Consider the following 144,179-nt stretch of genomic DNA (forward strand, 5'->3'; position numbering starts at 1 on the left):
TGGGCTCCTTGGTAACAGCTGGCAGGGGGAGGGAAAAAGGGGGAGAAGAAGCTCTCCCTTTCTCAGGTGCTGTCCTTGAAGGGTTAAGAAGTGAAAGAAAAGCTGCTTTTGTGTGAACTTCTGCAGACTGAACTTTTGAGCCCCTCCCCTTACATGCTGAGTATAAAGTTCTGAAACTGCCTGAACTCAGGGTTTCGGGGAATTGATTCATTACAGCGAAAGCTTTGCCCTCTGAACCTGGCTGCAGCCAAATAAATCTGTTTCCTGCTGTCTTTGGTGTCTTGCCTTGTGTGCCCCAGCAACAACTGCACCATTGAACCTAAACTTAGCCTAAAGTTTAAATAACTTAACACTGTTAATTACATGTCCTTCACTATGAAACATAAGAAGAATATTTGGGACCTAAATAAGTGAATTACTGTACTAGATACAAAATACTGACCCTAACAAGTACAACACATCAGCAGGCCATCTTTCTTAACTACTTGGTAAGTCAGATTTCAGTGGAGGTCTACTATCTTTTCATATATTCATGTTTAGATACTCTGTTTTCTGAAATTATAATTAGTAAATGTAAACCAATCATAATCCAGTCTTTTTAATTTATATGTAGGAATACTATAAGCAGAAGTGAGAAACCCATTCCAACCTAGCATCATGGGGACCTAACCCCCAAGTTGGGTGACTGGACACACCTGCAGAGCAGAGCTAGGATGGCGCAAGTCCTAGTGGTTGGCCCCCTCTCTCCAGGGCTTCTGCTTCCCTGCTTCTCCTCAAGCTCCTTCATTAGTGTTTTGATGGACCATTTTGTAATTTTCTGATTTAACCTCCCCTTTCTCTTCATCCTTTTCTAATTCTCACTTTCTTTTTTCTCCCCACCCCCCAATTATTCTGCCTCTCTTTTTAAGAATTTAATTTCTTCCTGGTTTTACCTATTTCACATTTACTGATAATTATATGAATGTAGGGGAAGCACAAATAAAAAAGGGTAGTTAGAAGTGGATTATTTATTAAATGTGAACAGTGAGAAATGGCATAATAAGAGAACCTGAGGAAAACAGCAAAATCAAAGAACTAAAATGATCCAATAGTTAACCACATGAAGATCTTAGAAGAATAAGTATCCATTTTTGTATCATACTCAACATTTGTATGCATCTTGTGTTCTATTAATAATATTACCAAAAAAATTAAAATTGTATTTCATGTATAAAAATTTAAACATTTTATTAATAGTATAAATTAAGTACATATAAAAATCCCCAAAGTTAAGACTATTTTATATATACTTTTATATATACATATGTTTTGCTTATATTAAAACATTAATTGCCATTAAAGATAGAAATAAATTTTAATAAACATTTAAATTTAAAATCACTATTAAATATAAATTTTAATTTTATATGAATATTCAATACTTTCATAAAATAAATTTCTTCTATTATAGATTTCAATGTCTTTATAATTGTCAATGATAAGAATGGTGCCAAGACACTTGTTATATCTAAATCTATGTTCATATAAATATAAAAATCTGACATTTTCAGGAGAGTAGACTATATGCCAAATACAACAAACAATACTTCGAATGCCATGCTAATTCATGAATATCCATAGAACTACAGATTAGAACAGAGAAAGAAAATGATTCTTAGGACAAGCAAGAAATGAAACATATTATATAAGAAGAAGCTTCATGAACACTGAATTAATTATTTTCTTTCCTTTTCCCTCAACAGTCTCTTGCTTAGGTCCTCCTGGTATCCTGAAAAAACCCACCCTACAATAATTCATGAAACTTGATAGCAGTCATTTTTGTTTTGAGAATATAGAGCAGCAGATAGGAAGACATGTTTTCCCTGAGTCTGAAGAACTTTCATTTGGATTGTGAATATTAGGATTCTCAGGGACAGTCTCCTATCCTGAGTGCACAAGGCTGTATGCAGAAGTGTATAATATATAATAATATAAAATAATTTCACTTTTTAAAATTTCTGTCCTCTAGGAAATTCATAAACTTCTTGCTAAGGATATCTGAAGATTTATTTCCACAGATTTTCTATTCCTCCTTTTTCATCCATAGCCTACTTACTTTGTACACTTATCTATCTCCATGTCCAATCCAGTTGTGATGGACTTGTTAATGTTCCTTTTGAACTCATATGTTGTAATCATAAGCCCCAATTTGATGATATTAATAGGCATGTCTTTTTGAGGTGATTAGGTCATGGGAGAAGAAACTTCATGAATGAGTTATTGGTCCTATAAATAGAGACAGAAGAGAGATTCCTCATTGCTTCTCCATTGTGAGATTTCTATGAGAAAACAGCCACCTATGAGCAAGCAGATCTGTACCACACAAAAATTCTACCAGCAACTTGATCTTGAACTTCTCATCCTCATTATATGGGATAAATAAATTTCTGTTCTTTATATGCTACCCAGTCTATAGTGTTTTGTTATGGCAGCTAAAATTGACTATGACACCAATTCATTCATTCAAGAGCTACTTTCTTAATTTAGTACTTTTACAAAGAGCTTCTTTTCTACATTTGCACTTTTACTACATTCATTCTTTACATATCCCTATTACATTTCCACTGTTCTGTCCTATTAATTTCATGAAAATGTTATAACTTCAGCCTGAAAATACTTTCTATTGCTCTAGCCTCAGAGATCTTAGGATGTACCCAGCCTTTAGGAAATAAACATGTCTACTTTGATTATCTTTTTTCCAATTACTACTAGAAGTTCTGCACTCTGAGATCAGTTCCATCATTCACTAATAAATACCTCCACTCCCAACAAGCACAGCTGTAACAATTAGAGTTAAAGATTGCCACCTGCTTAATTGCTTTTAAATTTTACTACTTTTATTTTAACACTTTTCACATTTGCTAATTTAATTATTTTAGTGATTGTTGGCGAATTTTGTCTTCATTTTCTGATTTTATTTACAATAGTCAGGAGAGTGCTTGATACATAGGAACTCAAATATATGTCATTCATTGAGTAATTAATTATTTAGATTGCATTCAAATTAGTGAAAAACTAGTTATGACACTATTTTAAAGAAGGAATTTTTTTATTTACGTCTTTATTAGTTTTTATCAAATCAGGTAGAATCCAATAGGGCGGAAGATTAAAATGCTATAACCATTAACTGTCCTTGGAACTAATAATCAAATATGTCTGTTCCATCTTAAACACACAATGGTAAAAGAATTCAGAAGTAGCAGGAAAGGTATACTTTTCTGACTATATACTGGAAATAACATTGAAATATAAAATAAACAAATGGAAAATAATTATAATCCTTAAAAAATTAATAATAAAAATCCATTCCTGAAGTATCTAATTGTGGCTTGGAGTATCTTGAGAAGTTATAAAGTATTTTTTAGACCTGAGTTTCTACTGAATGTACCCAGGAGTACTATCTAATCCACCTCAGGACAATTAAGAAAAATCCTACAAAACTAAGGGCTACAGATTGGCAGGCAACAATTTATATCAATTACCAAGATCATTTTTTTTTCTGTAGAAAGTAGTGCAAATATTTCCATTTAGCAATTCTGTTGTCCATTTGCTTTCTTATCCCATCTACTGTCCTTAAACTCTTCATTCACATTTCCTTCAAGTCAATTTTGGCAAAAGCAGAGGGAATAATTCTTCAAGCCTCTGAAATTTGAACTTGCCATAGTTGCCAAGCTAAAGCATGTCTATACCCATAGATGAATTTTGAAGTAGATCTGTATCCATGGGTTGCAGATGCAGTTTGTAGATTCAATAAACTGTCAGTCAGCATTCCATCACTGTAATGATAACATAAAGAGAAAAGGTTCATTCTGATTCACAGTTTTGGAAGTTTCAGTTCATGATCCATTGTCCTGGTGGTTTGAGGACTATGATAAGGCCATACATCACAGCAAGAGTACAAGGTAGAGTGTAACGGTTTACCTCAGCCAGAAAGCAAAGGAAGGGGTCAAGTGTCCCTTCAAGGGCATTCTTCCAATGACATAAAGATATCTCACTAGGTCCCACTTCTTAAAAGTTCTGCTACCTCTCAATAGCTTCCTCCTGGAGACTGATAATTTAACACATGGACCTTTAGGAGACTTTCAAGGGCCACTATGGGTAAAATGTTGGGAAAAAAATTGTATCTATACTGAACCTATTCAGATTTTTGTCTTGACATTATTCCCTAAATGCTATAGTATAACTATTTACATAATATTTGCATTATACTGGGTATTGTAATTATTGTACAATTAAATTAAAGTATGTGAGAGGATGTTCATAGGTTACATGCAAATTCTATATCATTTCCTATAATGCACTGGAGCATTTGTGAATTTCAGTATATGCAAGGGTTCCTGAAAACAATTACCTGGGTAACAAGAAATGACTGTACTTCGTCTTATTTCCTTGGTTTATGAAGCCTAGAATTCCTACTGTTCTGATATAAGGAGTTCATGATTATATATAGGTATGAGTAAAGGTATATGTAAGTTGAATATGAACTGTGAAACACTAAGGTGATTCAGGAATTTTCACAGTACCAGTTTTTGTATATACATTTACTGTGTAAATTTATGAAATAAAATCTAGAGGTAACTTTTTTTTTTTTTTACAAAGAGATGTCATTGACTTTTTGTTGAGAAATTAAAATTGAGATGATTGCCTTTCCTTCCATTAACTTATTTGAACTCAGCATCCTCACAGATTTACTACTCACCCATAGTTATGGTCCAAAAAAAAATTCTTTAAGGTTTTATATTAAACATCTGTTCTACCAAAAGAATGAGGTTTTGCAGGCATTCAATAATACAAATCCTATGTTATAATTAGATATTTGATTTGTTTGAAATAATGTGAAAATGATTTGCTTATCTTTCTTATAAAAGATCACTGGAAAAATATTGAGATTTTACAAATGACAAAAGTAGCTATTACTATAAAATGAGTTTTTGAGTTTAACAAGAATAATGCATAGAACTGTTCAGTCTTCAAATGGTCTTCAAAACATTTTTTGATTAATACTAGTTTTATAGGGCAGTGTTTTTAGAGATAGGTGTTGATGTATTAAAGAATCTGTATTAGTTTTTGCATATGTATACACTCATTAAAAACATAAGATATTTTTAAATGGCTTTAATCAATACTACATGTATTAAAAAGGTGTTAAATGCTTATTATAACTCAAAGTTTTATCCATTGGGTTTATTTTCAATGTTTCAGATTAGAAAGATTTTACTGTAAGACTCTTAAAATTATGACTGATAGTTTTTCTGAGTTATACAGTATCCCATGAAGAAGCTAGGGAAAAAAAGTGGGCTAGATCATCCTTAGAGTTATAGGAGTGTTAGAATGGTTATAAAAGTGAAAGTCAATTACAAGTGTGATTGATTGGTAACAATGTAACATAAAGCAAGTTAGCTGGAAAGATTAGCATTTGACTTTTGGAGAGACTTATAAAAGAAAGTCCCAAGCATACAAGTTATAATCAATGTCAAGATTTATCTGGGTCTGTCAATGTTCTGTTATGCTCTCAGAAAAGTTGAGAAATGTAATTAACAAGAAATAGCAGAGCAGCACCACCGCCTTGAGAACTGGCAACGATTATTGTGCAGAAGACAGAGAAGTGTTAGTCACCCCATCCTGGGGACTTGGTCTCACACAAGTGCTCTACCATTCTTTCCTTTTCTGCAAGGGCTTGTCAGTCTAGACTAGAGGGAATGAGTGACATTGAAGGATCCACAGTGAACCTAGATGAAGAGAAGCAGGCTACCTGGAACATGTTCAGGCAGGAAGGTGTGCTCAGACTGCTCTAGCTGAGCCTTGCAAAGAAGATAGTATTGTCTTTACTGTTTTCATTTGGAGAAGGCTGTTGCTTTCTGATAAGAGATTTTTATCAAATATTCATTTACTCAATGCAACAGAGTTGAATGAGTTCTGAAAATTGCATAAAATGTTTAGACCTTTTATTTTAAAGAAAAAAAAACTTTCAATAAGAAATAAAGTATGTAAATGTGATTGGAGGAGTATTAGAATCAGAAAAAGTTAGGAGAGATTATCTGTAAATGTGTCTGAAATAATTCTGAAGTTTAAACACAAGTGTACAGGGGCAGGCTGTGGGGAATTTCCATCTGGGAAGCTACTTAAAGATAGCTGCAGATCTCTTTTCTCTGTCATTCATGTCCATCTTCTGTCCCTCTTGTCTCTCTTCTGCCCCTTCTTTTCTTTTCTTTTCTTTTCTGGACCCTATCTTTTCCTTCCCCACCTTCTGGTCAAGTTGCCAATCTTTAGTTCCATGCCATTGAGACATTCAACATCCAAAACTGTGAATTAATAAATTTCTTCATTTAAAAGTTAGCCTGCCTCAGGTATTTGTCATGGTAGTGAAAAGCAAATACAGAAACTTGGTTGTGAGGAATGAGTGAGACCATTATTATAACTATACATAAAAATATAGAGGCAGAATGCTGATAGAATGTGAACAATAAAAACCATGCTGATGAGGTCTTGAATATTGAAAGGTAGCCTAAAGGCAATCCTTGTTAGACTGTGAATAAAAAAAAAAAAAAAGCAAAGCAAGCTAACTAGCTCATTGTAAACTTGCCTTAAGTCTTTGTAGAAGGTAGAATTTAAGAATGTTGGGTTAATATAATTGGCAGAGATTTTAACACAACAAAACATTCAAGCTGTGGCATATTATTATTGGCTGGTTTTGATTAGACGTATAGCAGAATTCAGGAACAAAAGGAAGCAGAGTAGAAAGATTTGTAAAATTTGCAACTTGGTCAAGGTATGGTCATACCATTTACCAAAGAGACTAGCACTAGCATGGTGAGATGTAGTCAAGTGTTTTGCCTCAGGACAATTGGAAAAATGCCTCAAGAACATGTCAGAAGTATTTGAGACCTATCCCATCACAAGAGACCTTCAGGGAACCCCAAGGTATATTCTACAGACTCTCTAGCTAAGACTACCCTCAGATTCATTCCCCTGAATTCAGCTGGCAAGGCACTCTGTAGCTGCAACTATATAACAAAGAGGCACAGATGCTGCTTATACTGATGGCAGATATTTTGCAGGGCTGGGGTTGTGGCTCAGTGGTAGAGAGTTTGCCTAGCATGTGTGAGGCATGGAGGATTCGAGCCTCTCAGCACCACATAAAAAATAAAGGTATTGTGTCCGTCTACAACTTCAAAAAAAAATTTAAAAAGAAAAGAAAGCCTGGAACTGGGTGCAGTGGCTCACGCTTGTTATCCCAGCACCTGGGGAGGCTGAGACAGGAGGATCTGAGTTCAAAGCCAGCCTCAGCAATGGTGAAGCAATGGTGAGGCGCTAAGCAACTCCATAAGACCTTGTGAAAAGAAAGTGAGATGGGCCAGGGAGAAATGAAAGATGGAGACCAGGCAGAGATACCCACAAATAGTTTATTTGTCAGACTGACAAATAAAGGCTCATCTCTCTATAAATGAGAGAGGCAAAACAGGCTTAGGGTTCTGGACTTTTATGAGGCAGGCTCAGAGATTAGAGATGGGCAGGTCCTAATGTGGGTGGTTAAGGGTAGGGTTGATATGAGGGAGTGGTGAGACTTTCTCAGAAACACTCTTGGGCAGGAAAGCAAATGTTTTTACTGTCACTTAAGATGGCCATCCAGATGCTAAGCAAGGACCTTACACCCTATCTCTAAAAATGCAAAATAGGGCTGGGGTTCAGTGGTCCAGTGCCCCTGAATTCAACCCCTAGCACCAGGAAGGAAGGAAGGAAGGAAGGAAGGAAGGAAGGAAGGAAGGAAGGAAGGAAGGAAGGAAGGAAGGAAGGAAGGAAGAGGGGGATAGGGGGAGGGAAAAGAAAAGAAAAAGAAAAAGAAAGCCCAGGATGCCAAGAATTTGTAACCCCGCCCTGGACGTGTAACAGTGGTCCACTTCACCTTTTGAATGAAGCCCTCTCTTCTCAGAGGCTTATTTTAAAAGGGACATGTGTTTTCTTTTGCTCTTCTCCCTGTCCCCCTCCCTAACTTGGGGCCCAGGAACAAGATTACCTTTTTCCATCTTAAACCTAGTTATCTGTCCTTGAGCACATACCCACCACAGGAAGATGTCATCAAAGAAGATCTAGGAAGTGACTCTCTCCAAGATTAACAAGTGAATTTCATTCAGCACACTATCAGGGTGCACCTGGGACCCCTGTCAGGAAACACCTGGAATGCAGCCTTTGAGAAGCTTCTTTAAAAACCCTCTGTTCTCCCTGATGGGCAGATTCACAGCCTTTGCACAAGAGTCTTCTGTGCTTCTCCTTTGCTAGCAAAGCAATAAACCGTCTGTTTTCTTTCTATCAAAACTGTCCTCTTAAACTGGCATCAGGGACAAGGACTGAGCTTTGGGTAACAGATGGAGTGATGCTTATGAGAGTGGAAATAAAATAGGGCCCTCAGAAAGCAAAAGCAACCCTCAGAGTGCCTTGCCAGCACTGCAAAGTCACTGACATCAGCACGCAACCTATGAGAAAACTGTGTGGGCTGTGGCTAGTGAAGTCAGGGGAGGAGCTGCCCAAAGCCCCACTGCAGTATGTGCAAGATGTTGGGCTGAGAGTTTAGGTTTAAGATTCAATAAATATCTGCTCTTCTGGGTTTTCAGTCTTGCAATTTACCCTTTCCAAAAGGCCAATTACCCTTTTGGAATAGGAATGTTTACCTGTGGTCTTCCTTCTACTGCATCCTGGAAGTATGTACTTTTTTTTTTTTTCCTTATAAGGACTCACAGCTGGAAGAAAGAGTTTGCGTTGAGTCTCAGAAGAGATTTTATACTTGAATTTTTGAGTAAGTGCCATCACAATAAAGACTCTGGGACTCTTGGAAATCCAATGAATGCATTTTGTATCATTAGATGAACATCAGCTTTAAGGGACCAAGGGGAGAATACCATGGTCTGGATATTCTTTGCTCTCACAAAGGTTCTTGTGTTTGCAACTTGACCTCTAGTATGGCACTATAGAAGCTAATAATACCTTTAAGAGGTGTGATCTAGTGTAAGTCTTTAGGTCAAGTCAGTAGGGACATAATCCCCCTGAGAGGATTAAAGTATTTTTCAAAGAATCCTAGTTATTTCTCTTGGGAGGACTTTTATAAAAGCCTAATCCTGTCCTCACCCAGTTCTCTCTGGCTTTTAAGATGTCATTTTTCCTTTTACACATATTCTTGCATGACCCTCTGCCATGATTTAGCATAGTCATCATAAGAAAAGCTCTTATCAGAACTTAGGCCTTGCCATTGAGACTTTTAGCATCTAAAAACCTGAGCTAAATAAACATCTTTTCTTTATAAAGATAGTATGTCTCAGGTATTTTGTTATAGCAATGAAAAACTCAATAATACAGGAAGTAAAAAATCTAAAAATTATTTGATTCATGATATAATGTTTGGGACTCATTTATTGTCCATTTTATAAAATTTATATCATTCTTCCACTAAAATCTATTTATATTTTACTATGTTTAAAGGAAAAAAGGGGAGATTTATAATAATTATTATTTTGAATTTAAGTTATCTTACTAGTCATCTATTATCAACTGGCATTATGAATTTTAGTAAATCTTTTTATTCTATGATGTCAATGTCCTTCAGTCAACAACCCCTAGAAACACACCTATAAGTTGAACAAGTTAGGTTTATTACTAATTGAAGTGAAAGAAGCTGTTGAATACAGCAGCAAATGATCAAAAAGGCCCTATGATAGGATTTGAGTATTGAATGTTGAATAATTTGGGGGTGCATCTAAGGATCTTTGTTCTGGAGTGGATACTATTAGGAAGCTGGGGTAATTCTATAGTTAGATAGCTCAAGAAATCTTACTTATAATACTATGTGCATGTGAAAATATATAACAATGAATCCCACTATTATGTATAATTATGACACACCAATAAGAAAAGAAAGAAAAAGAAAATCTCATCTATAGAAGAGACAAACCTGTAACTGGTTTTAAAAAATAGCAGTTGGGCTGAGGTATAGCTCAATTGGTAGGGTGCTTGCCTCACATGCACAAGTCCCTGGGTTCAATTCCCAGCACCACAAACAAACAAAACAACAACAGCAATAACAGAAATAGCAGTCATTTATAAGAATTAGGAGGAAAGACATTTTTATATTCTACTGAATCATAGCCTTTAGGACAGGAGTCCTCTGTGTTTCTCTCTTGCTAGCAAAGCAATAAACTTCCTTTTCCTTTTTCTCAAAACTGTGTCCTAGTTATTGGATTAGTATTGGGGACAAGAACCAAGGTTTTGGCAACAAATGTGGTACCCCAGGTGGGACTTGAGAGCTGTACCTCTCCAGATTTCTTGGGCAGGCCTGGCTCTCCAAGGATTGTTTCCATGCTGAGGATACAAGGTGGCTGGCGAACTTGTTGAGAGCCAACTGTTAGAGAGTTAGGAGATGGGGGGAGTTTGCCTCTGGTGGAATCAAAGAGCTATTCATGTTAGGAAAGGGAGGGACTGAGGGACGAACCCAGCAGCTGCTGAAACTACTTTTGCTTCAAGGAACTCCAACCATCTCTCCCTGAATGGTACAGTTTGCTCCATCTTGGTCCACTTTGAGAAAAAGGAAACAACTCAGTGAAGTCATAACACCCCTTGGCCATCTGGTAAGTCCTTCAGCATGTACACTGAGACCCTTGATTCTACATATCTGGGAAGGCTTCATGGGATTCTACATTTCATGGGAACATCTGGTCCTTCTTTATAGGATGTCTGTGGCACCACTAGTGTAGGCGTCATGGTTAAGTGGGACTGAGAGCCTAGGGTTGTTTCCTCCCTCTGGTCTCGTCTAGGTTCTCATCTGTTGGTTGGTCTTAGGTTTGGGAATTCCCTCTGGTCATCTGTGTTTTTGTTTTGTTTGTATCTATTACTGCTCCCTTTTAAGACCTGGCCAATACTGCATTGATCCTATAGGTAGTCTCTAGGGAAAGATTCTGACTGGTCAATTTAAAGGTTCCCATTTTTTTAGCCATGGTTTTGGGGTTCCTCTGTGGTTGTCTCTCTCTGTGTTTCTTTTTTGTACAGTCTTGAAATTGGAGTTGGTCTGTCAGAGGTAAAGTAAGTTGAAGAAAAGGCTACCTTCATAGGTATATGCCTGTCTAAGTAATGTTTTAGTGTAATGAACTGGCTTTTAAATAGCTTTCTGGATTATTATACAATCTTAGAGTTGATCTATTAAAGATAAAGTAAGTACAAGAAATTTGTATGTGAAGATCTTGTCTGTTTTAAAGGTTTCCATCTGTCAGTCCTGGTTTTGGTGATCCTCTCTCATTTGTGTTTTTTGTTTTGTTTGTTTTGTATCTGTTACTGGACCTTTAAGAAGATCTGGGCCATGATGCAATGATCTTACTGGTAGTCTCTTGAGCAAAGACATCTTGGCTGAATGGGCCTGTCTTCAAGGAAGCCTAAATAAAAGGATGGAAAGAGCCTTCTCCATTGCATATCAATATGCCTTGTATAAGAAAAAGGCCCCAAAGGAGACTTTGGGTACAACTGACAGTGAGGAACTCACTTAAAGTTGACAGTATGATGATAATGATAAGGTTAACAGGTCAGGCTCAAAAATATCCTGTGCTCCAACCCATTGAATGCCACCTGGGAGAGAAAAGATGAAGCAGAGCTTTTGTATATTTCAGATTGTCTGATTCCTCTCCTAGGATAACATTTTTTGTCTAAGTCACATGCACAGATAATATTCATAAGGATTGTTTCTGAATATGAATTTAAGAAAGGGTCCAAAACTAGAAAATATTAAAGTTATAGGTATGAAAATATATTTTAGTACAGAAAATTAGAAGGTAAAAGAAACGTTTCTAGATGAGAAAGTATTTTGTCTGGTAAATTAATATTCTTGAGCTAAAGTCCAAGATGAAAGAGGAGAAAACTAAGAATGTAAAGAAGTTGTGAATGTTTAAGTCAGTCACAGAAGGTTTGCAGAAGGCAAATCTCAAAAAGTTTGTGTTTGTGATCAAATTGGCTATAATTAGCACAATCAAAATTATTTGAACTTTAATGTACTGATATGAAACAAAGCCTGAAACATTGATGTGTTCTTATCTATCATCATAATTTTCTTATATTTTTAAGGTCTTATTACTTCAGGAAACTAAGTCTTAAAGGAATTAATGTTTCTACATGTTTTAAAGTCATAATTATTTTGTAGCTGGTTATACAAAAAAAACTCTTATTTAGTGATAAAAATATAGTTGACACCCTAAATATATGTGACTATGTATAAATGTATGCATATGAGAACTATTTCTGTCTAAGCTTTATCTAAGTATTATGTAAAGTTTATAAAATGAAATTTTATATATGTTTACCAGCAAGATAACAAATAAGTGCTCTCTTTTTTATTTTGTATCTGACATAGAAGAGTCACACTGTCTTTTGAAGAGATCTGTCTTCTGTTTCCTTTGACTAAGTCAATTTCTGACCATTAACACTGTTTCCTAAATGTAGAAGAGATTTAAGGCTATCCTTTGATCTTTGTTAACCTACACAGACCTGTGGTTATTGTTATTATACACTCTGGATTCTAAATTGTACTTTAAATGTTATAAGAATTTTAAGGCTATCCTTTGATTTTTTTCTTAACCCATGCAGACCTATGATTATTGTTACCATATACTCTGGATTCTAAATTGTCCTTCAAAAGTTAAACTTAGTTAAATGTAAAGCTTGGGAAAACACTTTGCCAAGTTGGTGTTCTTCAAACTAAAATTATCAGTAAAAAAATTCTTGGATTTATATAGAAATAACAAATTTGGTTTGTACTTATTCACATCATGTGATATTTTATAGCTGGATAAAGTAAACTGTTGTCAATAAGTTAAAAAAAAAAGTCTTCACAGGTATTTGTCTGGCATTATAAGGTTTTTGAAAAAGAATAAATAAAATGCTGCCAAGAAATATAGCCACAGGAATCAAGTACTATGTATTTACTTGTTACTGTTGTTTCAAGGTTAAATACTAGACTTGTGAAAAACAGATCAAATTATGAGATTTAAAGAAGCCTTGAAGGGACTTTAGAGGTCATACGACTCATCTCTTTTTTGAAATCCCAAGTGGTTGTACATCCTCTGTTTAGACACAGCAGTTCCTTTGGTAGGGAATTAAACTCAGTCTCTTTTGTGATAAACCTGACTGGTGTGTGAAGTATTTCTATTGTTCTAAATAAAGAAAAAAAAATTTTATATATATAAATAAAATACAGGCTCCACTTATAATCCCATTGCTTCCCTAAAAGGTCTACATGAGAAAACAAATTCCATTCCTTTTCCATGTAGCAATCCCTTAAATAGTCACTACCATTGCTCCCTAGTTTAGCAGTCCCTGCCTCCCAATCCCTCTTACATGGAAGTTTACATTACTGTATAACTTAAAGAATGACATGCAGAAGTAAACTCTTTTGTGTGATATTACCACAAACATCATAAATACTTTCAGTCCAGATGCTATAGTCCAGTTGATGTTATTTGGACAATGACATTGCATATTGATGCCTTGAAGATTGTCTGTCATCTAAAACCTTCCCAGCCTTCACTAAATGCATACAGTTTACCAGGACATGTGCTCCATTTTGTAGTAATGAACTTGAACTTTTGGAACCATTTGATTAATCTTAGACCTTTTCTACTAAAAAAAAAAATTTCAAAACATTCAGTTTCGCTCATCTCTGGGCACAGCCTCAGTTACCCTGGATGCAAATTCCTACTACCTCCGTGGTAGCTGCTGCTGAACCACCACCTACACCACTACTGTCATTGTTGCAGCCTCTGATTCCCTGATGCCAACCTGAGATCTCCTGGGGGTCTTCTTGCTGGGTGTTGCTTCCACAGAAGAAACTGCTGCCCCGGATACAACTGAAGCCGACACTGCCGCTGACCCCCAGAGATTGCCTGGTGATGCTGCCCCCACAGTTGCAGTTGTAGCTGTCACTGCTGCCAACACTACTGCCTGCCACCAACCACCACCACTACCGCTGCTACCATAGCCTGGAGCACTGCTTCAGAGGAGACTCCAGGTTTGGTTGCACATGGCTGCACCCATTGGGACACCAGCCAGGGCCTGGGGCCTGGGTGCCAGCAGGTTTACCACCACAAGAGCCTCTGTCTGGGGACTCCAGATGGAACCTGCAGGTCCAGTGTGGGGGGTGCCTGTGGGTTTGGAGAAGCCTGAGGTCTTCCTGCTGAGAGTGCTGGTGGCCCTTGTCTTGCTGCTGCATTTCAGGGTTGCTCCTTTGGTGGTCTCTCTGCAAGTAGGAGCAGCATTGAGATCCTGGGACTGCAGTGTGGCCAAGCCTGAGGTATCTAAACCCCATATTAGTGGGATAGAGACTGGGTTTGTGAGGGCTGATCTGGGTTTGGTGATCCCAAGAGATGTCAGAGACAAGGCTGAGAAACTGTGGAACACTGACAAAGACAGTTTGAATTTCCAGCAAGATTTATTTTATTTACTTTATTTTTTGATTCACTAATCTCTCTACCATATTTGGAACAGGTGTTTTTTATGCATCAGTGTGTGGCGGACAAAGATATATGAATGGTGTTTTGCATTTTTGTTGTATTCTTATGTCTTTAATTTTTTCTCTGTTTGTTTTCTTCCTCTCTCATCTATTTTCTTTCCAACTTTTCTCCAATGAACAGCCAATCTCTGTCGGCTCCTCTTCAACTCTTCCTGTGAATTTATACTTCTAGCTTTTCTCTTCCTCCCTTGTGAATATTGCATACTACACTACCTCTGTTCTCTCATCCACCATTTGAAATTGTCAATTTTTTAACAAATTCTCTGTTTGTACTATAGATAGTTATTGAACTCATCAATAACTCATCAATAACTGCAATAAAGTAGTAAACACCTTAGTGAGAGCTGTTAGGTTTAAGGCTATATAATGTGTACACTGGGTGCTGTTGATATTGGTCTCACCAGTAAAGGCAAAACACTGGAAACCTTCAGGGACACTATAAGTCTACAGGGTAGAATTTATCCTGCCTTAGAGCCATACTTTTTGATTGAAAAACACACTAACAACATGAAAAAACAAGAGAATAAAGTGCCCCAGACAAACCAATATGCTTCAACAACAGAAACCACTGATAACACAGTAGAAGAAATGTCCAAGAAGGAGTTCAGATTGTACATAGTTAAACTGATATGTGAAGTAAAGGATAGTGTAAGGAATGGAGTCAAAGAAAAAAAATACAGGAAGTGAAAGGCCACATCAATAAAGAGTTAGAGATCATTAAAAAAAGCAGAAATCCTCAAAAGAAGAAATCAATAAACCAAATTATAAATTCAATAGAAAGCATCACCAACAGGTTAGACCACTTGGAAAACAGAATGTCAGACAATGAAGACAAAATACATAATCTTGAAAGTAGAGTTAAACGTACAGAGAAGAGGTAGAAAACCATGGACAGAACATACAAGAATTATTGGATAACATGAAAAGACCAAATTTAAGAGTCATTGAAATAGATGAAGGAGCAGAGATATAAACCAAAGGAATGCACAATCTTGTCAATGATATACTAGCAGAAAATTTTCCAAATCTAAAGAATGAAATGGAAAATCAAATACAAGAGGCTTATAGGACCCCAAATGAACAAAATTATAGCAGACCCACACTAAGACACATTATAATGAGAATGATTAACACAGAGAATAAAGATAAAATCTTAAAGGCTGTGAGAGAAAAAAAAATCAAATTACGTAGTAGGGGAAATCAATTCGGATCTCAACTGATTTCTCAACCCAGACCCTCAAAGGTAGGAGGTCCTAGAATAATATATTTGAAGCTCTGAAAGAAATAGATGCCAACTAAGAATTTTATATCCAGCAAAATTAAGTTGCAGATTTGAAGATGAAATTAAAACATTCCATGATAAACAAAAATTGAAAGAATTCACAACTAGAAAGCCTAAACTACAGAGCATTCTCAACAAAATATTTCATGAGGATGAAGTGAAAAAAAATGTGAAAACCAGCAAAGGAGGATCTGCACTAAATGGACATTTAACCAAATGAGAAACTTAGACAAATCAAAAACCAGAATTAAACTCAGAAATTAACTCAGTTAATTCCTATCAGGGTATTAATTCACTGATTCGGTTAATACTCTCACAACCCAATCATTTCTCCTCTAAGCCTTCTTGTATTGGCTCACACATGAACTTTTGGAGACTACCTCACAATCAAGCATAGTACCTAGATAGCATATCACAGGAAATTTTTACTTGTATTTATCCCCATCCAATCCCTTGTAATTAATTTTAATTTTTCTTGCCTTTGTTTACAATTATCACCTTTTAAACTAGAAAGAAGTGAGTTGAATCACCTTGAAATGGTCCTCTATGTATATTTAGACAGCTATTTTTTATTATAATCTTTCCAATAGACTGAAAAGCTTCAGTGCCATGAGTTCTTCTTCATGCAACTTTACTTGTTGAAACTTTGATTCATTTATGACACTAAAATTGGTTTTCTATTATAGTGACAAAATATAATCTTAATGTAATTCTCTTAATGAGATCTGCTAAATGTTAAATGGAGTGGAATAATTATTTTGTTTAGGTAAATACAGAATATTTTTCTTTTAATAACCATATTTAGCTGTATTATTTTCTAGGACTTCATTCCTAAGATTTATTCATTTTTACAACAATTTCTCTTAATTTTCCTATCTACTTACACAAACCATCTAAAGGGTAGAGGTGAAATTTAGGAAAGAACTTACTAGTAGCTGCTCATTATCTCAATTTACCAATTTTTGACCAAGTCTTCAGCCTATTAATCTATTCATATTTTCATACTTTTCTTTTCTGGAAATTAAAAATTTTGCTAAACTATATGCCAACAAAAACACAGGGAATATTCATGGGATGAATTTTGATGACTTCAAGTCAGGAAAGTGGAGAGATTGGGGTAGATTTATTCCTTGGACCACACTGTGCATAGAGCAGTTCAAGAGATTCCCATAACTACTCTCAGATTTAATAATTTTTTAAAAGTATCACAGAACTCATAAACATTATTTTACTTATTGTTATAGCCTACTGCAACAAAAGGATGCAGATTAAAGTAGCTAAATTCATCAACAAAGGGACATATAGGACAGGATCTAGGAAAGAACAGATATGACACTTCTAACTGTCTTCTCTTTGTGGATAACACTGACAATTTTTATTTCTCCCACCAGTGATGTTTGAAATTCTTCAAAGAGTAAAGCTGAACAGCATCAGTGTACAGGGTTTCTATTGGTGTTCGCCACATAGGTATGGCTCACTGCCTACCAAATTAACTGTCTCCAGATCTGGGGGTAAAATCATGTGGGAGTAACTGACACTGCTTTGTCTCTCCTATCAAGGATCCTATGCTTCTTATTTCCAACTTAATGCAGGACCCCTTTTGTTTTTGCCTAACTTAAGGTTGGAGCTATACCAAAAAGTTGCCTTACTCAGAGCCTGCAATGGCATCTCAGGAAATCATCCTGTGTGCTATTCCTGGGTGATCTCCTACTCCAAATATTCATTGTTGTCAGGTTAGAACATTTCTCTTTTATATTGCTCTTGTTGCTTGTCTTATATTTTGATTATCTCTTTAATTGTATATTGCTTAATGTTATTCCTAGAGTTCTGTCTCCTTTAGTTCACAAGGAGTGACATTTTTGTTATTTCATATTATTATAGAATTCTTAAAGTTAATGTTATTTAAAGATTTTATTTTATCTTTATTAATGTGAGGAAGTACAGAGAGGCTGTACTCAGATTACTCTTCTGAGATAGAATTCACTACTGCTTTTTCTGTGTATCACCGAAGAAAACTCCTAAAACTTAAACATTAGGAGCTAGAGAGAGAGAGAGAGTATGATTCATCCTTATGTTTTTAAGATAGTAACTATTTTTATAAGCAATATGTTGATCAATGCAAAAACTGTTGAAAAATATAAAAAATTAAGTCATCTTACTAGTAAAATACTGTCATATTAATCTCTTCATATTCAAAGTTATAAATAAGTACATATAAAACATATATATGTGCTATATATCTAACCATACTTATATTTTACAGCATGATATTGTCATTAATAAATATGATGTGAACATATGTCAGTATTTTTTGAGATAATTTTTAATATGTATTGTTCTGTTATACCAAATACAATATAATCTACTTAACCAAATATTTCTTGTCGAAGGGACATTTAAGTATTTCCAGTTTTGTGCAAAAACAAATAACATAGCTCTGAGCTCTGTTTGAATCTTAGCACAGAATTTTCACTGATTCTCTAAGAAAGTAGTTTAAATAATAGTGCTACTAAGAATTTACATACTAAGGTTTAATACATGTTGCCAACACTGTCATAAATTTATGCTCCTGTCAGCATTGTAGGAAAGTGGGATGTTTCTACATTTTTCACCAACACTAGGCTTTATTATTCTGTATATTACTGTTTAATTTGTGATTACTCAGGGTTAAACATTTATCTTACTTTCATTTGCTTTTTTTCCTTTGGAGAATTGCCTATTCATCATCTTCTGTTGGGTTATCTTTTTTTTTAATTGATTTCAATATGTTCCTCTCTGTTCAGAGCCTAGAAAAGGAGTAAGACCTCTTATCATTCATACAAGAGATGATGTCATCAGCAAACAGCAACAGCTATTCTACTTCCTTTCTTCTTTGGATGTTTTTCTTTCTTTCTCTTGACTAATTTATCTGGTGAGGACATTCAGTACTTTATAACAATTGTGAGAGGGATCATCCTTGTGTTGTTCCTGATCTTGGAGGAAAAGCTTTCAATTTTCACTGTTGAGTATTCTGAATTAGTTGAGTATAGTAGAATCAGGCAAGAGAGATAAGAGATCAGACTTGGGACTTCAGATGTCTTAGTCTATAAAGACAACCTTCATTTAATTTTTGCACACAGTGAACATTACAAAAATGTTGTAATGATAGGCAGCTGGCTCTATATCAGGAACTGACCTAAGAACTGTGAACCATAGTCTAACCTGTAGCTATTCCATAATAATTAAATTTAATCAACAAGATGATACGATCTAAGAAAATACCAAGGGAACTCTGTGAAAATCACTCACTATTCCAAAATATGTCTGTCTGTCTGTCTTAATTCAAGGATGGGTAAATAGGCAGAAAACATTTTGTATGGCACAAATGATGAAATTTAGTCTGAATCATTGATATCATACACATTAACCTATAAAAATTCTCCAGGAATTTGATCTTCAAAACTTCCTAACATAGATTCTCTTCTATTTCTTTTACATGGCCAAATTCCTTAAAAGTGATAACCATTAGAAATGATTCCATTTCAGATTCACTAAGTCAACATCTGAAATCAGAATTTTGTTACTACCACTGCTGTAACTTTTTGCAAGGTCATGATTACCAAATCCATTATAAGTGTTTCTGTGCTTAATACATTCAACCTTTTAGAAACATCACAGTTGTTAATCAAAGCAAGGTTTTAAAATTTTACTCATTTATTTTAAATTTTTAACGAATTGCATATCGTTACGGAGTACACAGTGATATTGATATATGCATATAGTGTGAACTGATTTTAAATAGCTAACTAATGTATATATCAATTTAAGTGCACACATTTGTTCCTTTTATCTAGTTGAAACTTGGTGCCCTTTAACCAGTATCTCCTCATTCCTTGCACCCTCAGGCACTGGTAAAAAAAAAAAAAATTCTACTCTGCTTCTATGAGTTAAATTGTTTTTGATTACACCTGTAAGTAAGAAAAAAACTTTCTTTCTGCACCTGGTTTATTTCACTTAGCATAATGTCCTCCAGGTCCATACCTGTAGCAAATGTCAGAATTTCTCATTTCTCAGTTTTAAGGCTGAATAGTATTCCTCTGTGTGTATAGAGCAAGTATTGTTTATCCATTGATCCGTTGATGGAAACTTAAGTTGATTCAATATCCTGAACATTGTAGATTATGCCAAAATAATGTAAGTGTGCAGGTATTTCTTCAACATACCGATTCCAAGTTGTTAGGATATATACCCAGAAGTGGAATTGCTGAATGATTTTAGAGTTGTATTTTTGTTTGTTTGTTTGTTTGTTTGTTTTTGAGGAACTTCCATATAGTTTTCCATAATGGCTCTTCCAATTTACATGGTCACCAACAGGGTGCAAGGCTTTTTTCTCTTTCCACATCCTCATCAGAACTTGTTACCATTCATCTTTTAGGTGGTAGTCATTCTAACAGATATGAGGTGATATCTCACTTTAGTTTTCATTTTAATTTCCATTGTACTTAGTGATAAGAAATGTTTTTCACATTTGGCCATCTGTATGTCTTCTATCGGGAAATGTCTATCAATGTCCTTTAAACCTATTTAAAATTACATATTTGTTTGTTTTTGCATTCTTTATATATTTTCCTTATCAGATATATTGCTTGCACATATTTTCTCCTAATTTATAGGTTGTCTCAATTATGTGAACTATTTTCTTTGCTTACAGAAGCTTTTTAGTTTAATGTAATTATACTTACCTATTTTTGTTTTGACTTGAGTTTTTAGAGTCAAATGCAAAATAAATAAATAAATAAAGTCATTGACCAGACCAATGTTATCGTTTTCTCCTTTTTTTTTTCCATTGTGTCAAGTCTTACTTTTAAGTCTGTAATCCATTTTGACTTGGCTTATTAACATGAAGAGAGACGTGAATCACTTTTTTTCTTCTGCACATGGATATACAATTTTCTCAACATCCTTTATTGACGAGACAGTTCTTTTTGAATTAAATGTTCTTGGCATCTCAGTGGAAAATAAACTGACTGTAAATATGTAAGCTCGCTTCCTGGGCTTGCTATTCTGTTTCACTCATTAAGTTTCTATTTGTAAGCCAATATCATGCTAGCTTAATTACTGTAGCTTTGCAATATAGTTTGAAGTAAATTCACACATTGGCTTCAGCTTTGTTCCTTTTATTTAATATTTCTGTGGGTTTTCAGCTTTCATTGTGGTTCTGTATGAGCTTGGGATTTTTTTTATTTCTAGTTTTGTGTAAAATGACATTGGAATTTTAATAGAGGCTGTATTGATTTTGTAGATCACCATGGGTTTTATAAATATTTGAATAGTATTAATTATTCTAATTCACAAAAATGAAATATCCAATTATTGTTGTCTGCTTCAGTTTATTTCACCAATATCTTATAATTTTCAGTGTAAAGATCTATTACCACCGTGGTTAAATTTATTTCAAAGTTTTTAATTTCATTATAGCTATTATAAGTGGACTATTTTCTTGAATTTGCTTTCAGATAGTTCATTGTTCCAATGTAAGAATTCTTCTAATTTTTGTGTGTTCATCTTGTAATTTGCAACTGCACTGTATTCATTTATTTCTTCTAACAAATTATTTTGAATCTTTAGAACTTATCTTTAGAATTTCCTATATGTAAGATCATTTTATAATCAAATGACAATTTCTCTACAACAATTCTTATTTGGATGTATTTTCTTTCTTTCTCTTGACTAACTTTCTTGCCAGAACTCCCAGCACTTTTTGAGTAGAAGTTGCAAGAGGGGGCATATTTGTTTCATTCCTGATCATAGACAAAAAGCTTTCAGTTTGTCACTATAGAGTATATTGTGTAGTCCTTAATCTGTTGAGGTATATTCTATCTCTTCCTAATTTGTTGAGAACTTTAATCTTGGAAGGGTGTTGAATTTTGTCTAATGCTTTTTCTGCATCCTTTAAGATGATCATGAGTTTTAATTTTTTCCTTCATTTTGTCAATGTGGTCTATCAGGTTTATAGATTTGCATATGTGGAGTCATATTTGCAACACTGGGATAAATCTCACCTGATCATATAATGCATGATCTTTTCAGTGTGCTGCTGTGATTTGTTTGCTAAAGTTTTGTTGAGGATTTTGCTTTCATTTTCATCAAGGATATTGACATTTAATGTTCTTTTCCTATATTGTCCTTGTCTGGCTTTGGTATGAAGGTAATTCTGGCCTTTTATGAGAGTTTAGAAGTATTTCTGCCTCTTCAATGTCTTAAAATGCACATGAATTAAGTGTTGGTATTAGATCTTCTTTAAGCATCTGTTACAAGGCAGCAATGACGTCATCAGGGCTTGGACTTTTCTTTGATAGGAAACTTAATTACACTTCAGTCTTATTTTTCATTATTGGTTTGTTTAGATTTTTCTATTTCTACTTGATTCAATTTTAGTACATTATATATGTCCAGAAATTTATCCATTCCAATTTGTTAACATAATTGTTCATAGAAGTTTATTTCTTATTTCTGTGATATCAGTTGTAATATCAACTTTCTAATCTTTAATTTTATTTGAGTTTCTCTTTTACTTTTGTTAGCACAGTTGAAGTTTTGTTATCTTTTTGAAAAACAAAACATTTTTTATTGATCTTATTTATTTGAGTCTTGATTTCATTTATTTCTTCTCTGAATATTATTGCTTTATTCATGGTACTATTTTGAGTTTGCTTTTCTCCTGTTTTTCTAAATCTTGAAAGTATATTATTGTGTTTTTTTTTCATTTGAAATCTTTCCATTTTTTGATGTATGTATTTACTACTGTAATCTTCCCACTTAACACTATGGGCTTTAATATGCTGTTTTCACTTTTGTTTCAAGATGTATACCCAGCCCTTAATAAAATTTGTTAAATAGATAAAGAAATACAAGACAGAATGAATTCTTAGGAGGAAAACAGCAGTCATACAGCAATTTCCATTAAGAAAAAGAATCCATTAGCTTGGTATCTTTCATAGAGTCACTGAGCAAAGACTTTAATAGGAATTAAATGAAATGAAAACAAAATGTAATGTAAAATTCAACCATTAAATTTTATTTATTATTTTTCAGGTGATCACAGTCACATATGCTTGTTTCAACAAGTTGCACAATTCAAGTTTCAACAGGAAAGCTAACTTGCCCAAAGCACACTCCTTCCATCTATTCCTGCCACTCTACAATAACCAATTTTAATAACCAAGTGCATATTTTAAAACATTTTTCTTTTAGTTAACAGATAGTCCAAACACATTAAGAAATATGTATGTCTATTGTTTTTACCAAAAGAGAACACGTTGTTCTTCAACTTTTCCCTTTAAATATTTGAAAATCTATTACGCAAGTCACCAGTACAACGTATATTTTTCTTCTATTTGCTAAAGTTATACTCGTGTGCTATAGTGTGTGTGTGTGTGTGTGTGTATTATATATATTATACATTCACAAATAGAATACCATATCATAATAGAACTATGTTAGGAGCAATATTCTGCACTTGTCTTAATCCTGCTTTCCCTCTAATAACCCCTGTGGCATCTACCCTATACCCCAAAATATATAATGCACATAAACAACTTGCTGTACTGTTTTCATTTAACTTTTAACATCAGTATAAGCATGTGTATGCACACATATTTACATTCATGAACAGATATAAGAGTATGGTATCATTATTTCACTGTTTCATAAACAGGATCATATTATATATTTTTCTCTAAATCTTACTTTTTTATGCATTAGTAGTGCCTGGAATACAGGTACATTTCCAATTCATTTTGTAATGGCTATAAACTTTCATGAGGCAAAGATACCATAATGTATTAATTACTTTCTACCTTAGATGCTCATTGATTTTATTACCATCTTTTCCCCCACTTTGAAAAATACTATAATAAACACTCTGGTAAACATCTCTTATTTACTGCTGCTTTTATTTCTATGGGACATATTTCTGGAATGAAAATTGCTGGTGTCATGGCATGTATTTTTAATTTTGATGAATGTAGTCAAACTACCTTTTTTACATGCAGTGACAAATTGCATTTTCATGGAAATGTACATATATTTTCCCTTCTCTACCATGAATAGGGAACTCCAGTGGAAATAGTGTATTTCTATTTAACTTATGGCAATCTAGTGGAGGTAATGGGATATCTCAATGTTAACTTCAATTTACATTTTTATTACTATCTGTGAGTTTGAGGATCATTGTGTCTATTGATCAGTTAATTTGCTTTTCCATGAATTATTTATTAATATCTTTTGCCCAAATTTCTATTTGATTTTTGGTCCTTTCATGATGAACTGTTCAACCTAGTCCTTTAATATGTAATAGGCTTTGAAAATATTTTAAATAATCAGCTAGAAAAGGAAGTAGACATAAAGCATCTTACCAAAAGATCTATTTGGCTGTGTTTGTGTATTTTTCTATATATTGTTTTTAATTTTTGTGTAGCCATATTGATTCTTTTCTCTCATACTTCAGGATCCTCTATTTTCATTAAGAAGTTGTTTCCATAAGAGAATATTCACTTGATCCTTTAAAGTATTTATTTTTTTACACTTTCTTTAATCTAGTAGGGATATATGTGCTTATTTATTTGCTGAGATAAATTTCCAACTTTAGCTGTAGGCATTTATTCATTACATTTTAAAAACTAATTGGAACTACCATTTTTTATATATCAAATTTTTATATTTATGGCAAGCTCTATATTTTTTGGTTGTTCCACTGATCTATTTGATTCTTTATTACTTATCAACTAGAAGCATTGCATCTTTGTTTTCTAAAACAAAGTTCACTTTCTTTTTGTTATACATTTTATTATATCTGGATATATACTCCTTTATATTATTAATTAAATGATTATTTAATAATTAATTAACTGCTTAACTGATAAGTAATGAAATTATCCTCTTCCCTAAAAATATTGGAATATTATAATTTGATTTAATATGTTATTTTAGAAAATTACAGATTCCTATATTTTACACTATAATTATTTACTATGTTAGTGCTTATGATAAATTATACGATTTTTTTGTCAAATCTTAATTCATAAAATATTAAAAGCCCAAGACAGTAAATTGGACCCTTATTTTGGCAACCTAAAACACAAAGATGTCAACTTTGTAATCATGTAGAAAAATAAGTAAATTATGGAACACAAGAGAGTAACCAGGAAACACTGGCTTTCCTTCCAGGTAAGATCATGCAGTTGTTGCCATGTATTTGTTTTTTAATGTCAGCTTTCTGAAAGTGAAAGAACTCTATGCTCAATACGAATTCATGGTATATTAGCTGAACTTTAAGTAAACAATGATCAAAACTGGGTGTCTACAATTGATTTTTTTTTCTTGGATTCTGAAACAGTGCATAGTTTGTTTTTCGTCATATTTCCTTTTTCATTTGTATTATCAGTAGTTATAAGACTGTGAAGAGGATCCTTTATGTCTACTTCCTTTTCTGGCTAATGAATGTGGTTTATTCCTCTCGGGGATCACACTTGCTTACTTCTATTTTCTATTTCAGTGGAGAGTTTTTTCACATAGAGCAAGCACTGCGTTGGTTGATCTATCATATTCCCCAAGCTTGCCTCTTTGCTAGTAGCAATTTAGGTAGCAGGTTCAGATTCTATTTTGAAGCTTGGAGCAGCATTCAATACCCTACAGGTTTTTATAATAAATAAAAAGAGAAAGTTTTTAAAAAAGCCTTATAACTCTTCAAAGTTAGGTCATTTTAGTTCTCCCATTTGTTACAACTTCTATACAAATTTGCAATTAGTTTTTGATTTGTTTCCAGCTTTTTTTTTTCCAGATTACTTCATTCCCCATTAGCTCTCTTTTGAAGCTCTTCTTCTTTTGTCAGTTGAAGTGTTTGTTCCCAGGTATCTGTCCCAAGTGCAATTTTCATTTCATTCTAAGCCTTTTCTTGACAATCTTGTTACCTCTGTTATCTCTGATTTGCTGAGTCCTCAATCAACATCTCCTATTCCAATCTCTGTAGTGAAATTCAGATTTTTACATCAGGCTCCCGACTGCACAACTCGTCCTACATGGATCAATCACCTAAATCATCATGTTTATAATATGAGTAATGCCATCATTTCCCTCACAAATATATCTATGCCCTTGTGTTCCAAATGTCCTTAAATGACATCACCCTTCTCCTGGCTATTCAAGTCAAAACCTTCATTATCATCCATAGCTACTTTTTCTTCTACTTTGATATTCAAGAAATTGTAAGTCTTACTCAATTTGTCTTTTATTCCTTTATTCTCAAATCTATCCAGCTATTTCACCATCATTTCATTTAAGTTGATATCATCTCTACTTTGATTATTTCAATAACATCTAAATTGATCTGGCTTCTCTGTTGCTTCTACTAGGATTGAATCATTCCACAACATAAATGTGTAATTCTACCTTGCATTTAAGGTAACATCATTAGTAAAGCTTAAGATGCCTTTCTGATGTCCTCTTACCTCTTAAATGTCTAGAACATCTAGCCTTGCACACTTCAGAAGTCAAACTTGAGTACCTTAAAAATCCCAAACATTCTGTTTTTTCTAACCATAGGCTTGTTCACATTTATTCTCTCTGAGAATAGTCTTTTCCAGTCTTCCATCAGTTCGTACTAAATGCCATGTATCCTTCAATGTTCTCTGTTGTGATGTTCATTGTATCATTAGGATTTTCCCAAACCTATTAATTTCCCTCTTCAATTCTGCCTTCCATTTGTATCTAATGTCTGTCTCGTACTAGCCTTGGCAAGTTGGCCTCTTTGTCCTTAGATTTCTCATCTGTAACCTGTAGGAGGGTATCTCTGAGGGTTGTTCCTTGGATTAAATTATATGTGATATAATTCACATAAATAATTTAGCATAAAACTAAGAAATCACTTATTATTTTAACAGATGTGATTTTATTGCTTACATTTCCTATGTCTTGTGCCCAGTGTTAGCAGAGACTCACTGCATTGTTATTTATAATTACATGCCTTACATAAGAGTAGAAATTTATATATGTTTGTGTAGATGAATGGAATAAGGAATATGGATAGACAGGGAATGAACTCTGAAAAATTACTCTTCATTTTGCTGATTTTAAATTTTTACCATGAAAGCTCCTAGATCACATCATAAATACAAATTCAGGATGAATTTTATAAATTGAGCCAGCCTGGGGATTTATAAAATAGTTTATGTTTTTCACGTATCTCTGCTTCTGATCTTTGATATTTGAGATCATCTATACATTCCACAGCTTACTTTTATGTATTAAATTACAAATCTTCTGGAAGTCCTCCCTCTTTTTAGTGGAACATTTAACCCATTAATAGCTGGATTCCTTTCTTAGCAGCAATAAACTTTCCCCATCATATATATTTAGGTACATTAAAAAATACGCACTTAGCCAGGCATAGTGGTGCATACTTGTAATTCCAGTGGCTCAGAAGGCTAGGCGAGAGGATCATGAGTTCAAAACCAGCCTCAGCAACTTAGCAAGGCCCTAAGCAACTCAGGGAGACTGTGTCTCAAAGTAAAATATAGAAAAGGGCTGGGATGTTGCTCAGTGGTTAAGCATCCCTAGGTTAAACCCTGGTAGGAAAAAAAAAAAAAAAAGAAGAAGACGACTCATGTTCAAAGAGTTTTATCAACCACAAACTTAGAACCTCTAGAAGTTACTAGAATTTTCTGAAGTCCTGCCTTTTATTGGGTCTATATATCTGCTCAGAACATAACTACTTCCTTTATAGTCTATTCAAGTCTTTCAGAATTAAAAAACAGTACATTAGCAGCATTAGTGACTTAGAATTCAGAGAAAGACTTTCCCTTCTACTCACCAGTCCCTTAGTAGTTACAGGAAGTGTGTGTGTGTGTGTGTGTGTGTGTGTGTGTGTGTGTGTGTGTGTGTTAGAGATTGAACCCAAGGGAGGCACTTAACCACTGTGTGTGTGTGTGTGTGTGTGTGTGTGTGTGTGAGAGAGAGAGAGAGAGAGAGAGAGAGAGAGAAAGAGAGACAGAGAGAGAGAGAGAGAGAGAGAGAGAGAGAGAGAGAGAGAGAGAGAGAGAGACATTGAGATTGAACCCAAGGGCACGTAACCATTGAGCAAAATCCACAGCCTTTTTTTATATTTTTTTTATTTTGAGACAGAGTATCGCTAAGTTGCTTAGGGCCTCACTAAATTGTTGAGGCTGGCTTCAAACCTGCAATCCTCCTTCCTCAGCCTCCCAAGACATTGGGATTATTGGCATGCATCAGCAAATCCAGCTAGATATAGGAATTTACTGTTCTTTTGTTTTTTAAATTCTTAATAATTGAAACATTTATATTGATATTCTTAATAAATGCAAAACTCTAGAGTTAAAAATAAGAAATATGATTAATTTTAGAACTAAGGGATGAGATAACAGAATTCACACCCCAAGGGGATAAGTGAAATAAATAGAAAATAAAACACAGACTTTAAAAGTGACAATGACTGGAAATAAATATAATTAGAAATGAAAAATAAGATTTTTAAATTTCAATTAAAAACTCCATAGATAAGCTAAAGAACTAATTATATTCATAAGGAATAATACTAATAAACTACTATATATAGTAGTTTATTAGTATATATATATATATATATATATATATATATATATATATAAATAAATCTGAGATCACTCAAAATACAATGCAGAATGAAAGAGGATGAAAAATGGAAACAGGAGATATGTAAAACAGAATCAGAATGTTTAGCTTAAGAAGGAGAAGTTAAAATAAATGAGAAAGACATGGTAAATGAGAATTTTCCAGAATTAATGAAAATCTTTCATATTCAAAATGAAGGAGCACATATAATATGAACAACACTGAATAGGTAAAAATCCTTGGGTATAAAGACTGTTGAGAACATGCAACACATACACAAAGGAGAGTTCTCAGAAGTCAAGTAAGTACATCAGGGAGTTGCTGCCTCTGACCGGTGTGTGAGTGTGCGCATGTATGCCCAGGCTCATATGTGTCTGTGCCAGTAAGTGGCTATAAACTGGAGTTTAAAAATTTAACATAGCTTGAAAGAGCCAAATTCTAGAAGCATAATGGAGAGTACCACATTGTGTTGCACACAGATCTCATACATTATATATTTGCTTTTAATTAGTTTAGAGCCTGTTTGGTTTTCAGCAACATGTACATCTCTGGACTTGTGTGGATATATTGACACAGATATCTTGGACATATTACTGTTTGTTTGTTTTGTTTGTTTTATGGTTCTGGGGATTGAACCCAGGGCCTTGTGCATGCAAGTCAAGCACTCTACCAACTGAGCTATATTCCCATCCCTGGACATATTACTGTTAAAGGGGAATCTTATTTTTCACTTTCTGTAGATATTAACTTAGTAAATGTATAAAATGTTTTACTTTGTTTTGTTTTGCTTTTCAAATACTTCTACTCTTATTTAGTTACAAGTGGCTCCTTCTGAAATGCTGGTATTAGCTGGTTCCCAGGGCAGCTGAGCAGGCTGAATCTTATTTGTGACTGGACATAATTTTATCAGCAGCAAATAAATAGTTGACATAAAAAAAACTGCTCACTCATTTAGTTCTTAAAGCTTTGTAAAACAAAAATAGATTATTTGGCACATTTTGCTTATGAGTCATTTGATTATATATCAGTGAGCACACTAATTTAATCTTCTAAATTTCACAAAATTATTGTATCATTATAACAGTTGCTTTTATTTTCTATTAAATGGTAATTTTTCATTAGTAAAGGAACGTATGACCCATTTTTCCTCTTACCATATACATTAAAGGCTTCATTAATTTTGTGCACTATTCTTGAAAATAAAATTAAGACTACTCTTAAACAATGTAAATATTAAAATACAAAGCAACTCTAAAGTAGCAGCACAAGGAACTCATGTACTCTCTTAGTAAAACAACCATATTCCCTAAAAAACAATCTACATATCTTTAGTTTTTGTTGTTGTTGTTCATATTTGGGAAATTTTCTCCTGGGAATAGAGCAAATAAAGAAACACTTGATTTAAAAAAAAAAACAAAAAAAAAACACTAAATCTTACCAAGGGCGGTAGGAACCTGTGGCACTTTAGCCACACAGCTCATAGTGGTGGAAGCTCTCCTGGAGAAGGATGGATCCAAGATGGGGCTCCCTCTTCCTCAGCTACAACACAGGGAACAAGTATCTGCCCAGGATGGGGAAACCACAAAGATTTCTCTACTTCTCCCTTAGCGTCATATTGTGGACAGTATTTTCCAGGGAAGAGGAATGGAGAGGTGTAGTCTGCGGTATTCTTCCTTCACCTAACCTCTGCTCCCTACAAGAAATCTTGTACCCAAAGGTAGTAGTTAACCCTACTCCAGCTCTCTTCTGGGGCAGTTTCCAGCCTGGGAGACATGAGCAGAGAAAACTAAAGTATCTCACCCAACACCCTCCTCATTCAGAAGAGGTGTCACTCTGAGAGAAATGACTATAGCCTTTGCCCCCCAATTCCTCAGCAGTGGCACAGAACTTTTGCCCAGGGACTATATGGCAGACAGAATTAGGGAAAGAAGCAGGTAAGAAGAATCTTCCCTAAGTTCAAACAAAACTGAAAAAAACTGGCCTCATGTAAAGGATCCCAAATTTAATTGGAACAGACTGTGGAGTGATTTATGCCACAGAGCATTGTTGAAAATAATGGAGAAGTCAGCCAGCAAACAGTGAGGTTAACAGCTGAGGGCCATACCTACCAAGTAGGTGTTATAATAGGGAAAAAGGGAAAGAGACAAAGGGAGCCCTCCTAGAATTGCTGCCTTGCCAGGATGACTATGCACAAAAAGCCACTTCAGAGGCTGCAAACTGCAAAAAAACAGACTTCAATAGAAAAGACTTCAATAAAATATTTCAGTCAAGTCACCAAACCAGAAAACAAGCAAACAAGTCCCAGGGAAGATGTGGAGGAGGGGAAGTTAGTATCTACAGTTGCTACAATGTGTTTTCTACAATGTTTAGTTTTCACCAACAAAAATTAAGAGGTGTAAAAAAAAAAAAAAAACCCAGGAGGGTGCATTCTGTATAACTAATATGCACCAATAAATAATTTTTTAAAAAAGAATCAGGAAGGGGCAACCCATACATAGAAGGAAGAAAAGCAAACAACAGAAACTGCCTTTGAGAAGACCCAGCTGTCAGGGGTACCTGATGTTTTAGTCAACTTTTTTGCTGCTGTGACTTAAAGACCCGACCACACAATTATAGAGGAGGAAAAGTTTATTTAAGGGCTCACGATTTCAGAGTCTCCGTCCATTGACAGCCAGCTCCATTCCTCAGGGCTCCAGCTGAGACAGGAACATGGCAGAGAGTGTAGCAGAGGGAAGCAGTTCAGAGAATGATCAGGAAGCAGAAAGCGAGACTCCCCTCACTAGATGCAAAATATATACCCCATAGCTACACCCCCCATGAACCACTTCCTCCAGCCACACCTGCCTCCAGTTACCACTTGGTTAATCCCATCAGGGATTAATTCACTGATTTGTTAAGGCTATAACCCATTCGTTTTTCTTCCAAACCTCCTTGCATTGTCTCACATGTGAGCTTTTGGGAGACACCTCACATCTAAACCATAACACTTGACAAACGAGTATTTTAATAATACACATACACGTATTTATGGCAACTAAAATATCACTTTTATTTTTCTTTAATTACAAAGAACAAAAGTCAAATAAATCAGGTGGTTAAGAGGATATTGAATATAGGTAACTCTGTTATGTATCCTTCACTCCTTCTATAAATTTTTTTCCAGTACATTAACTACAGTATTCTATTGGTTTCATTTTTCACTGACAGAATCGTTTCCACTCTCTAATACTGAGTACCGAAACCTAAGATTAAGAAAGTGTTTTGCCTAGTCATTATCAACAACAAGAATCAGATTTTTTTTACCATAAACATTACTTTTTGAGTGTTTTGTTTAATGATAAAAAGTATGCATTTACATTCTAAAAAGTTAATAAATGTACCATTGCTTTCAATATTCAGATTATCTAAATTAAAATAGGACTTCTAGATAAAAATTAATTTTTTTATTAAACTGCTTCCAAATGTTCCAGAACTTCTTACTTTGTGGAAGCATGAAATCTGATACCATAAGATTTCTCAGTTTTATCATCTCATGGAGCAGTTTAAAATTTTAAAACATAAGATAAGCATTAAATTTTCAAATATTTACTTCTACAAAGAACAGATCTGGTGTGAAAAACAAAAACACACAATGATAAATATGATTATACTTACAGAATGATTCTTCAAATAAACAGGCAGAGTGAACAGATCCTTTCCTCTTGATCTCTGTAAGATCTTACATGTAAAGTGGCGATGGTGAAACTTGATCTTACTTATATTTTACATTCCCTTGTTTCTTCAATTTCAAAGAACTTTCGATGTGATTATTCTAGTCAGTTTAGAGTGATTGACATCTTCATTCTTTTTAAATCTAGTAAATGATATATACTTAGAAATATGTCACACTATATGTAAATTTATTCAAAGCATTGACCCATTTTTATTGGTTCTTTTATTCATGCCTGAAAGTATTTTGTAGTGAAATGAATTTGTTTATTTTAGTAGTAAAGCACCTTGTGTCATCAAAAGTTCTATCCTTGTTCCCTGTGCCAACTTAAAAGGGAGGACACCATTTTGAGAAAGAGGGAAAAGAATGTTTATTGTTTTGTTAGCAGAGAAGCACAGGGGACTTCTGCCTCAGAGGCTGTGATTCTGCTCATCAGGGAGAGCAGAGGGCTTTTAAAGAAGCCCTCATTAGTCTTCAAAAGCAGCTCCCCAGGTGTTTCCTGACAAGGGTCCTGGGGCACCCTGGTGCTGTGTTGAAACTCACTTGTCAATTTGAGAGACAGTCACTTCCTCGATTTTCTGGTGACATCTCTTTCCTATGGTGGGTGTGTGCACAAGAACTGATAATTCTGCCTAGAATGGGAAAAGGTAATCTTGTTCCCTGTCCCCAAGTCAGGGAGGGGGATAAGGAAAAGAGGAAGAAGGAAAAACATGTCCATTTTATTTATTTTTTTACCTTTATTTTATTTATGTGGTATTGAGGATCAAGCCCAGGGCCTCACAAATGCAAGATGAGCGCTCTATCACTGAGCCCAACTCCAACCCTGTGTCCCTTTTAAAATAAGCACAGAGAGCAATATTCAAAAGGTGAAGTGGACCACCGTTACCCAGGAACTGTGAAGTCAGAGTGCCTGGTTTCAAATTGTGACTCTACTCCCTATTCTTTATGGTTCAGTCACTTCATCTTTAAGTGGAGATAATAATAGTCTTTATCTCAAAAATTGTTATGAGGACTAAGCATATTAATACTGAAAGTATTTCAGATAATTGCTAGTGCATTGCTCACAATTTCTTTCTTAGAACAGATTCATACATAATTGTCAAGTATAAAGTTTGATATCAGGATCATCCAAATGATATAACTGACAGAATGTTAAAATCCATAAAGAATGACATAAATAACATGCATATATACATAAGATATTGAAAGAAATATTGTGCTTGGAGGGTGTCTTCTTTTGGATGTAAATATGTTATGATAATTTCTTAGCCCATCCTGTAGACAAGCTGTGCTTGCTAAATCACAATCTCTCATTTTGAAACTTTTGTGTTCATTTTTACTCTATGAGATTATAAATCATGTAAAATATAAAGTCATATTATTGAAAAGTGGTAAAAAAGCAATATTTTGGATTGACCTATACCACTACAATAATATAATTGTAAAGAGAATGAAATCTACCTCTTTACTGAACTGGGAACTAAAGGATTCACAAGAAGGAAAGAAGAAGATCTTAACATCATTTGAAAGGGGGTGCTGGGCCAAGGTAAGAGCCATTCACCAGTTACACTCTGCCTAAATTTGTTTATGTATGTTGATATATATATATATATATATATATATATTTATATATGTTGATATATATCAACTTATATATTTATATTTATATTATATATATATATATATATTTTATCTCTCTCTCTATATATATATAGAGAGAGAGACAATAATTTTATTTAGTACTTTTTATATGGTACTAGGGATTGAACCCAGTGCCTCACATGTGCTAGGCAAGCACTCTACCACTGAGCCATAACCCCAACACTTGCTGTATTTTTTATTATGATGATTTTATTTATTGCATTACAGTTGATCATTAGTCTCCCATTAAACTTTTGTTCCTCTGCTAAAGGCAGTCCATATATCATTCTCTTGATTATGATTATAAAGGTCATTGACAAACATTACTACAGTATTGTGAATAACATGCCATTAATTATCCTGGGATTTATAAAGAAAAATGTACATACTATTTATCACCAACATGAATGTTTCACACACTGTTCTCAGAGTCCCTATGTTCCCTAACAGTAGCGACACAGAAAATCAACTGTGTTGGCATTCCTGAACTCCAGGGAAACTGATAGATGTGACATTAAAATCTCCAGATTATCCTCTCTAGCTGGAAGGAGAAAAAAATTGAAGGGTTAAAAATCTGTTTTTCTTCTTTGCAAGAATGCCACTAAGCCAGATTTAAATAAGCTCTCTAAGGTGTTTAAACACTCATTAATTTGTAAATTTGATAGAGTGGTTAGCTTAAGGTTGGTACATTAGTCAGATAATGAAAAATCAATATCTTTTAACCCAGTCTTGGTTTTGATGCTCCATAACAGCCTCATCTTCAGGAAAATTGTGAATCACTCATTCCACATTCCATGAAGCTACAAAAAAGCAGGTCAGATACGCACAGTCAGGCTTATCGTCTTAAACTATTGATAATTTTCAATGAATTATAGAAGATGCTAGATGTAATTTTTCTTTGTTTCACTATATCCTAAACGTTGTCTATAATATTTAGTATTTATTCTGACATTGTAATATAAAATATGTTATACAGCAAAATTAAAGTGGATGACTGTGCTTAATTTTGGAAATGAAGAGAGATCAGTCCAGGGAGCAGGGAGCTGGGGAGCACGGATGATGGAGAATCCTAGCTCCTTCTCTTAGAGAAGGCCCAGGACTTTGGGGCAGTAGTGCGGCAACCCTCAGGAAGTTGCTATTTAGAGATTTCATCTGGTGAAAAGATAGGACTGGCAAGGAGGACATGCAAAGAGAGATCCTAAACTCTGAAAGGAACAAAAGAACCAATCCTCCGAGGACCAATGAAAATAAGAATACTGTCCACTAGAGACCTGGGTCAGTGTGGTTAATTGGTTAGGAATGAACTTGGAGGGAAAGTCTGGTTTCAGTGGGTTTCTAGAGAAAACTTGCTAGGGCATGCACCAAATCAGCTGACATTGTTTTTACCCACCAGAGGGCAAGTTCCTTTACATATGGCATTTGAAGATGCACTTCTCGAATGATATGCCTGGCTAGTGTTGGATTGTCCTTGCAGCAAACACATCCAACCAATACATTACTTGTACTTAAAGAGACAGAAGGACTCAATTCTATTGCCCAACAGAGAAGACAGCCTGATGACAAAATTCAATAGGGAGAATGCAATTAGGCTCAAACACAGAAAAAGTTTTCTATAGTTGTTTTTTAAATTAGTGCAACTTCAATTTTAAGAAGTTATGATGTGTTAAATTTTAGATGCCAGAAATGAGCTACTCATTCAAGTGCAGAAAAGTCTTATTGTCCAAAACCTCATGTGAGCATTCTCTTCCCAATTCAAGTTTGTCTGACCACTGAAATCCTAATTTAATTGGTCTCCAAAGAAATGTCAAAGTGCAATGCCAATAGTTATGTAAGACTCAGTGTGATTATTACTTCTTAAGGGTTCTAATATTCTATTCCAAATGTTGGATGGTAACTTTCATAAGAAGTACAATTTATTAGTATTCTAAAAGAGATGTAGCTACAATGTTGGTAATTAAATATTTGTAGTAGAGACCTAGATAAAAATGGCTGAGGACAAATGAACCCTAGACTTCACTAGGAAATATACCCTGGGTCATCCTGCATATTCTAGTTGAGCTCCTTCTTTTGATGTGCTCTGTGATTCTTATATTTATAATAATGATTTTATTAAAACCAAAAAATGTCCCTTTAAAATATGTATTGAATGTCTCAAAACAATACTGAGTCTCATCAAAGGAAATCACATTCGATGAGAAAGCAGAGGAATTTGTTCAAATGAGAAATACTGTCACATTTCAAAAGGTGCTAGAGAAAAACTGATAGCTGACATTTCAAAGCAGAAACATAATTGCATGATCATCAGCATTTCAGGGACTACATCTGGGAATCAGATGAAGGAAAGTTCAGTGAACATTTGAGTCTCCCTGTTCCTGTGGAGAGTCCATATGGATTCCATTGTTGGACAGTAGTTGGATTGCAGATAAGGACCCCTTGCTGTTATATAACTGTTAAAATACCTGAAAGGAATGGAACACATGCTGACTATTCAGAATTATGAAAAGATCTTCACCTTAGTAACGTAATATAAGATGTGATAAATTAGCTGTCTGTGCTAAGTCGGTTTTCCGAAAATTGATGTTCATCCTCTTAATGTCCAGTGAAGAATGATACAAAGCACAAGGTCATAATCAACCAACTGGTATAGAGTCATGAAACAAATACAACACTGAAGGCACTGTGTTGAGGGCTAATTAGGTTTATGATTATAAACCTAATTTCCTCCAAGGAACTTATGAATTTATTGCAAGATAACGAAAGCATGACTTCTGAGTAACTGTAACTTATTGAATGGTCTGAAGTCCATAGGACATAAAAAAGAAAAAAAAAATTACCTTTCCACCACCATGATCTTAAAACATGTTACCAAATCAACATTTCCCATATATAATGACCCTTGATGGTCATGTCAGAGTGATTGAAAAGTTTTATTTTCAGGTATTAAATAGTAGACTCAACTTGGGTCACTAAGACTTATATATCTTTACTCCACCAAGCAAGGCAGTGTAGCTTCTTCACTTGTTGACATTACAGGTGACTCAGTAAACTCTTTTTTCATTTATGGCTTCAAATTCCTGAGGTGGGGGGGTTATTGAGAATTTTTTCATGTTCGATTTCATAATAGCATATGCCAGACATTTAAATATCTATAGGTTAGCAAACATGCAGCCAGGATATGTAATACCCACATGTCCACTTCCAAATAATTCAAATCTCTTGCACCCTTATCTGTTTGGCTTCTTTGTTAGGAAATGTCATCTTCTTGTCCTGTGAATTTTACTCAATATTTTCTTCTATAGATCTTCAGCTTTCTCTAAAAGAATATTTTTAAGGTACAAGAGAAAGTAGACAAAGGACTAATTGGATTCTGGGAATCATCTCTTAGAAATCCCCATGAAAGCCCAGTACGTTGGCGCACACCTGTAACCCCAACAGCTAGGAAGGCTGAGACAGGAGGATCATGATAAAAGCCAGCCCCAGCAAAAGCGAGGCACTAAGCAACCCTGTCTTTAAATAAAATACAAAATAGGGCTGGGGATGTGACTCAGTGGTTGAGTGCCCCTGAGTTTAATCCCCAGAACCCTCCCTCCCCCCAAAAAAATTAAGAAATCTCCATGGATATACCTACGAACTCTATTTAGAATTTAGGATCCTTAACATCCATTTCCATCAGCTCTGAGAAGTTAGTGACAATCCTAGGATAGCACAGAATATTTTATTGCACACCCTACTCTAATAGTTTAGGTAAATAAAGGATCTGGCTACTTTCAGATGCAGCATAGTGACTGATTTACCTAATAGTTAATGAAGCATATACCTCAGGACATCTTATTTACCTTCCAAGGTCCTGTGCCTCATTTTGTATTTATCATTTTGTATTATTTACCTTAAAGTTATTTTTCAAACACACAAGCTTCAGGCCTGACAGAACTTGGATCTACTCTTAAAAGTACATGATTAATTGACAACCATAACTTCTCTAACTTGATCAGCAAATTCATCAGTTAAAACTTTCTGGAAAGGTTTTATGAGAAGGAATTTAAAGATTCTACATTTTCAACACAGAGAACCAACCATGTTGGAGGCTCAAGGGAGATCTTATTAAAACAGTTACTCCACTCTACAGATCTTATATATAGCTAGATTTTTAAAAGAATTTTAGAAATAGCAGAATATTAAACAAAAGCCTATTTCTTCATTATCATCAAAATACTCTTTACATAAAATTAAAAATTTGTCTTTTAGAATAGGACATAATTACCTATTACCATGTGTCATGAGTAATTCTGTACTGTATATACTTTCATTGCAACTCATGTATTATGAACTATAGTACTTGCATTAATTTTTTGTCACTGTGACAAATACCTGGAAAAAAATTTTAAAGGAGAAAAGATTTATTTTGGTTCATAGTTACAGAGATTTCAGTTCATGTTGGATAGGTTCCATTGCTTTGGGCCTGAGGCAGGACAGAACATCAGGGCAGCAGGGTGTGCAAGAGGAAATTTGCTCAGTTCGTGGCACACAGGAAGCAAAGAGAGAGGAAGCCCCCTGATTTATTCTGCCTACCATGCCATACCTGCCTACAGTTTCCACCACCTTATATAGTCTATTCAGCTATCAATAGATTAATTCACTGATAAGAGCCCTCATGATCTCATCACTTCCCCAAACCTCCACTTCGAACAGTATTGCATTGGAGACCAAGCCTTCCACATGGGAGCCTTTGGGAAACATTCCAGATCCAAGTCATAATAGATCCATTTTCTTTTTCATTCCATTATTCAAAATTTGTTTTTGTTTTTGTGATGCTGGGGATTGAAGCCAGAGCTTCATGAATGCTAGGCAAGCACTCCACTACTGAGCCACATCCCCAGCCCCTTTAATTTCTATTTTAGTGTTTTATTATCTTTCCTTAGCAGTTCAAAAACATTGAAAGTTTCAAAATCTATTAGAACTTTAACTTACTTTTGCATTTCTTCTGTGGGCATTGTTTTTTCACTAATATTTTTGAGGTGACTTTAATTTTACTTTGAAATGCTTCTCTTTCATGTCATTTCCTTTCCTTTCCCTTGCTCTATGTTTTTAAATGTGCCATTTTCTGTCTGTTTGCTTTTTCTGTGTTTATGTGTAACTATTGCCTGATAGTGAAATCTGAGCCAATTGGGCTTTTTGGTGTATTTGTAGGTACATAGGATATAATCATGACATTCGGTAGTACCAAGCTGTCCTTGTGTTGTGCTCATCCAGGCCCTATAGGGTGCTGCTTAATTGCACAAACTTGACTTATGTCAGCAGGCTCTCACTGCCATGAAGACACGAATTTCTCAACCCATCAAGGATACTGGTTCTGTTTGCTTTCTCTGTTCCATTACTTTCAAAATGTCTTTTAGCTAGTTATGTCCTAGAAACATGACAAGCCATGAATTTGGAGATATCACAAACTGTAAGAAATATGGAGCAACCAGCCAAGGGACTGCAGCTACACGCGCCGGCGGGGAACGCGGACCGGACCCACTAGGACAGGTCCGGCGGCGGACGGCTGAGGGCTAGGCCCGTCCCCTCCCCCAGTGTCTGCAGGTAGGCGGGACTGTGAACAGGAGCAGAGCTGGCCCAAAGCCTGCTGAGGGGCGGAACCGGCCCCTCCCCCAGTGCCTGCAAGGGAGGCGAATCGGCAAGCCACGGGCGGGCGGGTCAGGCCCAGCAACCAGCCAAGGGACTGCAGCTACACGCGCCGGCGGGGAACGTGGACCGGACCCACTAGGACAGGTCCGGCGGCGGACGGCTGAGGGCTAGGCCCGTCCCCTCCCCCAGTGTCTGCAGGTAGGCGGGACTGTGAACACCAGCAGAGCGGGCCCAAAGCCTGCTGAGGGGCGGAACCGGCCCCACACCCAGTGCCTGCAAGCGAAGCGAACCTGCAACCCATCGGGAGGTTAGGCCCAGCAACCTATGGAGTGACACAGGTGCCCCTGGCGCCTGCTGGGTAGGTGGACCTTTGACCGACCAGCAAAGCAGACTTAGGGCCTGCCAGCATGGTAGACGGATCACACTAATTGGAGGAGGATCACAGCCACTACCTGCCCTGCAAGGGTGATTTTTCAACTATACAAGAGCAATATAAATAAATAGAGGGGGAAAATATCAAAGACACAACAATTTCACCAAGCAGAAAGAAACGCCAGCAGTATGAAACGACAAGGAAAGAAAGGACCACAGGCAATGCAGGTCAACTCAACTTTAGAAGAGGTAATAGCTGCAACAGATGGAATGTCAGATAGAGAGCTCAGGACATACATGCTTCAGATGATCTGGAGTCTCAAGGAAGACATGAGACAGCAAAATCAGACAATGAAAGATCACATTGACAAACAAATCCAGGAAGTTAAAGATCAATTTCACAGGGAGATAGAGGTAATAAAAAACAAACAAATAGAAATACTAGGAATGCAGGAAACAATAAACCAACTTAAAAACTCAATTGAGAATACTACCAGCAGAGTGGATCACTTAGAAGATAGAACATCAGACAATGAAGACAGAGTATTTCAACTTGAAAAGAACATAGATAGCTCAGCAAGTCTACTAAGAAACCATGAGCAGAACATTCAAGAGCTATGGGATAATATCAAAAGACCTAACTTAAGAGTCATTGGGATACAGGAAGGCACAGAGCTCCAAACCAAAGGATTAAGCAAACTATTCAGTGAAATAATACAAGAAAACTTCCCAGACTTGAAGAATGAGACAGAATCCCAAATCCTAGAAGCCTACAGGACGCCGAATGTGCAAAATCATAAGAGATCCACACCTAGACACATTATAATGAAGATGTCCAACATACAGAACAAGGAGAGAATTTTAAAAGCTACGAGGGAAAGGAAGCAGATTACATTTAGGGGTAAACCAATCAGAATAACAGCTGATCTCTCAACACAGACTCTAAAAGCTAGAAGATCCTGGAATAACATATTTCAAACGCTTAAAGAAAATGGATTCCAACCAAGAATCTTGTATCCGGCGAAATTAAGCTTCAGGTTAGAAGATGAAATTAAAACCTTCCACGATAAACAAAAGTTAAAAGAATTCGCAGCTAGAAAACCATCTCTTCAAAAAATCCTTGGCAAAACATTACAGGAAGAGGAAATGGAAAATAACATTGATAACCAACAATGGGAGGTGGGACAGTAAAGGGGGGAAAGTAGTCAAAGAGGATAACAAATCAGGTTTAGTAACATCAATAAACAAATATGGATAGAAGAACAAACCATATCTCAATAATAACCCTAAATGTTAATGGCTTAAACTCACCAATTAAGAGACACAGGCTAGTAGAATGGATCACAAAACAAGACCCAACAATATGCTGTCTACAGGAGACGCATTTGATAGGAAAAGATGTACATAGACTGAAGGTGAAAGGTTGGGAAAAATCATATCACTCATATGGACCGCGGAAACAAGCAGGAGTGTCCATACTCATATCTAATAAAATAGATTTCAAGCCAAAGCTAATCAAAAGGGATATAGAAGGACACTTCATACTGCTCAAGGGAACCATACACCAACAAGACATAACAATCATAAATATATATGCCCCAAATAATGGTGCAGCTGTGTTCATCAAGCAAACTCTTCTCAAGTTCAAGAGTCTAATAGACCACCATACAATAATCATGGGAGACTTCAACACACCTCTCTCACCACTGGACAGATCTTCCAAACAAAAGTTAAATAAGGAAACTATAGAACTCAATAACACAATTAACAACCTAGACTTAATTGACATATATAGACTATACCACCCAACATCAAGTAGCTACACTTTTTTCTCAGCAGCACATGGAACCTTCTCAAAAATAGACCATATACTATGTCACAAGGCAACTCTTAGACAATACAAAGAGGTAGAGATAATACCATGCATCTTGTCTGATCATAATGGAATGAAACTGAAAATCAATGATAAAAGAAGAAAGGAAAAATCAAACATCACCTGGAGAATGAACAATAGGTTGCTGAGTGATCAATGGGTTTTAGAAGACATCAAGGAGGAAATTAAAAAATTCCTAGAGTTAAATGAAAACACAGACACAACATATCGGAATCTATGGGACACATTGAAAGCAGTTCTAAGAGGAAAATTCATTGCTTGGAGTTCATTCCTCAAAAAAAGAAAAAACCAACAAATAAATGATCTCATACTTCATCTCAAAATCCTAGAAAAAGAAGAGCAAAACAACAGCAAAAGAAGTAGAAGGCAAGAAATAATTAAAATCAGAGCTGAAATTAATGAAATTGAAACAAAAGAAACAATTGAAAAAATTGACAAAACTAAAAGCTGGTTCTTTGAAAAAATAAATAAAATTGACAGACCCTTAGCCATGCTAACGAAGAGAAGAAGAGAGAGAACCCAAATTACTAGCATACGGGATGAAAAAGGCAATATCACAACAGACACTTCAGAAATACAGAAGATAATCAGAAATTACTTTGAATCCTTATACTCCAATAAAATAGAAGATAGTGAAGGCATAGATAAATTCCTTGAGTCTTATGATCTGCCCAGATTGAGCCAGGAGGATATAGACAACCTAAACAGACCAATAACAATAGAGGAAATAGAAGAAACCATCAAAAGACTACCAACTAAGAAAAGCCCAGGACCGGATGGATATACAGCAGAGTTTTACAAAACCTTTAAAGAGGAACTAACACCAATACTTTTCAAGCTATTTCAGGAAATAGAAAAAGAGGGAGAACTTCCAAATTCGTTCTACGAGGCCAACATCACCCTGATTCCGAAACCAGACAAAGACACTTCAAAGAAAGAAAACTACAGGCCAATATCTCTAATGAACCTTGATGCAAAAATCCTCAATAAAATTCTGGCGAATCGGATTCAAATACATATCAAAAAAATTATACACCATGATCAAGTAGGATTCATCCCTGGTATGCAAGGTTGGTTCAATATACGGAAATCAATAAATGTTATCCACCACATCAATAGACTTAAAAATAAGAACCATATGATCATCTCGATAGATGCAGAAAAAGCTTTCGACAAAGTACAGCATCCCTTTATGTTCAAAACTCTAGAAAAATTAGGGATAACTGGATCATACCTCAACATTGTAAAAGCAATCTATGATAAGCCACAGGCCAGCATCATTCTGAATGGAGAAAAATTGAAGGCATTCCCTCTAAGATCTGGTACAAGACAGGGATGCCCTCTCTCACCACTTCTGTTCAACATAGTCCTCGAAATACTGGCTAGAGCAATTAGGCAGACGAAAGAAATTAAAGGCATAAAAATAGGAAAAGAAGAACTTAAATTATCACTATTTGCAGATGATATGATTCTATACCTAGCAGACCCAAAAGGGTCTACAAAGAAGCTATTAGAGCTAATAAATGAATTCAGCAAAGTGGCAGGATATAAGATCAACACGCATAAATCAAAGGCATTCCTGTATATCAGCGACAGAGCCTCTGAAACGGAAATGAGGACAACTACTCCATTCACAATATCCCCCAAAAAAATAAAATACTTGGGAATCAACCTAACAAAAGAGGTGAAAGATTTATACAATGAAAATTACAGAACCCTAAAGAAAGACATAGAAGAAGACCTTAGAAGATGGAAAAATATACCCTGCTCATGGATAGGCAGAACTAACATCATCAAAATGGTGATATTACCAAAAGTCCTATATAAGTTCAATGCAATGCCAATCAAAATCCCAACAGCATATCTTGTAGAAATCGATAAAAGAATCATGAAATTCATATGGAATAATAAAAGACCCAGAATAGCAAAAACAATACTAAGCAGGAAGTGTGAATCAGGCAGTATAGCGATACCAGACTTCAAACTATACTACAGAGCAATAGTAACAAAAACAGCATGGTACTGGTACCAAAACAGGCGGGTGGACCAATGGTACAGAATAGAGGACACAGTAACCAATCCACAAAACTACAACTATCTTATTTTTGATAAAGGGGCTAAAAGCATGCAATGGAGGAAGGATAGCATCTTCAACAAATGGTGCTGGGAAAACTGGAAATCCATTTGCACCAAAATGAATCTGAATCCCTATCTCTCGCCGTGCACAAAAGTTAACTCAAAATGGATCAAGGAGCTTGATATTAAATCAGAGACATGGCATCTGATAGAAGAAAAAGTTGGTTATGATCTACACGCTGTGGGATCGGGCTCCAAATTCCTCAATAGGACACCCATAGCGCTAGAGTTAACAAATAGAATCAACAAATGGGACTTACTCAAACTAAAAAGTTTTTTCTCAGCAAAAGAAACAATAAGAGAGATAAACAGGGAGCCTACATCCTGGGAACAAATCTTTACTCCACACACTTCAGATAGAGCCCTAATAACCAGAATATACAAAGAACTCAAAAAATTAGACAATAAGATAACAAATAACCCAATCAATAAATGGGCCAAGGACCTGAACAGACACTTCTCAGAGGAGGACATACAATCAATCAACAAGTACATGAAAAAATGCTCACCATCGCTAGCAGTCAGAGAAATGCAAATCAAAACTACCCTAAGATACCATCTCACTCCAGTTAGACTGGCAGCCATTAGGAAGTCAAACAACAATAAGTGCTGGAGAGGATGCGGGGAAAAGGGCACTCTTGTTCATTGCTGGTGGGACTGCAAATTGGTGCAGCCAATTTGGAAAGCAGTATGGAGATTTCTTGGAAAGCTGGGAATGGAACCACCATTCGACCCAGCTATTCCCCTTCTCGGTCTATTCCCTAAAGCCCTAACAAGAGCATGCTACAGGGACACTGCTACATCGATGTTCATAGCAGCTCAATTCACGATAGCAAGACTGTGGAACCAGCCTAGATGCCCTTCAATAGATGAATGGATAAAAAAAAATGTGGCATTTATATACTATGGAGTATTACTCTGCATTAAAAAATGACAAAATCATAGAATTTGGAGGGAAATGGATGGCATTAGAGCAGATTATGCTAAGTGAAGCTAGTCAATCTTTAAAAAACAAATTCCAAATGACTCCTTTGATATAAGGAGAGTAAACAAGGACAGGGTAGGGACGAAGAGCTTGAGAAGAAGATTTACATTAAACAGGGATGAGAGGTGGGAGGGAAAGGGAGTGAGAAGGGAAATTGCATGGAAATGGAAGGCGATCCTCAGGGTTATACAAAATGTCATATAAGAGGAAAGGAGGGGTAAGACAAGATAATACAAATGGAAGAAATGATTTACAGTAGAAGGGGTAGAGAGAGAAAAGGGGAGGGGAGGGGAGGGGAGGGGAGGGCAGGGGAGGGGAGGGGGGATAGTAGAGAATAGGACAGACAGCAGAATACATCAGACACTAGAAAGGCAATATGTCAATCAATGGAAGGGAAACTGATGTGATACAGCAATTTGTATACGGGGTAAAAGCGGGAGTTCATAATCCACGTGAATCAACCATGTAATATGATGTATTAAGAACTATGTAATGTTATGAATGACCAATAAAAAAATAAATAAATAAATAAATAAATAAATAAATAAATAAAAAGAAATATGTATAGGTACAATTTTAATAAGCTGTTATATTATTCATTAAAACACTATCATTCAAGTGGCACAAATGGAGAATTTGAAAGACTCAAGTTTTTTTTTTTATTACAGGACTGTTTTCATTTATTAATATGCAGTAAAGCAATGAAATTTTTTTGTGTGTTCCTTCTCACTCCGAGTCTTTAAAAATATTCTGTGACTGATGTTTTAATAGAACAAATGCACACATGCACGAACATATGCACATAAAGTATATATAAGTGTATATGTGTTCATATATATATATATATATATATATATATATATATACATAAAAAATAAAGGCAGGCTGGGGTTGTGTGGCTCAGTGGCAGAGCACTTGCCTAGCATGTGTGGGGCACTGGGTTTGATCCTCAACATCACTTAAAAAAATAAATAAATAAATAAATAAATAAATGTCTTTTGTTCATCTATAACTAAAAAAATTTTTAAAGGAGTTTGAAAATTTATAACAAAAATAAAATAAAAATAAAATAAATGTCATGTATTGTTATATATGTTGATAGCAATACAATAGGGTAGTTATGCATGAAATGTTTTTTTTTCATAGCTTAAAAATACACAGCACTAAATGAAACTCCTTTTCTCTGACTTTAAGCAGCAGACTCAATTCACAAGGTTGGTATTCTAGTCACCTGAAAAAGTTTTCATTTTTTTATGAAGATATAAGGATATATAATGTATGTTTTCTTTATTCTGACAGCACACTCACATTTTCTAGATGCTATTTTATTGTCTAACATCTGAAGAACATCCAGTGTGTGAAGGCTGATGCCAAACCCACATCAAAGCTAAGGTAATGCGATGGCGCTGTTCTCTAAACGCTCACACAGATCAGCAAACACCTGGGGTGCACTTGTTCTCAAACCTTAATTTTGTCTTGTCTCCCTCTCCATTTCAAATAGCCATGCTGGTGTTTTTCTTTTTGAATTCTTAGAGTTCTTTTTCATAGAAAAAAGTAATGAAACACTTCTATCTTTAGAGAGTATAATAAAGTATTTTCTAATTACAGATTGGTGGTATTCTCAATATGTTGCTCCTCTAATTGAATGCCTTAAAAATAGCAATTGTGATGCTCTAAATGTAATTTATTAAGATGGCAATAATGCAGCTAGAGCATGAATGCTCAGATGAAGATCTCTTCTCTAAATGAAGAATAATCACCCATGCTAGAAAATTATCATAACAATTTGGGGCTTCTGTAATAATATACTAGGTAATTTGTGGTATTCAACATAGTTGGAAATATTTACCACTTCTTAATTCCTGAAAGAGTCAATATAGCCTACAGGTATATGATTAGGGCAAAAATATGAATATCACATTAAAATATCAGATCATAGTTAACTTTAAAGTTTAAATGAACTTAGTGATATCTAGACTTCTTTTATTAATTATTTATTCTAATTTGTTATAATATGAAAGCAGAATGCATTTCAATTCATAGTACACATACAGAGCACAATTTTTCATGTCTCTGGTTGTACACAAAGTACAGGCTCCCAATTAATGTCTTCATACATGTACTTGGGGTAATGATGTCCATCTCATTCCACTGTTTTTCCTACCCCTCTGCCCCCTTCCTTGCCCTTCCTCCCCTTTGCCCTATCTAAGGTTCCTCCATTTTTCCCATCTCCATTTCCTCCCCATCCCCATTATGGATCAGCATCCTCATATCAGACAAAACATTCAGCTTTTGGTTTTTTGGGATTGGCTAACTTCACTTAGCATAATATTTTCCAACTCCATCCATTTACCTGAAAATGCCATGATTTTATTCTCTTTTAATGCTGAGTAATATTCTATTGTGTATATATACCACAATTCCTTTATTCATTCATCTACTGAAGGGCATCTAGATTGCTTCCACAATTTAGTGATTGTGAATTGTGCTGCTATAAACATTGATATGGCTGCATCACTGTAGTATGCTCTTTTTAAAGTCCTTTGGGTATAAATTGAGGAGTCAAATGGTGGTTCCATTCCAAGTTTTCCAAGTAATCTCCATACTGCTTTACAGATTGGCTGCACCAATTTTTGGTCCCACCAGCAATGTATGAATATGCCTTTCTCCCCACATCCTAATAAACAACACTTATTGTTGTTTGTATTCATAATAGATGCCATCCTGACTGGAGTGAGATGAAATTTTAGTTTTGATTTGCATTTCTCTAATTGCTAGAGATGTTGAACATTTTTTCATATGTTTATTGATTGATTGCATATCATCTTCTGAGAAGTGTCTGTTTAGTTCCTTGGTCGATATATTGATTGGGTTATTTGTCTTTCTGGTGTTAATATTTTTTTAGTTCTTTATATATTCTAGAGATTAGTGCTCTATCTGATGTGCATGGGGTAAAAATTTGCCCCCATTCTATAGGGTCTCTAGTCACCTCACTGATTGTTTCTTTTGCTGAGAAGAAGCTTTTTAGTTTGAATCCATCCCATTTGTTGATTCTTGATTTTATTTTTTGCGCTATAGGGGTCTTATTAAGAAGTCAGGGCCTAATTTGACCTGAAGAAGGTTTGGGCCTACTTTTTCTTCCTTTGGTCTACTTTTTCTTCCTTTGGTCTCTGGTTTAATTCCTAGGTCCTTGATCCATTTTGAGTTGATTTTTGTGCATGGTGAGCAAGAGACGCTTAATTTCTTTTTTGTTGCATATGGATTTCTAGTTTTCCCAGCACCATTTGTTGAAGAGGCTATCCTTTCTCCAAAATATGTTTGGTGCCTTGGACTAATATAAGATAACTGTATTTATGTGGGTTTATCTCTGTGTCCTCTATTCTGTACCATTGGTCAACAAGTCTATTTTGGTGCCAATACCATGCTGTTTTTTGTTATTATTGCTCTGTAGTACAGTTTAAGGTTTGGTATAGTGATGCCACCTGCTTCACTCTTCTTACTAAGGATTGCTTTGGTTATTTGGGATCTCTTATTTTTCCAGATAAATTTCATGACTGCTTTTTCTATTTCTATGAGGAATGTCATTGGTATTTTGATTGGAATTACATTAAATCTGAATAGTGCTTTTGGTAGTATGGTCATTTCAACAATATTAATTCTGCCTTTTTATGAACAAGGAAGCTATTTCCATCATCTAAGGTCTTCTTTAATTTCTTTCTTTAGCATTCTGTAATTTTCATTGTAGAGGTCTTATACCTTTTAAGTTGATTCTAAAGTTTTTTTTTTAAGCTATTGAAAATGGGGGTAGTTTGTCTAGTTTCTCTTTCAGAGGATTTGTCACAGATGGACAGAAATGCCTTTGATTTGTGGGTGTTGATTTTATATCCTGCTACTTTGCTGAATTCATTTCCTACTTCTAGAAGTTTTCTGGTGGAATTTTTTGGGTCTTCTAGGTATAAAATCATATTGTCAGCAAATAGTGCTAATTTGAGTTCTTCTTTTCCTATCCATATCCCTTTAATTTCTTTCATCCAATTGCTCTGGCTACTGTTTTAAGAACTATGTTAAATAGGAGTGGTGAAAGAGAGCACCCATGTCTTGTTCCAGATTTTAGATGGAATGCTTTCATTTTTCCCCATGTAGAATGATGTTGGCATTAGGCTTAGCATAGATAGTTTTTACAATGTTGAGATATTTTCCTGTTATCCCTAGTTTTTCTATGTTTTGAACATAAAGAGGTGATGAATTTTGTCAAATGCTTTTTCTACATCTATTGAGATGATCATATGATTCTTATCTTTGAGTCTATTGATGTGATGAATTACATTTATTGATTTCCGTATGCTGAACCCACCTTGCATCCCTGGGATGAACCACACTTGTTCGTGGTGCATTATCTTTTTGATATGTTTTTTGTATTTGATGTACCAGAATTTTATTGAGAATTTTTACATCCTATGTTTATTAGAGATATTGGTCTGCAGTTTTCTTTCTTTGATGTGTCTTTGTCTGTTTTTGGAATCAGGGTGATATTGGCCTCATAGAACAAGTTTGGGAGTGTTCCCTCTTTTTCTATTTCATGAAATAATTTGAGGTGTTTTGGTATTAATTCTTCATTACATGTCTTATAGACCTTTAATTGGTAGGTTTCTGATGGCATCTTCTATTTCATTGCTTGAAATTGATCTGTTTTACTTGTATATATCATCCTGATTCAGGGTTTGTTTGGGGCACTTTCTTCCCTTGTTTTTTCATGTTGTTCATGTGTCTTCCCTTCTAGCACTGCAGATCCAAGGCATTTCAGTTTTTACCCTTTAGGCTTATAGAGTCCCTGCAGGGTCCAATATTTCTTCTTTAACAGGGAGAACAATGTGAACAGATCCCAATACAAACAATATACAACCTTAAACCAAATATCTGCCATTAAGACTTCTACGGTTTTGTCACAATATACAGAAATAGTAAGTTCAGTTATTACCTACAGTATAAACAGTAGGTTTGCAAAAGGATCTACAGTTTCTTATAGTGGACAAAGAGCCAGCGGTGAGGTATAGGATGAGATGTTGAGGGGGTATGAGGTGAGGATATAGAGTTGTTATAGTTTAGAAAGCATGAAAGAGGAATCTGAAGAAGTTGGTTAGTAGCAGGAAAAAAGAAAGAGTGATTTGGGGGAGAGAAGTAATTGGGAAGACAGTAGAGTACAAAAACCAAACAAACATATATATTAAGGAAAGTTAAAATGTAAAAAAACAGGAGATAAAAGAATATACAATACCACTGCAATATACTATTCAGATATCCTAGTCCTCAATAGCCTAATTTATAAAAAATAGTTGGTTTCACAAATGTTGGGGATATGATGGCGGGAGAAGAGAGAGAGAGAAAAAAAAATCTCAAAGTAAAATATAAGGGTTGTTTTTGTTGGAGATCAGTATTTTTCCAGCTTCCCTTATCATCCAGTAGGTGATGTTGTCGGTTGTTTGCTGGTATCTCCATTGGCAGGATGGTGAAGGTTATAAGGATAAGAAGGTTGGTCCAAGGATCTCCTTTGGGGCCCACTCCTGTGATTTGGGTGCCTTGTCTCTTCTCCTTATATCACCTGTAGACCTCAAAATTCCTATTCTCTTGTTTAGTCTCTGAACTGTATCTCACTCACCCCCTCCCTTTCTATTTCCCAATCAGGAACTTTTCTCTCTGGAGGTCTTATGGGCTGCACTCTGGGGGCTGTCCATCTGTTGAGGAGAGCTGTTTTATCTTGGGCAGTGCAGGACTCCCATTTTGTGACTCAGTTTTGCAACCCGGTTTTGTAAGCTAGGGACCAGCTGCTTAGCTGTAAGTACTGTGCTGGGTTAGCTGTTGCCGGAGAGAGGGGGGAGTTGAGGACATTCGGTACCTTGATATTCGGTACCTAAAGATGATGACAAGGGTGTCCCAAGATGGAGATGGCTGTTTCAACAATGTGGTGTCTGGTCAGGTGGAGCCAGTGGCAGTGTTGGGTAACATGTTCAGAGATGCAACTCTGTGGCATGCAGTATTGTGAATGGTGGGTGTCTCCAGACCCTATGCAGGTCCTCAGGTGCAGGATACCGAGTGTAGGAAACTGTGGCAGTGGTTTCAGTGCCCCAAGAGGAAGGCGACTGGAGGAGCCCCACATTGGTAGATGGGGATCCACACGGGATTGGCAGCTGAAGGTCCTGCATGTGGGCTGTGACCAGGTGTCCTGCATGGGAGTGGCAGCCAGTATTTTTGCACTGGTGCTAATGCTAGTGGTCCTACTCGGGTACCTGGAGGACCTGCATTGGTGAGTGGCCAGGAGTACTTGTGCTGGTGCTGAGGCCTGTACACCTGCGCAGCACAGTGGTCATTGTTCCTGTGCAGGAGCAACTGTCTAATCACTTTCAGAGTAACAGTATTTCCCTACTTGAATCCCAGGTCCTGGAGTGACACAAAATGCAGCCTTCCTCTAGCCCACTATCTTGGATTCCCCCTAGACTTCTTATTTTATGAGTAAATCATCTACCAGAAATATTTTTAATATGAGCAATAGGAGTTTCAGTTGTTCATGGCACTGGTGAATTAAAAAGGTAGTTTACTAAAGTGCATGCCTAGGGTTGCTTCCATAAATTCACCCAGGACCGACGAGATAGGCAAAACCCAGAGCAGAGGTTGACCAGTTCCTAGAGTAAGTGATGGCCATAAAAGACAACTCTCACACATTTCTTCTCTACTCTTAAAAGGAAAATGCATTATTCTTATCTCAGAAAAAGACAGAAAGTATTGTTTATTGTGTCATGCAAACAGCCATAACTAACCTTCCCTTTAAGTTAATCTAAATTTTGCTATAAAATTACTATTTTCCCTCCCATACCACCCACCAATTGAAATCAATCTAAATTCCCAGTGTTGGGACTGAGTTGTGAGTTAACTATGTATTATAGCCACTAAAACTTGTGAATCTACATGCTTGATGATAGCCGTTTTCATTCCTATGTAAATATGCAACAATTTGTATACATGTGCATCAGAATAAGCATGCAAGCACATTCCTAGAAGCTTTACTCACAATGATCATTAACTTAAATATGGATATATAAATTCTGGTTTATTCATATAAGGGAATAGCACATATAAATAAAAATGAATATACTTCAGCTGTACCCAACTTTGATATGTCTCACAAAGTCAGCAGTTAGTTAATGAAATCTGACAGCAAAGTATAAACACTTCCCATTTATGTATAATGCTCCAAAAGAATTAATTCCCCACTGTCCTATAGAAAGTAACATTCTAAAATCAAGAGTATGTATAGAGATATATTAGATGGGTTTTCTACTGATAGAAAAAAAAAGTCATAATCGATAGGGGACCCGAAGTTAAAAGGTAAACTGGTCATAGAAAGATATGACAGTGAAACAGAAATAATTATGTAATTTATGCAATTATGTAATTTCCCATCTTAACATTTTTTGGATCGTTGTAAACTGGCTTCCCAGGTCATAACAAGTTTAAACAATAGGTTCTCACTATTAGTGAAATAATCCTATGGGATGAAAAGTGTTCCACATCTAATTAAATTAAAGATGAGGCATGAAAATAGTTATTTTCAAACCTCAAAGATTCCTCCACATTCGGTGGAAATGGTAGGAGTGTACTCACTCCTGTTCCCAAGTGGCCAGTACCATATTCTTTCCATTTCAGAATTGAACCTTGCCGGATACATTCATTTAGTAAATATTTTTAAACAGAGTAATTATCAAGCCTTTTTCTGGGCCCCAGAATACAGTGGTAAATAAGGCAAAATCCCAAAGCCCATCTATCTCTGTAGAGTTGCAAAATGTGAGGGTGTGATAGAAAAATAAGAAAAAAAAAGAGTAAGATAACTCAAGTACCAAAAAGTACATTAAAAAAAATTAGTGAGTTAATTGTATATGAATGATCACCGTGGGAAAGAAAGAAATAGTTTAAGGGTAAGAGCCATTTTTGAGGACTTTTGTCTAGGATGTGAATAACAGGAAGAAAGATGCATTGGGAATCCTGGAGAAAGAGCATGCTAAGCAGCAGGAATAGTAATTGGCAAACTCTGAGGAAAAATGATTTCAATAATTGAAAAGCAGAAGGAGAGTGTCTCAGATTGTGTTGTGCTGCTATAACAGAATACACTGGATAATTTATTGACTGCAAATGTGGAGGCTGGGATGTCTAAGGGGAAGACATCTGCCTGCCTAGTATTTGGAGAGGCCACTCTCTTCTCCAAGATGGTACCTTGCATGCTAAGTACTCCAGAGGGGAAGAAGCCTGGATGTTCCTATGGCAGAAGGTAGAAGAGCCATGTGAAGCAAAAGGGGGACAAACTCATCTTTTTATAATGACATTGTTCACCTCTCATAACTGCCATCTCTTAATACTTTATGATAGCAATTACATTTCAACATGAGTTTTGAAGGGGACAAAACTCAAACCATAGCAGAAGGCAAAACTAGATAAAAAAGAGAGTGGTGAAGAGCTATGCAATGGTCCAATTATGTATTCTATAATCCCCAGAAGGGAATAAATATCAGATTATATAAAATCATATGTTATATTTCTCTTATTTTCAGTTCCTAGGGAAAATTACCAGAAATACCTTAGGGAATTTCAAATTTCATTGTAAACTCAGAATCTCATTCATTCCTTTTGTGTTTGGATTAGTCTAAATGGGCTGCTGGCCTGTGGTTATTATTGTAAGACTCATTATAAAGCATATCCAGAGAGAAGAGGAGCAAGCTTCTTGTCCAGGTGGTCAGAAGGGCAATGGTATTAGTGTCAAGTAATGATCAAGATTTCAGGGTAAGTGGAGGCATTAGTAGAACAGGTCAGGGAAAAGGTTATAAAGGCTTGAAACAAATATAGTCTTAGTTTATTTTATTGGTTTGAGCATACAAACTGTGGATTCGTAATGATGATTTAAAGGAAGAGAAGCAGAGAGGACTATACCTCTGTTTGATGGGTCATTATATGTGTTAACTTGGTAGAACATGGAGCCAAGTGCTTGGTCAAATACTAGTCTAGAGGCTGCATTTGAAGGTAGTTTGTAGATGTCATTAAAATTCGCAATCATCGGCTTCAAGTAAAGTGGATTAACCTTATAATGTGGGTGGGCCTTATCTAATCATGAACCTTAAAAACAAATATGGGTTTTCAGAGAAAAAGGAATATTCCCTAGAAATCATGCCTGAGTTTTCAGCCTGCCAGCCTGTGCTACAAACTTCAGAGTTATAAGTTTCACAATAGCATGAAAAAAATTAAAATAAATCTCTCAGCTCTCTCTCTCTCTCTCTCTCTCTCTCTCTCTCTCTCTCTCTCTGTGTGTGTGTGTGTGTGTGTGTGTGTGGTGTATACATATAAATATATATATACATATATATATGAATATATGTATATATATGTATATCTTATTGATTGTATTTTATGAAAAATACCAAATAAAGTTTGCAAATACAAATTCCTCTCTGGTTGCCTGAAGGAGGCAGAAATATACAAACTACTTTTACTTTTGTATATAGAGCAAAGCCAGGCCTCATCAATCTCTTTTTGTGGTAGGGTATAGAGCAAAGCCAGGCTCAGTCACTCCACGTTCTTCTTCAAGATTTCCCATGGGATATGACTGATCACTGAAAGATTAAGGCTCACTCTTCACTGTTCAGAACTAAGCACATGTTCAACATCAGTGGACTGTTTTTGTTGTTGTTGTTGTTGTTGTTATGTTGTTGTTTTGTTTTGTTTTTTTTACTTAAGGATAAATGACATAACTTAAACTATGTTATAGCTTACTCTTCTCTACTATTGAAATGGAAATAATAGACATTAGGAATTCCTCCCAGATAAATGAAGTAGAAAGCTGAACATTTATCTTACAGATCCTCTTTGGGATCTGAGCAGCCAGACTAATAAGATGCCTGAAATAATAAAGAAAATATTGATAAAAGATAAAAATGTCTTTATCTATCCCTATTGACTTTACCTTTTGATTTATAGTATTATTTCCTGAGTTCTTTCAATGCATCTTACATATTATTCAGAAGCCAGTTCTTGCATATCCAGAACAGAATGGAATAAAAGAGTCTTAATTATTTAAAGTGGCTCTCTGCAGTAATTCAAATCACCTTTCTATTCTAATTTGGCTGAGCATTTCTGGCTGTGGGTTGGTGAGGAAATTTAGAACATGCCCAGATTAAACCAAACACAGAATTTAAGCAGTGATTTTTATCAGATTCTTGGTAGATATTAGAGACTTAAAATAATTTTGTTTCTTACATATCTGAATGTGAGGGAACACACTTAGTAGTTAGAAATGAAGGCTTTGAAGCTCAACTCTCTGGATTCAAATCCGGCCTCACATTACCATGTGGAGTAAGCACTTGATTTAACAGCTTCATGACACATTTTGTCTATCAATTAAATAGGAATAATATTAACACCTCATTGGGTGGTCGTGAGAAGAAAGCATATAGATTCACTTCTGGAACACAAATACTTAAATAGTTAGCTGTTTTGTTAAATAATCCCTAATAATTTTTTTTTAAGTGCAGGGATATTCTTTATTTCTCCCCCTCGACTGCATAAATCGCACCTTTAGCCATCTCGACACTCCCCACCAGGAAAGGCTGACAGGGCTCACTCAGCTGGTGCTAGGGCTGGTGTCCTGTAGTCCTGTGGGGTCCAACCCCGGGACTCCCTCTGGGTCTCCTATGGATTCTGCAGTTCTGAAGGTTCCAACCACTAGGCTCTCCTGAACCTGCCAGGGGCCTGGCTGTCTGGACTGGCAAGCTGGCAGGTGCTGAAAGCGAGGGCACAGACGCTCGCCACCCTTCTGTCTTGCCACCTTTCTGTCTTGCATAGACACCCTCCACTTCCAGCTGGGGCGGAGTTCAGTGTGCCTGAGGTTGTTCCTGGGCACCTGGGGCGTATTGACCCTGAGTCTTCACCTCCCTTGGTGGGTCACTTCTGCAGGATTGCAGACCATGCTCTGTGGGGGCTGGGGGTGAAGTGGAGGTTGGCTCTCATCTAGGGTCAGGCACACAGCAGGTCCCCAGGCTGGACATGTGGAGCCAGAACAAAGCCCAGCTGCCAGTCCTCTCAGCAGACAAAATATCACCTCTGAGGAGACTCCTTGATGGGCATTCAGCAGAGGACAGAGTAATGAGTGGCATGTCACAGAGCAGATGTTTGTGGGATGGGAGGAGAGTGCATGAGAGAGCAGGCGGAACACTTCAAGGTTTTGTGGGTCGAGACCTGCCTTGGGTCCTGTGGAGTGATACAGGGCCCTTCACCCAGAGTCTGTGACTTCAGCATCCTCCTGGGTCTCCACCTGAGTCCACATCAGACATGGGGAAAGGCAAGGGGTGGTCTCCAACAGCGCAGGGCAGCAGGGCTCCCATCAGGCAGCTGCAGATACAGCGTCCAGGAGATGCTTCTGCCCCTGGAGAGCAGTGGGAGGCTGGCCTTGCTTCTCAGCAGGAAAGGACAGCTCAGCCTTCTGGCCCCAGAGGCTGAGGGAAAGGGGCAGAGGGCACTGAATGCAGGGCCCACGCAGTCCTAGGTGGCTCAGGGTGCGTGGGGAGCATGAAGCAGCTTTCTGATGATGACACATAAAGGGAACAGTTCAGGAAGAAGCCACCACTGGCTCTCACAGAAGCCTGCGGCCTGGGGGACTGAAGCCGGGGTGCTGGCCCTGGACACTGCCAGGCCTGGGGGTGCCCGACTGCCCCTGGATTAGCAGTGAGGACTTCCCCTCCCCCGGGGTGCCCTGACCCTTCCGCAGGCTCGGAAGGTCATGGAAAGGCAAGATGAACCTTTGACTCTTCCCCCAACCTCTCAGGTGCTGAGATCATGAGTCGGTTCCCTGCCGAGGAACTGATGCCTTGGGAATACGTGAACCTGGTCGTCCTCAATGGGCTTCGTTCTTTGCACATCTCATCCTCGCTACAGCTGCGTGTTCCCCCTGGCCAGCGGCCCTCTCCAGATGCCCCTCGAAGCCCCAGGTGGCCCAGCAGTCTCCATGCTCTGTGCAGAGACGTGCGAGCTCTTGCTCCTCTCCCACAGCGCTGTTCTCCAGGGGCCCTGACTTCTCTTCATGGGAAATGGCACTTCAAGGTCACCACCGGCCGTGGGCTGCTCGCTGCTTCTTGCTCTTCTCCTGCTGCAGCTCGATCGGGATGTCGGTGAGCTTGGCACGGACCTCCTAGTTGGCTGCCTGCAGTGCAGCAAGCGCCTCCGCCTTGTCCCCCTTAGCCCGGCTGCCCGCGCCCTTCTTGGACATGAGTAGTCAGAGGGACGCCCGGGGGGGGGGGGGGGAGGGTGCTCCATCTGGGCTGGGTGTCCACGCTCCCACAGGTGTCTCCTTGGTGGCCGCTCCACTACATTGTCTCCTCACGCTCTCCACCCTTGCGGTTTCTGCTGTCCTCACTTATTTCTCATCTTGACTGTGTGCGTCTTTCTCAGCCTGTCCAGACTCAGCCTGGCATGTGCAAATCAGCTTTGAGGCTTCCCCTAATAATTTTTTATCACACAGTTGTTACATCATGCCTAGGGATGTAGGTTAGTAGTGAAGCACTTGCCAAGCATGGGCAAAGCCCGGTGTTCAATACCCAGCACCTCAAAAACAAACATCTGTCTTTGTATACAATATTCAGTTAGCTGTTTGATTGAAAGCAATCCAAACCTAAGTCAGAGTCTTAATCTGCAAATTGGAATTTAGGTGATGTTGGCAAGCCAACAACTATGTTTCCTGACCTAGGAATTAGACCTGATACCTGCCATATCTATATCATTATAGAAACCAATCATGATTGTATTATTGAATGGATTAAGTTATAAAATTCTACACAACTATGAGAGCCTGTTATCTATTCATTTAATCATTTATTTTCAAAACTACAATGACTACAATGCTTTTGCAGCTGGTGTAGCACAACCATGTATTGAAGAAACATGTTCAAAAAAGCAATAACAGAATAACCATAATTATTTTAAGTATTTTTAAAGTAAGCACTTTGTTTACTTGTCAAAAAGAGCATAATAGTAAAGCACCATTGTTTCAGCTTAGCTGGATCTCTCTCTAGTTTTTCCTCCATCCTTTGACATTCAGAGTTTGTTTGTTTTCATTTATTGGTAATGCACACAATATCCAAGAGAAAACTGTCCCAAGTCCCCTTGCTGTTCCCATGGTCTCATCAATCTCTTTTCTCTTGAGTCTGTCTGAGTAGCTTTTTGCTCTTGGTTTTCTCCTCTGACTTGGTCTACATCAGCATTAAAGGGGATGGGGGATAACCTATGCAGGGTAATCAATATTGATCTTCCACTTTAGCCCAAAACACCAAAGCAGTGAATTGACTTAGAGAAAAATTCAGGCGTAAGAAAATCTAATAGTCCATTAAACCAGCAGCAAGCTGTTCAATGGAACCATATCTCCAGCTGTTTGAATCCTTCTTCTTTTACGAGTTTCAAACTGAAATCATATCATGACTTAACTACATTGGGCCCCATATAGTCTTTTGAAAAAAGAAAAATAATGATGTAAATGTTTCAAAGTTAAAGGAGCATCATATTGAAAACAGTTTAAAAAAGTATGCAGGAAAGCTGGAAAACTATGATATTCTACTTAAATTCTATCAAAGTCACATAGGAATCTGGTCATGAAAAGACAACAATTTGAAATACCCAGACAACTACCTATAGATTTCCCTTTTGTTCCTTTACTTGATCTGACTAATTTTTTAGGACATTTCTGTTAGTACTCTGCATCCTGCATCCTATTTGCCAAGTCCTTTGCAGCCCTGATAGTTTCCAGTATTTGAGAGTAAACATTGTGGAATCTCTGGAAATAGAAAACCAGACTTGATTTTATCCTGCATGAAGTAATTGGACAATATCCAGAGACTCCACTTGCCATGACTACATGCATTGCCCTTCCTCTCATTAAAAAGCCTCTTTCCCACACTTTCTCATGCATATTGTGGCCCCATTCATTAAGCTGTTCATAGTTCCTCCAGTGTTTAGTGTTCTTTCCTGCCCTGTCTTCCCATTTGCAAAAACCATAGTTATCTTGAAGACCAGATTAAAGGTGAATTATTCCATAAAGCCTTTGCGGATTCTGTAGTAGGAAGTAATGCTTCTGTCCTTTGATTTTCCATTCCTTTTTTTTTTTTTTTGACCTATTTAGTGTCACTTGCCTTTAACATGTGTGATGCTAAGGTAGATTGCAATGCTGTCTTTGTCAATCTTGGGATCTTCTGCACCCTCTAATACAATGCCTTTCAGATAGCTGACTTTTAGTAAACATGTAACTGTAACCCCATACATTCAGTGAGTAATCATGAAAGCTGGGTGAAAGAGTTGTATCCGATTGATATTAGAAGGGCGGTGATATCTGATTTCCAATGATGACTGAATGGACGTTCCAATGAGGTGTTACCAACAGAGGCAAAGAAAATCCTGTCAACGACCAAAAAACAAATTAGCACTTATTGAATACTGTATTATTGTCCTGTAGCTTCTGTAACAAATTACAACAAACTTGGGGACTTAACACAACAGAACTTCAGTGTTCAGAACACAGAAGACTGAAATTAAGGTACCTGTAGGACTGGCTTCTTGCTGAAGGCCCTTCAGGAGAAGCCATTCCTTGACTTTTCTAGAGTCTTCTTTTAAAGTCGCATGTGATGATATTGATGATGATATTGTTGGGAGAGTCCAGGTGGCTTCATCACTTCATTCTCTGCCTCCTTTTGTCACAATGCCATTTCCTCTTCTGTGTTAAATCTCCCTCTTCTCTCTTCTTATGAGGGCCCTTGTGATTATGTTTTTACATACCACCTAAAATAATTCTGTCCCTTCAAGATCCTTAGCATAATCACATCCACAAATGTCCTTTTCCATGAAAGCTTAAATTTATAGCTTGCAAGATTAGAACCTTATGTCATTGGGGTACATCCTGTTCAACTTGCCATAGCACCAACTAGACATATTCCTACACATGGGATCCCTACACTCAATCTACACAACTGGTTTGCAAAGTGGTTGTTATTGTTCTGAGCTTACAGGTGAAGAACAGTGGAGTCCAGGGTGTTGTGTGACTCACCTGAAGACAAAAGTAGCAAAGGGAAGGAATTTGATTCAAACCTAGATCCCTCTGGCTGCAACTTGATTTTATTCTTCTATTGCATCCCAGCATTTTCCCAAGTATGAGACACACAGTAGATTTTTAGTAAATATATGTTGTTATGAAAGAAAACCACTGAGGTTTTGAAATTTGTGGCTTTATCATTTGTCACTCTTGCTAAATGTTCATTGATTTTTTAAAAGTATTTTATATATCATATGTCTCTTGTGAAAGTGTTTTCTAATGAGTGCGGTGTTTTCTCCAAATGGATTGCACTGAGGCTTAGAGGCAGTTTTGTCAAAGTGACACAACATAAGGGATGTGAAGATTTCTGTATAGAAAGTAAAAGACTTGAAACTTTGAGAGTATGCAAACCATTACTCTAGAAATGATGAAAACGTACATCCTCAGTTCAATTAAAAATGATTGCAAATCAGCTGTGTTGTTACTATGAAATTATGAGGTTTCTGTAAGCTTTGCACCTCAGGTCAAAACACTTTCAAATAATGTTCTCTTTGTTTCCCCTCTGCAAGCTCTAGACACTTTGAAGTTTCATTACTGAAATCTGATAATTGACTAGATACTTTCTAGTGAACATTTTATAAGTCTCACTTGGTAAAATGATTTTTAAAAGTTTAGGAAGCACCACTGGGTCATTTCTACTCCACTAGTTTGTGCTGCCTAATTTTCTTGGCTCCTGTAGGCATGAATTCCTTTTTTTCCTGGTAATGTAACAAATCTCCATAAATGTAGCAGCTTCAAATATCACCTGTTTATTATCCAGCAATTCTTTACGTGGAAGTCTGGGCATAGCACTGCTCAGCTAGCTCTCTGCCTCTGGTTTCACATGCCCCAAATTGCTGGAGTCTCAGGGTGAGTCTACTCCCAAGCTCCCTCAGGTGGTTGGTGTAATTCAGTTACTTGTGCTTACAGAACTGAGGTTCCCATTTCTTTACTGGCTGTGGTCTGGGAGTCATTTGTAGCTTTTAGAGGTGGCCCCTGTTCATCTTGTGGCCTCTTCCTCCAATTCCAAAGACTGCCCCAGTGGAGGGTTTTTTCACACTTCAATTATCTCTGACCTTTTTTACTGCTTTACCTCTTCTCTTCTCTTCTTCTACCACATTTGACTATTTCCCTACCCCTTTCTTCTTTTAGTCCCATGTGATGGTATTGATGATGATGTTGTTGGGATAGTCCAGGTTAAACTCCCTATTTTGAGGTCCATTGATTGGACTCTTAATCTCATCTTCTAAATCCCATCACAGAAATACCTCAGTCAATGTTTGATTGAATACCCAAGGTACAGGAATATTGGGTAAAAGTCCAGAATTATGACTAAAACAAAGTGCAAATTCTGAACTCCAATGTTCTTTTATTCTTAATTCTCTTTTATTAGCTTTAAAAGATCAGATTACTAGAGCAAATTTCTATTTTATTTTATAATCTTAGAAACTAGTTACGTGTTTTCCTGAATAAAACTGAAGGGCAGAGTTTTTGAAATTTAAGATACATATACGCATCTACATTTTCATCTCATGTCAATAATAAATGGAGAGCAAAGTTTAAATACAGTAACTAAAAAATACTTAATTTATTCTCAAAAGTTTATACTAATTTGCATCAAGTAAGAGACACAGCCATGACCAAACATACAAACAAGCACCTACTAGAATCTTTAATATAAGGATTGGCAAGATCAAAGTCTTACTGACAAATGGTACAAAAACACTTTTCTGGAAGCTGTTTAGTGACTCATCATACATCATCTAAGCCTTACCAACTGTCTTATCTTGGAGTTAGATACCTCTATTTCTTTCAATTTCTCCTTTTGAAGTTATTCTAGCTGATGAAATGGAAATTTGCTACAAAAAAGAATTAGATACTGAAAGTTAACTCCTGCATGTCAACTTATTAAAAAAAAAACAATGCAGGTAAATATTTACTCTTTTTATATAAAAGAATGACTTTTTAATAAAAATTGTTATTTCCCCAAAAATATAATCAATGTTTCAGGCTTTTTCAACATTTCAAAAAATGCCATTAATAAATGCAGCATTCAGATTAAATGCTTCTCCTGGATTTAAAACATTTTTTTTAAGTTAGTAAATATCTGGTTACTATGTTACCCAAAGAGTAAGGATTCTTAGGAAAGTCAAATATCTTACAAAGAAAACAGAGCACATGTTATTTGGAACCGTAGCGACAGTTTAATTTAAATTTTGTCTTATATATTATTTCAAATTTGTGATTATTTACAAAATCATATTATTGATTATTTTCAGGAGGCAATCAACATTTCTGCAAATGAAGGCAAATTGTGTTATGTTCACACCACACTGGTTTACAGTTAATTATAGGGAGACTGATGAAGGCTGTGGAAAATTCGGATTCAATAATTAATCAGACTATTCATTAGGAAAACATGATATTAAGAATTTGATTAGTAAAACACTCCATTTTAATAGTATTTATTCAAGTCACTCAGCAATAATTCATTATTTTACCAGAAACAACAGAGGATATGTCACAGGTGCAAAAGTATGATGGAGAAACAAGGCAATGTAATGTCTCTGCTCTAATGCTGCCTACTTTCTAATAAGGAAGACACAAAAGGAATCAAGGAAGGATGAGAGAGGAAGAGGGAGTAAGAGTTATCAGTGACCATCAAATGTTGACTGAGTTCACTGCTTACAAAAACATGAGAGAAAAGAATTGTACAAATTAATGCAGATTAAGATGGTCTCAACACATCAGGTCTCAATGAAGACAGTAAATACACTAGGAGTTTATGGAAATAGGAATTAATGATAGGAATTAGATATTATACAACTGTGGAAAGAATTTGGAGAATAAAGGTTCACAATGGAGAGCTGAAATAGTAAGTGGTCTAATAGGTCATCAAACCTGATAGAGCTCACCATGTCACCACTTAAAAAGCTGAACATCCAGCTGGAGAACATCCAACAACAGTGTTGGCATAGAAGAATGTGAAAGTCCTTTGCCTCTTATTGGTTATTGCCCTTGTATGTTCTCAGCCAAGCATGCAGAAGCGAACTAACCAGGAGATCCTGGTTCAGAAAGGTCAGTGGTCAGGAAGACTTAAGAAAATTCAGAGAGAGGAAGAAGACTGAGGGTAAACTGGGACCACCAAACATCTCTGTGTCTCTTTCTCTGCCTCCAAATACCATGGCCTTTTAGAGAATAACTGATGGTACTTCACTGGCCCAAATGTGGAAATTTATTTTGTGGCCAAGTAGAAGTTAGTGTCTTATAGGAAAGATGATTCCAGGAAATGTGGTTCTGGATTAGCCAATCTGAAACGCATAAAACACTCTTTAGGATTTGGGGAGTATAAAATTTTCACTATTATCTTTGTTATGTAATATTTATATGTATACTATTTATGATATAATTTGGCCTCTGTATCTGTAATTTCTGTATCCACAGATTCAACAAACTATGGATTAAAAATGTTTGGAAAAAATGCAACTGCCTTGAATATATACAGACTTTTATTTGTCATTCCCTAAATAATACAGTATAACCACTATTTACCTAGCATTTACATCATATCAAGCAAAAAAGAATATAAATAAATACAAATGATTTAAAGTATACATGAGAATATGTATATGTTATATGCAGATACTGAATCATTTTATATAAGGGACTTGAGCATGTGCAGATTTTGTTATTTGTCTGTGGTCCTGCAACCAATTCTGTAACAATGGTTCACTTCACCTTTTACCTATAGGCCTCTTCTGCTCTAAGACTTTCTTTTCCTCTTCTTCCTTTCACCCTCCCTAACCTAGGGGCAGGGAAAAAGATTACCTTTGTCCATACTAGGCAGAGTTGGTTGTCCTTGAGCACAAACCCATCAGAGGAAGGAGAATTCACCAGAAGATGTAGGAAGTGACTATCTCTAAAATTAACAAGTGAATTTCAGCACACCATCAGGATGCACTGGGACCCAAGTCAGGGCACACCTGGAATGCAGCCTTTGTGCAGCTTCTTGAAAAGCTCTTTGTTTTCCCTGATGGGCCAGAATCACAGCCTCTGGACCTGAGCCCCCTCTGCTTCTCCTTGCCTTGAAAAGCAATAACCCTTCTTTTTCCTTTTTCTGAAAATTGTCCTCGTTATTAAATTGACTTTGGGCCCTAGGTTTTAGTCACAATTTCTCAGAGGTATCAAGGGAGAATGGCTTCCTCTCTTCTCTCTCTCAATATCTATCTGTCTATGATGTAAATAAATATGTATATGTAATTATATAGTGTATAATATTACAGTTGTGTATCTACACCTGATGAGACTTGTTAAGATTTTTTTCTTAGATTAAAAAACTCAGGGGCTGGGGATGTGGCTCAAGCGGTAGCGCGCTCGCCTGGCATGCGTGCGGCCTGGGTTCGATCCTCAGCACCACATACCAACAAAGATGTTGTGTCTGCCGAGAACTAAAAAATAAATATTAAAAAAAAATTCTCTCCCTCTCTCTCTCTCTCTCTCTCTCTCTCTCTCTCTCCTCTCTCACTCTCTCACTCTCTCTTAAAAGAAAAAAAAAAAACAAACTCAAAGAAGACTTACTGAAATTCCTTTCAAGGAACAGATTTATTTAACAATATTTATTTCAAAATAAAGTCATAAGCAAAAATAAATACTTTGGGAAATCATGTTAAAAATCACAATTAGTAAACACAATGCTATGAAATTATGAAATCCCCCTCGCCTCTTCTCTTGGTGATTTTTATATATTGTTCTGTTTATTCATCCAGTGCTTGCATTTGGCAAACATAATTTCAAATTCTTATGAAATTCCCAGAGCAGTGACAATTTGCCAGAGCATTTTTCTCTCATTTTTCTTAAAACGAGTAACTGAAGCGAGGAGAAATGCACTGGCTTATGCAATATGCATGTCAGTTTGATCCCCACAAGATGTTAGCCAGATGACTACTCTACTCACTGGACTCTGCAGTGGGGGCCACATTCTCTATGCAAGAAGTCAGAACAGTTATCATGGAATGGAAAGACTTGATATGTAACTGCAATGTTTATTCTCATCCTCAAATATATGGAACAAATCTATGCATTTCATATCATTTTTCTGGAGGATGTTAAGTGCTGGCAACCATAGTGACGCCAGTGATAAGAATCAATCAGGGCCAAGTTCCATCTCCCCAGACGTGAAGATTGAATACCTGAGAAATGCCCAGGTAAGTGCAAGTGTAGAAAGCAAGTATTATTTAAAGGATGGAACAGAAATATACTTCTCCAAAGAGAAGGGACCCCAGAGCTGGGTGTCCTGCCCCTTTTATACATTTAAGAATTCCTTTGTTCTCATGGACTCCTTCCCTCATCCTGAGACCAAAAGGTGGCTCAAAGGTGGAGTAATCCTGGACAAGAAAGGGAAGGAACCGCCCATAAGGCATCTGGAGGTATTAGCATTTTATTTCCTCATGAATCAGTCCCCATCTTTCTGACCCAATCATTTATTACCTACACTGACTTTTTGTCCCCTCACCTCAATAGCCTCAAACTGTCTATCTTTATAGTTTGAAAATAAGACATTGCACACTTTAAACTGAAAGAATGGGTTTACACATAAATTAATAAATGTAATTCTAGGTGTCCAAATGTTACCAAAAGCTCAGTCCTTTTTCCTGATGCCAATTCAATAACATCATTTTGAGAAAGGAAAAGGAAAAAGATTTATTGCTTTGCTAGCAAAGGAGAAGTACAGAGGCTCCTGCCCCAGAGGCTGTGATTCTGCCCATAAGGGAGAACAGAAGGTTTTTAAAGAAGACATAGGGGTTGTGATTCATTTGTGAATTTGGGAGATAGGTATTTCTTAGATTTGGCCATCCCTGAAATTCTAAATGACTTTTGGTGGATGTGTGCTCAAATACAGATCAAAAAGGTAATCCTATTCCCTGCCCCCAAGTTAAGGAGGGGGAGAGAGAAGAGGAAAAGAAGACGTGTCCATTTTAAAATAAGCTTCAGTGGCAGAAACAGCAAGGGTTATATTCAAAGCATGAAGTGGACCACTGTTACACAAACATGAATTAACTTTTCTAGAGCTTAGGTATGTGATTGATATTATTTTTCCTCTAATAATCAACAATCAGAAACCATTATTTGATGTTTTTATTCATTTTTTTTATATGTGGTGCTGAAGATTGAACCCAGGGCCCCCCCGCACATGCTAGGCAAGTGCTCCACCACTGAGCCACAACCCCAGCCCACTATTTGATTTTTTTAATATGCTTCTACTCTTCCATTTAGACTACTTCTAATAAACAAAGTAATTAGAATTGGAAAAAGATTTGACATTAAAGATGGATTCTTCAAACTGGTTTGTAGTTCATATATATTAATATTAATCAGAATCCTATAAAATAAAATAATATTGAAATGGAGAAATACAGTATTTGCTTCAAAGAAATTGCTACCACAAAACCCAACTAAAAGCACTTGTCCCCTGTATATCTATAAAGTGGATTTTGAGTATGTCATGAAAATGAAAGTAACTACCACCTATCTTCTTTTGAGACGAATGGGAAAATGCTTTCAGAGGAAATAAATTACTTATTAAAGTAGCCAATTTTATTAAAATGTGGGGCTTCAAGTCAAAAGGTATTTCAACAAACCTGCTAGTTAGTTTGTCTGTTATATTCTTTGGTCAACAGTTGGTAATTATGCTAGTATTTAATTTAATTGTGTTAGTAATCCCTTTCTAAAGTAAAAATATTCTACACAGTGGCTGTCTTTGCATAAAATACTTAGTAAGAAAATTTATATTTAGAAAATTTAGATATGAAAATGACTACAACAGAGTAATAAAAGGTGTCAGTAAATAAATTTGATCTACTATTTTTACAGGAGGAATTGATATTGAAGTACACTAAGTTGGATTCTTGACTAGACAGTAAACAAACAAACAAAAACCTGTCCGATATAATTTCTTAATTCATAAACATGAACTAATTTTTCAGTTACGGATCTGGGGCCCTCTAAGAAACAAGACAGCATAAAGACCACCCCCTTTTCAGATCCTGATTCTTGTAACCAAATCAGAAAGATTTCAGACATGTCGCTAGGAGTAACAGGAATGAGTTTATTGAAGGGATAAGGAAAAGGGAAAGGGGACATTCTCAAGGAAGAGAGTAGGTCTTCTCAGAGAGGAGAGAGATAATGTGCCAATCTGTGAGGAGGGCCTTTTAGGCCTGAGCCTAAGCAATTCCATTTTTATTTATTTATTTTTTTGCCATTATACATGAGTTTTCTTCTTATTATTATTTGCATTACAATTCTTAATACACCTTTATACCACAATTCCATTTTAAAAACTCCAGTGTGAAAACTTCAGTCTCATTAGGCACACCCAACAGAGCCCTCCAGTAAGGCCTTAGCGAGGAGTTACTTCCCCTCACCCTGATAAACAGAGTGAAGCCTTTGGCAGGCTGTCCTTGCCTGATTAGAGGGAAAGGCAAGAAGATCAGATGTTTCTGACCCCAGGGCAAATGATGTCATGGAAAAAATCCAATGGTAGCTGATAAGGACTAAAAGGTGGGTCAAAAGCCCCAAAATTTAGTATAAATGATAGAGCTAATGAACAGGGATTCAGCCAGCTGAAACAAGGATGCACTCTAGCTGGAGAGCCTGATGAGGACCTGACATCCCATCACTTGCCATTGTTTTCCAGATCGTCTGCGTGATCCTCACCATTCTCAAATTCTACCGCCTTATCTGGACCCTGGTGAGAGCCACAACTTCTCCCTGCCACCCTCTCAACCAGTCGTCCACTCCACCCCAGAAAAAGCCTGCCTTGGTTCTGGACCTGATCACTGCGGTCTGAGTGAGTGTGCATCTGCTGGACATAAAGCCTAAGGCTTAAGACTTTTGAACTTAGCACACAGAGGGAATGTCCCTCATTAGCCTGTCATGATTAAGTGTGTTTGCAGTGCTTATTAATCTAGACTTGTTAACTGTGAATTGATGATGTCTATTGCAGTGCCTAACCTTACGTATTGTCGTTTTCTTGATTAAGAACCTATAAAGTGAAATTGTATTGAGTAATTTGAGTGAATAAAACATTGAAAAGGGCAGAAGAAGCACATGGACATTTTTTATTTCTCCCCATCGATTGCATATGTCGGAATTTTTCCTCCTCGAGACACTGTCCTATACTCCAGTTTTATTTGGGGATCCCAAAGAAGTATCTAGAGATTTTTGCCCAGGTCTACCTCATAACTTTTGATTGACAGCAGGGTGACATCAGACTTTCAAGCCCCACTGTCTTGATAACTTTAGGTCATGTGGGCCCATGCTGACTGGTTCTAATTGGATACTTAGCCATACAGATTTTATGGTCAGGTGGAACTATCCTTATCTCTGGAGATTCAGGATCTGGTCACAAAAGTCTGGGTACCTCCCATCAACATTATTTTGGGTCTGCATTTTTCCTGCATTAACAGTTTGCTGAGGAATGTGATATATCCTGTCCACTTAGGCCAGGCAGGGCTGCAAATAAATTGCTTCTTGGAATAGAAAGCATGTGTGTGTGTGTGTGTGTGTGTGTGTGTGTGTGTGTGTGGGTCAGCACAGTGTGCCAGTTTTATAGAATTATTCTCTTAACCTCTTGTTATATATAATGTACATACACAAGCTGTTTATATTCTCACCTTATTTATTGAGGTTTACTATGGCACAATTCACAAAATTTATTTATTTGCTTTGAAGTCTTCATGTAAGAGTGGTCCACTTCACCTTTTGAATATAGCCCTTGCTACTTATATTTTTCTGTTTGTTTCTTTTCTTTTCCTCTTCTTCCTCTCCCCATCCCTAACCTAGGTGTGGGGAACAAGATTACCTTGAGTTATCTGTTCTGCACAGGAAGGAAATATCACCAGTAGAACTAAGAATTGACTATCTCCCAAATTAACAAGTGAATTTCAACACACATGGGGGTCACACCTGGAACACCCTGTCAGGGCACACCTGGAATGTAGCCTTTGAAGAACTTCTTTATCTTCTTCCCTAATGGGCAGAACTACAGCTTCTGGGACTGGAGTCTCCTGTGTTTCTTCTTTGCTAGCAAAACAATAAATCTTCATTTTCTTTTTTCTCCAAACTATGTCTTCATTATGAAATTGGCATGAATTGGCATTGGGGACAAGGACCAAGCTTTCGTTAACATTCAAATATAAAAGGGTCAGTAGGAACCCTGAGAGTAAAGATTAGATTGCCTCTAATGCAATACTTTTTTGCTTCTAATAAGCCAATTTTTTTTTCCTTCCAGGAGAAGAAAACCTTACTTCTCCACAGTAGAGAAAATATTATTCTCTAAGAACTGTATTTCTTACTAATTCTTACTAATATGCCAACACATAAAATTATTTGACCAAAGGGGAGCCTGAAATCCACTTATTCTAACATTAATTCTTTGTTGTCTTTCACCATCCTCTTTACTCCTAACAAAGATCATCTTAACAGTCTCCTGAACTTGACGAAACTTTATACAAGTTACTTGCTGACTTGTAGGCTCCTAAATTCCCTTTCCACAGAGCATTTCCTTTAGAAAGCTTGCAACTGCAAATTCTTTCTGTGCACCTTTGAAATATAGACAAGTCTCCCAGCCTCTTACCCTGTTTTATAAATCAGGAATGTCTTTGTCAAAGATCTGGAAATCATCCCTTTGAAATGTAATCATCAAAGAAGAGGGTTCTCCTATCTTCCAGTCTCAGTGGGTGGGTAGGAGCCTCAGTTGGCAAATGCTAATTAGCCAACTCAGATGGCCTTATCACAAAGAAAAACATTCGCAAGCTCAGAAATGATTCCATGTGGGGGACACATCCCACTGACCAACCTCCACCCTAACATACTCTAGTACTTTTCCACTAGCTCACCCCAGTGTTTAAAAACTCTCCTGCCTTTTGATTTTGTGAAGTTGATTTCCGTCTGTCTCTCCTCTTACAATAATCTCGAAAAAAACTCTTCTTTGCCTGTTTAACTGGGTCTAGTGCTACTTTTTCTTAACAGTTTCCTCTTTACCAAGCTTAAGTCCTATGGCTCATCACGAAAATAATGCTCTTGCCAAGTCTTCAACTCATTTACCCAAGCTCCAACTCTGGGTAATCAATGTCTCCAACTGCTCTGGTTGGAGAGAAACACACAACCAGCAGCTCGCTTCACTCTCCACACTAACTTCAGGTCCAAGAACACTAAAGCTTCCCCTCTCCATGTGGTTTCAGTTGTCCAAATTTGTATTTGGAAAAGTTTAATATGAAAATGACTATACAGTTTAAAAAATTGCCAATAAATTTGATATACTTTTTTTTTTTACATAAAGCATTTCACCTCAGCTCCCAAATATTGAATGTACAATTTACAAAATAAACAACTTGCAAGCTTTAAATGGTGCATCATTCTTAGCAGCATGAGAAAATCTCATGCTTTTCTGCTCTGTGTTGTCAGGAATGTGAACCATTCTTCATCCAGCATAACCACACTGTATGTTATACATCCATTAGTCACTTAATAGTGATCTCAGTTACCAGATCAATGACTGTTGTGGTGTTGATGCAGAAGAGACCCGCAAAGCCAGAGCAACCATGGAAACCTGCAGCCACCAGTCCTTGAGACCCAACAGGAAAGATTTCAAGCCAGTTGCACATAGAGGCAGAAGTTTACTAGAAGGGAAAGGTAGATGATTAAAAGACACTCTCAAGGGAGAAAGAGTGAGAGTGGATCCTCTCAGAGAGAAGAGGAACAGTGAATGCCCCCTACTCCAGCCCTCTAGTTTTAGAGAAAGTTTCCAGAGAGTCCTGCCCAGGTCCACATTTTTATTTTTGACTGACAACAGGGTTGCATCAAACTTCTAAATCCCTTTGCCATGGTCTTACCCGTAAGTACCCAAGCAAAACCCATGCTGAGTAAAATTATAATAGTAAAATACTATTATAATTGTTACCAAAAGCTAAATTCTTGTCCCCGATGCCAATTTATGCCAATTTAATAACGAGGACATGGTTTTAATAAAAAGAAAAGGGAAGGTTTATTGCTTTGCTAGCAAAGGAGAAGCACAGGGGATTCCTGTCTAGAGGCTGTGATTCTGCCCATCAGGGAGAACAGAGGGCTTTTAAAGAAGCTCCTCAAAGGCTGCATTCCAGGTGTTTCCTGACAGGGGTCCCAGGTGCATCCTGATGGTGTGCTGAAATTCACTTATTAATTTGGAAGATAGTCACTTCCTAGATCTTCTAGTGACATGTCCTTCCTGTGATGGGTGTGCCTAGAATGGGAAAAGGTAATCTTGTTCCCTTCCCCCAGTTTAGAAAGGGAGACAGGGAGAAGAGGAAAAGAAAAAGAAAAAAATATATACCTTTTAAAATAAGCTTCAGAGAAAAGAGGGCTATATTCAAAAGTGAAGTAGACCACTGTTACCTAATGACATGCTAAAGAGCCAAAGCAACCCTGGATCACCTTGGCTAACACATTATCCTGACAGATTTTATGGTCAGTGGGTTTTGTTTCTAAATATATTTGTTTCTAAATACTATCTTCCTGGAATTTCGATCTGTATAAAGGTCACAAAAGCATCCCCCTACAAGCTTTGCTCCACTTATCAGTATGGAATAGTCTTGGGTCTATATTCCTCCCTCCAGCAGACAACAGGGTTTTTTTCCTGTTGTCTTCTTTAAGAGAGAGAAAGTATGTTTATGGGGTGGGGGTCAACACACCAGGCCCAGTCTGCAGAGCTTTCCCTATAAACCCATGTCCCTAGCACACCTGTCTGCTACCTATCAGTATCACAGTGATTGTGTATGGGGTTTGGTACCACCCATAGTTTTGAGCATCCACTTGGAGTCCAAGAATATATGCCTTATGGATAAGGGGAAACTACTGATGTGACTCCATTTTTGAGAAACCAGACTCTACCTCAGAGCAAAGCCTGTCCAGGGAAGGGGGTGTGGTCCTTGTCCTTGGAAAACCCCACAGAGCACTCCTAGGCACATTCCTACCCTGCTGAGTTGTTTATCTACAAATAACAGGAGAGATTTGTGGTGCCAGATGTCCCTGACTCAGTCAGGCTAGGTGAGGACCCATAACAACCCCCAAGTAACCACCAATCAGGATGAGACAGGGAAATACCTGGGATGCCAGAAGACCCTCCCAGTAGTTTATGGTGGTTGATAACATGTTGGAAACCATGTAGTTCAGCACATACTCTCCTCATGGCTTAAACCAATCACACCTACCCAACTTGTTCCCACCAGTGCATGTGCTAATCATGTTTTAGAGTTGTGTGATGATTTTCTCGCGGTGTGTGATGATTTGCTAAAAGATGCTATGATGTATGTGAAGTCCCTGCCTTCCCCAAAGAGTGTATAAAACTGCTGCAAACCCTGGGCTCGAGGCCTCTCAGCGTCACCAGTTGCTGTGTGCTCGGGAGGACCAAGCTAGCTCGCAATAAACACCTCTTTGCTGCTTACATTGATCTTGGTCTCTGGTTGTCTTTTGGGGGTCCTGAACTCAAGCATAATACTACTACATTTCATCTCTTCATTGCCTTCAATGACTTCCTTGTCCACAATTATTTTGAGCTGGATAATATCATTTCTTATTCCACAGATAAAGTAGAAGGAATAAGAAAAAAATGTCCACAGTTCCTATCTTTGTGTCCATTTACTCGCTTGCATCTGGGACCTCACATTCTGCCTTTCCTGCAGTTATTGTTAATGAACTGGCTATACTTATAGCTCAGGCAACTGCTCCACTTGTGTCCCAAACCCCTTTATCCTCCATTAAGCTCGGTAAACTGTGCCATGTCTATCCTGTATAACTATTTTTACCTACTTAATTTTACCATCTTAATCCATATACTGACTTCAGCTCCCTATCTTGAGAAGATGTTTATAGCTTCTCTCTTCCCATTCTCTTTTAAACTTACTTTATTTAAGCTTTATCTCTTGCCCACCAAAATTGTTATGGTCAGAGCTTCAAGCTTTTAAATCCAATTCTAATTTCTCAATTAGTTTATCTAGCATTTGACATAATCAGTTGTTCCTACACTTACTTCATGTGACTAAAAGAACAAATTATTGCTTTTTACCTCTTTAGTAACTGCCTCATCTTTCTCAGTACCCTTACTCTTTCTTTCTAACTTCCATTGCCTAGTTAGTGTGACTGGGGCTTCCATTCTCAGACCCCTTCTTCAATCTGATTCAAATCCCTAGATGATCTCATCTAGTTCCATCGCATTAAATACTATTTAGATGCAAAGAATGACCTGGATTTTATCTCCAGTTTAGACTTCTCCCCTAAGTTCAGACTTTCATCTGACTACCTACTAGACATTTCCATTTGTCAACCTAATGGAAATGTCTAACATAACATGCAAAACCAAATTCCTGATCTTCATTCCAAACTTACAATTTCTGAATTTTGCCATCTCTGCATATGTCAATGTCATCCTTTCTTTTGGGGAGGAAATGGAGGCAGAACATTGGAGTTAACCTTGAATCTTGTCTTGCTTGACTTCACAGAGTGATCTCTTAAAACTTTACATATTGCAATTTTGCAAACATTACACCAATCACTTTCTGCCCCACTTGGAGTGAAAATCAAAGACCTCACAATGATCTACAGGGTGGTGCCTGGTCTGTTCTCTAAGATAGCAATTTTGCTGTTATCTACCTCTCTCTACACCATCTAAAGTTAACCCCTGGTTGTCCCTCAAATATGACAGCCATGGTCCTGCTTCAGAACTTTTATTCTCATATTCATTTTGAATATTTTTTCTTGCAGATCTTTGTGGCTCACTCGCCCACCTTCACTACTCCTGGCCCATATTACTTAAAATTCTTGCACCCCTCTGGCACTCTCTCTCCTTCCTTGATTTCTTTTGTCTTGTCTTCTTCCTGAATCTTTCTACCATATGGTATAACAAAACATATATTAATGTAGGCATGTGTTTACTTATTTTAACTATTCTTCCCGGCTTAACCTAAGCCTATGAGAACAGACCTTTGTTTCCTAGTAACTAGAAAGTGTTTAGCATATAAATATTCAAGAGGAGAAAGGAAGGGAAAGAAGGAAAAAAAAAAAAAACTATTGTCAATTCTATAGTATTAAGAATCAAACTGAGTGTGGTAGCACACCCTTGTATTCCCAGCAACTAGAGGCAGGGCTGAGGCAGGAGGATAGAAAAATAGAGCCCGGCTTCTACAACTTAGCGACACTGTCTCAAAATTAAAAAAAAAAAAAAAAAAAAAAAAGTGGGGTGGGAGTGAAAGGGTAAAGTTTCTAAGCTGGAAAGCTTGAATGTAAAAGATTAGGTATTATTAAGTTCCTCTGTTACACCCAGATTCCTGAGATAGTTAAGACAACACCCTACTGGCCATTTAGCCCAGGGCCCTGTGCAGTTCCTCACAGGGCCCGAACCAATCAGTTTGAATGTGTAACCCGCTTACGAATGACCAATCACCCTCGCCCGCCAATGAATGTGCCAATCACGTCTCAGAGTTGTTGTTCAATTTCCCCGCGCCTCATGATGATTTGTTCTGATGTATGCAAAGCTTCCCGCCCTCCGCAAAAAGTGTACTTAAGCTCTGCTTGACCTTTGCTCGGGGCTCTGAGCTGCTCTCCCTTCTTGAGTGAGCACAGAGTCCCAGCGTGCTGGAATGGATCCCCAATAAATCCCCTTTTGCCAATTGCATGGAGTAAGTCTCTTGTGTGGTCTCTCCCTCCGACGTTCCGCCGGACCCCCCCCTAACAGGAGGAGAGGACTGGGGCACAGCACTGTGGTAAAAGACCCTGGGGTTCAGCCCCTAGTACTGAAAAAAATGATAATCTATGTGAGCATCATTAAGATACTTAGCATAGACTTCTTTTTAAAATGTTGTTGCATATTTGTCAACGGTTTGAAAGGCTTAAGAATAAGGCCCTAGCTATTTTCCTAAAATTCCAGCAATAGTCACAAAAGTACTGCTTTTTCTTACTCTCAGTAATGCTGTACACACAGCCTCAATCTGATTTCAAATCTCCTATCTCCAAACTCTCTTCCACTGCTAGAGGGGTTTTTATTCCTCAAGGTTACATGAATGGAGTTTCTTCTCCTTCCAAACTCTTAGCTACCAAGAGACAATTAGGCCAGCTGGTCAGATTGTGTTTATTAGAAGATTTTATTTCTTAGCAGAGTCCTTGTGTGTAAGGATCTGATTCTCAGGGTTAGTGATTCTGAATCCTGAAGTTTTATTAAAATAATAACAGCCTCAGGAAGATATTGATTTTTAAAAAATGACAGTTTGATAATTTATAATAAAGAATGTATCTCTCCACTCATCAGAAAATGTTTATAGTATTTCACTTCTGACATCTCCTCCACAATAACCTTCTAATAAGAAATAGAATTTTAAACTCTTGTACTCTATAATAGTAATGTTATTTTCCAATTTAAATCCAAATTCCTTGTAGATACACAATGATTATATAATATCCAGTCTCAAGCTAAACTTATTTTTCTAAAGCTCTACTTTATTTCTGCCTACTTTCAACTGGAAGTTTCAATTTTTTCTAGGGTCACCAGCAATCCCATATGTATTTCCAGGGATTTGTTAACAGTACAAGGGTCTTATGTAGTGTCCAGACAAACGTCTGGGGAAGGAAGACAAGAGTGGTTCTTGACTTGGCTCCAATAATTTGACAGTGAGATATATGTTTCCAGATCAACCTAATAATTCCAGATTCAGTGACTCACCCATATTCTGTGCCATGTAAAATATACAATACTTAGGAGAAAGGGTAGATGGCTCCATCTTCTCAGATACAACACAAACTTTCCCCTGGTGACTTCATATACTCTGTGAGCTGTCACGAACCCCCTTTCTTTCTCCCTTCTCTCTCATTTTTCCTTTCCCCTTTTATAATTTTCTACTCCTGCTTCTCTCCACTGTTCTCTTTATAATCTTTGGGTTTATAGATGCAAGCCTCATGCTCCTTCTGCTCTTCTCAACACATATTGTTTATATCAGGAATTTTTTCCATAATTGGTACGTCTATTTTCTGGGGGAAAAAAATCTGGAAGGCTTTATAAATTAGGCCATATTCCTCCATAATTCTGCCACCATTTTCCCCCCAAATACTGAGCACAAAGCCCACTGACTACTAACGAAGGAAATAAAGAGAGGAAAAGTTATGCCTTCATATTACAATTAAATTTCAAGTTCATCTCCTCACATCTACATTCTCCCTATATCCATTTCTGTAGATTGGACGGTGTATAACTTCTTGAACGTGTTTGCTCTTTTGAGTTTTCTAATCTTTAAACAATTAGACCTGTCTTCTGTTTGACAGATCAGTGAATCAGTCTTTATGTGTAAACAGCAGTGTGTGTGATATGGTGAAGGAGGGGGAGAGAAGGAAGCCAATGCCAAACTTTCATATTGAAGTGTATTTGGGAGATGACCTCTTCTATAGGGAAACAGCTGAAACACTGTCCAATGTCAAAGGTAGTAGGGGTCAATAATTCCTTTTTCAGATGAAAATACACATTAAATGTATTCTTACATGCATATCTGTGTGTGTACACATATACACATACACATATGTGTATTTAGAAATGGAGATATTTTAACTTTCACATGGATTCATTGACTACTTTGTGGAACCTAAAAGATGTGCACATCCCATAATGAGACCCTCTCCTTTATGTACATTCACCTCTAATATTTTATGTATTTTAGCTACCATTTTAGTGTTTTAGCACCAGTTTTTTAGTCATGCTTCAATTCATTACTCCCAGTTTACTTACATTAATTATTTGATAAGTTTTGTGAGAAAGGATAGTCACCTGGTAGTAATTAAGAACCACTTTAGTGCTAACAGCAGAACTTCCATATACTATTTCTTCCCAGGGCTTTGCTGATGGACAAACACACTTTATGAAGATGATTAACTTTGGTATCATAGGGTGACATTTTCTGACCTTGTTCCTAAGTTCGGGGAATGAATCTTCCTGCTAACTGATCCGAACTCATCTTCTAACATTCCCAGCTAAACTCTTTTGGAACAGTTTTTTAATAGTAAGGATTTAGATTATTATTATACAAGGATGTTTATTAACCTCCATATACCACATGCACTTTTCTTTTCATAGTATCAACCACAGAGGTCCCTGTGCAGCCTATAGACTCTTCTAGGTTCATTGTTAACTCTAGCTAACTTTGTTCACAACATCTTTCTAGATCTCATCAAGGTCATTAATGATGTCATGTTGCTGAATTATATGATCACTTTTTGGTTCTTATCTTGACCTGTCAGCGGCTATCAGACTTGTTTTCCTTGAGAATAAGAAAGCCATTATCTCTGAGAAACAGCTCTTCCCGTAACACACTTGGACAGTTAACCCTCACCTGTTCAGCATTCAAATATGACTCCTTGCAACAATTGATATTATTTTTCATCAGGGTTCTACCCTCACAGCTTCAAGTCTTGCCTTTCCCTCGTTCTTGTTCCTTGTTGGCATGCTCCATTTTCTACAAGCTTTTGGTACTAGTTCTCTGGAATAACCTGCCCACATCCTTCACATTTGGTATGCAGCACAGGTATCTGGAAGACTCCACACACCCACAGTTTTCCTCTCTCTGTGTCTGGGTCTCAAGTCCTTCCTTCATGCTCCTGAGCTGTGGCAGCAGTTGTTAAGTCTTTTTAATATAGTTTATTTATAGGATTTCCTATGAAACGATGAGTTCATCTAGCTATTAGGTTAATATTTGGTGAATCCATTAAAGAATGACTGTTTATACTTTTCCCATATTTTCTTTTTCCATTTTTCCTAACCTTTCATATATGAGTATCTAGAAACATTAAAAGCAAAACTATTTTAATATAAATCTCATACCCATGGTAATATTTATAAAAGAACAACAAAAAACACACCTTTTGACTTTGATTTTAAAACTATTCGATGACCTTGCTAACAACAAAGACAGCATTTTCCAAAATATAAGCTAAAAATGAATTGATAGAGTTATTAAAATAAAATAAAATCTCTTTTGAGTATTTAAGTTTTAAAATTAAAAATGTGAAATGCACAGCAGAATTTTTATTTTTCTAATATACCCAAGTTATTTTTTAAAGATCTAGTGTGCTACATTTACAATGCAGCAATATAGTTTAAAAGGCAAAATGATTTAAATATTAAGCATTGCTATTAATTTCCTGATTTAAAACAGGCCTGAAAGGAAAAAAAAAACAATAAAATTGCAACCAGCATGAAGAAATTGGATTGGGTTATGATTGCTATCTTTAAAGCTTGTGACCTTACATTACCCTGTCGTATGCCTTAAGGGCATTGAAAGTACTCTAAATTAATTTGGAGGATACACAAAAATGTTTCCTTTAATCACAGAATCCAAGAGCAGTATGTCCCTTGCTGCTCTGCTATCGTGTTTTTAATCTTCCTAACATGATTTTGTAATGTGTCTTATTTATAGAAAAATTCTGCAAATCTTGCTGCAAGTAATTTTCTAAAATCTTGGCAATAATATGAACTTCTATCTACATTCTCCTAGTATTTCTCTGGAGTAGGAGGAAAAAAAATTATATATATATATATATATATATATATATATATATATATATATAATCATATGCTTAGTTAAACTGTCTTCTTTCAAGTTTAAATATGTTTTTAGTGTTACCAATAATAGATGAGCAGTGATGCTCATATATCATAAAGATCTTTGTGAAATTTTTTTAATCTTTATTTTTAAATAAATTTTATTTTGAGATAGTTATGGATTCACATGCAGTTTTATAAAAAGAATAATACAAAGTGGTCCCATGTGCCATTTACCCAGATTTCCAAAGGTCAAAATATCTTATAAAACTGGTAAAATTCCATAACCAAGGCATGGACCCTGATACAGTCAAGATACAGAGCATTTTCTAAGTAAAAACTTAAAGAGAACTAAACTTGTACAAAGCTTAGAAATTTTCATAATAACCTTCTCGTTCATTAATTATGTTATGTATAAGAAAAGTGAGGCAAAGAGAAGTTTAGTAGCTTGTTCAATAGAAGTCAGTTTGTAAATAACTGGAATTTTATTTCAAAGAGCCAACCTTAAAGGATGTCTGGTCTCAACATAGAAGATCATCCCCTGCTTATCTTCCCCCCACAAAATACGCCAAAATGACTACAGAGTTATTTAAAATGTTGAAAAATGTTTACCAGCCATAGATACTAGATCAAGATTAACATTCTTATGCCTCCTTTGTCAAAGACAGTCTAATACAATGGGATGTAACTAAAAAGAATTCACTGAAGGTAGAATCATATTTTTTCTTGTGGAGAAAACAGTGTCCTATCCCTGAAGGCAAATGAAAGCAACCCTGAAAGAGTAGGAAATAGATTGTTCTCTGAGGCAACAGGCTGTACCCCTGATAAAAGAGACCCAGGGACACAGTACACCATGGGAAGAAGCCGTCCACATCAGAAAACTAGTAATGGAAAACGACTTTGAGGGCAGAAACTTATCTAAAAAAAACAGAATTGAAAGCAAAGAAAATGCCCATCATCAGATTATTCATTACTCTAATCAAACCAGTGTTTCACCTAAAGGGAACTGATAGATGAAAGCAATTTAGAAGTTAAAGAAAATGCTATCATAAGAATTATCTCTACTTGGTGTTTGCATTTCTCTTTCTTGCATTCTTTCCTGATCCTGTTCCAACAGGACTTTTACTTTTCTCTTTCCATTTAACTTTTTCAAGATGACTAATAACTTCAGTGCTATGGAATCAAAGGACACCTTCTCATCTTTCCCAACTAAGCAGCAGCATTTGACACAGATGAGCATTCTTTTCTCCTTGAATTGGCTAAATTAATTGATCAACTATTAATTAAATTAAAAATTAGTTGAGTTAGTGTATTAATTAAATAAATAGGAAGGTTCTTTCTACCACTTCACTCCCTCTCACTCTCACTCTCACCTATAGCTTCCTCCTCACCTAGAGTATGCTTTAAGCTATAGGGTCTGTGGCTCAGGGCTTGTTCTCTTGAATTGTTTCCTCCAGCGCCATAGTTTCAAGTAACCAGTAATCACTGATGACTCTCACGTGTATGTCTTTAACCTGACTTTCTATGGTAAACCACAGATGCATATTTTGAATGGCTTACTCTATCTACTTGGTTATCTTATAGAACCATGAGCTATAGATATCCAAAAATGGAATTTCTGAACTTTTTCTACAATACTTTCCTATCTGAAGTCATAACAATTTAGGTTAATGGAAACTTAATCTGTTAATTGTTCAGCCCCCCAAACCTTTGATTTTAAAACTTTATTTCAATCTGGAAACATCAAAAATTTTTTTGTTTATTTCCACTTAAGTACCAGTTACAGTGTTGAACTGTTTGGATGCATTTTTTTTTTCCTGTACAAAAGTAAATGTAAAATTTTATGGTAGAAGTAAATGTGTATATTACTTATTAGGACAAAGATTCACACGATAATATTAAAATATTATTCCTATGAAAATAAAAAATGCTGTATATTTACATTCTTTTACAGGGAAAAATAGAATTTTGTTAACTACATAATGATCCATAGTATAAAAATAACACAATCTCCTAACTTTATTATTTGTTAAAATCAATAGTATACATGGATGAATTGCTGACCACAAAAAGTTAGTATTTATTAATCAATTTCTGTAATTATTATGTCTTGAGTCACCAATCAATGGTTTGTATCTGCTAAATAACTCATAAAATTGACTTTACCATTGAAATTTGAGATTTAGAGCAGCCCCATTTTAATTTTATTTTTCCTGCTTAACTTCTGTGTCCTTAAATATCAAGAAATGATAAATCATATCCTAATATTTGCATTTTAACTATAATTTCTGTTTAAAGTATTTTATATTTTGTAACATGCAATTGTTAGACTCCCTAGGGAGACACCAACAGAATGCTGAGAAGTAAGATATTGAAAAGAATTTCATTAATAATCCCATGGTATACAATAGAAAGAGTTAAGAAGAAAAATATAACCATGGGTTTCCTTTTTTAATGACAATAAAAAAATTATTGGTAAAAAGATGTGGAGTTCTCAAACTCATATGTAGCATCCAACAAAACTGATTGAATTCTGTGTCATAAAACTCAGTTTAACACCTGACAGGGTGGTACACACCTGTAATCCCCCTGGCTCAGGAGGCTGAGGCAGGAGGATCATGAATTCAAATTTAGCCTCTGCAAAATTGAGATGGTAAGCAACTCAGTGAAATTCTGTCTCTAAATAAAATACAAAATAGGACTGTGGATGTGGCTCAGTGGTCAAGGACCCCTGAATTCAATCTCCAGTCCCTGCCTACCCCCACCAAAAAAAAAAAAAAAAGGTTTAAGAGAATCAAAACTATATAAAGCATATTATCACATCATGATGGAGCTCGACTAGAAATTAATAAGAAAAAGACATCTAGAAAACATCCAATCATGTAAAGACTGAAGAACATACTTATAAATAATATCTGAGTCAGAATTTTTCTTAAGAAAAATTTTAAAATATTTTGAACCAAATAATTAAAAACAAAAATACAGCTTATCAAAATATGTAGGGTGCAACAAAAACAGTGGTGAGAGCAGTTGTATACTAGCATGTATAAAATATATTAGAAAAGAAGAAAGATCTAAATTGGTAATCTAAGTTTCCACCTTAAAAACTAGAGAAAGAAGAAAAATTTAACCTTAAATCAAGCAGAAATACAAGACTTATTAGCAAGTGATATTGAAACAGAAAATAAAGAAAAGTGTTTTTAAAAGGTGGGTCTTTGAAAAGATGGATAAAACTGATGTGTCTAGCCAGACTGTAAAGTACAAAAGAGAAGTCACAAATCAAACATATCAGAAATGAAAGCAGAGCCATCACTACTGACCCCTTGGACATAAAAAAAAAAAATACTACAAACAACTCTATGTTCACAGATTTTGAAGTTCTACATAAAATAACCAATTTATTTAAAGAAACAAACTAAGAAAACTCACCTAGGAGAAACAGATCATAGGAAAGTGCCTATGTCTAATAAAGAAATTGAATTTGTAATTTCAACCTTAAGTAGAAAACCTCACACCTACCTGATTTCACTGGTGAATTCTAACAAACATTTATGAAAGAAATGATACCAGTTTTTCAAAACCTCTACCAGAAAATAAAAATAGAGAACTTGCTAACTCCTTCTGTGAGATAATACCCAAACATGTAAACAAGTGACAAGAAATTAAAAAAAAAAAACTATAGACCAATACCTCTCATGAATATAAATGCAAAAATTCTCAACAAAATATTAACAAATTGAATTCCAAAATATGCAAAAATATTATATACCACAACGAAGTAAAATTTATTCCAGGTATGCAAAATTGCTTTAAAGTTCAAAAACAAGCAATTCTGTCAACTGACAGAAAAAGCACTTCACAAAATCCAATATATATTTAAGATAAAAATGTCTCCGTATTCTAGGAATAGAAGGGATAAAGATTCATAAAATAATATTAAAAGATTATTCACATGAAAATAAAAAATGTTGTGTATTTACATTCAATTTGACAAGAAAAAACAGCTATAAAATACTTACAGCCTTTTCTCAGATCAGGAATCAGGCAGGGTGTTCTGTCTCACCACTCCTATTTAACATCTTACTGGGATCCTAACTAGCATAAAAAGAAAGTAAAAGGAAATGAATGTTATATAGATTAGAAAGGAATAAAATAAAGGTTCTTTTTCACAAGATGAAATGACTGTCTATGTTGAAAATTAAAAAGAATCAACAATAGCAAGCAACCCTCTTGAAACTAATAAGTCATTACAGAAAAGTTGCAGGGTATGAAGTTGATATACAAAGTAAATTTATTTTCTATAAACTAGTAAAGAACAATGGAATTTGAAATTTAAAATAAAATAGCCATTTACACTTGCAACCCTCCAAATTAGGCATAACAATGTAGTAATATGCCTTAGGAGCAACATGCAAAAACCTTCAAAATTCTAACTAAATAAATCAGGAAATAAGCCTCAGTCCAGTTTTACCACACAATTCTGTGAATACTTGCAATGAATTTTTTCATTTCAGCGTGTTTTTATTATAAATTCTTTGTAAAGAGAAGCCTTATTTCATAAGGAAAACTAAGTTTATCCCTTGACACTTCAAAGTTTCAAGGTCTTTTCAACATGTAAAGAATTACTAAGGGTACAGATATATTGATAGGAAATACCACATGCTAATAATTTATAAACACTAAGTACTGGAGCAGATGAGAGAGAAATAGCAGACTGGAGATTCTAATGAGCATGAGTATATTCTACTTCTTTCAGGAGTTTTAACTGATCATTTAGATCATCTTTCAAGTAATAGCCTGGTGCAATGATCGTGACCTGATTTTACACTTCATGGAGTGACGTAAAGACTTGTGGTGCCAGAAGTGCAGTGGGACCCATGTAAATATTCACATGATGAGGATGCACGGGAAAAGTCCCATATGGCTTGAATCTGATGATGTTTTATATCCATCTTACAAGGCAGTATGGAAAGGCAGCTGGGTATTGACTTTTAGCTTTATAGTGGCCAGAAATAATGACCATTAACACTTTATGAAAGTTCTTGTACTTTGCAATGCTACCTTCATCTCTATCTCCACCATAACAGAAGAAAACAACTTACAGAGACACATAATACTGACTAAATGTGTATGGTATGCATACAGTGGAGAAGTTGCTGTTTGATGAATCAAATGAGGACAAAAGAGTTGGGTGAAGAGAAGACATCTTGAATAATTGTACACTGAGCTCACCTTGTTCACCTGTGAACAAGGCAGATGGTTGGAGATGGCTCACTTCCAGATGTTTATAGAAGAGATTCTAGCCAAATGGGGCTTTTACAAAGCCTAGACATTGGAGAGGCAGGGTCAGGGTCAATGTTGACTATGCCTTGCCAGTAAGAGTTTCATGCTAACTAACATGAACACTTGATACGTCTTAACACTCTACCACTCATTTCATAAAAATTCTCTAATGATATCTTCAGAACAACTCTCTGAGGTGAATTTTTTATCATCACTTTACAGATGCAGAAACTGAGCCTTAGAAAAGCTCAGTAATTTGACTTAGATCACACAGCTGTTAAGGGATGGACATCGGACTTGGAATTAGAATTGCCTGATGTCAGACACCAAACTTAACTATGTATTTCATTGTTACTTAAGATACCAGCTTTTAACAACACAGAATGAACTCATTTCAAGAGTAATAACACCTAATCTCTATTTAGCACTTAATATATATCAGGTATTGCTCTACCCACATTATTTTATTCAATTCTCATCAAAACCCTCTGAGTTAGATTTTAGTTTCCCATTTTACAAAGGAAGAAACCAAAGCTTAAAGAAGTTAGATTATTCACCCAAGGATTTAGTCTCCCAGTGCGAGATCAGGGACTGAATTCAGTTCTGTCTGATTTCCAATATACTTTTTATGTTGCAAAAATCAACACTATTAAAGTCTTCTTTTGTAGAAGATTCCTATTATATAGACAATAATAAATAAACTATGACTATAAAATATCATGGCAACCTATAGGAACTCTCTTCTTACATTATAATTGCATTTCACATTTATTTAGTAGACATTTATTGAGCTCCTACTACGTACCATGTTCAACATGTTGCACAAAGTGGATCATAATAATCTTGTGATAGATCCAATTCAGCAACTGGTGCAGTCCTTTAGGGAAATTTTCCTTCAGGGGGTTTTATTTTTGTCAGGATTATTTTCTGTTTCAGCACAGCTTAACAATGCCCTTGCACCTGAAAAAAACATCATTCATCATTATGATTTGGGGTATCCAAATGACAGTATGCCTGATGTTGATTTGTTTCCCCTGTGAGAAATGAGCATGTTCACAACACTGAAGAGGAAAGCAAAAACCTTCTTTCTGGCCAAAAACCAACAACAACAACAACAAAAAAAAAAAACCCTCACATCCAGGTCCCTCTTCAGTTTTTGAACACAGCAGCTGCTCTGAATTTAACAGAAGGAGAGAATATTGTTGGAATGAAAACAGCATTAATTAAAATATTGAGTTCCAGGCCAAATTGCTAAGTTAGAGCAAAGAGAACATGAAGCTGTGTTTTTTATAATATAGAGATAATCTCCTGGGGTTATTTATAAATCATTAGCAGGCTTGCCCACGGTTGTCAGGACCTTCACAGGTAGACTCATTTTTAGAACATAATTATTAGCACCAAGATAATGTATGAGAAAAAGATTTCATTTGATAGATAAAGCTATTAAAGTAATAAAATGTATGTGTTTCACTGATTATAAAAACATTATTGACTGACTGTAGAAACCCGCACATTCAGAAAAGTATAAAAAGAAAATGTAGATTGCCCTGTAATCTCTGCTTTAAGAGATTTTCATTATAATGTATTATATTTTTATTTCAATCATGTCAATAATTTAATAATGGTTTTAAGTAAATTCTGTTTAAATTTTTATTATAATTTTTAAATTGCTAATCATGTATATTTTTTCATAGTTGAGACCTAAGTGAAAATAGTGTTTTTAATTTAGCATCTGATTTTAACAGTTTTCATAGATACCATTTACCAAAGATATAGGATAGAATTTACCATGGACCATAGATGTTCTATATACATTTTTTAATGGTTACCTTATTGTGAATCTTTTTTTTTTTTTTTTTTTTTTTTACAAAATGAACTCTAAGGTATTTACCTAGGAAACATTTATGATATTAAAAAAACCTTAATTTGGTCATTTATCATAAGCAATATGATTGTTTTCTTTTTGTTAATATTAATGAATTATTTTCAATTGTTTAATAGTCTTATTTATGGGAAAACCACTGTTGTTTTTATTAAAATGGCCAGTGTTCCTTTAATTTGAGTGCTGAGTCACTTTATTTACTGTCAGATAGTCTCCCAGGTCAGTGTCTGGAATCAGTGCAGCCTTGACAGTCATTTGCATGTATAAAATAAACGGCATATATGTGTGTGGACTTGTAAATTGGATGAGAATATTTAGAGAAAAATAATATTTGTAAGTTTTCTGATTTGTTCAGTGTTTTTTAAACTGGCATTTAAGTCTTTGATATTCAATCTCTGAGCTTCTTATGAAAAAAAAATGTTTAAAAGCCTTTACTTTTTACTTTCTTTTTCTTTTTGATAATACACTGTGATTACCCGAAAGGTGTAATCTTCATAGATTCAATACCTACTAGGAAATTCCATTAGGAAAATGAGAGTGAATCTTTAAGAAATAGTTCTAATGTCTATCACACCGTTATCTTCTGCCTCTTTTAGTCTTTATCTGCACTTTCTTAAAGGTGGAGATCTATGCTAATACAGTTTGAAATTTTCAAATATGAGAAGGAAAATAAAACTGCAATGATAAAGCAATAAAGAAAATAAGTAGGTATTAATTTACCTAAATTTGGGCTTACTGTAATTACCAAGGGAAACTTGTTTAGTAATTGAAAATCTAAGCATATTCATATTTGTGCATATTGAGTTGCAGAGGTTTAACTTCATTTAACATGTTGGAGCTAACACGAAGACTAATGACCCTGGATAAAAGAGTGGAAACCCTAAATTGTATTCATATGTCAACCACAGAGGAACAGAACCATGAGTTATTTTCGATATATTGACCTTATGTGACAATTTTTTATCTTTCAAAGTTCTCGATAGCATAATTTTTTCAGTTCTAAACAAGATATTATCATCTTACACTTATTTCCAATGTTGCTGAAAATACTAAAAATTTCAGGATGAGAGTGTCATTATAGTAAACAGAGCTCCCCTACAAATTTCCTTTTACTTTTTTCTGAAAGAGAATCCATGCTATAAATCATATACAACACTTTTGTGACCCTTGCTAGAGTCTCTTGTATATGCACATATATTAAAAAGCACACATATAGAGTTTTGCTTTGTTTTTTCACCTTGCATCCTTTCTCCTTTCTGAACATTTTTATATTTTTGTCCTATACCCTCCCATAGGTATGCTGAGCTAGTGATGCCAAGATTATTGCTGGTAAAAAGGCAACTGCTGATCAGGAATCAGATCAGTTTTCATCTTATAATTTTCCAAAGTCAGATGATTTGGGGCTTTTTTCTCAAATCAGTTGATTTCTCATCAGTTATATATCCAATATACTATTTGACACAAAGCTGATATTCTAAGAAATGTGACTTTAAGTTAAATGCTTAGAAAGAAGAGACAATAGTGCACTTCATATCCCTTCAAATGCTTCAAATATATATGGATGATTCTGACATCTGAAATAGCAACTGGAAGAGAAGTAACTAGCTTTTTTTCAAGAAAATTACTAATATCAAAATGTAAATGTAATTATTTAGTTTCTGAAACATTTAAATTCAAAAATTCATTGAGCAAAGAAGATTAAGTCATTCAACAACATCTATGTGGGGGTAATTGGGAATTTTAAAAGGAGTATCCAAATTAGGGTCCATCCATTGGCAGGGTGAATAGTAGGAGCAACTGTGTCCCTTCAGACTATTATTGAATTTTGCTTTGGTATATAAATACTTTAAAGTTTGAAAATTTCGAGTATAATTTCAATACAGCTAGATAGAAACACAATGACTACAAAGAATTTGCTAAATGCTATTGTAAATTTTTCTAGTGTGAAGTTTTAAAGCATTCAGAACATGTCTTTTTTAAGATGACAATTAACAGAAATATATGTTTATATTTTTCTTTTGTATAAAGAAAACACATCTCACTTTCCTATACATTATATAATATGTTATAATTTGTACTATATAATCATACATAATTATAACAAATCAAATTTAAAAATCAAATATTATGGGAAATATTTGTGATTTGTATACCAGATAAATAGTTGACATATTTGACAGCGTACTTGTATTTTTTGTTAGATATGTAATAAAATCTCAGATTTAATACAATCAGCTGTAACTCTTATTTACAAAGCACTTTCTCATTCCCTAGAATTTTTCAGCCCCAGTTAAATGCATGACAGCAACTCAAACCAAAATATTAAGACTCATCTTTGACTTCTCTTTCTCTGTTTTCACATCTCACACCTAATTTTTCTCAAGTCCCATTAACTGTCCCCCAAGGTATATCCTGAACCATACATTTTTTTCCATATCCATTGTCCCCATTATCAACATCAGCACTCAAGTGACACTTAAATGCCTTCCCTCCTGCTATTATTGCCTTCACATACCCAGAAAATTAATTCTCTATAGCAGTAAATTCTTTTCTTCAAAAAAATCATTTCAAGTCACTCTACTAGCACTACTACTTAATGGCTTCTATTTGAAGCTAGAATAGAGCCCAATAATTTCCCTAAGTTAGCTAAGTTGTATGGTTAATATATATATATATATATATATATACACATACTAGTATATTTTATATAAATATATTTTACATTCATAAACTATATGTATTTACATTCATAAACTATATATATATATATATATATATATATATATATACATTCATAAACTATATATAGATATATATATTTTTTTTTTCAATGCTTGGAATCAAACTCAGGCCTTGCACATGCCAGCCAAATGCTTTCACTGAACTGTAGTCCCTGTGTATAATTTTATAATTGATAAGTAGTTTTTCAAAGTGTAATTGTTTTACTGTGTGTGTGTGAGTGTGTGTGTGTGTGTGTGTGTGTGTGTTTGTGTGTGTGTGTGTGTTTGTGAGTGTGTGTGTGTTTTGCTGGGGATTGAACCCAGAGCTTGTGCATGTGAGGCAAGCACTGCACCAACTGAGCTATATCCCCAGCTTCTTGTTTTACATTTTTAACAAAAGTGATGTTGCTACAGTGGAGCCATGCTAGAAGAGACTAAGCAAGGCAGCCATAGCGTTCCTTGCCCCAGATATTTGTCTTCTTGCTTGAGGGGATTCCAGGTTAAGACCCAAGTAAAAGAGTAGCAAAGTTTATTAGAAGGCATAGGAAAAAGGGAAAGAAGGATACTCTTAAGGGAGAGAGTGGGTACTCTTGTAGAGGAGAAGGACAGAGTCCCCCTCCTGCCCTCCAGTTTTATTGGAGGGTCCCAGGAAAGTTTCCCTAGAGTCCCACACAGGTCCACAGCTTAACTTTTGACTGACATCAAGACTGACATCAAGTCCCTACTACACATGGTAAAGATCTAGGGCAACTCTGGATAACTTGCTCTTAAAGATTTTATGGTCAGGGAGAATTATTCTTATCTCTCTGAGTTCTGGAAAGGTGCTCTGTGTAAGGGTTAACACCACCCATACCCCTGCCCAACAAGTAACTTGTGCTTTTCTTATCAGTATCATTCCTGGGTCTGCATTTCTCATGCAGATAACAAGTTGTTTGCTGAGGAATGTATTTTACCCTATTGAATTAAGTGAGACGGGGCTGCAGGTAAATTAATTTTTGAAAAGAAAGCATGTGGGGGTCAGCACAGTGGTCCCAGTTTGTAGAATTATTTTCTTAACCTCATGTTCCTACCACTCGTGTCTGTTACCTATCATTGTGAGTTTTAGTTTCTCCTCATCCTCACAACAGTTCCTATTGTCATTTAATCATTTCTGACATTAGTGTTGTCTAAATATTAATTCACTTACCTCCTGCTCATTAGCACTGTTGAACATCATCTATGGGTTTACTATCCTTTTGTGTAGATATTAATTTGTGAAATGTCAAATTTGCTATCTTTTTTGTCTTTAATTTTTTTAGATATAACATTAAATCACAATTCATGAAAGAAAAACAACAAATTAGACTTTATTAAAATTAATTGTGAAAGACACTATTATATTGATGCAACTAGAATGAAATTTTCAAAACAGATCTGATGATTTATTTATGAATAAAATTTTATGAACAAAAATCAATAAGAAAACAACCCAATTAAAGATAGACAAAAGATTTGAATAAAGACCTCACTAAAGAAGATATACTAATAGCTAATAGACATGAAAAGATTCTCAAAATAATTTGTCCTACGGAAAAGTAAAATAATTAACAATACAATATTTCTACATACCTATTAAAATGTCTAAAAACTTTCAAAAACTGACAATGAAAATTTCTGGAGAAGTTAAGAAGCAGCAAGAATTATCATGCATTGCTGGGAGATGCGAAATACTGGTCATTTTGGAAGACAGTTTGGCAGTTTCTTACAAAGGCAAACATTGTATTACCATATGGTCCAGCAATTAAACTCATTATGCCTTTACCCAGTGATCTGAGAACTTATGAATGCAAAAAATGTCTTTAGTTTTATCCAACTGATGATGAAAACTGAAGTAATTAAGACATTTTTCAAAAGGTAGGTGCATAAACACATTGTAGTATATCTATTGTTGGAATATACTTTAGCAGGCCATGAAAGTCATGGGTAAATGTTAAACCTGTATTTCTAAGTGAATGAAGAAGCCTGTTTGAAAAGGCTACATAATGTATGATTTTGCCATTCATCTTGGTAAAGTGAAAACTACAGAGATGTAAACAGATTAGTGGTTGCCAGAGGTTTGGAAAGGTGAAAGGTTAAGTAGATTAGCACAGAAAACATTTTAGGGCAGTTAAACACTATTCGTTTTGCCATAGTACTGACATTATATATGTATAAAACCCAAAGAACCCTATAGCACAAAGAGCAAACCTTAGTATATGCAAAACCCCAAAAAACTGGGAGGTCCAGGAATTCCAGGATAAATAGTGGACTATGATAAAATGCATGACACAACTTCACTGAAGAGGATAAGGGAGAAAATTGTTGAACTAAGTAATTTAAGAGATTAGTGGAAACTATGAAACTAAAGACTAAAGGAAATGTATATAGCACTTGATTTGATGAAAGAGTACAAATTAACAATACTGAACCCCTAAATATAGGTAGAAAGTATATACATCTATATACATGTATTTGAATACATAGCTAGATGTTTCTGTGCACATACATATATACAGAGGTTAATAATTAAGTTGATGGATAGTGGGTGTTGGGAATAAGTATATACTGTTGGAATGAAAAGTTGCAGGTAATTATTGATAGATAACTACATGATCATGTGGTATTGGATTAGAGTTGCAGACATCAGTGTGAATTCATATAGTGTCTAACTTATATGTAGATGAAGACATATAGATATGTGTTCTTGCATGAATTAGTGTGAGCATCTGAATATTCTTGCTCTGCCAGCTCAGAAGACCAAGAAGTGATGAGGTTGTTGTGGGACAACTGCTCAGGAAACACACTAAATCTGAATTTGAAACAAATCAAAGAATTTCATTTTATCTATTGTTTTCCTGGCCAGGGACTGTTTCTTACAGAATCCAAGTGGTTCTCTGAAAGAACAGCCTCAAGCTATTTGCTGTCCAAGTATTTAAGCAAGAAAACCACATCCTATGGAATTTTTTAAATTGCAAGCAAGTGGAGTACAGGGGCTGAGAACACAGTTAGCAGACCTAATACAGACAACCACATCCTGGGGACTTTACATTTGTGGGTGTACAAAGTGCAGAAAAGCAATTTTTATCATCTTAAAAATAGCTCATACAAACAATCTGTGAGGTGACTAGACAGCCTACATCTTGGGAGGAAATCTTTACCCCTCACACATCAGATAGAGCCCTAATCACTAGGTATATAAAGAACTCAAAAAGCTAAACATAAAATAAAACCAATCAATAAATGGGCCAAGGACCTGAAAAGAGACTTCTCAGAAGATGATGTACAATCAGTCAACAAATACATGAAAAAATGTTCATCATCACTAGCAATTAGAGAAATGCAAATCAAAACCACTCTAAGATTTATCTCACTCCAGTCAGAATGGCAGCTGTTATGAAGACAAACAACAATAAGTGTTGGTGAGGATGTGGGGAAAAAGGTACACTCATACATTGCTGGTGGAACTGCAAAGGTGCAGCCAATATGGAAAGCAGTATGGAGATTTCTCGGAAAATTGGGAATGGAGCCACCATTTGACCCACCTGTCCCTCTCCTCGGTCTATACCCAAAGAACTTAAAGACAGCTTACTACAGGGACACAGCCACATCAATGTTTACAACAGCACAATTCCCAATAGTTAAACTGTGGAACTAACCTAGATACCCTTCAATAGACTAATGGATAAAAAAAAAATGTGGCATATATACACAATGGAATATTACTCAGCAGTAAAATAGAATAAAATCATGGCATTTACAGATAAATGGATGGAGTTAGAGAATATAATGCTAAGTGAAGTTAGCCAATCCCAAAAAACCAAAAGCCAAATGTTTTCTTAAATATAAGGAGGCTGATTCATAGTGGGATAGGGAGTGAGAGCATGGGAGGAATAGATGAACTCTAGATAGGGCAGAGGGGTTGAAGGAGAAGGGAAGGGGCATGGGATAATTAATGATGGTGGAATGTGATGGTCATTACTATCCAATGCACATGTATGAAGACACAAATTGGTGTGAATATACTGTATACACAAACAAGAGATATGAAAAATTGTGCTCTATATATGTAATAAGAATTGGAATGCATTCTGCTGTCATACGTAAATAAAAAATAGCTCATACAACAGTTTCACATGGGCATGATAAGGATGTAGTTACTATGGCTATTACCATTCCATTTATCTATAGTTTCCAATCTATAACCTATAACTTGTATTGATTAACTCAGACCATAAAAATATAACAATACCTTAGTAGCAACAAGCATTCCTAGGTCTTAGTTTCAAAAACTATTCTCTGAGGTAATCAGCACTTATTATAGCTGATCTGGGGCTTAAGCAGACAATATACAATATAGGTTGAAGCATCTTATAGTGCTAAAAAGTAAGGAAAGGCTAAAATAAAAGAAGGACAGTAAGACAAAAACAGAAAATAACATTATGAGGGGAGTATATGAAAGAGAAAAGGGGGTCAATTAAAAGAGCGCCAAGTAGCCAAAGCTGGAAAGATTTGGCCAGTGAAGCATTGTCTTGTAACTCAAAAGTATAAAATAAATGTCCAAGAATCTATACTTACATAAATGAATAGATGAGAACAATACATCTTTAATGTTGAAGTATTCTAGATAACACATTTGATATTCTATCCTGAAGGAGATAGATAACAACTCCTCCCCTCTTTAAGTGTATTCAACATTTAGACTTCCTATCAAGAGTACCATCTGGAAAATGGGGAGAAAAGAGGAGATTTAACTTAAAGAAACCTGACCATCACTGCCCCAGCATGGTGAATAAGGCTAATTGCCGGGTTTCTGTTCTCGAGACTAAAAGGCTCAGGGGTCACTCCAGGTGTACTGGACTAAACTGGGCTGCGCAAAATAACCTACAAGAGACACAAATACCTTTTAATTTGGGGTCGCTGTGATGGCTCCTCTGACCTTAAAGGTCCACAGGAAGAGAGAGGAACACTCTGACCCCTTTTATTGAGGAGAAGCTATTCAAATGAGGCAAAAGGTCAAGTTTCAGGGGGTTAAGTCTATCTTCATGATGTCCACTGTCAGCAGACTGACTAGGCCACACCCAAGGGCACAGTAAGAGAAGGGGACACACACAAGGCACTTCCATGGAAGATTCTACCCTAAACAGGGCAAGGGGTTATATTACAAAGGAACAGGTGAGCATAGCTTCACCCATGGGGCTGTAGCAAGACATGCCCAGGCAAGAAGACAGTCACTCGAACCCTAGAAGAGCAAGGCAGCCATATCCCCAGACCTCTTTTGTATTTGATTTAGAGAAAGGATCTCACTGAGTTACTTAGCGCCTCACCTTTGCTGAGGCTGGCTTTGAACTTGGGATTCTCCTGTCTCAGCTTCCCAAGACACTGGGATTACTGGATTACTGGTGTGTGCCACTGCGCCTTCCTCCTTCATTTTATTTTTATGTGGTGCTGAGAATTGAACCCAGTGCCTCATTCATGCTAGCTGAGTGCTCTTCCTCTGAGCCATAACCCCAGTGCTCCAGTGGGTTTTTGTCTGATGTTTTTTTCTCATGATTTCACTGTACCTAAGGATTTGGCAGAAAGACCACAGAGGTCAAGCACCATTTTCATTATATCATATCAAGGTTATTATGCTATGAACTTGACTTTCACTGTCAATGTTAACTGTGGGAGACCAACCTCACACGTGTGCCTGAGTTAATTTTCCTGCTGGGGATATGGCTCAGTGGTGGAGTACCCCTGAGTTCAATCCCCAGTACCAAAAATAAAATAAATAAATAAATAATAAATGTATTGTGTCCACCTACAACTAAAACAATTATTAAAATAAAAACCCACTGGGAAATGTTCTACAAAATATCTGAGCATACTCTTTAAATCTATCAAGATCATCACAAGCAAGGAAAATCTGAGAAACTGGCACAGCCAAGAGAAGCCTAAGAAACAGGATGACCAAGTATGATGAAGTATCCTGGATTGGATTGTAGAAGAGAGAAAAGGACGTTAAGCAAAAAATAAGGATACCTGCATAAAATTTGGACTTTGGTTAATAATAAGTCAAATGCACTATATTGATACAAGATTCTAGAAATAGAGGAAAGCTGTGGGATTTGTGAAACATTCTGCACAATTTTTGCATTTTTTGTGTTAGTGTAAAATTTTCCTAAAACAAAAAGTTCATTTAAAAAAATAATATGTACAGTAAAATAAGCTCTATACAGATGGATACATACAATACAGGTCCAGTGGAAGTACAGGAAAGACTATCATAATCTCTAGTAATGACAAGCATGCAGGTTAGCAATTGCTGAACTGGGGACAGCAGATGGGGATTGACTGGTAATGGGCATGAAAGAATAATTTTAGGGGTGATAAAAAATTCTATAACTTATTATCACATGGAGGTGGTTTTTGTCAAAACTCGACAAAGTCTACACTGAAAATGTGCACATTTTTTATGTGTGAATCATATCTCAATAAAGCAAAATTTTAAAAATATGTTTCAAATATGGGTACTACTGTAATTTTGACATTGCTTGTGTGTGTCCCACAAAGTTTCATGTGTTGAAAGCTTGATCTTCCATGTGGTGATGTTAAGAGGCGGTAGAATCCTTAAAAGGGAGAGCTTAGTGGATGATCACTTGGGACCTCACAGCCCAAGAGACCCAGGTAGATACTTTGGGACTTTGATTAGCTTTCATGAGAGAGGTGTTATAAAAGAGCAAGGCTGATCCCTCTCCACGCTCTATCTTCCTGTCTTACCATGCGATCTCTTCCTCTCTCACCATGTGATCTCTTCCTCTCTCATGCACTCCTGATATTTTGCCATCTCCCAGGATGTGTGGCAGTCAAGGGGCCCTCACCAGAGGTCAAAGAAATAGGGTCACATGTTCTTACACTTTCAGCCTCCATAACTGTCTGGTAAATGGCTTCTTTCCTTTCTAAAGTATGCAACCGAAGATATCTTGCTAAAGCAATGAAAACAACACTAATATAGGTTCCATAGTGTTTGCGGCTGGAAGATGAGGAAACACTTTAAACTTGAGTTTTCAATTACACTTGGACCAAAAGTTTCATCAATTTACTTTACAAGGTCTACTTACATTCAAAACAATCGTATAGGCCATTCTAACTGAAAATTGGTTCCAATGTCTTGGAGTTCAGACTTAAATTGATCGTTCAAATACAAACAACTCTTTTAATTAATTTACTTTATCAGAATCTTGGAGTAAAAATCTGCTTTGTATAAATTGAGGATTTACTTTGCCTCCCATTTTCATAGATTTTGGTAGAAAAGAGCTGATGACTATTTGCTTCATCTTCCTTGGGAAAAATGTGTTTTTCATGATTAAACCTTTTCTTTTATGATTTGCTTTTGATTCTTTATTTGGCTACTTTCTTTGTGGAAAATGACCCTCTCTGAGGGCCTGGTAATAATAATTCATAGAATTCATGGTCTTATACAGAATAAAGATAATAGAAATATTACCTTATGTGGATATGATATATATATTTCAAATAACATAAAGAGATTCATACATGCCATTTAATCTCAGGTCTGAAATCCTCTCCAATTTAATAAGATGTCAAGAGAGCTATTAATAACTGAGAGCTGAACACCACTGTGAAGTGTGGGTGCTGACTTCTTAAACTAATAGGAAAGGAAGAGCCTTTTAATTGGACTAGATGCTACATTGCCAGAATTACCAGGGAAAAAAATCATATTCCTTAGCAGAAAATGATTCCTGTTCATATCAATGATAAAGAATAAAATGGAGCACTTTCTTTTCTTCTCTTATGAATTGTTGAAAATCATATTCAGACATTCAGGTTCCATGTGTTTATTAGCATAAATGAGGTGCAGAGTAGCTCACTGGGCATAAACATTACTACTGCATGCCTCTAACACTGGGTGAAAGTCAAACTGAGGACTCTCTCAAGCAAAAAAAGCTATTTTATTCTCCACTTCCTTGCACATCCTAGAAGTGATCTAGATTTGTATGGATACAAGATTTTACAGAATAAAGCAATATTTGCAGAGTAAAGGTCATATTCAGTTTTACTTGAAATACAGATTTTTTTTTATCATAAAAACATTTCAGCCCCCTAATCTTCTTAACTAGAAGGTTCTCACTTAAACCAGGTGCTTGAATTACTAAATGACCTAAATAATATTTATGTGAGTGCTGTACATTATTAAAGGTAAAGTTCTCTCTTCTTTTCTATGTCCCCTTTACCCTGCCAAATAAAAAATAAAAAATAAATCCATAGTTATTCACATACATTAAAAAATATTTTGGTAATTAGTACATATTTCCTCCCAAGGTATTGCACTTTAATAAAAGTAACCTACAGAATTGTATTGTCCTAATTTTTTTTCTTTATAATTAAGCATTTAGTTGATTCAAACCAAACTTTCCTATAAAGTGATAACATTTAGTAGTCTTGGCTGAATTGGTATAAGGAGACTTTATTAAATTGAAACAGTAAAATGAGGAATACAAAAGAACTATCATACTTACAAAGATTTTATAGTGGTAATCATGAATCTGAAGGACTCAAGATTCAGATCAAGTGAATTAATTCAAAATAGATGTCCGTATTTAAATGATCTGCCTAGACCAAACTCTTAAGTTATTGGAAGCTATTTTCAGTAGAATAGAATAGAAGGGTGTACTTTAAAGATATAAGCAGACATTTTAAAATAAATTGATGAAACTTTTCAGTTAAATGGCATTTGAAATTCATGTATGGAGTGTTTCCTATTTTCACAGCCATGATCACGTAATAATGATGGAGAAAATTAATGAGGTAAGCAACTAGTAGACAATCAAGAGGACACAGGAAATGCTGAAAATCCTGTGGGCCTATGAGGATGTGGATCTCTAAGTGGGATCAGGTAGTGGAAAGTTTAATTCTGTGAAGAAAAATAACAAAAGTGACCCACAAGGGGCAAGAAATGAGAAGTACTGGCTATTTAAAATCAGGGTTAGGATGGGGCTCTTCCTCATAAAGGAGCTACAATATTACATATGAATATGTTATAACGTAATTTTGTAGTACATGTGTGTGTGCACATACATGTATTTGAGTAAAGTGATGGCAGAGAAATCATTTTCAAAGACAATATATGAAATATATTTAAAATATAAATATTTTCCCAAATAAGAATCAAAGACTACCAAGGCAGAAACTGCATATCCTACGTAGTCTGTATTAAAACTGTCAAATATAGAAGATAAAAACAGTAATTTTAAAGGCTACCATAGATAAAAGTGATGATCTAAAAAGGAACGAAAATTAAATGGGCATGGATATTTCATTTGTTTTGATATATGTCAAAAAGAAATAGAGCAAAATATTCTAAGTGCTGAGATAAAATAACTATCACCAATATATATTCACCTAAACACATATCCAAGAATAGGAGCACAGGGTAATACTTTACCACCTAGAGATACAGAGTCAGAGGGAAGAAATGATCAATAAATGAGAAGAGATTCATTACTGGGTGTCAACCTGACTGTGCCACTTATTAAGCATATAACCTTGGGCAAATTACTTAACTTCTCTGTACCACTATTTCTCATCTGTAAAATGATGATAATAATAACTATATCATTATGAAGATTAAATGAGTTAATATTGATAAAATTAAATATTATATGGTACAAGATTATAATGCATTTATACATATTTTGATATATATGTGTGTGATAAATTCAATTATTGACTATGAAAATATTTTGTTAAAAAGTGAAAAATTATAATCCAAGGTAATGGTACATTATGTGAAACAATGGAAAGTTTAACAATGAGAGATAATGTTGTAGAGTACCTCAGCTCAGAAAATGGAGCCACATGTCCTAGATTCAAATCCTTCCACCTGGCTGGCTGGGTGACCTTGAAGAAGTCACTTTCTGTGTATGTGTGCCTCATTTTCTTCATCTAAAAATAATAGAAATAACAAGAATAATAATTTAGATTTCATTGGGTTATTATAAAAATTAAACACAATTATAAAACATATACCAGGCATATAATGCAAAACAAGTACAGTTTATTATTGATATACGTGTCACTTAAATGTATTGCATAGAAATATATCATATGGATAAAAATGAAATCAGAACATTAATCAAAGGAACATTATGAAATAATACATCGTTGGATTATAAAGCTGTTGAAAATTTTTTTGAAAATTCATAATATTCTTTATTGGATAATATCATACTCATATGAAGAAAAGATATATAAACATGAATGAAAGAAGAAAAATTTAGACCTGAAGAGGTAAAGGAAGAATATAAACATTTAAAGCAAATGATGCAATGTAAAGAAAGTCAAAGGAGACACAAAGATGCAGAAGTTACATAACTTGTTAGTACTGTGACTACATTATGACTGAGTATTCCTTTAATCCCAAGTGCTAGATAACTGTGATCAAATCCATGCAAATTAAAACACAGAGCCATTTTCTCCAAGGTTATCACCATAGAAGCTAGATAGTGGGCCAGTGTAGCTATCTCACTGGCCTCAAGGAGAAATTGCTGGGTATTCCAAGCATGGGAAACAGAGTGCCTGTTACCCACCAGAGTTTGCTCACCAGAGGAAGTTTTCCCTGTATATTTCCACCATCAGAATACCTACAAGGCAAGTTGTTTTATATTTGTTTAATCTGAGTGGTAGATATTTGGTCTTTTATTAAATTTGTTTAATTTCTCTATATTAAAATACTTTGTTTTAAAAATATATGAAATAAAACTGAAAGTGTCTCATCTTTGGCTGCATTCCTGAATACTTCAGTAACATCGTTTGTTAGAACTCTTTCTTGAAATGATCTGAGTCTGGCACATTTTTCAGTAGTAGATCTTCAGCTGCTTGTAAATTTAATGTGTATCTTCCTGTGGGTATAAGAATGTGTTTTAGTCTGTTGAAGGTTTTTATCTTTTCTCAAGGTAATTTTGGTAATTTAATTTTTTTAGAATATCTGGGTTTGAAATTAGAATGGATTTATTATTTTAAACTCTTTCTGATCTCTGTATTATTTTCTGTTCAAATTGCTCTTCTAGAAAAACAACAACAGGTACTAAATACAAGGAACACAGTCAAGTATTGCATTAAATTCTTTGTATACATCAATTTGAATAAAGAAGAAAATTTCTTATGAACCACTTTATTTGAAACACCAGAATATATAAACTTGTGTAACAGAAAAAGACTAAAAATTGCCTAGGCGGGGGTGGGTTGGGTATATAGCTCAATCAGTAGAGTGCTTGCCTCCTATGCACAAGGTCCTGGGTTCAATCCCCAGCACCACCAAAAAAAATAAAAGTAAAAAAAGTAAAAATTGCCTGGGGACTGCAGTAGAGACTGAAGGTGGTCTGCAAGGCAGGATCAACTGAAAACAGTAGAAGAAAATTCCTATAGCAAGGGAACTCTTCTCCCAAATTGCTGGGATTACAGGTATGCCCCATAGTGCCCAAGCAATTTAGTAGATCTTTTTCCCATTTTAAAATCAGATTATTTGGGTGGTTTTGTTGTTGCTGTTGCTTTATGCTAACGAGTTGAGGAGTTTCTCTTTTATTCTAGACATCAGTCTCTTAGTGTATAGTTTCCAAATATTTTCTCCCATTGTCTAGGTTGTCTCTTCACTTTGATGATTGTTTCCTTTGCTGTACAGAAGCTTTTTAGTTTAATGTAATTCCATTTATTTTTTTGCTTTCTTAAATGGATAACCAGAGAGTATTATGAATAATTCTATGCATAATAAATTTAAAAATGTAGATTAACTGATCAATAAATTGAAATATAAAAATTGTCAAAACTAACACAAGAGAAATAGAGAACCTAAAAAGAAATTGAATTGGTAGTTTAAAATCTTCTAACAACAACAATAATAACAAAACCTCTTGTTCTAGATGATTTCCATGGAAAAGTACATGAATTTGCATGATCATACAAAATAGAATGGAGATAATGTTCTAAAATCATCTTAGGAGGCCAACATAACCCTAATACCAAACAGAGACACTGTAAGGAAAGAAATTACAAGCCAATGTTAAGACAGACATGCAAACTCGCCAAAATGTTACTGATTAAATTCAGCAAAATTTAACACAAAAGTAATAAATCTCAATGAAATGGGGTTTATCTCAAGATTGTCAATACTAAAAATTGATCTATATCATCCACCATATTAACCAACTGGAGAAGAAGAACTGCATGATCTTATCAATACATGCAGAAAGTCATGAATGTGTATCAATACCTATTCATGATAATAGTTTCAACAAACTATGAATATGAGAAAAAAGTTTTTATTCTGTCTAAGAGAACCTCCATACTTAATGAGCAAAGCCTGAAGACTCTCACCCAAATATCAAGAACTGGACAAGGATTCTCTTCTCATCACCTCTACTCAACATCATAATAAATATCATAGCTAGTGGGCTGGGGATGTGGCTCAAGCGGTAGCGTGCTCCCCTGGCATTCGTGCCGCCCTGGTTCAATCCTCAGCACCACATACAAACAAAGATGTTGTGTCCGCCAAAAACTAAAAAATAAATAAATAAATTCTCTCTCTCTCTTTTTAAAAAAAAAAAAAAAACTTTAAAAAAAAAGAAAAAGAAATCATAGATAGTGAAATAGGTTGAGGGGGAAAAATGGTATACAGATAGGACAGAAAAATATAAGACATTTCTATTTTAAAGACATTATTAAAAATACAGATTATCACAAGAACCTACCAAAATATATCTTAGAACTGGTAAGCGAATTGAATGAGGTCACAGAATTCAAGGTCAATACAAAAACAAAATTTTTACATAGTAGATTTGGGCAATTAGAAACTAGGACTAAAATAGGCATCATTTACAAGAACAAAATAATAAAATACTTGAATGTAAATCTAAAAAAATACAGGCATAGTCTGAATGTTGAAACTAAAATGTTTATGAAAGATTTCAAAATGAATAACCTTAATATGTGGGTATAATTAAAATAATAATTATTCTAAAATTGATATATATTTTACACAGTCTCAACAAAAATTCCAATAATTCTGTGGAGGTATTGATAAGCTGATTACAAAACATAGTCAGAAAGGCAATAAGAAGAGTTTAAGAAGTTTGATGAAGAATAAAAATTGGAAAGCTTCACACAACTTCTCTGTCACAATGACTATAAAGCAATAGTAATAAAGACAATGTAGTGTGAACACCTACATCAATAAAAGTCAATAAAGACAGATGTACAAAAACACATAAATGTGTCAATTGACTTAATAAAAAAAGAAAACCAATGGTGAAAGAACCGTCTTGTCAAATAATCTGGAGCAATTATATATTTATATGCAATGAAATATCTATACGTAAAAAGAATAATAACCTCAATCTGCACTTTACATCAGCTTAAAGTGACACACAAACTTATAAATATCTAAAACTATAAAAATTCTAGGAAAAAACCCATAAAAATCTTTTAAATATCTATCAATTACCTTTATTAAGAATAATTATCAATTAATGGTCTTGACTTCATGTTATAAAATGCATTGTCATTATTTTCTTTTCAGTCAACAAGTAGTAATTGTATACATTTTGGAGTAGGAGGTGATGTTTTCTTATTTATATACATTATGAAATTAACATTTTCATCACCACACATACTTTTCTTTCATTTTGTCATATGAGCATTTAAAGTCTACTCTCAGCAATTTTGAAGTATATATTACATTTATTAACTGTAGTCACATGCCTTGCAATGGATATCAAAAACTTATTTCTCCTATCTTAAAGTTTGTACCTTTGACCAACATACCCTCTTTCCCTTCCACCCTGACTTCAGCTCCTGGTAATCACCATTCTATGCTCTACTTCTAAGTTTGACTTTTTAAAATTTCACACACATGTGGGATCAGGCATTATTTATCCTCCTGTGCCTGCTTTATTTTTCTTACCACAATGTTCTACAGGTTCCTCAAGCTAGATAAAGACTTGTTGGACATAATGATAAAATTATAAGTAAAATAATAATAACAAATGAGATTTCAGAAAAATTTGTTTGATGAATGATACTGTTAAAAGAACAAAAAGATAAGAGACTTATTGGGAGAAAACACTTTTAAATTACATGTCTCATAGTGTACTTAAATGAAGAATGTATAAATATTTTTCAAATATCAAGAATAAGAAAAAGTTCCAGTTATTTAAAGATGGATTTGAACAGATACTTCATCAAACAAAATAAGTGGATAGCAAGAAACAGAAGATATTCAATGCCCATAGTCACTAGAGAGATATAAATGAAACCTGCAATAAGACACCAGAATACACCTATTATAAAGGTGTAGAAAACCCTACAAAACTAAGTTCTTACAAGATATGAACAACTAGAACTTCCATACGTCTTCAGGGAAATGCAAAATGGTGTAGTATGGAAAGCAGTGTAGCAGCCTCTTTTGAAATTAAACTTCTCACATGACTGAGCAACCCCTCTCCTAAGAGGTTAGCTTGGAGAAATAATAATTTATATTTATTCAAAAGCCTGTGCTTAAATGTTTATAATATTATTATTTTTAATCACTTAAAATTGGGAGGAACCCAAATGTCCTTTGATGGGTTCTTGGACTAACAATTTGTGGTGCGCTCAGCAATCAGAAGCCCAAACCAGCAATACCAACAATAGTAGGGATAAAATGCAAATGAACTATGGTAACTGAAGGAAGCCAGAGGAAATGATTTTCAATTTCATGTAATTCCACTTAGATGACGAGTTGGAAAAGACAACACCATAGGAACGGAAAATATACCTATCAGTGTTTGTCAGGGATGCAGAGCTGCTTGGTTATGAAAAGACAGCACCAGGGAGCACTTTGAGGTAAGAGAACAGTTCTTCATCCCAATTATGGAGGTTGTTATGCATCTCTCAAAACTCATCTAACTTTACACCCAAAAAGGAGAATCATACTATATTCAAATTATGCATCATTATCATTGAGTTGTAAAATGTCTCACTTAGTTAAAAATTTAAGATCTATGAATGTCACTGCATGTAAATGTTCCCAAATAAAAAATACTATGAAACTAGTTTTCAAATATATCTTTAAAAAGACTTTCTATCTATAAGATTTATCTTATTCTCTTTGTTCTATTCACATTATTAATATATTCATATTCATCAATCCTTGATTAGGTCAGTCATCTTTCATCCACAGTTGCCCCTGAACATGTAATTATTGAATAGATGGATAAATGAGGTAATTAATGAATTGATTAATAATGATGGACACCTAAGAAGATTTAAACTTCAGAAAAGTTGTCTGTCAAATCTGGGGAAAGGTTAGTTGTACAATGAAAATTTATCTCCAAAACTTATTCATTTCTATTTTCAAGTTGGCTTTACATATTTGAAGATTGCTCTGATAATTACAGTCCTTGTAATACACTTCATAATGTCTGTGTTCTGTTTTCCTGTTTGGCATTTTAAATAAGGCTTCCATTTTTTTCTCTAATATAAATTTCTCTTCTCTGATATTATCCTTTGTTTCCTTCTATTTAATCTATGAAAATATTATTTATGACTTTGGTTCTTTAATATCTTTTTCACTAAAGAGGAGACAGAAAATCATTTCCTTTCTTAAACAATTATATATTGCTAACTATATAAAGCTGTTTTAATGCCACATTTGTCATCTCATTAATGATAGCTTCCAAAAATCATTAGGTCCTGATAAAATATACAGCAGTCTCCCTTTATCCAAAGAGATATATTCCAAGAAACCTGAAACTGTGGATAGTATTAAACCGTGTGTATGTCTTTTTCCTATACACATCTATGCATTCTGGTTTGGATTTGGAATGTCCCAAAAGGCTCATGTGTTGAAGGCTTGTTTCCCAGTGCAACAATGGTCAGAGCTTCGGGGAAGTGATTGTATCGTAAACTTAGGCTGTGATCTCATTAATCAATTCATTCAATGATGGGTTGGTAATTTAACCAACTATTAGGAAATGGTGGAAACTATAGATGGTGGGCCTAGTTGGAGAAAGTAGGTCATGTGAGTTGTGCTCTGAAAGGGTGCATCTTGTCCCCTGACCCCTTCCTTACTTCCTCTCTCTGATCCTAGCTGCCATGAGGTATAAGCAGCTGTGTTCAGCTGTGGGCATGGTGTTTCTGCCTCACCACAGGTCCAGAGCAGTGGAGTTGGCTGACCATGAACTGAAACCTCTGAAACTGTGATCCAAAAGGAATTTTTCCTCCTCTGAGTTGATTTTCTTATTTTGTCACAGCAACAAGAATCTAACACTATGATAAAGTTTAATTTATAAATTATACAATAAAAGAGATGAATAACTAATAATAAAATAGATAATTATAACAATATACTACAATGAAATTTATTTAAATTTTATGAATTATTTATTTCTAGAATTTTTCATTTAATATTTTTAGGCCATGGTTTTTGCAGGTAGCTGAAACTGTGAGGGGACTACTGTATTGTAGTGTTTACTATTTTCAGAATTTTTAATACGGTTATGAAAATGGGAATTAAAGCACTGAATAATATCTGAACAATTCCTAGAGTTATTTTTCAGGAACTGAAAACACTTTCCCTAAAACATGTGATTTGAATGTGTTAAAAGGGCATGAGAAACTCAGAGAATATTATCTTTAAGACTTTTTCTTAAAAAGCAAGCACTTTCATTGTTTTTCCATATCCCCTTATTACATTATACTACTTCCTTGATTTATCTTTCTGTTTTAAAGGATTTCATATGTTGTTCCAGATCTCTCCTCTAAACCACATGTAGATTTCAGTTATAGGTATGTAGTTATCTGTGTAGCAAGCCAATTTTGTTGAATGAATGATATCTCCAAAGAAATTAAGCAAAAACAAAAAACAAAAACAATATTTCTATAGTAAAAACTGGTGTCTGTTACTCAGAAAGCAACTTCCTGGTGAGCTCTTTCTCTGCCACCTACAGCCTGTGAGGTATTGGGGGAGAAGAGCAACTTGAAAATGCTAAACACTAAAATAAGAAATAAGCTAATATCTTTATGTAGTTAATATCTTCATGTTTCATTGTAGCTTCTGAAAAAAAAATGAGAATTACAGTAACAACTACCTCACAAGATTTTATTGTCCTGTTAAACAATCAGCATCTGTAATGCATAAAACAGTGCCTGACACACATTTAATGCTATAAATTAGTAACAGCTAATATTATTATTACCATTCTTGATTCTCACCAAAACTATATAAGAAAGAGAGTCACTGTACCATTGCAGAATAGTGTGGTGTGTTCCTCACAAGGAATCTAGAAATTAAAAACTATGTTTTAATATGTATAAAAGAGGTCAAGTAGAATGAGATGTTGTAATCACAGTTGTTTTGATCCAACAGATCCTGTCTTGTTCTGAAAACATACATTTCTATTGTATAAACAAGTCTATTTGGAAATACGGCATTTAGAAAAGAGGCTGCTCTATAACAAGTGCCCTATAAATGGTAGTGGTTGTATTTATTATTTCATATTTATTTGTACTAGTATCCTGATCAATAATATAACTTCTTTTTATAGGTCACATTTTATAATACAAGTAAATCCTTTTAATATTTTATTCCTAGAAAATAAATTTCAGGTCTTAATTCCTTCATGGGAAGACTACATAAAAATAAGGTGGGTGATCTAGCTCTGCAAAAGTTATAGATTTCAGAAATCAAATTTCTAATATTGTACAGGAAATAAGTTTAGATGATCTGTCTGAACTAAGAGCTGGCAAATCAGGTTTCTGAGGTGGCAAGGCCCAGTGCTACACTCCAAAACTCAGCAAAATCACTCAGCCAATGGGAGACCGATGGAAAGCCATTCTTAGGAAAAATCTCTAACTTCAATTCTGACCCCACTTGAAATTTCCCATACCAAACTTATGTAGCCTACCTTCTGCAGTGCCAAATTTCTCTGAGCTTTTGGTTACAACAAAATTTTGTTAAGTTTCCTTTTGAAAAAGTAATAAAAATATCAGTCAGAGAAATGGTAGAATACTAGTCATTGAAAATAAAAATATATAGAATCAGATCTTGGGTATGCCTATCACATCTAAGGTACCATGCTGAGTACAGGGACAATGAAGGTAAGACGGGTGATCAGAGGGGACAGGTACAAAAAGTAATAATCACAGCTTTCTGTAACATTAGTAGCAAGCATGGAAGTATTGGAGGAGAAGAGCAACTTGAAAATGCTAAACACTAAAATAAGAAATCAGCTAATAAGATCCTAAACCACACTTACATTATTGTTCATGCTTCAGTGGGAAGATAAGAATGATTTCTAATTAGTCTTTCAATTGCTTGGTTTTTAAATGTGTACTTTTAAACTGAAAAACTGTGCTTAAAAGCAGCTCTTTCTCCATTAAATTAAGTACCCTTTCTAATCTCTTTTAGACTATTAAATTTATTTTAATAAAACCTTTCCTCCTAGATCATACTAGGTAAATGAGGACTCTGAGTTAATGGAAAAGTACAGCTTTTCTCATATTAAACACATTCAGAGACAGAATGTCCTCACTACTGCATTTTGTGCCTCTAACCAGAGGGCCAGCATTCTCCCCCAAATATGCAACATCTGTGTGCAGTGCTTTAGTCCCTGCTAAAACCATTCAATAAAATTCCATGAAAGTTATTTCAATTTGTTTTGTTTCACATAAGAATTTATGAGAAGAGCTAGAATGATAATGTATAGTTTTAAGTACATTGTAATTATAAGAATAATATATGTACTTTGAAACTAAAAGTTCTGAGTTTCCATTTTTATCATGGGTGATATAATTGAAAACCACTTATATCAAAGGTTTGACTCTTGATTTTCATTGGTTAACTTTAATTAATTATTTAGCAAAATTTACTGTGGTGTTCACACAAATGTCCAGATTTTTACTTGACTACTAAAAATTCTAAGATATTTGACCTTTTTGAAAAGTCCTATACCAAGTTCTGGCTTCTGGTAATGGTGAACTATTTGATACACTAATCCTACTGCCATTAATAATAAACTGTGAATGAAACACTAATGGAAAATATTTACAAGAACTTAAAATATGAAGAAGTTAGGGATCACGTCACCCTTGAAAGACCCATATTTATTTATTTTTCCTTTGGTGCACCCACCCATTACCATAGCAAAGCAAAGATAATATCCAAGCACCAAGTTGTAGTCTTGCTGGGTTGAAGAGTCAGAATTTGGATTTCAAGACTGTCAATTTTCCAATAAGATAGGTAGGCACTATCCCAGAAAAGGAGATATGAGGTATACCTCATACAATCATTCCACCCATTTTTAATAACCCATAAACAGTGAGACTCCAAGAGAAAGCACATGAAAAAGGATACAAAAAGCAAAAGAAAAGGGAGGCATATTTCATGAACCAGTGATGCTTTATTTATTCAGCACCTGAGAGGCACATCTTTGGAGGAAAATGGCAATTGGCCACCCAGAGGGTCTGGATTTTACAGCATCTTACCAGAGCCAGGTCTTGGGAGGAGTTAGTTACTTTTTGGCAGGCCCTTTTGTCTGGCCAGGCCAGGTCATGGGAGAAGTTTTGGTGGCAGGCTCATATAGGGCGGGTTAGGGCAGGAAGGGGACAGACAGTAAAAGAAGTTCCTTGGGGCCTATTTTCCATATCCTTCACCTAGGAACTGAGAGAGAAAATATCTGGAAGTCTAAAAATATTAAACAAAGATGTAAACTGCTTTCTACTGAAGGTGAGGCAGAGTTTGGAGTTTAATCTCCCCAAATTAAAGAGGTTTAGAAAACACTTAGGCTTTTCATGAATGCTTCAGGACTCAGGGGCACACTCTGATCAGGAAAGCAAATCCTAAACAGATCCAACTTACAAAACCTACAACTAAGCTTGCACAACATAAAGATCACCAACTAGTAATTGAAATGCTTGCTACAACAAAATTCATCATTTTCAAGAAGGAAATAACAGAATCTAGTCTCTATATGTCATTTCCAGTGCTCAACTGAAAGTAAACTAGAGGGGAAAAAAAAAAGATATAGGAAAATTTGATGAACAGAGAAGAAAGTTAATAAAAACAGATTCATAGATGAGGCAAATGTGAGAACTCCTAAAGACTTAAACAATTATAGGTGAAATATGATATGATAGTAACTACTAACAAACTTTCCTTCCTGCCATAAATGACTAGAAAACTGAACTAAATATGGGAAACATGTTTTTATACATGGAACAATAGGTAGTTCAGGAAATGGATCTCTTCAGGAAGAGAAAAAAACAAGTTGATTGGCCTAGCTTTCTGCTTAGAAAAATACCTGGAGACCACAGTACAGGGTGGAGGGACAAAAGTGGAGCATCATGGTCAGGCTGAGTTGAGAAGACAGAGATCAGAGTTTGGGATGCTTTCAGCAACTGGAACAAAGTGTTATAAAGTAAAAATATTACAGAGACAGAGCTCCAGAAGACTACACAGGCTTCCTAAAGAATCTGTTGTGAGGACTGGGATATAGCTCAGCTGGTAGAGTGCTTGCCTCACATGCACAAGACCTTGGTTTAATCCCCAGCAACACACAGAGAGAGAGAGAGAGAGAGAGAGAGAGAGAGAGAGAGAGAGAGAGAATCTGTTGTGAATATTAAATTGGACAGGCATATGGTGAAACTCCTCAAGGTGAGGCAAAGAAATATCAAGGAACTGCAAGCTGATCAGTTTCAGGAGGTTGAACTTGTCAAGTAGCCATTTTATTTCCCACCAGCCAGAATCGATTCACCTCACTGAACTCCTGTGACATTCAGCAGAATGCTAGAAGGGTCATATTCTAACTCTAGAGCTAAACTCAGCCCTGGAAAAAGCCTTCTGTATAATTGCCTCACACTTCTTTAAAACTAGCTTCTCAAGAATAAAGAAAACTTAATTGATTCTAAACTTCACAGTATTTAAAGGAAGAAAACAAAATCCAGATATTCACCACCATGATTTTCATAATGTCCATCAATGCAAAAATTACCAAATATGCAATGAAGCAGGAAAATATTACTTATATGAAGAAAAATCATGCAGTGGAAGTCAAAGTAACAGTGATGATGGAATTAGGAAACTAGATGTTCAAAAATATTCAATTTTAAAAAGGTTCAAAGTTTAAAAGGAAAAAAGAAACACAATGAAGACATAAATTTATTTTAAAAAGAGCTAAGTCCAACTTTTGGAGTAGAAAAATACATTATGTAAAATTTTTAAAAATTCCATTGCATAGCCTTTACAGCAGATTAGATATTATAGAGGGATGATCAAAAAACTTGAATTCATGGCAATTGGAAATTACCTAAAATTAAGCACAAAAAAAGCAAGAAAAACTAACAGAGCTTCAGTAAGTGTCATATATAAAAAGTTGAGTCATGGAAAAAGAATTGGGGAATATGAAGAAACCATGGCTGAAAATTCTACAACTGATGTTTTTTTTTAAAATGAAAACTCATAGATTCTGAAAAAAAGCAATGCAAGCATTGAGACAGTCTTGAATTAGGTACATGCAGGGAAACCAGAAGCATCTGCTTACCTGGGGACAGATACCACCAACTGTGTGGCATCATAGGAAATACCATTCCCTTTTAGGCTTTTCTTCTAGAAAGCCTATCACATTGCACACAGGAAAGATCAGAAAATATTCTGAGAAAGCTATAATTTTGTATGGTTGAGGAGATATTGTTCATTGCAAAACCTCCATTCCCACACATCTCCTCAATCTCTTATAGAGCAAAAGCCTTAACCTGAAGAGAAAGGTCATCAAAATCTGTCAACTACTAACACAGGTTTTAAGATGAATAATCAACATATTAACAACCACAATATTCCTCCTACTGAAAATAAATAATTGGAAAATAATTTTAAGTAATTCCATTTACAATAGCATACAAAATATTTAATAATAATGAAAAATATGTAAGATCGCTACACTGAAAAATATTGTACTTTGCTGAGAGAAATTTTGAGATATGTAAGTAAATTAAGAGATACTACATGTCCCATATCTGGAGAATTTAATGCTGTTTAAATAGACATTTTCTTCAAAATAATTTATGGACTTAATACAATCCTAATCAAAATCTCAGCAGGAGTTTTTATGGAAATTGAAAAGCAGATTTTAGAATTGATTTGGGTAGTCAAAAGATCTAAAACAGCCAAAACAATTTTGAATAAAAATGTGGTGCACTGTAAAGGTTTCACTTGAAATTTTGCTTTAAAGAACAGTGTTGAAGACAGTGGGAGAAAGTGGCATAAGATTAAACAACTATTTGATTGATTTGGGTTTTTTTGAGGGGGTAGGTATACTGGAGATTGAACTCAGGGGCACTCGACCAGTGAACCACATCCTCAGCCTATTTTGTATTTTATTTAGAGACAGGGTGTCACTAAGTTACTTAGTGCCTCACTTTTGCTGAGGCTGGCTTTGAACTTGGGATCCTCCTGCCTCTGCCTCCCCAGCTGCTGGGATCACAGGTATGCGCCACTGCAACCAGCTATTGGATTGATTTGCAATAGAGATTTCAGTCCATACATATACAGTCAATAAGGTTTTTACTATAACAAATGTCAACAGAAAAAACTGAAGAGCAATTTTTACTCTGTTATTTCTGCAAAATAATAATTTGAAGATGAATAATATGGACCACACCTAAATGTAAAGGCTCATAAAACTATACCATGCCTAGAGTCAATCTGGAAAAAAACCTATCAATATAGGGATAAAGAATTTTTCAAAATGAGAAAAGCATATATGCTAGTTGGAGTGACAACAACATATAAATATATGCATTTATATATATACTGTTGTCAGAAGTCTTTGGATTGTATACTTGAAATGTGTATATTTTATTTTATGTAATATACACTTTAATAAAAATAATACCAAAAGAGAAAATAAAAGGGTTAGTTTGAATGGGAGTATAACAAGTATTAAATATAAAAAATAAAGATATTAGAAGAGGAAGGGCAAAGCTAAGATTTGGTTTAAGAAACCAAACAAAGGTTTGCTAAATTTAAAAGGTCCACATCTGACTAGGGCTTAGTGTAAAGTAGGGATCAGTACACTAGATAGGTAAACAATGTTAACCGATTATGCAGAGGATAGAATTCTCCATTTACTTTGCTTCCATAATCATTCTTAAGGACATTACATTAGCAAAGTTTTTGTTTCTAGGCTCTAAACAGCTTTAAGAATGGTGCACTGGAGAGGATCTAGAAGGATTGCCTCCCAGCATGGGGAGCACCTTCAGATGGCCTCCACAAACTGCTATAGGAGGAATCCTGAGAAGAGGAGATAGAATGGAAATAAAAGCTTGGAAAATGTACTCCCCAATTTTTCTTAAGAAAGGAGAGGTGGGTTCTGAAAACTGTGATTGTTGATTTTTATTTCAAACCACAGAAAATTCTCGAATGAACTACTAACTACTTCACATGGACTGCATAATCTACAGGGGAACTCAGTAATCCCACCAATCCTCATATGGTGTTATTGTTAAGAAAAAAATTTATATTTTATGGCAAATTTGTTAGTAATAGAAAAAAAATTAAAACAGATGTCTGTAAATTCACAGTCTAGAACATTTTCCTACAGAAGTAATCTCCCAAGTTTTATACAAATATATGTACAAGGAAGTTCAATGGAATATTTTTGATGTAATAAAATATTACAGAGAATTTAAAAATCATCAGTATGTGAAGACACTAGAATTCTGGTCAGAAATCAATTACTTGTTAAAATTTTATAATTTAAGCAGAATTTAATAAAGCAAGAATTTGAAAATGTATTGGCAAGGGGCAGGAAAAATGATGCTGGTAACAGCAGGACAAGTCACCAGTTCTGTGCCTAACAGGGAATTTGGGGTTGTAACCAGAAGAAAAAAAAAGGAGAGAGCCGACTTCAGTGGAGCTGGGACTTTTGTTCATGTGATACAGACAACCCAAGGCCTACTTAAGAGGGAAAAAAACTCACCTTCTCTCCACTCTTGTTGGTGCTTTCTTTTAGCTCTACTGAATTGAAAGTCAAATAGTGGTGGCCAGCCTGGCAGGTTACAAAAGAGGGCAGAGAGAAGAGTGGCAAATAACTATGGAAAAGCATAAGAAAATATCTAGATTTGATACAAACAGCAATATGATTTATATTTATCCATGAAAACAAATTGGGCAACTTGTTCAACTGTTTGTTTTTTGATCCTGGAGATTGAATGCAGGTGCACTTTACCACTGAGTAATATTCCCAGCCCCTTTTATGTCTTGAAACAGGGTCTTGCTAAATTGCAGAGGGTCTCTCTAAGTTGCCCAGGCTAACCTCAAACTTGTGATCCTCCTGCCTTACCAAGTCACTGAGATTACAGGTATACATCACCTCACCTGGATCAAATTTAATAAAGTAAAAAAGCCAAGTCAACTATCAGGATAGATGCATTGCATACATTTGTGGGTTTGTGAATGTATCATAGATATACAATCGAAGGAAGGTATAAAGTATTGTTGTGGGGCAGGTTGCTCAGAAAACAAACCAAGTCCTAGTTTTGTCCGAATTGAAGAGTCTTTACTTAGTTGGCCGGTAGCGACTGCTCCCTACAGGACCCATAACTGTCTCTGCAAGGAACAGCCCCAAGCCTGATCATTTTAGGATATTTAAGGCAAAAACCACATCCGGGTGGATGTAGCTACAAGCATGCAGGTACAGAAACTGAACTGGGCAGTTAGTGAGACAATGCAATGTGTACATTGGTATTTCCCAAGGGGACTTTCTAGGTTGACATAGCAAAAAGCAAGTGGGTCAAAATGACCCTAGTTCAGTACAAGTTAGAGAATGGTTAGTAACTCTAGACAATCAATCTCTGACAAGGTATGTTGCCCAAGGAAAATGGAAACCAAAGAGAATAATTTTACATTGTATAAGACTTGCTATTTTGTGTTGCCAAGTATGTTATGCTAGGTAACTATTAATGGGTACAGAGGCGGGGCTTTCTCATGGGAGAAGCATTTCTTACATGATTTGGAGTCTCAGGGTAAAATGGAGTCTGTTTGGTCATTGCCCATATAGTCTGGCCCATAACAGTATCTATATATTATTTATATCTGTAATCATACCCATAGATCTAGGGTATAACCAGATATTTCTGCATACATTTGAATATCAATACAAAACAAAATATTTGAAAACATATATGCCAAACTATTAGAGGTTTACCTATTGAGTTGTGGATGGACTCTGGAAAGAATGAGGATTTTCACTTTTCATAATTCCATGAATTTTATTTTTATAATAAGAATGTATTACTTTTATCTTTATTTAAAAAAACATAGGTAAAAGAAAATAACTTGGGGCATGAAAAAGAAAAAAATGAAAGACCATCATTTCTAGGACCCTGTATATCTTCAATAAGAATACTTGTCACATCATGTAACTTTTATATAGACTTAATAATAGTGTAGATGAAAGGTCGAAGCAAGATATTTGACAGTTTCTCAAGGTACCTTTGAAGACAAAGAGAAGAAATGTGTTTTAGTTGATTATATACCTAGAAATATTTGGATCCCAAACCCATGTGAAACCTTTAGTGACATAGTCTATGGGTCTGTGTTCTGCCTATATTGATCAAATTTATACTACTAACTAAAGTGACAAGTTGAAGATTCACTGCCAATCAAAATGTGTAATCTAACAAAATAAGAAGCAAAAAGGGGGAGAGGCAGGAAGAATCCTGACAAGCAGAATAAAAGATCAGTAAAAATAAGGCATCGCAGTTATTACTCTAAGATCTCAAAATTGAGATAAAATAAAACTATTTACATATACTATATATGCAGAATCAAGTAAATATATGATTTAGCAGACAAATTTCTAACTTAAGTCAATAAGTATTAACATTATGATATAGCTCATTACAAAACTCAATTGATTTACACCACATGGACAAAATAGTAATTTCCAGATGCTAATTAGATTATAAGAACCCTTTTACTTTAAGTGGAGCATGCTCAGAGTAGAGCACTCCTATTCATAGTGGAGCATTAAAACCATATTTTATGAGCAATAGTGAGATGTGTCTTTATTTAGTCTGAAGAATTCATATGACACATTAGCTGACCCAATGTAGAAGATAACTTTAGAATTTTCACATGGTTCTGAAGTTTGGACCAATGAGAGAGGGAGGGAGGGAGGGAGGGAGGGAGGGGGAGAGAGAGAGAGAGAGAGAGAGAGAGAGAGAGAGAGAGAGAGAGAGAGAGACTAACTCCAGAGCAATACAAAGATCCATCTGACAGAGTCCTGTGACCAGAATGGACAGCCTTATGAGGTAATGAACTCCCACAACTGAATAAAGGGGGTCAAACAGAAAGCAAACGTTTAGAAGATGATCTGTAGATGATATTTAAGCAATTAATACCTTTCAGATGCTTTCAACCTTGGGATTCTACAATCCCATATATCTTCATTTTTTTCTTTTCATACAGGAAGTTATGATTTCTTCTGGCCTCCAAATCAACACCTTGATGACAAATTTATATTATTCTGTTTTTCAATTTGTATCATAAATATAAGCACCTAGGATGTGAAGAGTATTGTTAATAAAAGTGCCTGTTAAATTGGCTGCTCAACTTCTGCTAACCTGCAGGTAAAATCATTCCCAGTTTTCAAAGTTCTTCATGGATTCTCCCTTTCATACATAATTTTCTACCTGTGAATATCCCTGCTTGATTTTATGTTCCTTTTATCTTTTTCTCCTCAGGTGTCTTACTTCTGAGGTCTTCCTTCTGGAACTATTTACCTCCTATGACTTGCCAAGTTTTACTTTCTAACTTCTCTTTGCTATGATTGACGCTCCACTCTGATGACCTTTCCCCTCTCATTAGCAATGCCTTTTATTCTCTTTTCATTATAGATCATCTGAGAGAATATGTAGTTCAATCTTTTCAACTTTTAACCTATTTTTGCATTACTATCGCTATATTTTATTAATTTCTTTTCCTATAGTTTTTCTGTGTATATTTGCAACCATTTTATCCATGAAATATTTTAATTCTACTAGCATTTGATTTTTGAAAGCAAAATCTTTCATTGCATTTGTGACTTGTGGCTTGTGTATTTCTCCAACTACATGATATTCTTTCTCTATCGTTACTCCTCTCTTGTTGTTTTAGTCCACTTTTTTGTTGCTGTGACCAAAAGACCTGACAAGAACAAATTTAAGGAGGAAAAGTTTGTTTGGCACCCACAGTTTCAGAGGTCTTAGTCCATAGATGGCTGACTTCATTCTTGGGGGCCTGAGGTGAAGCAGAACACCCTGCAGGAAGAATGTGGTGGAACAAAGCTGCTGGTAACATGGCACCAGGAATCAGGGAGAGAGACAGTCCTTCTAACCAGAACAAAATATAAATCCAAAGGCTAGCCCCCAGTGTTTTGCCTCCTCAAGTCACACCCTACCTGATTTCAGTTACCAACTAGTTAATTCCTATCAGGGAATTAATTCACTGATTGGGTTAAGGCTGTCATAACCAAACCATTTCACCTCTAAACCTTCTTCCATTGCCTCACATATGAGTTTCTGGGGACATCACATATCTAAACCATAATATCTGTCAACCATTATTTCTCCCCATGGAATAGAAATATTCCGTTTATTGATAATTAATAACCAATAGAAATGCTCACTGCAAAATTTGTGTCTTTTACTTCAAACATTCATGAATAACCATTCAAAGGAAGATGACATAGTCCCTTAAAACCCAAACTTACTCTGGCCAGTCAAGCTTATGGAGATTTCAATAACGTATACTGGGATACTCAATAACGTATACTGGGATACCTTGAGTTTGACCAGGGTTTTTCAGGTCATGTATTCTCCATGGGGCTAATATGTTCAGATATGATCTGAAGTAGTTTTAAAGTTGTAATTTGCTCTTAGCTTGTGGGTTGACCCCAAACCAACATTTTATAGACTCTCAGAATACTCCATATATTCTCCCTTCTTCAGTCAAAAAGGAAATATTTTTCCTTTGCAGGACTTCTTCCTCTTCTTCCTCTACAGGTCACCAAATATTCATAAACCCTGACTTTTTTGGATATTAGCTCCAACAACATTAGTATTGTGGTTCAACAATTAAATTTCACTTCTCAACTTATCTCCTAATAGTTATAGAATCATCCTATAAATTTTGAGTTGCAGAATGAAATGAGTTATTTATCTTCAGCATATGTCTGAGCTCAAGAAAGGAAGATAAATCAGAGGAGAAGGGAAACAAAAATCAGTTCTCCACAGCAATAAGATCCTGTGGCTTTTCTACCCGTCTCAAATTGAATGTAGAGAGCAGCCTGATAGGTACACTTGATATTTCACTGCAATCAAACCTTGAACATACAATATGAATACCTTTAAAAATCAATTTTGAAAGCTTGAAAAGATAAAATGCCTCAAAATAGAGACTCTGCTATCAAATAGAACAAGCCTGGGAGCAATTCAGCTATAGTGGTAGAGAATGGAAATAAGGGAAGGGGATCATGGCCAGGAAAGGACTGTCCCCAGTGCTCAAAGGTGAGTGGCCATGTGAATATTCCTAGAAGATGCTTCTGCCCTGTTCTCTTTTCCTCTTTGACCAAGATTCAGATTGCTTTATAAAGTCTTTTCATTAAAATATACCTACCAGCAAGTTAAAATTTACATTGAAAATAGTTCCATTTCTATTCCAGGAAAGCAGCAAGTACTCTCTACTAACACTTTGCTTCATGTGTTTGCAAGCTTTTGTGCTGGTTTCCTATATTTGTTTAGGGTTGTCATTTGTGATATTATCTACCAGAGATCTTTACAGTATATTAGTTTATAATACTCACTATGACAAAAAAATTATTGGAAATCTTGAGACTAAAGGTTTTCATATAAAACCTGGTAAGAATTTAATAATAGAATAAATATTCGTAACGTATTTAGGGCTGGGGATATAGCTCAGCTGGTAGAGTGCTTGCCGCATATACACAAGACCCTGGGTTCAATCCCCAGCACCACAAAAAAAAATCTCATAATGTATTTATGCTCTCCCAAGTCTGTCTCTCTGCACACTTAACTTAGGAAATATTCAAATAAAATTTCCCAAGAAATAGAGACCATGATTTTGGTATTTAGAATTTCCTTGATAATTTTAAGTATTGTGTTTATTATTGTTGTTGTTGTTGTTGTGTGTGTGTGTGTTTGGTACCGAGGATGGAACCTAGAGTACTTTACGACTGAGCTGTATCTCCAGTCCTCTTTATCATTTATAAATAGGGTTTCATTAAGTTGCTAATATTGGCTTCAAACTTTTGATCCTTCTGCCACAGCCTCCTGAGTTGCTGGGGTTAAGGGTATGAGTCATCATGCCCAGCTAATTAAAAATATTTTAAAGTTAGTTACATCAAACTGATATTTTTATAAATTATTATAAGTAAAACAAAAAATATAGTGGAATATTTCCCAACACATACTAAGAAGTCAGCATGAATTTGGAGAGAAGTCTTTCTCAATTTGGAATTATATCAAGAAATATTACTCCCCTGATCACAAACATCAAATAGTGCCTCCATATTGTGAATAATTTTTTTTTTATACCAGGGATTGAACCCAGGGATGCTTAAGTACTGAGGCACATCCCTAACACTTTTTATTTTTTATTTTGAAATTGGGTCTCTCTAAGTTCAATTTCTAATTCTCCTGTCTCAGCCTGCCTTGAGCTGCTGGGATTACAGGCACATGCCACAGTGCCTGGCTCATAAATTGTTATATATTTTAAGATTTGTATCACTTCCCCGCATCCCATTTAATCTATAAGATTATTCTTGCGATCATTATCTTCTGCCTTAGGTTTTGCATGTTCCTCTCTTATGAATTACTGTCTAGATTGTCCTTATTTTACCCTAACCCTAAATTTATAATCTTCCTGAAAGTCCCATTCAAACCTAGTTTCCTACTTGAAGTCTTCCTACACCTCAGTCAAGTGTAAGTGGCAGCCATCTTTTGGAATTAGCATATTTATTGCTGATAGCCCTGATTAGACATCTATACACACAATATTTTCAGTATTTCTTGAATTTCTGACTTTCCCTTTACTTACTCTTCAATATGCTCAATCATATCTTTCAAGCAAAATTATGAGTTGCACAAGGGCTCATTAATGTTTCTACATAAATTAATCTTTGAATCCCTGGGTGGGCCATCAAAATGTTATTGTATAGGAGATGCTTAATAAATATTAGCAGTAAGTCAGTGAATGAATAAATGGATATCTCTAAGGAAAAAAAAATGATACTGTCACGTTTTATAGGAGTGAATTCAAAGATATGCTAGGGTATAAAAATAGATAGACATCACTTGAGTAAGAATGGAGGTTATTTATGTACAGCTTACTCCAACAAAGGAGTCACCATCACTTGTATTTTCAAGAGGCTTAAAGGCAGGCAAGGGAACTGAAAAGCCTTGTAGTGGGAAAGAGAGAGAGAGAGAGAGAGGCTTTAGAAGTGCTCTGATTGAAGGCAGGTGACATGTGGAGGACAACCTATATTGGTTTGAGGACCGTTTTGGCTTTCTCTAGTTGATTCTGAGTTAGAAGTGGAGATAAGGTAACAAAAATAAGGAATCTGGGGGTTATTGACCCAGTCCTAATAGCTGCAGAGTTTGTGGTTTGGTTTCCCAGACTAGTTGCTGCAGAGGTTATAGATGTGGATTCTATCTTCATATATGGTCTCCCCATGTGTATATATCTTCTGGCATGTCCATCATTCTAGTATAATTATAGCTTACATGTTGATAGTGCATTATGGGGTCCCTAACCCTGTGGAGACTCTATTAATTTGACCTTTATGGCCGTATTGTGAGCCTGGCAGATATTAACTCTAATTTTACCCAAGAGAACTGAGATTTGGAGAAGCAATCATCTTGCCCAATAGAAAAGGAAAGTAAGCATCAACCTGATCAGTTGGAACTTAATTCACTTCTCCCAACATGGTGCACCATTGGCTTGAGCAATTCTGTGCTCTCTGGGTATCTGCAGCCTAAAAGGTCAGAAAGACTTGTAAAAAGAGCCTCAGTACAATTTTAAGATGTTCCCAACATAATCCAATCAGTTTATTAGGGAAAAATTTTAGGAATATGAAAGAAGAAAGTGAGGGTTTAGCATCTACCAGCATGCTATCTACCCAAGTCTGTTTAGCAGAAATATTAATCAAGAAAATAGTGCTGGAAGTCGAAACAGTTTCAAAAAGATATTAATAACTCAGTCACTAGGTGGTTCTGTTGCTAATAATTGTTGCCTTAAAACTAGAGAGAAAGCCAAAGGGCAACAAAAGTGTATGAAAAGGATAATGGAGGCTTTTACAGAGGCCTGGAAGAGAACACAAAGAGCTGGAAAATTTGTATAAGGATTACAAAAAGCTTGGTGGCTTTGTTTCCTTTAATCGTGGATCAGTTGTTACCTAGTTTATGAATTGCTTCCTGATAGCTCTCTCCTTCTCTTCTCAGATGTATGCACGTGTTTTCCTGAAATTTGACCCTATTTACTGCTATAGGCAAAGGTTATTAAGATGATGGTGTCATCCCCATCGACATTGCCTTCATTCTTGCTTTATACACACTGCTTACCTTATCAAATAACAAGCCCTCCAACTCCAAAATCCAATCATTACTGAAATAACAGAGACCAAGCAGCCCCTTACAAATGCTAATTTGTCCCCATCTAAATGAATTTTGCTTTTTTAATTATAAGGAAATTCTCTGAAAGCCCCTCATTAACATTTTCCATGTGCCATAGTGACAGCTGGCTTTCCTACAGATTTCAGACTTGCAAATCTGGATCCTATATCCTTTCCCACACCTAAGATTCCAGGGAACTCAGCCTACCTTTGGTGATAACCTAAAGGTGGCTATCCTGAGATGAATGCTCTGCTTGTGGCCTGTTTATGGCTTCAAGGCCCTGTGGGAACATAGCAACTTATCAGCTTTACCAAGGTGCCATGATTATCATTTCTGTTGGTATTCCCTGTCCACAGAAAATGAATCCCCCATGGTTATGTGGGAAGTCAGGGCCTCATTTCATCAGTAGGGAAGTTAAACTGAAACCACTGGGCTAGCATACAACACAAGTAGAAATATTTCAGGTAGAGGTATTACTCATATTCCTACATGGCATACAGAGAATAGTGAACTGAGGGATATTTTTTCAGCTATCCTAGTAAATTTATGTGGACAGAAAGCACAACATACATATAGTTACTGGAAGTCTCTGTGCTCTGTTAATCACGTGTTTGTTCAGTTCTTATTTAGTTAGATAACCAGCACTTAACGGGAAAGATTATTCACTCAATTCAACTCTGGTGAGGAGCTCTCAGAGTGATACATGATTTGGTTAAGCCAGGTCCTGTGGGGATGAATTCATGGAGTGGCTTCAAGGAATAGGACTCTTCAGAGTTGATTCAGCAATTCTGTTCTGTCTCATTTTTTCACAGACACAACATCACTCACCGTTTTATGAAATATGAATATGGTTTCCTTTCTTAATGTGTTACTAGATAATAGTATAATATTTTCTAACCACTACATTCAACCTCCCTCCACATAATAAGAACATTTTTTTGTTCGGTTACTATTGCTGCAATGATTATTAGAAAACCAGATGTTTCCTCCAGTAATCATCTTAATTATTTTTTATTCAAAAGGTGACAAATTATTTTTATTATTTTTTCCATTTCACATGATGGGGAAACTGACTACCACAGGGTCAAACTGCCACCCGTTTCCATAATCTGTGGTGGTCTACAGAAGCATCCCTGACAAGCCCTGTGTCACACTCCTATGTCAGGCAGCATCCTATGCACACTTAGTATTATCCATATACTCATAACTTATAAAGAAATATGGTTGCTCAGAATTAGGGTTAAGATGTGATTATTCCTTGCTCTTCAAACCTCAAAAGCACTAAATGCAGAATTCCTAGAGAGGAGTTTGCTATGTGCACTGGACCTTTTGGTCATCTTTAAGGCAAGTGAGATTTGTTTCACCAACGTTCTTCCTTCCTTGGGTGCATTATTAAGGGTGTGTGGTTTTTAAAAAATCAGTGAAATCATCGACAGTTATGTTTTTGAGGCTTTATTGCATACAAAATTTTAAATAAAAATTCTTCAAAAAATACCTTCATATGAAAATTTGCATAGTTATAATGTTAGAAAGATATTATTTGTGTGGTAAAGAGAAAAACCAAATTCTTGGGAATTTCTTTTTAAAGAATCTTTATATATTAAAGAATTCAAACCAAATTTTAACAGCTTCTAATGTTAAAAATAAAATAGTGGGGAGGATTCTATCATTAAATAATAGAACTTTAAACTATTTCGGTTGGAAAGATTTGAAGGAAAATTTCCAGAGTAATGAGTAAGTTTAATTTTTTAAAATTCTGGTATATTCCTCTGTATGTCTGTGAAGCAGAAAGGGGCATGTTTTATAGCTATTTCATCTTTTTAAAGATCAAATTGAAAAAAGAAGTTATTTGAATGAGCTTTTTATCTTCTTTATCAGTTTGCAGAAGTATTAATATAAACTCACATAGAAGTTTCTGAGACATTGGATTTTTTTCATTTTTATGTTCACAGCACTTGAAATTGTAGGTATGTTCCTTGAACTTTAATATTGATGAAATGCCCTTACTAGATGTAAATTCTAATGAATTACAAATAGATTATGAAAATGAACTATGAGGAATTACCATTAAAGAAGTTAAGTATTTGAAGATAAGGCTATTCCTTGTAGAAGGGACATGGTGATTAAATCTAGGGCTTAGAAACAGCTGTTATTATTCATTTCAAATAACTATAATATAGTTTCTTACCCCCCACTCTAGTGATCCCAAAATGACCAAAGGGTGTCTTGCATACTAGAAAGATTTTATGGAAGAGGTAACATTTTATATGTGCTTTGAATGATGAGTAGGAATCAATGTGTATAGATTTTGCACTTAATATTCTGGGGAGAAGAAGCAGATCAGAGAACCACTTTTATCAAAGAATACAGTAATCAGATTGCAAGGACCAGTCTGGTTGGTTAGGACCAATCTAGGATGGTTAAGCCAGACTAGTGAAAATAGGAGGCAGAAAAACCTGCTCTCCAATTAGGGAAATTAAGCTCTATTTCATATGAGAAGAACAAAGCCTAAAAAGGGGATGGAGATGGGAGAGACTGTTACAAGGCAAGCCACGCACAAAACTAATCACTGAAAATTCAGGATGGCAAGAAGCATGATGGGTTCAGTCACCTTGTAGCTCAAAACCTAGTTTAGAGCCTGGAACTTAGTGGACACTGAATATTTATTCATGGATTTCATGAGGGATTAGATAAACATTCTCATTTTTGAAGGCTTGGTCCCCAAAATAGCATATTGAGAAGTGGGGCTTTTACAAAATGATTGGCTCTAAACTTTTCAGTGGAGTCATTCATTTGATAGATTTAATAATTTGAATGGACTACCAGGAGGAGGTGGAAACTGTAGGCAGGAGGAGCATGGCAGCATGCCTTCGTGGGACACCTGTCTCATGTACATGGCTCCTTTCTTCCCAAACTCTCTCCTTCCTGGTTGCCATGAACTGAGCCACTTTCTTCAACCATGTTCTACCTCCCATCAGTCCCAAAGCATTGCTGATGGCTAACCATTGACCTCTAAAACTATGAGCCAAAGTAAATTTTTCCTTTTCTTAGTTGTTCTTGTCAGGTATTTTGGACACAGCAACAAAAAGCTGACTAAGTTGTTTCCAATTTAAATCTACAGCATGTGACATGGACAAAAAAAAAAAAAAAAACACTTGGATATGATTTCTTATGTAGATATGCAACAGTTTATATTTAGAAATGAAATTGATGGGCACCAGGAATGAAAATCTTTAACCTACTTAGAAGATGAAACAGCTTTCCAAAAAAGGACTAAGCACTTAACACTCCATTAATCAGGTCCATGAGTCCTCATGTTACTACATATTATCTACACTTGGTATATTAAATGTTTTGATGTTTACTAACCTGGCAAATGATTAGTGATATTTCTTTCTTTTTTTTTAAATTAAATTATTTATTTATCTTAATTTTTTATACATGATGGTAGAATGCCATGTTACATTCATATTATACATATAGAGCACAATTTTTCAAGTCACTCTACACAAAGTATTTTCACAACATTTGTGTCTTTATACATGTAATTAGGGTAATGATGTCTATCTTAGTCCATCATCATTCCTACCCCCTTGCCCTCTCCCGTTCTCTCCCTCCTCTTTGCCCTATCTAAAGTTCCTTCATCCCTCCCATGCTCCCCCCACATCTCCATTATGAGTCAGCATTCTCTTATCAAAGAAAATATTTGGCCTTTGGTTTTTGGAGGTTTGGCTTACTTCACTTAGCATTATATTCCCCAACACCATGATTGGTGCTATTTCCAAGTCATTATAATTTGAGTTTACCTGATTTCTAGTGAGGTGTAGTAATTTTTCTTGTGCTTTTAGGCCATTAGAATTTCATGTTTTGAAGGATCCTTTCGGTTCTTTTCCTGTTTTGCTAGTTAATTATCTTTGTTTTATTAGTTTATAGAAACTTTAATATGCATGAATATCATCAGCTCTTCCACTTTGTGGCTTATATTTTCATGCTATTTTATGGCATCATTTGATGAAGAGTAGCTATTCATTTTATGTATTCCAATTTACCAATCTTGTCACTTATCATTTTATCAAAATGGCATGATAATATGTTGTTCTTGTGAAACAATTCAAAATGGGAAGGTTAATATATATTTTAAAAGGCATAAATATACTGTTTCAGCTTTTCAAAACATCATAATACATAGTGAATTTTCAAGAGAAAAAACAGAAGGTCAGAGGCAAAAAAAAAGAAGGTGGGGAGGAGAGTAATGCAGAGAGTTAGGCCAGGAGGTTAGGAGAAGAGTCAAGGTTTCACAGTGACTCAAAAGAGAACAGGAGCAGTACAAGAACAAGGAATGCTTTTGGGGAGTTTTAAATGCTACTGAGAGACTAGTTGTTCATTCTTCTTTTTCCTTTCTTCTTCTGTTTTTGACAAGGTACTGCTTCCCAGACCTTCATCTGCACACACATTACAGTTGGGTCACTCTTTGGCTCCCTATCCTTAATTCCTTGTCTCTACCACCTGTGCATGTTAGAGTCCTAACACCTTTCTACAAAGCAAGTTGGCTACCATTTACAGATGGAAACACAGGGACCCACATTATGTGATCTGTTCAAAATCACCAAAGACAGCCAGACAATTGGGCAGTAAGTAGAATTTACTGATGGTTACAATGCAGGACATGAAACCCCAGTGCTCACAAGACAGGACTCCACCATCAGCCTTTGTCCTTCAGCTATTTATACTCTGAGGAAATTAAAAGATGAGCACTCCCAAGATAACTGTAAGACATCTCCAAAATGACAGCATGTCTTAAGAGTGGAATTAAAATAAATTTTAACATTGGAATTTACTGAATCTTTTAGTATCACTATCTTCACTGGGGCATAATATGATCCTATCACCAAAATGCCCAATTCTGCAGATAACTGAACCCTAAAAATAATACTACTAGTGGACAGATGAATAAACATGCACTATAGTAATTTTCTGCACTATTTTGAGAAAGTCTTGTATGACTAATGACATGTGATTTGTCTTTCTCTATAACTTTGAATAACAAGGTAATTTTAATGCGTTTTTTTTAGTTGATAAATATAGATGACTGTTCATTTAATATAAGGAGGGATGGATGACAAAGTAACTATATTCTTAATAAAATATATTTTATGAGAAAGTTATTTTTTCTTTTGAAACTTTTAATGGAGTTAACTTCTGAGGTTTTATCTAAAGAGACTTAAAATGTTTTTCAAGCTATTACCTAACAACACCATACTTTCCATGCGAAAAGTATAAACATCCATTATTGGACTGGAGAGGAATACAGTTCTTTATCACTGTTTAGTTCTGTGCCTTTCCTCAAATAGCAAGCTATCAAGAACCTCTCTAAGGTAACTATGGCTAATGACACCTTCTACCACCTATTAATTTACTGTTTCTTATCTGCTGTGTGTTCTGAAAACTCATAAGAAAGACTTCTTTAGAATTTCATAACAAAAAAAAAATCTGGAAAATTCTGAGTGACTACCTTGAACCTAGTGGCTAAAAATAGGAGTTAACAATTTTAAGTTCTAACCTTGGGCCAGTATTTTAAAAATTCAAGATACCTGATTCTGTGTGTGTGTGTGTGTGTGTGTGTGTGTGTGTGTGTGTGTGTGTAGGGGTCTTTGTATGTCACCAGGGATTGAATCCAGGGGCACTTAACCACAAAGCCACATCCCTCAGCCCCTTTTTTGATCGATCTATCATTCTATCTATCTATCTATCTATCTATCTATCTATCTATCTATCTATCATCTATCTATTTATTTATTTGAGACAGGGTTGCTTAGGGCTTTGCTAAGTTGCTTAGGGCCTTGTTAAGTTGCTGAGGCTGGCTTTGAACTTCTGATCTTCTTGTCTCAGCTTTCTGAGCTGCTGAGATTACAGATGTGTGCTACCAAACCTGGCTCAAGTTACTTAAGTTATCCGATTCTTATCCCAGTCCTATAAGATAGATATTATTATTACCTCTGTTCTACAAATGAGGCAAGTGGGAATCTACTATGTGAAAATCCTGAGTGCAATCTTTTATATCTTTCTTACCTCCTACCTCTAAAAATAATAAATATACCACATAAGTAAAAAACCCATTCTACTTAGTTTGTCTGAGTTTGATAACATAAGTTAATGTCAGTTACATTTGCCTTACATTTTCAAATAGTGGGAAAGAAACTTCTTTTTGATGAGTTCTTAACTTGTCTCATATTTTTGAAAAGGCATTAAAGATACTTGGAAAGGTAAAAAATGTGATGCTATTGTTATTGGCCATAACATGAAGAATTTTTTTGTGTCCTATCAAGTGGAACTTTAGTCTGGGAAAGTGATTCCTAGCCAATTACCTTCTTTTTTTTTTCCACAAATCTACTGCTGAATTTTTGAATTGTCTAATTTATGAGTCAAATTTATTTATGAATAACTGTTGTCATGGAACTTTTTATGTTTCCTTTTTCCCAAAGAAGACACAGCTGCTCAGTAGAGAGACAAAAAGGGACACTAGCATAGAATTCTTGAAGCATGTTAACACAAAATACACAACAGACAACTTAAAACTCATTTAGCAGTTAATTGCCAGGGTTATAAGCTGGTGTCTTTTTTTTAAAGTCCAAGATATGCACATTGTTCCAAAATGTATGATTTTAACACAGGACATCTCTTCTCAAACAATTTTCTTCATAAAGTTCTTTCCTGCATAACAAATTACCTTGAACTTGATAACAAAAATTTGTTCCCTCACAGTTTTATGCCAGAAGTCTCAAAATAAGAGATCAAAAAGGATAAGTCCAAAGACTCTAAGGAAGAATCTTTCTTTGCTTCCTACAGATTCTGGTGCCTCCAAACATTTCTTGACTTGTGGAAGAGTAGCTCCACTCTATGCCCGTCTTCACAAGGCCTTTTCCTCTGTGTTTATCTCCAGGTCCTCTTTGATTTGTAAAAGGGCATCCATCATTGAATATAGGATGATTAATCTAATTACATTTGCAATGGTCTTTTTTCTAAATAAGATCACACTCACAGATTCCTTGTATATTTATCTTTTGGGAGCCACAGCTCAATTCATTATGGAGACTGATCTATGGAGAGTATACTTGAAAAGCTATCAGTGGAATGGATTATACTGTATACTTTCAGTATAATAATTGAAAATACAAAAGCTTAACAATCTATGATATTTAATGAAAAGCGACATTTAAACATTGTCTTGATTCCTAGTCACAACAAGACTAAGTATAATTTTATTAAAATGAAACAAATTTAGTTTTAGAGAAAGCAATTAATTCACCATTAAGCCTCCCATGAACCTGATTATAAATCAGGTTCAAAATCAGATTCATGTACCAGGAATCTGAATGGATAATAGTGCACCCTAAAAATAAAAGCAAAGTCAGAAAATGTCAGAGGTACTTTGATGAAATAATTTCACTCTTTTCTTTCATAGTGGGCTCCAGCTATCTTACAATTGCTCTAAAATGTTTTTACAATGTTCTAATTTGGGTTCAATAAGTGTGTTCCTTTTGAGCTCAATGAGTGTCCTCAATATAAAACACAATTGGGAAGATCTAAAACAGTGGTATTATTTCTATAGTGTAAAGACAAAAAAATTCGCTCAGATTTGGGAATATGTTTCTCAAATAGGAAGCAGAAGCAAATTTTATTTATTCATTTATTATTTTTGTGTGGTGCTAGGCCAGGGCTCTGTATTTGAGCTACATCCCCAAACCCTGCAAATTTTAAATAAAAGAATAACAGAAAGGAGAAATATCACTGCATGGTTTGTTTTTGTCTTTAAGAATCTTCCCAGAGAGGTGGGCAGAGAGAGGGAGTTAAATGAAGGAAGAAAGAGAGAGGAACCAAGGAGGGAGAGGAGAAGTGGGAAGGAAGAGAGAGAGGGAAAGAGAGAGGGAGAGGAGAAGTGGGAAGGAAGAGAGAGAGGGAAAAAGAGAAAGTTTGTTGCTCCTCTTGTAATCTAGAAGGAAATGCTTGTATTTTTTGTCATACAAGAATAATTAGTTAAAAAGGAAAAGGCAACAAAAACTAGAACTAGAACATAGCACTGGCGAACTTAATTCACTAATTCTGATGAAGTTCTTTTTTGTTTTTCTCTATTAAAAATCAAAAATCTATGTAATCAAAATCTTACTCTACCTCATAGAAATTTTTTGCATATGAAATCTGGGGAATGATATTTGGGAGAGACAAAATGGTAAACCTTGAACTCTTTCTTAGAACTGGTTTTTAAATATTTAATAAATTAACGTAACAAAGACAGTGATGTTCATCAAGGATTTCATCAATTCCCCTACATTTTCCAGTCCCTTTGTGGTGAGGAGAACAATGACTAGTTCTGGGCAGGTGAGTTGAAGCATTAGGGAAAAGTCCCCTCAGATTCTCCAGCTCTGCTCTTACCCCTGAGGCCAGAGTCTGGATCACATGTTAATGGGCAATGCAGGGCTTAAAACAGCCTGAACAACAGCCATTACACTGAGCTCAGTACCCTAGATACAACCTGCAGTGAACGTTACATTGAAGGAAAATTGTAAACCACTGAGATTTTGAGATGGAGAATATTACAACATGTACCTATACTAATATATCTGGTATATCCAAATTGTATGAGACTAGCTAAAATAATCCCTTAATAGATGTGAAACAAAGTTAAATGCTGCAAAATGAACAGGCTTTAAATTTGCTTTTTAAATATTTTATTCTTTTTGATGCTTTTGCTACTTTTAAAGGGAAAAAGAATCTTTGTGATTCTGGACTTAGTTGCATGAGTAACATTATTTTCAATTTTACTAATTTAGATTAAAACAACAAGCAAGCAAACAAAAGGATAACATACATCCCAAATTCCTCTTATACTTTTCTTAACAATTGTTATCTTTTAAAAATGTTTTTATTAGTGCACTATAGTTTATATAATGGTGGGATATATTTTGACATAATCATATATGTATGGAATAAAATTTGCTCCATTTTAGTCCCTGGCATGTCCTCTTTCCTTCTATAACCATAGTTAATAGATTTTTTCACACAGTCAAAATTTCATAGAAAAGATGAAAAATCATTAATTTCTTTTTTTTTCTGCTCCTTTCAGTACTTTATCCACTCAAATTACTCAATACAATTTCACTCTATAGGTTCTTAATCAAGAAAACGACAATCCTTAACACTAGACAGTGCAATATACATAATCAATTCACAGCAAACAATTCTAGATTAACTAATTCACAGCAAACAATTCTAGATTAATTCTAAGCACTGCAAAACACACTTAATCATGAAAGACATTTCCTCTGCATGCTAAATTCAAAAGTCTTAAGCCTTAGGCTTTATGTCCAGCAGATGCACACTCACTTAGACCGTGGTAACCAGGTCTGGAACCAGGCAGTCTTTTCCTGGCGTGGAGTGGATGATCAATTGAGGAGAGGGTCGGAGGTCCAGACAAGGTGGTAGAGTTTGAGAGAGGTTAGGATCTGCAGAGGCTCAGGAAATGATGGCAAGTGATGGGATGTCAGGTCCTCATTAGGCTCTCCAGCTCAAGTGCATCCTTGTTTCGGCTGGCTCAATTCCTGTTTATTTGCTCTATTATTTAAATTTTGGGGGTTTTGACCCTCCTTTCAATCCTTATCAGCTACCACTAGGTTTCTCAGTGACATCATTTACCCTGGGGGTCAGAGACATCTAGTCTGGTGGTCTCCACCCTGATCTTACCTTTCCCTCTTATCAGGTGAGGACAGCCTGCCAGGGGGCTTGCTCTGTTTATCAGGGTGAGGGTAAGTAACTTGTCTGAGGGCATACTGGAGGGCTCTGTGGGTGTGCCTGGTGAAACTGCAGGTTTCAAACTGGAGTTTTTAAAATAGAGTTGCTTAGTCTCAGGCCTAAGGCCATCCTAACACAGAGGAAAGCTGCCCAATTCATAATTGTCACTAGCAGAGATAGTAGTGGGGAGGAAGGGACCAAGGGCAACATACACCCTTCCAGCAAATACTCTCAGTGACCTACTTCTTCCATCTAGACAACACTTCCTACAGTTTCAACCATGTCCCATCAATGCCATAAAATTATTAATTCACCAATGTTTAGTCCCCAGCCAGCGCAGACGGTATGAACAGTATGAATGTATGAACGGTTTGGCTAAGTGGGAAAATCCTAAGGAGGTTTTTTTTTATTGTTGGTTGTTCAAAATATTACATAGTTCTTGATATATCATATTTCACACTTTGACTCAAATGGGTTATGAACTCCCATTTTTACCCCATATACAGATTGCAGAATCACATCAGTTACACTTCCATTGATTTATTTACATATTGCCATACTAGTGTCTGTTGTATTCTGCTGCCTTTCCTATCCTCTACTATCCCCCCTCCCCTCCCTTCCCCTCCTCACTTCTCTCTCTACCCCCTCTACTGTAATTCATTTCTTCCCCTTGTATTATTTTTCCCTTTCCCCTCACTTCCTCTTGTATGTAATTTTGTATAACCCTGAGAGTCTCCTTCCATTTCCATGCAATTTCCCTTCTCTCTCCCTTTCCCTCCCACCTCTCATCCCTGTTTAATGTTAATCTTCTTCTCATGCTCTTCATCCCTACTCTGTTCTTAGTTACTCTCCTTATATCAAAGAAGACATTTGGCATTTGTTTTTTAGGGATTGGCTGGCTTCACTTAGCATAATCTGCTCTAATGCCATCCATTTCCCTCCAAATTCTATGATTTTGTCATTTCTTAATGCAGAGTAATACTCCATTGTGTATAAATGCCACATTTTTTTATCCATTCATCTATTGAAGGGCATCTAGGTTGGTTCCACAGTCTTGTTATTGTGAATTGTGCTGCTATGAACATCGATGTAGCAGTGTCCCTGTAGCATGCTCTTTTTAGGTCTTTAGGGAATAGACTGAGAAGGGGAATAGCTGGGTCAAATGGTAGTTCCATTCCTAGCTTTCCAAGAAATCTCCATACTGCTTTCCAAATTGGCTGCACCAATTTGCAGTCCCACCAACAATGAACAAGTGTACCCTTTTCCCCACATCCTCTCCAGCACTTGTTGTTTTACTTCATAATGTCTGCCAATCTTACTGGAGTGAGATGGTATCTTAGGGTGGTTTTGATTTGCATTTCTCTGACTGCTAGTGATGGTGAGCATTTTTTCTTGTACTTGTTGATTGATTGTATGTCCTCCTCTGAGAAGTGTCTGTTCAGGTCTTTGGCCCATTTGTTGATTGGGTTATTTGTTATCTTATTGTCTAATTTTTTGAGTTCTTTGTATACTCTGGATATTAGGGCTCTATCTGAAGTGTGAGGAGTAAAGATTTGTTCCCGGGATGTAGGCTCCCTATTTACCTCTCTTATTGTTTCTTTTGCTGAGAAGAAACTTTTTAGTTTGAGTAAGTCCCATTTGTTGATTCTAGCTATTAACTCTTGTGCTATGGGTGTCCTATTGAGGAATTTGGAGCCCGACCCCACAGTATGTAGATCGTAGCCAACTTTTTCTTCTATTAGACACCATGTCTCTGATTTGATATCAAGCTCCTTGATCCATTTTGAGTTAACTTTTGTGCATGGCGAGAGAAAGGGATTCAGTTTCATTTTGTTGCATATGGATTTCCAGTTTTCCCAGCACCATTTGTTGAAGATGCTATCCTTCCTCCATTGCATGCTTTTAGCCCCTTTATCAAATATAAGATAGTTGTAGTTTTGTGGATTGGTTTCTGTGTCCTCTATTCTGTACCATTGGTCCACCCGCCTGTTTTGGTACCAGTACCATTCTGTTTTTGTTACTATTGCTCTGTAGTATAGTTTGAAGTCTGGTATCGCTATACCGCCTGATTCCCACTTCCTGCTTAGAGTTGCTTTTGCTATTCTGGGTCTTTTATTTTTCCAGATGAATTTCATGATTGCTTTCTCTATTTCTACAAGAAATGCCGTTGGGATTTTGACTGGCATTGCATTAAACCTATAGAGAACTTTTGGTAATATCGCCATTTTGATGATGTTAGTTCTGCCTATCCATAAACAGGGTATATTTTTCCATCTTCTAAGATCTTCAATTTATGTCTTTAGGGTTCTGCAGTTTTCATTGTATAAGTCTTTCACCTCTTTTGTTAGGTTGATTCCCAAGTATTTTATTATTTTTGAGGATATTGTGAACGGAGTAGTTGTCCTCATTTCCATTTCAGAGGATTTGTTGCTGATGTACAGGAATGCCTTTGATTTATACGTGTTGATTTTATATCCTGCCACTTTGCTGAATTCATTTATTAGCTCTAATAGTTTCTTTGTAGACCCTTTTGGGTCTGCTAGGTATAGAATCATGTCATCTGCAAATAGTGATAATTTAAGTTCTTCTTTTCCTATTTTTATGCCTTTAATTTCTTTCATCTGTCTAATTGCTCTGGCCAGTGTTTCGAGAACTATGTTGAACAGAAGTGGTGAGAGAGGGCATCCCTGTCTTGTTCCAGATTTTAGAGGGAATGCCTTCAATTTTTCTCCATTCAGAATGATGCTAGCCTGAGACTTAGCATAGATTGCTTTTATAATGTTGAGGTATGTTCCTGTTATCCCTAGTTTTTCTAGAGTTTTGAACATAAAGGGATGCTGTACTTTGTCGAATGCTTTTTCTGCATCAATCGAGATGATCATATGGTTCTTATTTTTAAGTCTATTGATGTGGTGAATAACATTTATTGATTTCTGTATATTGAACCAGACTTGCATCCCAGGGATGAATCCTACTTGATCATGGTGCACAATTTTTTTGATATGTTTTTGAATCCGATTCGCCAGAATTTTGTTAAGGATTTTTGCATCTATGTTCATTAGAGATATTGGTCTGTAGTTTTCTTTCTTTGAGGTGTCTTTGTCTGGTTTAGGAATCAGGGTGATGTTGGTGTCGTAGAATGAATTTGGAAGTTCTCCCTCTTTTTCTATTTCCTGAAATAGCTTGAAAAGTATTGGTATTAGTTCCTCTTTAAAGGTTTTGTAAAACTCTGCTGTATACCCATCCGGTCCTGGGCTTTTCTTAATTGGTAGTCTTTTGATGGTTTCTTCTATTTCCTCAATTGATATTGGTCTGTTTAGGTTGTCTATATCCTCCTGACTCAATCTCGGCAGATCATATGACTTAAGAAATTTATTGATGCCTTCACTATCTTCTATTTTATTGGAGTATAAGAATTCAAAATAATTTCTGATTATCTTCTGTATTTCTGAAGTGTCTGTTGTGATCTTGCCTTTTTCATCCTGTATGCTAGTAATTTGAGTTCTCTCTCTTCTTCTCTTCGTTACCATGGCTAAGGGTCTGTCAATTTTATTTATTTTTCCAAAGAACCAACTTTTAGTTTTGTCAATTTTTTCAATTGTTTCTTTTGTTTAGATTTCATTAATTTCAGCTCTGATTTTAATTATTTCTTGCCTTCTACTTCTTTTGCTGTTGTTTTGCTCTTCTTTTTCTAGGATTTTGAGATGAAGTATGAGATAATTTACTTGTTGGTTTTTTCTTTTTTTAAGTAATGAACTCCAAGCAATGAATTTTCCTCTTAGAACTGCTTTCAATGTGTCCCATAGATTCTGATATGTTGTTGTGTTTTCATTTATCTCTAAGAATTTTTTAATTTCCTCCTTGATGTCTTCTATAACCCATTGATCATTCAGTAACCTATTGTTCATTCTCCAAGTGATGCATGATTTTTCCTTCCTTCTTTTATCATTGATTTTCAGTTTCATTCCATTATGATCAGATAAGATGCATGGTATTATCTCTACCCCTTTATATTGTCTAAGAGTTGCCCTGTGACATAATATATGATCTATTTTTGAGAAGGATCCATGTGCTGCTGATAAAAAAGTGTAACTGCTTGATGTTGGGTGATATATTCTATATATGTCAATTAAGGCTAGGTTATTAATTGTGTTATTGAGTTCTATAGTTTCCTTATTCAACTTTTGTTTGGAAGATCTGTCCATTGGTGAGAGAGGTGTCTTGAAGTCTCCCATGATTATTGTATGGTGGTCTATTAGACTCTTGAACTTGAGAAGAGTTTGCTTGATGAACATAGCTGCACCATTGTTTGGGGCATATATATTTATGAATGTTATGTCTTGTTGGTGTATGATTCCCTTGATCAGTATGTAGTGTCCCTCTTTATCCCTTTTGATTAACTTTGGCTTGAAATCTATTTTATTTGATATGAGTACGGACACTCCTGCTTGTTTCCAAAGTCCATATGTGTGATATGATTTTTCCCAACCTTTCACCTTCAGTCTATGTATGTCTTTACCTATCAAATGTGCCTCCTGTAAGCAGCATATTGTTGGGTCTTGTTTTGTGATCCATTCTACTAGCCTGTGTCTCTTAATTGGTGAGTTTAAGCCATTAATATTTTGAGTTATTATTGAGATATGGGTTGTTCTTCCAGCCATATTTGTTTATTTATGTTACTTAACATGGTTTGTTTTTCCTCTTTGATTATTTTTCCCCCTTTATTGTACTACCTCCCACTGTTGGTTTTCATTGTTATTTTCCATTTCCTCTTCCTGTAATGTTTTGCCGAGGATGTTTTGAAGAGATGGTTTTCTAGCTGCAAATTCTTTTAACTTTTGTTTATCGTGGAAGGTTTTAATTTCATCTTCCATCCTGAAGCTTAATTTCGCTGGATACACAATTCTTGGTTGGAACCCATTTTCTTTCAGTGTTTGAAATATGTTATTCCAGGATCTTCTAGCTTTCAGAGTCTGTGTTGAAAGATCAGCTGTTATCCTGATTGGTTTACCCCTAAATGTAATCTGCTTCCTTTCTCTTGTAGCTTTTAAAATTCTCTCCTTATTCTGTATGTTGGGCATCTTCATTATAATGTGTCTAGGTGTGGATCTCTTATGATTTTGCACATTCAGCGTCCTGTAGCCTTCTAGGATTTGGGATTCTGTCTCATTCTTCAAGTCTGGAAAGTTTTCTCCTATTATTTCATTGAATAGATTGCTCATCCCTTTGGTTTGGGCCTCTATAACTTCCTGTATCCCAATGACTCTTAAGTTTGGTCTCTTTATATTATTCCATGTTTCTTGGATGTTCTGCTCACGGTTTCTTAACAGTCTTGCTGAGCTGTCTATGTTCTTTTCAAGTTGAAATACTTTGTCTTCATTGTCTGATGTTCTATCTTCTAAGTGTTCTACTCTGCTGGTAGTATTCTCAATTGAGTTTTTAAGTTGGTTTATTGCTTCCTGCATTTCTAGGGTTTCTGTTTGTTTGTTTTTTATTACCTCTATCTCCCTGTATAGTTGATCTTTTGCTTCTTGGATTTGTTTATGTAATTCATTGTCGAAGTGATCTTTCATCTGATTTTGCTGTCTAATGTCTTCCTTGAGACTCCAGATCATCTGAAGCATGTATATCCCGAATTCTTTATCTGACATTCCATCTGCTGCAGCTATTACCTCTTCTAAAGTTGAGTTGACCTGCATTGCTTGTGGTCCTTTCTTTCCTTGTCTTTTCATACTGCTCGTGTTTCTTTCTGCTTGGTGAAAATGTTGTGTTTTTGAAATTTTCCCCCTATATATTTATATTGCTCTTGTATAGTTGAAAAGTCTCCCTTGCAGGGGCGGGCGGCGGCTCTGCTCCTCCTCCAACTGGGGTGATCTGTCTACCACACTGGTGGGCCGCTGGGTCTGTTCTGCCAGTCAGTCGCAGGTCTGCTTTCCTTGCAGGCACGGGCGGCGGCTCTGCTCTACCCCTACTCCAATTGGGGTGACGTGACTACCATGCCTGCGGGTCGCTGGGCCTGTTCTGGGTGCGGGAGGCGGCTCTGCTCTGCTCCATCTCCAAATGGGGTGATGTGATATCACGCCGGCGGGTCTCTGGGCCTGTTCCAGGCATGGGCGGCGACTCTGCTCTACCCCTACTCCAAATGGGGTGACGTGTCTGCCATGCCGGCGTTCCGCTGGGCCTGTTCTGGGCGCCAGAGGCGGCTCTGCTCTGCCCCTCCTCCAATTGGCGTGACGTGTCTACCACGCTGGCAGGCCGCTGGGCCTGTTCCGCCAGTTGGTCGCAGGTCTGCCTACCTTGCGCACTCGGGCAGCGGCTCTGCTCTGCCCCTACCCCAGTTGGGGTGATGTGATACCACGCCGGCAGGTCGCTGGGCCTGTTCTGGGCGCGGGTGGCAGGTCTGCTCTGCCCCTCTGGCCTCCACAGTATTCAGCAGGACCAGGACCGAGAAGCAGTTTCCGCGGGTTCTTTAGCCCTGGGCCAGAGCAGTTCCGGGAGCCAGAATTCGGCCGCTCCGGGCTCGGTGTATGTTCTGATAGGAGCAGGCTCCAAGAAGCAGTTTCCACGGGTTCTTTAGCACTGAGCCTGAGTAATTTGTCTGCGAGATGCAGGCGAATGGCAGCCTGAAATTATCTGTTCTATAGCTGAATGAGTTGTGATCAGTCGAAAACAGGGATGGTGACGTCAGCTCTCCAAGATGGTGGCTGCTGGCTTCCTCTGTGGTCTGACCGGTGTGGAGAACCGAATTGGACCGCTTCCTTCCCCCGTCTCAAACCCAGAATTCAGCACTGAGTACAGTGATTGCACAGCTGGCAGGAGCCCACAGAATCCGCAGCGCTGTATCTTTGAGTTGCTCTCTCTCCGTTTCCCAGCACGCGCCGCAGATTCTAGCCGCGGGGCGATTTGCTGAATAAGTAGCGTGACCCTCCGTGCGGACAAATCGCTCGCGTTTGAGCCCCCGTAGCTGATCCTCGTGCAATGAAAATCCTTCCACTAGGTTTTGGAGCACCCCAATTTTGCTGGAAATTCCTAACAAGATAGCTTTTAGCCATTCTAACTCGTCATTTTCCCGCACAGTGACGCAGTACACAGGGGTGATGCACTCCCTTCGCCGCCATCTTCTAGGAGTTTCCATTAATTTCTTAATAGGAAAACAATTCATCCACATATTTATACATGTAAATGACATATAGTGAACTTGTTATCTTGTATGAATTGGTGAGTTTTTTTTCTTGTTTGTTGGCTTGCTTGTTTTATTTCCATTTTTTCTAAAACAAAAAATTGAAACTTACAGCTTTTTATTTTTAATTTTTTTATCTTGGCATGATTATTTTGGTAAAATAGAGTGGATTGGGGAAATCACCAAAGCCTACCTTAGCCACATAAATCTTTCTCAATCTCCCTCTCTCCTTCTCATCTTTTTGCAACACAGGGGATTGAATGCAGGGTCTTGCACATGCTAAAAAAAATGTACCTTTGAGCTACAGTGCCAGCCATAACTATCCTTTTATTAGATCATATAAGAAATAATAAGATTATGAGAGTTGTTCTTCAGTCTGTGGGCTACCTAAGTGACTGAGAACCCTTTTAAAATAAATTTGCATATCCAAATTGAATATTGAAACATATCTTGTTAGTGATTTTGACAAGAAAGAGATATGTGACTCCCTACTTACCTCTATCTTTAATCAGTATATATTACTAATATATACTGAAAGAACCTGTAACCCCAAGATCCTTTTGAGAATCAATTGTACATACACATTGAGGCTATGATAACTACTTGCTGTACATTTATTTTTATAAACATTTTAAACTCACTGGTTAGAGATAAGTAGGTGGGGTCTTTATGTTCCATCCAGTCAAGTTCTCTAACAGATGATGTTTCAGTGAATGCACACGTCCAACTAAATTCTCCCATCCCAGAAGAAAAATAACTTGCTCTTTGGGACAGGGAGTCCCTCACTTCCACATACCAAGTAACACTGTTAAAGTAAATTGTCAGACAATTTTTCATTGCTGAAATTTGCATCATATAGGGATTTGCCAATTTTAAGGCTCTCCTGCTGCTTTGTGTAGACAATATGATGGGACTCAGGGGGGGGTGGAAGAGAAGACTATTTCTTTGTTTGCAGTTTTCTTTGAGTCCCTCTTGACATTTTTTTCCTATTAATGACATATTAAAAAGGTTGGAACCATGTAGATTTGCAGTGAAATCCTAGCAGTGACATCTATTGCAGTATTTCTTTTTCATGTGAATATCAAGAAACAGAAATCATCTCCTTGAGATTCTCCGATTAAACCACAAAATAAAAACATGGGAGTTGACTGTTCATCAAAGTTATCTACATATTTTGATGCTTTCAATTGTAGAAATAAATGTCATTCTGAAAAATATATAAATGTGAATGGAATGGAATAATTGGGAGACATGAGTACTTTATTTCAATAAAAAAACATTATTTACGAAAGATAATTTAAAAACACACTAATAAATCCATGATATATAATCAGAAAGTCACTCAAAAGACTGAAGAAACAAACCTAAGCATATTAAGTTAACTAATTTTTAACAAGGTCATCCAAGAGACAAAACAAAAATAGTTTTAAATAAATAGTGTTGGGAAAACTGAATCTCCACAGGCACAAGAATGAAATTGGACCCCTATCTTCCACCACACTCTGAAATCAACTTGAAATAGATACAGACCTAAACATAAGATCTGAAGTCATAAGTTTCCCACAGGAGACACAGGGGAAAGCTCCTTGACATGGCCTTGGCAATGAATTTTTAGCTATCACAACTAAACTCGGGCAACAAAAGCAAAAATTAACAAATCAGACAGCAGCCAAAAAGCTCAGCACACAGCTTAGGAAACAGAGAATCAAATGAAACGGAGCCTGTGGATTTGGAGAGAATATTCTCAAACCATGCGTCTGATAAGGGCCTAATATCCAGAACATATGGGGAGTTTGCACAGTTCAAGAATAAAGCAAAACAGAACTGAACAAAGTTTTAAAACAACCTGATTAAAAGGTGAGCAGAGGATCTAAATGTACATATTTTTAAAAGAAGATATATAAATGACCAACAATATATAGGTACATACGAAGGTGCTCAATATTATTAATCACTTGGGAAATGTCTATCAAGACCACAATGAGCTCTCACCTCACACCCATTAGGATAGATATAATCAAAAAGAGGAAGGAACCCTTGTGTACTGTTTGTGGAAATATAAATTGGTCTAGCTATTATGCAAAACAGTAGGAAGATTTCTTTAAAAAATAAAAATCGAATTATTCTGTAAGCCAGCAATCTCTCTTTTGGGTACATGTGCAAAGAAAATAAGTACCTCATGGAGATATTTGTACTCCTATGTTCATTGCAGCATTATTCATAATGGCCATGTATGGGAACAACCTAAGTGTCCATCTATAGGTGAACGTGTGAGACTTATAAAGTCCAGTGGTCCATTTTCAATATACAGTATTTATCCTTAAATGTAATTATTTGGGATGTAAGAAAGGCAGCTGGAGAGGAGAGCACCATGAAAAGTTACAACAGTTAACACTTATAAAAATTCACATGTATAAAAATGTATAAAAATTCACAGCCCCTTGACAAACAGGTGATGAGAAGAAACCCACCCTCCCAACAAAGATAAACTGTGCATGTGCCAAAAGGCACTCAATCCAAGGGAACTTTCCCACTACAAGAGAACAAAAGGAGGAGAGAACAACTAAAGATATATATCTTTAAATAACTCATAGGAGACAATAAAACCTAGATGACATTTGGGAAGATCATGCATTCCATAGGACTCAGCCAATGAGGAACTGGGGGAGGGACCTAGAGGATAACATGCTGGGTGTACCCAATCTGTGGGTCTTGACCACCAGGCACCTGATCTTGGAAGAACATCATTAAAGTAAAGCCTTGATTTTTGTTGTACCTTGTGTCTTTAGTCCTCTCTTTGAGTTTGGAGAGGTGAGTGTGTTTCTAACAAATGGATGAAAATACACACACACACACACACACACACACAGGAATATTATTTAATCTTATATAAAGAAGATTCTGCCTTTTTTGTGGAATGAAGCTTTAGGACATTACTTTAAGCAAAATAAGCCAGATGCAGAAAGAAAAGTACTATATCATCTTACTTATATGGAGTTAAAAAGATAACTGAATACACAGAAACAGACAGGACAAAAATAATTACTGTGGCAAAGGAGTGGGGAATGTCAGCCAAAGGGTACGGAGTTGCAATTATGTTAAGAAGTGAGTCCAGAGACCTACCAAACAATATAGAGAAGATAGTTAATAATATTGTAGTGCATACTTCCATTTTCTCAGAGAATATAGTTTAGGTGTTCCTACCAACCCTTCCTCATCCTCAAAAATTAAAAAAATTAAAATAAAAAAAAAACCTATGTGAGATGGTGCTCATTTAAATTTGCTTGCATATGGTAACCATTTTACTATGTATAAATGTTACAATATGATAAAATATATACATGATATTTTTAAAATAATGTTCCATGACATGTAATGGCCTACAATTGACTCTATGTATGGACTTGACATCTTTTGCAAGAGAATTAAGGCAACATAGTAATAAAATGAGTAATTAGCTCTTAATTAAACTCCTGGGATAATAACTACTAGGTGATTGTATTGGCATGCTTTTCATTATATACAGACGGATGCAGATTTATTTATTTTTATTGTCTGGTGCTGTTTGTACAAAAAGAGGATAAGCAACTTAGGAGAATTAGTAACCACTTTGACTTTGCCTATGTAGATTTAGCAAGCAGTTTTATTGTTTAACTTCACTTGAGGCTTACACTAATGAGGATAATTTTAAACACCAAGATAGAAAAGTATCTGGCAGAACATTTAGCATAAGAATAAATCCTATATTCTCTACCCTACTACCTTCTCCATCTCTAATTTCCTCTTGCCTGCCCCCACCCTGGTCCTGTACACAAAGTACCAATTGTACCAATTCACCATTCCTGAGCTTCTCTTTCCCACTAAGTTTTCATTCCCTGGGAAATAAGAGATGATCAGAAACCACTGAGAAACTGGCAAGTTGCCATATATAGCAGCATATGTTTGGCAGCAGGACTTGGTCCTTCTATTGAAAAGAAGATTCTTGGTGGAAGAGAATCTGAAAACCAAAAAAGAGTCCCCTGATGTTCTCCCACAGGAGGAAACCATTTCGCTCCCTTTTAACAGGCTCTCTCTGAATGCTCTTTGAAGGGAAAATCATAGTTCTTTTAATAAAAGTTCTTTCTTTCAGTTTCCTTTCCAAACTTCCTCTATTTCTTTTTTCCGTATCCTGCATATCCTGATGGCTCCCAGTTTATTAAAAGGATTCTATCTACAAAGGAGAGAATTATTATGCTGCTTCAGGACTTGTTCCTAGAGGGAAATGTCATTGTCTAGTATCTTTCTTCTATTTTAACTTGATTCTACATTTCAGCATGAGTCTACTTCAGTCAATAATAATAAAATAAACAGACTTTTATACATGCATAAGAAAGTGTACTAGGTACTTAAAAGTAAATATAATTATAGATTGAATATATTTGTAATACACAAAGGATTTTCTATAAATATGTATACACATGTATAGATTTTCAAGCACATTATCTGGATATATGGATAGCTCTTAATAATTGCCTAGTGAAATAGGTAGTTACAACATATGATTTTGAAAACCAGATAAAATATGAACATTAACAATAATAAAATAATAAGAGCTAACATTTTTTGCACTAATACATATAAACCAGCTAAAATTTTGGATGTCTTAAATGCATTGTCCCATATAAACTTTAAAATAGGAAAATTATTGTGTCCTCTTATTATCTTAGTCTTATATGGGAGAGAACTAAGGCACAGTTAGGCTAATTATTAGAATGAGACTTAATAAATACTTTTTTAATTGAATGAACTATTTACTAACCAGAGATTTAATTAAATATATATTGAATGTATAATAGATATGATAAAATATGATACATATGCACATATTAATATAGAATATGTTAATACCTATATGATATAAACATAAATATAAACACAAAGTAAAAGCTATACAATATTACATATTACATATCTTATACACATACACACTAAGAAGAGAAGATAGAGAATTTTTATTTTCAGGGATTTTTTTTTCCCTGCAGGTCTTGTTAGTCTGTTCTTCCACTGTTTTGAACTATTATCTTTTCAAGGATGTTTGCTTTATAAACCACTTTGGAAGACAGAAAAATATCTTTGTTTTGAAGGAAGAGATGCCTGCATATAGCCTTGAGAGAAAAAGATATTTTCACTCTCCATGGGAAGGCCTGGGCTGCTAGAAAAAAAACCAGGTTCCCTATGCTCAGGGTTTATCTCCTATAATGTAATCTGTGGTATGTGCTAGTAAGGTTGAGGCAAAAGGTTAGTCAGTGTAGGTAATGAATGACTGGGTCAGGAAGACGGGGTCTGATTCAAAGGAAAAAAAAAATGTCAATACTTGCAGAGCACTTCTCCCTCCTCCAACCTATTGCCAAACTTACCTACCTCTAGGGAATTGTTCTTCAGTGCTAGGAGTTGCTCATAGGTAGTAACCCCTGGGTGGCTTCTTTCTGCCCTTAGGTCACTCCACCTTTTTGGGTCCGTAGGCAGAATGGGAGGAGGGGGCATGAGAACCAAGGAATCTGAAATCCATAAAAGAGACAGTACATCCCCACTCCCTCAGGCAGTAGCTTTGGCTCCCCTCCTCTGAGGAGAAGTCTCTGTCTCTGTCTCTTCCCCCGCCCCTTGCTTTAATCCTTAAAATAAAACTTTTTGCTCTTGCCTCAGCAGTTCTCGGGTGTTGAATCTTCAACACTGGCGAACCGGACTGAGACCAGGACTCGGAACACAGGTATCATCTCTGATCTCAGACGGGGGCTCACCAAGGATCGTCACTGAGGTAAGCTCTTTCTCATGCACCCCACATCTTTCTGAGGTGCATCTTTCTGGAGGACAATAATTGGCACCCATGGCTAATTAAATGCAAGCCCCCATTCTACAAGATTTGCGTGACAGAATTCATGGCCTAGGAGGCTCCTAATCACCGGTCCTGGAGGTCAGGCATGTTGGGTTCTTCAACATCATTTCTCACTATCCTATCCAGGCTTGGAGCACATTAGGTGTCTCTAATTTCTATCTGCCTTTGGATGTGTGGAGATGAACAAAGGGTTGGAATAACTGTGACATTCTGGCTGGGGCCACTCCTTGGTACACCTCAAAGTTTTCTTCCCCAACTCCTCTCCTGACCACCCTTTTTGGGTATCCTGTGGTGTCTGGTCAATCAAGTAAAAACCCCAATAACACATGTACCTCCAAATAAGCCATAATGCACTCTCCCCATGCTTGCTTCTCCCAAGTACCCCCTCCCCTCACTGATCAGTCTCTAGGGTTGAGAGAGGGATATGGAGTGGTTTGTAAGGAAATGCGTGTTCCCTTTGTTTGCATGAAGTCTTTACAAGCTTGTAGGTATTCCCATTGTTGTTTCTCTGTTTCTGTGTGCTTCTGTGAGTTTGTTTGACTGCAAAAGGGAGATTTATTTCCACAGCCCACTGAAGATTCCTTTGGCCCACGGCAAGACTAAATTTTTATTCCAGACTTTACCCCTCGTTCCTTTCTGCTGCCAAACATGGTCTCAATATGGACCCTCTACCTGATAGAGAATCATGGCTATCAGAGGGAAATAAATTTTAATACGACTCTACAGCTCAGCCTGTTCTTTACAAAGGAAGAAGATAGTCTGAGGTTCTTATATGCAAGTCTGAGGACTTCTCACACCTTGTTTAAAAAACCCAAATTGCACCAAAAATGTAAATTAGGTTCAGCTATGATCAACCATTCTAAGTGAGGCCATATTTCCCCACAAAATTTATTAACTAATGGGAGGCTCGACACAGACAGGTCAAGATTCACTTCAAAAATGGGTCCCATGTTCTCCCAGGGCTAACAGTCACACAGTTAAGGGTAGATAATCTGGAGTCTTGCATCATTTTCATGGCTGCCCATATAAAAGCACATGAGTTATGACCACAATGGTGAAGCAGCAGTTGAAAACAGAGGGTATGCAAATAAGGAGGGGTGGAGACTGCTGGCCATTAGAGGCTCCAG

Source organism: Urocitellus parryii, chromosome 8 (assembly GCF_045843805.1).
Source record: "Urocitellus parryii isolate mUroPar1 chromosome 8, mUroPar1.hap1, whole genome shotgun sequence".
NCBI classification, from domain to species: domain Eukaryota; kingdom Metazoa; phylum Chordata; class Mammalia; order Rodentia; family Sciuridae; genus Urocitellus; species Urocitellus parryii.